Source organism: Mytilus galloprovincialis, chromosome 5 (assembly GCF_965363235.1).
Source record: "Mytilus galloprovincialis chromosome 5, xbMytGall1.hap1.1, whole genome shotgun sequence".
In the NCBI taxonomy this organism is placed as follows: domain Eukaryota; kingdom Metazoa; phylum Mollusca; class Bivalvia; order Mytilida; family Mytilidae; genus Mytilus; species Mytilus galloprovincialis.
The window spans coordinates 84,712,747-84,856,925 of NC_134842.1; the positions used below are offsets into that span (position 1 = coordinate 84,712,747).

General features: G+C 32.6%; 5 protein-coding genes and 2 long non-coding RNA genes across 7 annotated transcripts; 5 read left to right on the forward strand and 2 right to left on the reverse strand.

The window, feature by feature from the left end:
• Positions 1–6,113: 6,113 nt before the first annotated feature.
• On the reverse strand, positions 6,114–24,149 carry LOC143076571 (T-box transcription factor TBX10-like). The gene is made up of 7 exons (XM_076252394.1): positions 23,867–24,149; positions 20,832–21,126; positions 11,704–11,977; positions 8,868–9,020; positions 7,848–7,915; positions 7,111–7,226; positions 6,114–6,531 (listed from the first exon to the last, which is right to left on the reverse strand). The coding sequence occupies exons 1-7, from the start codon at positions 24,027–24,029 to the stop codon at positions 6,266–6,268; spliced, it is 1,335 nt and encodes a 444-aa protein (XP_076108509.1). The 5' UTR covers positions 24,030–24,149; the 3' UTR covers positions 6,114–6,265.
• An 18,731-nt stretch (positions 24,150–42,880) lies between these two features.
• On the forward strand, positions 42,881–44,503 carry LOC143076572 (uncharacterized). Its single transcript, XR_012978701.1, has 3 exons — positions 42,881–43,091; positions 43,276–43,371; positions 44,380–44,503. It is a non-coding gene; the product is annotated as an uncharacterized LOC143076572 (long non-coding RNA).
• Positions 44,504–45,790: 1,287 nt separating this feature from the next.
• Positions 45,791–46,834, forward strand: LOC143076573 (uncharacterized). Its single transcript, XR_012978702.1, has 2 exons — positions 45,791–45,882; positions 46,537–46,834. It is a non-coding gene; the product is annotated as an uncharacterized LOC143076573 (long non-coding RNA).
• Positions 46,835–57,793: 10,959 nt separating this feature from the next.
• LOC143076574 (solute carrier family 22 member 21-like) lies at positions 57,794–66,490 on the forward strand. Its single transcript, XM_076252395.1, has 9 exons — positions 57,794–57,997; positions 58,968–59,270; positions 60,291–60,712; positions 61,397–61,630; positions 62,318–62,449; positions 63,338–63,420; positions 64,021–64,138; positions 65,571–65,643; positions 66,270–66,490. The coding sequence occupies exons 2-9, from the start codon at positions 58,968–58,970 to the stop codon at positions 66,468–66,470; spliced, it is 1,566 nt and encodes a 521-aa protein (XP_076108510.1). The 5' UTR covers positions 57,794–57,997; the 3' UTR covers positions 66,471–66,490.
• A 588-nt stretch (positions 66,491–67,078) lies between these two features.
• Positions 67,079–69,695, reverse strand: LOC143074786 (pantetheinase-like). The gene is made up of 2 exons (XM_076250061.1): positions 69,456–69,695; positions 67,079–68,500 (listed from the first exon to the last, which is right to left on the reverse strand). The coding sequence occupies exons 1-2, from the start codon at positions 69,666–69,668 to the stop codon at positions 67,184–67,186; spliced, it is 1,530 nt and encodes a 509-aa protein (XP_076106176.1). The 5' UTR covers positions 69,669–69,695; the 3' UTR covers positions 67,079–67,183.
• A 1,331-nt stretch (positions 69,696–71,026) lies between these two features.
• Positions 71,027–87,044, forward strand: LOC143076575 (uncharacterized). Its single transcript, XM_076252396.1, has 12 exons — positions 71,027–71,160; positions 72,676–72,810; positions 73,837–73,916; positions 75,421–75,492; positions 76,549–76,702; positions 78,661–78,798; positions 80,523–80,599; positions 81,756–81,830; positions 82,752–82,890; positions 84,043–84,146; positions 85,133–85,256; positions 86,757–87,044. Exons 1-12 carry the CDS (start codon positions 71,124–71,126, stop codon positions 87,014–87,016), a joined length of 1,395 nt encoding a protein of 464 aa, XP_076108511.1. The 5' UTR covers positions 71,027–71,123; the 3' UTR covers positions 87,017–87,044.
• Positions 87,045–95,960: 8,916 nt separating this feature from the next.
• Positions 95,961–107,651, forward strand: LOC143076577 (tripartite motif-containing protein 2-like). Its single transcript, XM_076252397.1, has 2 exons — positions 95,961–96,159; positions 106,325–107,651. The coding sequence occupies exons 1-2, from the start codon at positions 96,137–96,139 to the stop codon at positions 107,499–107,501; spliced, it is 1,200 nt and encodes a 399-aa protein (XP_076108512.1). The 5' UTR covers positions 95,961–96,136; the 3' UTR covers positions 107,502–107,651.
• The last annotated feature ends 36,528 nt before the right edge of the window (positions 107,652–144,179 follow it).

The following is a 144,179-nucleotide window of genomic DNA, read 5'->3' on the forward strand; positions in this document are numbered from 1 at the left end:
CAAATTCATGCATTGAATCTATTATTGCTTCTATATTGTCATGTGTAGCAATGGCAGCCCGTGTTATTTAACTTCTGTGGTGTGTTGCCATATTACGAAAAATAAAAACAAATTCACAAGAAGCGACTGACGATATCGCAACGTTGTGAAGATTTATTTTCAGTTTTGTCTATTTATTTCATGGCACATAATTTGTTTAAATTTACAAGGCATACCAAGATACAGTAACTCCTATTTCCAGGTCCCACCTCAAATGGACTTTTATTTTTTGTTTAATTATTTAGTTTTATTTATAGTTTTATTGAAAATTACTGTAATATAATAGATAAGAAAGGATAAGGGGTATTCATCCATAACACATTATCAGTATATGCACAACAAAACAAACAGAATGCAAAGGAACAGTGCTTTTCAGAGGCGGATTTATGGGGGGAGGGGGCCCGCCCCCCCCCCCCCTTTTTGAGAAAAAAATTGATTGCTTATATAGGGAATCATTGAAGCGTGACTGGAGCGGGCCCCCTCTTAGGTCAGTCAGTGGGCCCCCACTTATGAAAATTTCTGGATCCGCCACTGCTTTTATTGCTGTTCTTCCTCTCTCATATTAACATAGACTCTTAAAACGGAATAATATAATAACTCCTTATTTTCTTATTAAGATGGATTCATTGTTGTTTGATTATAAAGTCCAGTGGCAAACATTTGTGGTTTTCCAGTACTATAATAAATTAATATTAAATACAGGGTTATTTCTGAGTGCATATCTTTTAGAAAATAAATACAAAATAAAAAAACAAACGCACCTGCTCTATCCCAATGAGAACGGCGAAGTGCACTACTTTTCGGACACATTATAACAAAATTACAGAAAAGTCTAAAAAGTTTGACTGACTATATTTACTAAAATCAAACTTTATCCTAGGATCAGGTTTGCAATATTGGTCACCCGGGTTTAGACAAAATGCAATGTTTATAAAAAAAAAGTACGACAAACGCGCGTCTCGTCTACACAAGACTAACTAGTGGCACTCGATTCAAACCAGCAATAAACGCTACTAAAATAACATACGTATTTATAATTTGTCAGAGTATTTGATTAAACAAATTAATTTTTAGTCATACATGCTTTTTATCTTCAATTTCTAAATCCACTTAATGCTCATCTTACTGTTGGATTCGACCCTTAATTTGATGCTACAAGTTAAATTAAAATTATTTTATTAGTATGTTTACGCCGATGTATTTCAAAATACTGTATTTTTTTACAGTAAGTAGCAGCATCGATTGCATATGATTTCTTATATTTTTTCATAAAAGACAAGACGACTTTTTTTTTAGCAAAATCCATAATTTAGTATGCCATATGCATGGATTTTTCAAAATAACAATGCATAAATATTAAAATTCCCTTGTTATTGCATTACAACTTATTATTTTGTTTGTTTCTAAACAATCATGAAATTTTGCCAGTTTGGAAATTAAACAAATATTTCAATTTGAAAGTCGATCTTTTTCTATTTAGAAATAAATATGAAGCAACATGATGGTTACTCCGACATAAGAACTGCCGAAGTTGTAACATGTAATGAATGTATACACATAATATATCAGTTTTCGTACATCAGTTTTTGTATCTTAGATCTTGTAATAGTGCCCTTATGTCGAAAGTATACAATTGCTAAGTAGATTTTCAAGTAATATCAGTTCTTGCTTAAATATTGTACAATGCTTACAGTAAACTTTTCAATTCACTTTTTCTAAGTGCTATACTATATATAAAGTAAGTTTAGCACCAGCTGCTTAGAATGTTTAGTAAACGCATCCTTTACCGTTGATCAAGGTGTTTATGATTTGAAATTGATACGTATAAAATATAAACATTGTTCTTATCACAGAAAACAGATCCCGGAATCGTTACATCTGGATGGGAAAGAAACATTTCTCATTTTAAATCATAGCCATGAGCACATTTTGAAGCGAATTGATTGTTTATATTCCACATCTTCTGTTTACACCTACTGTTAATTTGTTAGAGGAAACGGCAGAATAAACTCATCACGTTCCTTGTTAACTGCCGTAAATGGGTTTTATTTCTGCCGTAAAGCGGTTCGTAGCTCATCATGAAATTAACCCTCGACACCTTCCGTCATTCGTCATTTTTCTTTAAATCCCATCATATTCACCGTTTATATAAATATTTTTGTACTTCAAGACTGGCATGGAATGTGTTTCTTCCTTTTAATTTGCAGAATGGTTGTTTTTGAATGGCGTGTTTCTGATAGATGTCGTCCATATTATAAATACGTCTATGCTTCTGACATCTTGGCGTTGTTATGTTTTAATCAATGGATGTCCGTTTCTATTACGTAAGGTATTTAAAAGCGTCGGGATGTTTACATAATAGTTAACAGACATAAATTATGTTAGAAATCATTTTGTGGGGTTCATTAGTATCTACGTGTCACGTAAGAAGAGTTGAAACATATTGATGCATATATTCATAACTTGTCTCTTCATAGAGTGTGGTCTCCCGTCGATGGCGCCTGGTCGTTTATTTGTCCGTTTGTCATTTGTACTGCAGCACATTCCTATACGGGTGGTAAAAGTCACTAAAACATCAAGCTTTACCTAATAGGCATTATAAAGTGATTCCACACTATAAAATTGAGTTATGAAATGGGGAATGATTTTATTTTGCAATCAAATTCAATTAGGATTTGAGTCAAACGCACCTGCCATGTGCGGGGATCGAAGTTCTCACAACTTTAGTGATAAAGAGACGAATGGAAATAGGGAATTACTTTTGTTGCAAAGAGACAACAACCGACCAAAAAACAGAAATAACATAATCGATTGATTTGGTGTTTAATGTTATATCTAGAAATATTGGCTGTTACGTGATAGCCAATATGTATTGGAGGAGGAATCCAGAGTACCCGGAGACGCCCACCAATCTTTGACATGAAGCAAACTGGCAATCAAATTCAATTAACATTTTAGTCGAACGCAAAAGCCACGTGCGGTGTTCAAAGTTCTCAGTGACACAGTAGGTGAACTATTTAAAATACGGAGGCCCCTAAATATTCAACAATATCATTTACGTCTTAAAATAAAAGGAATTCGAAACCAAACAAATGTAAAAGATGATTACTCCCATGGGTTGCCAATACTTTGATAATGTCATAATAAAAACCCAGGCATAGTGTTTTACTGATATAAAAACATACTGAAATCAAAGAAATAATCTCCCTTGCGCATTGCAGATTCATTGTCAAGGCTTGCGAATGGCTATACTTTTCAGTTATAGCACTTCGTCATCGTTAACAATCCAGTATAGGGTTTCTGAATATGACATGTAGATTCTTGCGAACATTCACCGTGTCCGTCTACAAAGCAATAACTATATTCAATTGACATTGTATGTTAACGCTCTGAACGTGCATTTATTATAATATTTGCCACTGGGCGTCAATACAGACCACCTATTAGTCATTTCAAAATTTATCGTGATGAATAAACGCTGGAATTTCACTGTGCACATAGAATCTTTTTCATAACAGCATGGACAACCGCAATACTTATGTTGGTAATAATACTGAATCATTTACCTTTAACGTCATCGACTATCGATAACAGTGAGTTTACGCTCACTCAGTCTGTCAGAGGCCTTCCAATGGGGATTTTTATAGAATAAAAGTGTTAAGTACGTGCAAGTGAACGAGAAGAAAAAAAGAAAGTGTAAGTATTAAACATTTAAAATAACACACAATGTTCTGTTCTCTGCTAGTTATTCGTAATATTTTATTTACACGTTTAGATCCTTTGGCATCCCCACAGTTTAGATGTCTATAACACATACGATATGACAAGTGGGCGTTACAGACGAACGTTCACCTAATCTGACACAGTCAATTATTAAACTGAGCGCGCCATGAAATGGTCTTGTCCACGTTGTTATGAAAATGATTCTATATTTTTTTAAACATAAAAAACATAACTAGTATTCAAGCTGACTCTATGAATTTTGCAACCGCCGAAGACAACAAAAAGAAGTCCAAAACATCACTGTTGATCAATTTAAACGGATGAAAAAGAGAAAGACAAACACAGACTCATACGTCGACCGATAATGGCAACGGTACGGTAAGAAACAAAACATGTCAAAAAGACAGTCTACAAAACACAACATAGAAAGAAAATGCTGAGCAACATGAAGCCTAATATACACTGGGAGTGAACTTAGTAGAGAGTAGGCATATTCTGCTCCACACGTGGCAACCATCGTGTTTCTCATGTTAGTACGCATTCGAAAATGTAACATAAGATTCATTTCAATCTGTAATCTAACAGTTAACATATACAAGAGTCATTTAAGTTTACAAAAGAGTTTGTCGACTGAAGTGTCCAGCTTACATATCAATGTTAGTAAACAGAAAAACTTAACCATATACAAACGATAACTGATTCCGATAAAACGGGGTTTTAGACTGTTTACGGTAGACCTGTTTTAAAATGTATTCCCAACTTTTCGAGAGAAGAGCGATTTAGAGCTTTATATATAGGAAGACTAATCTTTTTAAGAAACGTGTGCTGACCTTAGATCTATATATTTCATTTTTATTTTGATTGAATTATAACATCTTCTCAATAACCAAAACCAGGAATACGTATAATTACTCAAAAAAGAAATCTATCAGAATACTAGTACTAGGATCAGATTAACTAGTATATGTAGAGAAAATAACTTTTTTTTATTATTCTTATAAGATTATATATAATGCATATAATTAGAATGACGGAGATGTAGTGTATAATTTCGAATACCACTAGAAAACAGTACAAATGAGATTTGTGGTATTTTTGTATTCTTGGGCGAGAGTTTTAAACCGAAAATAGCTTCGACTATCTCTACTAACGTTTTGTAGTGGCGAGCCCATATTTTCTCTCCTTTACAAATTATGCGCCATCTTTTTTTTATTTACAAGTAAGAGGTAGTCGCCATAGCGCATGTTTTTATCAATAGTGTATTTAACTTTTATAACTTATGGTCTCATGATATAGAGAGTTGCTAAACTATAAGTGGTGATGTGCGCTCGTAATCTGGAGCATGTGTTGTTTGGCCTGTTGTTTCGTGTAATTTGTCTTTGTCTGTACGTTTTTCAAAGGAGTATTGTGTAAATTGTTAGTTTGGTCTTTTGTACTGCATGTCTAATATGTTTGGTAGTCCACATATCACCCAAATACTTTTCTTAGTGTTGTCAAATGAGATTATGATATTTTCTTAACAAAAAGATTATTGAGTAGTAAGTACTTTTGTGTTTACATCAATTATCATTGCTATGGTAATTGTTATAAATTAACTGTTCACGAAATACTAAGGATTATCTACCCCGGGTATAGAAGACCTTAGATGTATGTGGCAAAACCTATCGGAAGTGTGTACTCAATTACTCTATAACTTCGTACTTTACTTGACCTTTTTAACTTTTTTTAATCGAGTGCTACTGGTGAGTCTTTTGTAGACGAAACGGGCGTATGGCGTACAAAAATTAAAATCAGTGTATCTATATATATATATATATATATATGAGCACGTGGTATAATTTTTAACCAGGTACCTGTTAATTTGTTGGCTATTAATCGTGTGGTAGCTCGGAGTAATTACGTATTCCTCGTTTTGGTTATTGAGAAGTTGATATAATTCAATCGAAATAAGAATGAAATATACAGATCTATAGGTCAACAGACGTTTCTCTGACCTATATTTTCACCCATTTATTTGTATTGTAGTCCTGTCATGTAATATAGTCATTTTAATGATATAATTAATATTGACATTTAAGCGGAAGGTTTGGCATGCCACAAAACCAGGTTCAACCCACCATTTTTATCTTAAAATGCCCTGTACCAAGTCAGGGAAATGGCCATTGTTATATTATAGTTTGTCTCTGTGGATGTTACATTTTAATGTTGTGTTTCTGTTGTGTCGTAGTTCTCTTATATTTGATGCGTTTCCCTCAGTTTTAGTTTGTAACTCGGATTTGTTTTTTCTCTATCGATTTATGAATTTCGAACAGAATATATACAAATTATGCTTCATTTTTTGACAAATATAATTCAGAAGCATTAACTTTTTTTATTACAAATAAAAACAATTACAAATCAGATTCACACTTTTTACATGCCGCACATCTCCATAAAACATTCATCCGCATGGTCATGGCACCAAATATTTTTGATATTTACACTAACAGAAAATCACAGAGAATCAATAATTGTATCCACAAGAACCGGGCGTTCCTTGATATATTTCCTTCATTGACATCCGAGCATGATGATATGAAGTATAGTCCATGTTCCGGGGATACGGAGAGGGGCGTGTCTTTGCTGCCATCATATATGTGTCATGTGGGTAGGACATATAATTGTACGGATCAGGATAAGTTGTCCGTGTAGGAAGTCGTAATGTCATTGACAGATTTGAATTGTTCATACTGGCTGGTGAAAGCTGTGATTCGTCGGACTCGGATGAAGCTGGAAAATAAATAAATAATATTTAGAGACGAATTTTAGATATTACGGGAAAGTCATTGATCAGGGGTTCAATGGCTTACATGTATTTCTGAGCTACCACCTTCAACTTTAATTTAACTTTTTAGTAAATAGTGACAATTCCGAGTCAAGTAGGTCAGACTGTCTGTTGAACATACACTTTTACAACTTTTAGTATCAGTACATTTGTAGCGTTTAATTCACTTTGAACTGTTTTAATATTTTTTCGCGATCTGTTATGACCTCACTCATTAGCTGTAGTTTCATATACTGGTCCAGTACATTGAAACTTTTAAGTTTACGTTTAAGTGTGGCTATTTTTCAATTCGAATATTACTATGTAGGGGCACGTGTAATCTGTAGCGATTTTTTTAGTACCGACTTATGTGAATCATTTTGATACTTTTGGATTTAGAATGAATGACTTAAGGTATTTCTTGTGTAATATTTTCATCATGTGTGTTTTTGATGATGTTATTAATTTGTCTTCATTGAATGATACTCGTGTGTTTTCTTGCAACTATTCTTTATCACGTAAAATAAAATATACAATCTTCTTACATTTATCACATTGGCGTTTTCTTGATGTTCCATCCGGGTTCTGTGACATACTCGAAGGTCTGTGATGATTCCGAGGTCTTCCGCATGGATTCAGATGTGAAATGACATCTACCATACTACAAAAAAATGACGTGTGTATGTTATTTCATGAAGTTGAAGTTTATAAGATTAAAGAAGAATAAATATAAAATTATCTTTTGCTTGATAATGATTCCGCGATAAGATAAAATTTTCTTCATATTTTGTACTTTTTACATTGTACTTTTTCGCTTAACTTGTCTCAAGTTTGTATCGAGCAATGCGTTCTAATATTTCTCAGTATCTACGCTATATGAACAAGTGTTCCTATTCCGAGTAACGTCTGACACCCGCTTCCTTAAAACAATAATGTGTCATACATTTGGCAAGTCATAACGAGTGCCGGAGACAGTGCGTTGTATTCATCTGATGTTGAGGTGTAACGATTCATTTACTTGGTGCATTGTCTTAATTCATTTAGAATTTACTTATGGGGTATTTCATTGATTCGTTTTCGGTTTACTTGGTGCAGTATATGAATACATTTAGCATGTACTTCCGGTCTTGTATACGTTAACGCAACTACTGCCAAAAGGACTCGCCTTTCAATATTCTTGGATGGTATAGAAATTCGCACATCAACAGTAACTGCTTAGTGTCAATCACAAAATTTACGTCAATGAAACCTTATAAAAATAAAACCAACACACATTCCTTACCATTCATTCGGGTCGACATCCCGGAAGCCCTTTGCAAATGGGTTACTGGCTATCTTGAGCTGGGTGATCTAGAAAAAAGAAATTATATGCTTTTCAAAATACGGGAACTATATTCTCTACAACTTTCAGATAGTTTCTCGAGGCAAAATCAATTAAATATTGCCATAAACTGGTTCCTCTACTAAGACGTGTCTCTGTTAAAGTGCGCATATTATTAGCGGCATACTATACCCATCAATGGGTCTTCTTGGTTGGTTTGACCTTACTTAAAATCCACACAATAAACCTCTTGTTTTTTTTTTCCTTCTAGGTCTAAATCATGACTTTTATATTATTGTTGCTCTCCTTAGTTTCATTGCTGTTCCCACTACAGACAGCAAAGCGAACAACATAACTGTATACCCTGTATGTCAAGGAATTTATTATTGGAACCCATGTTCATTATCTGAAATATAGTTCCTGACTTGACCGGGTTTGGCGAATGAAATGTAGGGTTGACCAAGGTTTCGCTACGCGGAAAACCTCCAAAATCAGAGATATGAGTTACAGTTTCCCATTGGTCAGATTACAATTATTTAAGATAATTTTACAAAGGGAAACAACTCTGAATTACAGTTTTCAAATCCGATGTGACTGTTTATATCTATATATCCACACAACCAAAACGGATGCCGAAATGACAATTATTGTTTTTTTTTCTTCAAAATCAGTGGATATATAGCCATCAACATTAATTTTACCCAAAATAAATGTCTTGCACGACTTTTATTTAAACAAGATAAACTTGAGAATTGAAATGGGGAATATGCCAAAGAGACAACAATCCGACCAAAGAGCAGACAACAACCCAACCAAAGAGCAGACAACAACCCAACCAAAGAGCAGACAACAGCCGAAGGCAAACAATTGGTCTTCAACGTGGCGAGAAATAACAAATCCCATACCCGGAGGTGGTCCTCTGCAACTGGCCCCTAAATAAAATAGTGTACTAGTTCAGTGAAAAGAGTATGTTTTACTCACCCTGTGGTTCTGATAAGCAGTGACTGCAGTGAACTTAGTTTCCTGGAAGGTATACGTCTTAAAACATTCTGTATTCGAACAATCTTCTGATTTTGGATTTACATAAACTACATGAAATCGAGGCTGGTATTTGTGCATCGAATTCAAAATGATCTGCAAAGGGGAAAAAACGTTAAGGTTAAAACATTTCTTACCCATTACAAACTAATTATAATATTATCTTATCTTTATGTGGCACAATTTTTTTCCGAAAACGAAACATTTATGGCATCTCCTGGATTTGTTTGTTTAAAGAAATAAAAAGAGAGAGAAAAAGCAACATCAAGTGTTGTTAATTTAAATCATTTGTTAACATGCAATCTAATTTAAAGGAAATGCACTGAAATTTATGCAATTCTATAGCGCAACTTAACTCCAGCATGTTGCAAATTAAGTGCATTCACCCCGTAAAAAGTATCATAACTTATTTTCTCCGAACACAAAATTTATTTTAACTGCAGCGTACAGATTTAATTATCCATTAACAACTTGTCATTCAGAACAACGTGCACATCATATTCGTCTCGATTTATTTACATCAATTTAATTGGGATCACGTAAAGGGCTTGTTAATGATAATATACACCTCTCACTGTTAAAGGAGGGGGTGTTCTCAAAACATGTTCGAAAGATTTTCTCAAAACATGTTTGAAAGATTGTCTCAAAAATATATGTTTTGTGGGTTGTGTTTTTTGGTTTTTTTTTTTACTTGATTGAATATTGTTTTAGCTTATATTACATTGTAAGTCTCGATTTGAAAACAAGGCATTATTTTGGAGAACTTTTACAATTGTTTATTATTTAAATCGACAATGGGTTGATCAAATTCATATTTTTTTTAATTTAATTAAAAGCTTTTGACATCATACAGTGGTACTTGTGGTCGTGTGTCAACTGTTACCAAACCCCTTAAATTTCAATGTAAGTGGCCAGGGGCGTTTCAAAGCTTTTAAAAGGGGAGCGTATTCCAATTTTATATGCATTTTTTATTTCTTTTTTCTTTATAGCTATTGCTTGCTTGATCATAATCGTATGTTTATATGATAATTTTCAATAAGAAATGAAATTTTGAAATTGAATACTAACTCTCCTGAATCCACCTCCATGAAATCAGGATAGAATTTTTCTTTCCGTTTGTTTTCGTCATGTTGAAACTGCTTTTCGTGTCAAATAAAATATATATGGTAAACGTATTTAAGGGCCTGGGCATGACAAATGTAATGATTTATACAGCAATGCATATAAAAACATGTCAATTAGTAAAATCTACAAGAAACAAAAACAAAGCAAAAAACGCGGTGGTCATGTTTGTTTTTGGTTCTAAGGTCGGGAAGTTATTGTAATTAAAAACTATTGCTGTTGTTGGTTTCACAAATTATTAAAATCTGTCAAGATTTAAAGCACTGACTTGATACTGCAACTCAGTCATATTTAGTAATACACATGCAAGTTAGATGGTTTGTCGATTTTTTTTTTCTTAAATGTTTTTGCTTATTTTAATTCTCTCCAACAAAGACTTATTTTACGCTTAAATTTGAATCAATTTCAATTATTTTCCTTCCCTTATTTCGACGGCTACATCACTGTCAGTCTCTCCCCAAGCCTTGCACGTTTGCTTTATTCGTATTAGGAATATAGGAATTTGGTCTTTTATATTTTTCAAGTAAACTTTTCATTCTGCCATCGGTGTCCAACTGTTTTGATTCAAGTGTCACTAATGAGTCTTTAGTAGAAGAATTAAACGGACGTCTCAAGTACCTAGTTCTAAGCCTAGTAGTGTCTTCCACAAGTGTTAACTTAATATTAAATTTACTAGTAGATCTAAAGTAATAAATAATAAGTCCCCGAATTTTAAAATTAGACGCAAGAGCAAGATATTTATAAAATAGTAAATGACTTTAAAATAAAGATACTTTGTTTATTTGCTGTTTTTCCTCTTTCTCTTACGTGTTATATAACACTTTCCATACCTATGTTGAAATAACACATCATTAACTAGTAAAATTTCAAACACTTGTTGACATTTTCATTCTACAAATATCCTGACAAACATGACAGATGTCTGTAACCTTTCGGAACCTTACGGAACTATAAAATGTAGCATTCCGATTTAAAAATTGACGTCTGCTGTTACAGATGTTTAACTCTATTTAGTTGATTTTATTACGTAATGAGTTGAGAAAAATACAAAGCTGCTTTATTATTGAAAATATTATCAACCAATTTTCTTGTGAATTACCACTTCTATATTATATACAATTACTGTCTTTTGGTGGGGTACGTTGTAAATAACATTATGTGGTTTGATTGACTTTGGAAAATCTGATATTCACTGAGGTCAAAGGCCGAAGTGAATACAAGTTTTTTTCAAAAGTCAACTAAATCAAATATTTACCAAAACAAAAGTCAATAATTGTTATATTTGATATACCGAGATACATAAAGTACCGATGTATGTACATGTATAAGAAATATTATTTACCAAAATCAACTGCATGTGCACCAAACGATTTTAAAATAATTATACATGCACGTAAAAGCACGCGACGTTTTCAGCGGTGAATATCTTCGGGAGGTGATATCACTGATAATTATGCTTATTTTTGTGTACCTAGATTTCCCGAAATTGCCACTTCTATATTATTTATTATTATACCATATTGATAGAGTTTAGGTTTTTTTTATATTCATATGATTTTGTGAATCTATGCCGAATTTATGATACATGCAGCTCAAAAAGTTACTCATTACATATAGTGGGTACTAAAATGGCAAGTCATAAACTTGCTATACTCACGTGGCCATTGTCGTCCAGCAGATTATTTGTTAATTTCAATTTATCAAATGATACAATTTGTTTCATCCATTGAGCTCCTTTGCCGGGCGAGTCAGGATGCACGTGAATTCGGCCGGGCATATTTGGATCAGCTTTTCCCGCCACTACCCAGCTAGAACTGTGAAATGAATATCTGTATCTTTTGTCGTCAACCGGTATGAAGTCCATCATCAGCATATATTCTGCCATAGGGTCCAACCCATATAATCGTACTTGAAATGTGGGAAACATTCGCCTAAAAATAAAATATAAAAAATATAAATTAAATAATTTTTATGTCATAGTTATTTTTTAACTGACAAAAATAAAAAATAAAGAAACCAACAATGCTTATAAAAGACTATAAATAGGAGAGAAGAACGACACCAGTGGCGGATCAAGGATATAGCGTGAAGATGGCGTACAGGACGTTTGATCAATATAAAAATAAATGTTATATGACGTTTTATTAAACTGTAAGCGTAATATTGTCAAAATTTGGTTTTGCCTCACACATGTATACTGTCACTTTTTTATTTATTACGACCGCTTTCAAAAATACTAGATCCGCCACAGACGAACATGGGTAAACAGACGACCGTCATCAATAAACTACAGGACACAACAAAACTTCAATTGGTTATATTCGTCGTTGGATTGTTGTATCATTATCGTATACCCAAAAATATGCATATATTCAAATATATATTGATCAAACTGACAATACAGATAAAGATTTGACAACAAAGGACAAGACAGGTGATACATGTCACCATAGAAACTTAATATAAACTGCGGAATAAACTGTGCATGCAATCATGAATAGGCAGATGCAAACACATGGGATCTTATGGCGGTCGCTTTAATATAAATGCAGTGATGCATTGTATATCTATAAACAATGTCATGACGTTCAATATATCTCCTCCTTAGATCTTACAGACTGACTGGATATTGCTGGTTTAACGTTCATTGACAAGTGTTTCATGAATATTTAGGAAGAGAACATATAACTACTGAAGTCTTGCATACAAGAAAGGTTATTCAGAGCGGGTCGAAAATGCAGGTGAAGGGTGTGGTATTTCAAACGACCCATGTTTTTGGATAGGGAAAATATCATTATAACATCTAAAACACCCAAGGACCAGTTAGAGTGTTTAGCGTCCAAATTTAGGTGATCATATTTCTATTAATCTGTCGACCACTTACATGAGGTTTTATTCATTTTATAATAATTACATTAGATGTATGTTTCATTACAATACGTTAATCTGATTGGCTAACTGCACATCATGTGTTATTCCTTAAGCAGTTGTATCACTCAATAAAACTTCTCATTCATGATGACACGAGGTCCCACAATAAAGTGCACAGGTAAATAAAGTAAAAACTTGATAAAAGGCGTGTTTTCATGATTCTATAGGTAAAAATGTAATTATAAGTATTGAATGCTTTTTTTGTAACTTTATATGGTTGTAAAAGCGTTGACCGTGCGCACATTTTAAGTATGAAGCGCTTCCGCGCTTCATACACAATGTACTTCGGTCAACGCTTTTACACCCCAATAAATTTACAAAAAAGAGTATTCAATTCTTAAATAAAAAGTAGCATAAACATTGGTTGTATATGCAGCATACGTTTTGATATATATGTGCACTTAGTGCTTGATATTGAATTAAAATGAATTGAAAAGATGGCCAATATGTATAATTTGTTCTTCAATTTGGCATTTGTTATAAAGTAGTAGTCAATTCTGCAAAAATCAAATCAAATCAAACATACTTACTAAACTTAACATTTTCATAACATTTGGGAAATACTGCACTGTGATATCTAGTTGCAAGATATTTTATAAATAAATATAAATGTTTGTATAAATAAAGATATGAATATGTAGGGGGTCTAAATACGCACTCAGTGTAACGAAAAAATCAAGCGCTTCTACGAGAAAGCACGATCTCTTTCAAACAAATTAGAATTTTTATCATTTAAAATTTTGTATATCCTTATCAAATGATAACACATTCTGTTACCAGCTCGATGCATATTGAAACCGATATAATAATAGTGAGGCTCAAAACGGGTTCGTTTTTACACCTAGCTTGCAATGCAATCATCTCATCGGTTTTCATTAAATTTGTGGAGTTATTACTCAGTAACAGATTGGATGGATCTTTTTTGTTCCTCATCGGAATTATAACAATTGGCTATGATATTCAAGTTGACAAAATATATAAGTATTTATATAAGATAAATCTGAGAACAGCAATTTGGCAACACAAGTCTATTCTTGCTATAAACAAAAAACGAACATAGTACAAGAAACAATTGTAAATATCAGAATTTATCAAAAAAGCAAGACAATAATGTCAATCGAAGCGGCGTTCTGTCAAACAACTAGTTTAAATCGAATACGAACTGAAAACTTATAAAACTAAAGCCTAGCATAAATATTTTCTTTCTAAAAGATTTGCTAACGTATAACAAATCAGTAATTTCTTCATTCGTACCAAGATGTTACGTTTATTATCAAATATATAATAGATAAAGTTGAAAATAATTAAATAATCACAGCATATACTAAATATGAACAACGGAAGACAGCTATGGCGTTCCATAAACGTTCATTTATAATTTTTTTATTATAATGTATATTTCCCTTCTACTATATATGTAACAAAGCGTTTATACTAACAGGCTTATTTTCAAAAATAAGAATGCACTGAATATTTTGCCATCAGATTATAGTAGATGTTCCGGTGCCACTGATATTATCTTCGTGCGCCTCGTTCGTGAAAAAAACTCCATCTTTGTGGGGTAAGGTTATCTTGCTCAAAGATCGCCATTAATCAGTTGAAACGTCTCCCATAATTAATTATATCAGTTTAATCTTCTAAATAAAACACAACTTTCTCTAAGGATAGATGGTTGAATCTCGTTTGACACGAGACGTTGATATGTCTAAATCTTTCCCCTAATCAAGATTTTCAAATTCTTTAACTCTTACATCCAGCGATTTACCGTATTTTTTGTTTGTTATCATACATGGAACATGGTTTTAAAGTCAATTTGAAATATTACAACTTGGTATTTAAAGTCTAAATTGTATTTTTTATTTTTTCAAGTATCTCATTAATTTTTCACATGCAGTAATTTTCTATATAATTATCTATTTTATTACGTATTTACATTGTTTTACTTCATTTTCAAATACGAATTTGAGAAATTGGTGGTTAAATCGTAATAAACGCAAAATAAAATTTCAAAATAGAATAGAGCCATTTGGTATTCAACCCTTCTTGTCGCCAAACTCGATTTCAGACTATACATATTTTTTTCTATTCAAACAAATAGTTTTATACAATTTTATCTTAAAAGCAAATGAAAATATTGTTAAAATTCTTATGAAGAGACACGCATTAATAAAATCATATTCATTTAAATCTATAAAAGAAATTATCCTAATGAAATAGACGTTAAATATTCTAAAACGTTTTCAAATAATTCCGCACAAATATTAATTTTCTCTACGTTTGCTGTTTCTAACAAGTTTTGAGAGTGATTTGACTTGTCGCAATTTAGAGTAATTTTTTAGAAGGTGATATTCGAAAAAAAATATATAATTCCATACTGATTGTTCAAAAATCTAAACAAATATTAAAGATTTTGTTGATATCCTTTTACAAATATTAATTTTTACTTTATTATGATGCTACTTTCGATCCTTTTTAAACTTTATTTCGGCAAAAAATTAACTAAAAGATATGAAAGACAGAAGAAATATGCTAGACGGAAAAGTTGCATAATAGTTTGATGGAACTACAAAATGTATAGGATACAACATTTAATAAACCAACAAAAATCATAATATGAAGGGGACAATATAGAGATTTTGAAAGACGGATTTCTGCATTAGCGCATATGCTTGTACAAACATTTAAAATTGAGTTAAAACAAATCCTGGGTGGAAATCATGCACCTTTTAAAATTTTCTATGACAAGTTCTTGGAAAGAAAAAATAAATGAAAGGAGAGAAAACATCTGTTTTGTGAAATGACAAATGAAGGATCATTAGGGGTAAAGATGAGAAAGAACAAAAGAAAAACTAAGACATCGTTTCACACGGGTAGATTTCAAGCACAAGTAAAAAATAAAGTAATGCTTATTTTCAAAATGTGCCTTCTGTCCCTGTATAAATTCAAGAATTTATTGAAACGGAAACTAAATTAAGAGATATGATATAAATAAATGAAGAATGTGTTCATGGTACACAGATGCCCCCGCTTATAAATATACCGGGCAAAGATCAGAAACTACATAAGGACATAATTTGATAACGGTGAAAGTGAGCCACCCAAAATCGAACTTGGTCTGTGTTTGTAGGAAAAGAGCATTGTATAAGAGTTTCGTGACATTTGGTTGAGGCAAACTAGTGTGTTATAGTCAGATTGTGGAAATGTCAGAATTAGCATTTTTTTCAAGTTACAAAAGAATATCTCTAGAATTGTGAAAGTAACGCCATCGAAATTCGAACTTGGTCTGTATTTGATAGTAATAAGCATTGTATTATAAGTTTCGTAACATCTGATTGAGGAAAACTGTAAGTTTAGAGACTCACGGTAAATTAATTTTGAGACGTACGGATGGACAAGGGTAAAACTGAATACCCCTTCCGACACAGCGGGGCATAAACAAATGCAGAAAGTATTGAGTTTTAATTAGTAAAAGAATCAGACAATTTATAGGATATTGAAATTGCTCTATTGCAAAAACGAAAAGAAAACGTAGATATGTGAAAATGATTAAACCTCAAAATATTGTTGTTTCGCAAATGGTAAATTGAATAAGATTAGCCAGTTTTTAACATGTATTTTTTTTTCTCTGTGTGCATGATTTTGTATTTGATTGGAGGCTCGGTAAAATATGTTGATGCCGAGATTGCCACTTTAAACACCAGGTATACAATGTACAATAATACACCACTAAATTTTCATCTTTCACCGTCTTCTTGACAGTGGCACTAGCCGATGTATATTTATTACACCGTACCGTAATTTGTTGGTCATAACTTCTGAATTTACTGCAGTTTTGACACTCAATTACTTGGAGGTTATCGCAGCCTCTTGTGACTTTTGACTTCATAAAGCCTCAATTAGTAACAATTAAATTCTCGCGAGAGAAACTGTTTACTTCTGAGACTGAGCAGAAACTGTTATGACAAATGGCAAAGTGGATATCTTGGACGTTACATATACGCCCCCTTTTTTGTTTATATATAAAAAAAAGATGTGGTATGATTGCCAATAAGACAACTCTTCACAAAAGACCAAAAGACAAAATATTTACTTTGTAAAATTTTCTTTGTTTTGTATTGAACATTCGTGTTTTGTTTCTCTTTGTCATAACTTTCCAGATCGCTCAAATAAGGAAAGATTTGTTTATAGTTATTTACTAATAAACTAGGTGCTCCGCAGGGCGCAGCTTTATACGACCCCAGTGGTTGAACCCGTTACCATGAACAGTGGGGGCAAATTTGGTCACAATATTCAATCTTGATACTGTCTTAATTTCTTTGTATGAAAAAATTTCATAAAGATCTATTTACTTAAACTAAAGTTATTATCTGGAAACCAATGTGTCTTCGGACGACGACGACGCAGACGACGACATCATACCATTATACGATCCCAAAATTTTTTTGGGGTCGTATAAAAATTGTCTGTACTAAAGTATATAGGAAACTATATAATTAAATGCGTAGATATTAAACAAAATGTGAATTAATATACTTAATAACAATAATTAGTTTTCAGTTCTGATCATATAAAATGTACATGATTCTCATAAGGTTTATATATAACTTTTTGGACACTTAATATATTTAAATTTAATATATTTTATAAAACCAAAGTTTATTGTTTTAGTCTGTACACGTTTAATTGTAAGGTTCTCAATTCATCTTCTCGTTTGGCTGTAGTACCCTCAATTTATATTTAAATTCTAATATAAGTTCAGCACTTCGAACATTAGAAGCCTTAGAACTTATTACTCATTTCATTATATTATGTATAAAATATGGACTATAATAAAGATGACTAGTGTGAAGCTAGCCGGCGTTAACATTCATGAGATTCACACTAGTATAAAGATGGTATGGTAAAACAAATAAATATAGTTTTATATACCCCCTTTTTTCCATACACCATGTCCTTTATGCTCCCAAACTCTCAACAAAATAAACAAAAACAAAACGAACTTTATTGATGTAGATTCATACAAAAGGAAATTCGTATATTTTCCCTTTTAAGCTCTGACTTTACGTCCAACGTATAAATACAGACTATTTAGATAAGTTTCAAAATTGAATACTCGCCATAGATTCGAATTAAACTTAACGTATTTTCAGAAGTTGTATTTTGACATGATAATATTCCTCCAACGAAGCCGTTTACATCGTGTCTAGGTTTGATGTATGTAAGTACACAGCGGGGAGCTGAGAATTAGAGGTTTTAAATTTGATAAGATAAACCAGTAATTTGTACTATATTGGATTTATAGATCCATCAAAATTGTTTGGGAAACTTATATGACGTGTCAAATCTTGTTAAAGCGTCAACTGTCAGAAACAATTATATAAATTAGATAATGAAGTCAAAAACACAAATCCGACATTTGTCTGTTATATTTGTCTCTGGTACTTGACCACGAGGACTTGCGGGTTTCTGAATATGATATGGGTAGTTACTGTCGGTGATTGACAGTAATTATTTGTTGAAATAGGAAGCAGAATATAAGGGGATTAAAACTATACTAGAAAGAAATACCTGTTAAAAACATAAAACAGTACAATCATTTCCAATAACATTAACGGTATGCTCAGTCGACTTACTGCCCGCGAAATTTAAAAACTCTTTGTTTCAACGCTTGACCAATTGCAAGCGATTTATTGGGCATCTGCTAGCTTACAATAACATAAACGGTACTTATTTACTGCACTAAATGCACATTTCGACAATTAATGTGTCTTCATGCAGTAGTGCCTGATGCCATAATATCTGGAAATCCTAAAAACTTACACAAACATTGAAAGAGGGACGAAAGATACCAAAGGGATAGTTACACTCATAAATCGAAAATAAACTGACAACGCCATGGCTGAAAATGAAAGAAACAAACAGACAAACAATAGTACACATGACACATGAAGAGCTGTTAAAATAAAAAAAAATGTCCGAGCCAAATTTGGACTAGGAATCAGAGTGCACGAGGGAGATATATTGTAATTTCACCACCAATAAATACAGTTCGCCACGAAATAGCCAGAAGGCGCAAGTTCTATACCAGGAAACCCACCTCCCAAAACTTCAATGTAATAGTAATCTCACAGTAGTGCTGTTAGTAGTGTTAAACACTTCACATTCAATTACTTAACCAATATCCGTCCATTTGTCAGGTAATGTATGTTCATATTTATTTTAATATCTGTATATATTGAATGCACATTTGTATACATACACTCAAGAAAAAACCTTTTAGAATAAAATAAAGAAAGTATTTTCCGTGTACTTGCTAGCCGGTCTAGTTTAATTTGCTCGGTAGAATATACACTTACTAAAAAAGGTTAAAAAAACGGATTCCAAGGAAACCTCAAAGCAGAACGTCTCTTATCAAATGGCATATTCAAAAGCTTAAACACATCAACCGAATTGAAATAACTGTCATAACTATTCCTGACTTGGTACAGGCTTTCCCTTGTTAAGAAAATTGTAGAAACTTGTGTTATAGATAACTTAGCCCCTCTGTGCTATTTAGAATGTCAAAAATAAGCTACGATCTTTCAGTTATGAGGGAACGTTTTGTAAGACAAAATATTTGTTTTCTTTTTCTGAAAAGATTAGAACACTGGAAATACAGCGATCACACGACCTCACTACAGGGTTTCTACACCTTTGGTCACTTTCGCTAGCTTAAGGTGTAGTAACTGACCACATGTAATTAAGTTTGCACATGTTATCATGCTTGTGATTGAATAGTTATCTTTCCTTGTCAACACTCGCACGTATCTCGTGGCGAGAGGAAAGGTCAGGCAACGTTTGTTTGATTTTCGACGTCAATCAAAACTGCATCATTTGCTTTCTGAAAGAATATTTCGATAATTACCAGCTCGATGTTGAGTGATGTTAGCTTGATATTTTTCTTTTTTGTTTTTGTTTTGTTTTCTGTTATTTTTCATAAAGATCATCATCAAATTTATGCACAATTTTATTTAGGGGCCTGATAAGGTACACTCCCGGGTGCGGGATTTTCTCGCTGCATTTTAGACCTAATGGTGGCCTTAGGCTAATTTTTGCTCTTTGGTCGGGTTGTTGTCTCTTTAACATATTCCCCGTTCTTTCTCAATTTTATGGTAATGATACAGAAAAAAAACCTGTTTCGTATTTAAAAATACAGGCATCTCATAGAAATTAATATATTTAAACGACGACAAAACCAATACTTAACCAATTTTCCTAGATTTAAACATACTGTAAATTCAGAATTTATTGTGTGCATTCATTATTGCGATTTTTGAAGGCTGAACTATAATGCGAGTTTAAGCATTGCAATTTCAGGTAAAAACTTCATGTATGCGTCCGATATCAGAATGCCAGTTCTTATCATTACTATATTCACCCAGTCGCATTATTCGTATTCATAACACACCTCGCAATAATTTCTGAATTTGCAGTTATTTTAAAATTTCCAAAGTAATTGGTCAATACAAGCTTCATAAAATTGTTAGTTATTTTATGAAAATTTACATTTTCCTCAGTAAAAAAATAGTCCCTTAGTTTTGATTTGTCTACAGATAATTTTGCTCATTTGAATGCAGAGCTGCATGCATATAACATATATCCTCTCCAAATTTGTTGCTGTAAAAAAGAAAGTGAATCTCATCTTCAACAGTTTTCGAAGAAAAATTTGTATATCTTTTAAAGGGAAGGGAAAATCCTTGTTCTTTACAAATTCCATTTGAAAATATGTGTTTTCTGTGCATTTAATTTCTCTTTTGCTCATATAAATAGCATGATTCGTGATTGACAAAATTCTAAGATTTGACTAAATATTACCTTCCTGCTTTGGTGACGATCATCTCCGTGCCGAGTTCATCGAATTCGTCCCACAATGACTTCATTTCAAGTTGAACTTGTACACTTGCTAATTTTAAATGGATTGGTTTCTTTGGCTCTTTCCCATCGTTTTCAATTCCTAAACTTTCATTGTCAGATTTACACGAATTTATACAGTCTGATGGGAGTGTTTTCTCACAATCTGTATCTGGTACCCTTGTACAACTGTCCGTAAACCCTTCGTATCTCAATGGTTCATAAAACGGTCTTCCGGTTCCGGCATGAAGAAGACACGCTGAAATGAAATAAGGTCAATGAAATGAATGTATCGCACGAGTACAATATTTCAACATGTTCAATACTATAGTTAATTTCCAATGAAAAGCATGTTTACTGTTGTAAATGAAATTAAATGAAAATCATTTTTTTTTATCTATAAAGAGACGCAAGAATATTTATTATTGAGCCTGTTGGGGACATGACTTTTTGAAATAAATTTTCAGCAGTAATTTTAACTTGGTGGTGAGGATTACGTTTATTTCACTCAAAATCAAATATTTGAAATTTTGCGTAAATCGAGTAAAGTTTATTTTGACTTTTCATTTCATGAAAACCATTTTATTAAATAAACTTTAGTACCAAAGTATACAAACTTTTGTATTAATGTTTTGCATTCAAATTTTCATGGAGCGCTTTTATCTTTGCGAATTCAATTCATCAATGTGAAAGCACCCGAATTAAAGCAAATTGATGATGGTATACTTAAATACCCTAGATTCAAATCTATTAATGAAATGTAGAGAAAAGAGAAAAAGACATACAGACAAACAATCATACACAAAATACAACTTAGGAAACTCAAGACTGAGTAACACGAACCCCATCAAAAACTGGGCGTAAAGAAATACAGTGTTAAACAAGTTGAAAATAAACAATATATGCATTCTGTATATATATAAATATATATATAATAAATAAACTCTTGTAGAATTTGTTTTTATTACGAGTTGAATCTAATGTAGTTTTCTAAAACAACATGTTTAACCCCGCTGCATTTTTGCGCCTGTCCCAGGTCAGGAGCCTCTGGCCTTTGTTAGTCTTGTATGCTTTTTAATTTTAATTTCTTGTGTATAAATCGGAGTTTAGAATGGCGTCCATTATCACTGAACTAGAATACATATTTGTTTAGGGGCCGGGTGCGGGAGTTTCTCGCTGCATTGAAGACCCATTTGTGGCCTTCGGCTGCTGTCTACTCTATGGTCGGGTTGTTGTCCCCCATTTCCATTCTCAATTTTATTCTGTATACTTTAATATAAAATGTTATTTAATTTCAATGTGTCGTCACGTAACCCATTATGAAATTAAACAATTGGAACAATATCATTTTTGAAATTTAAAATCCTAATAATGAATATCGGCCGTATATATAACTACTTGTAGATACATTTCAATATTTTGCACGAGTTTCTCACAAATGTTTATTAAAAGGACGAGCTCAATTTATTTCACGCATACAATAAAAAAAAAAAGGACAATATTCCACAGGCACTTGTTTCAAAAAAAAAATTTCCTATATACCTTAATGTTAAGGTTAATAGGAAATTTTTTTTTTGAGACAAGTTAAGGTATATAGGAAATTTTTTTTTTGAGACAAGTGCCTGTGCAATATTCCATTTGCATAAAACCCCCGAAGAAGGGTTACAATAACACGTGCCTGGTCTTTCGTTGGTTTTTTTTTACGGACATAGAAATATCGGTTTTAAAGTCAGATGGGTATATCTAACTATAAAAGTTTTACTGTACACTGATGCTTTTACACACTCTTTATTAGACATTTATTTTAAGGTTATGTCAACATATTTACGCTGTTTGTAAACAGTAAAATGTTAACTAAAACATTAAAAATGTACAAATTATAATGTTCAGTAATAGAATCTTCAGAACGCACGTGCAGCCAACACAGATCGCATTATAAAGATCAAAAGAAGTTTGAAAGGTTAATTTTTCCAAAATGTTTTCGCAGTCTCCGAAGGAAAACACTTGTTGCAAAATGAAATCTTTATTTTCAGATAACTCTGTGTGTGCAATAATTTACGTATATATATAATGTTACTTTAATCTGTAATAATTATAAAATAATTTATACTATTAGTTATTAATAGTAGCGAATTCCTCATCCGTTTAGTATGGTTAAGTAATTTGCGTTGAACTAGAAGTTTTAAGCGGTTTTTAACTAGATTAAGTTGTTTGCCACCCGCAAATTATATAATTGATGCAAATATTTAATCCAGAATTCATATACATCTCTCTATTTATTTATGACAAATGCAACGGATTTTTACACACAAAGATACATTTGTAAAATATTGAATTGTTTTAAAAATTGTAAAATATTATGCATAATGTAAAAAAAAAAGTATTGCAATGAAGTATTCATATGTACGGTTTCCGCTCTTTCTGACAGATGAAAAAAAATCATTAAGGACCGACATATATTTTACTGACCTCAACATTGTTTTACTTTCAGGTCAAAAATCATTAAAAGACTAGCAAACTGAATTATGGTTTATCAGAAGGCAGTTAAAAATGATCCGGCAAATAAATAAGTTTTTAAAATTATTTCAGCGTATATTGGAAATAGTTTAATTATTTCTAAATCAAATGTTCTATATTTTTCTGGTATCCAAATTAAAATAATTTAAAACGTTTTGAATTGATTAAGGAATGGAAAAGGTGAATTTTTAATTCTCGTGCACTTATTTCTATTAATTTAGTATGCATTCATAAACTGTTATTGTTTGTTTCTGTTTGTTTTCTTTTCATCATTGAAAGAAATTTACATAAATAAATATTATCGTATGTGGACATCTATTAGATAAAACAAATGTTTAAAAATTCACTCTAGGTCATAGTTAATATGATATTTAAATAGTGAAAATCAATATATGTCCCATTCATAAAATTCATGATTAAATATATTAATTTCGTAGGTATAAATTAAATATAAACAGATATATAAAATAAAATTTGCATACCTTCCATATTTTTCATGCCATATCCAGGATTATTCCAATCAAAGAAATATTCATTTCCATTCTGTAGATTTGAATATCCAAAAGTGTCCGAAAGCTGACCCGACATAAGTGAAGCTATACTGAAGGCGTTTGCTCTGGTCGAAAACGGTACATTTACATCCATAGAGGTTTTCTTGCAATAAAATCAGTTAAAAACAACTTTCTATAGTTTTACGTATTTACTGATAATAAAACTATAAATAATAGATTCTAAATTGACAATTTTTCCATCCTTCTATGAAAAGGGATGGAATCCTGGATTTTGATTGGTTGAAAAGTTTCACTTCTACAACTGCTCTAAATGAATAATTTTAAAGTTTTTCACTCTATATTTTGAGTGCGTTTCTCTGGTAATTCGCAGATGAACAAATGCATCACAAAATTTCTAATTTTTAAAAGTTTTTATCTTGCAACTTTTAATAGCAACTAGTAACGAGAACAGCGTTGGGGAGCAGTGCAATTTCACGTTAATGCATGTTGATAAGTAATTAATCATCTAGAAGTGTCAATTCTGACAGCTTACACTGGCCAACCCCCACAATGAACCCTCCCTGATACACAGAGCAGTCAGTAATAATAAACACTTCCATTTTCTGTGAATTTTCACAAATTTTCACCCCAAGTTCTGATAAGATACCGTTGAAAATTGATGAATTATATTTTTGCATTAATTCAATCATTAAATGTCACCAGCTTTTTAACGATAGAAGTTAGAAAATAAATAATTTGTGGCGAACAAATATTTCTAATAAACCACACTATAATTTTTATGTGAAGACATCTTGAAATTCACAAAAAATGCTGTTTACATTCTTTTTTATTACGTTATTGATATATACTTTTAGATTTTTTTTTTCAATTCTTCCGCGTGAGTTGAACTTATAATTTAAAAACTGAAGTATTACTTGGCTCTACTATTTGCCGCACAACTTTAACCTTAACTTTTATTTTAAAATATTGAAGCGATTTAAATATACAATTGCTTAGTTCTAATATTTGCCGCACGACCTCAAATAATCGGAGCAGCAATACTTATTTAAATTGTAACAAAAAGAAACCCAATTGGAAATAAATAAAGGAAAAACATCTTTGAAGAAAAAAGATGTTTACCTCCGTTAGGCTAAAACAGTTCCATGTTGATATGTTGGACCTTAAGTTTAATTAAGTTTAATACGGAATCTTAATAAGTAAAAGTAATTTCAAAAACTTACACCGGTGTTGGGATATATATGTATAGTACTTTGGGATAAAAGTTTAAACATTTCGTTTGTCCGAATCGCTTCTACCTTCATCAGGAACACTCAAACCTTAGCATTTGAAAGCGAGGGCCCGTATGCATAATGCTACTTATGTTCAGATTTGTTCCGAACGGACATATTTTTCTCCATATCCAACGATAAAGTAGTACTAAGATTGGATTTCTAACTTAAGTAAGTTTTATGCATACGGGACAAGGAATGTATAGATTGGCAGCGTCGTTAGGAGCTGTATATGACCTAAAGAGACCTAAAAATTATAGACAAATATACTCATAATAGATACCAGGGGTGGTGTTCTCGAAAGTATCCTAAGATTCGTCCTAAGTCATAGATAAGACCAATTTTAGGATGGACTTAGGATCGACTTAGGCCACTCTAAAGTTGTGTCTCGAAGCTATCTCAGACACATCTTATGTTAAGACGTCATAAACATATCCTATGTGCGAAATTCTAAATAGTTAAAGTAGTTGTTTGATAAAACATTTATTAAAGACGAAACCATATGATAAAATTGTTTACGAAATTTTTGTAATAACATGTATTTAATTAAATGCATGATTTTAAATGTAATTATAAAATAATATCAAAAAGGATAGTGATTTAAACTGGAAAACAATTTGTTTTGAAATGAGAATATTGAATTCGTAGTGTCATCGTATCGTAAAACACGAAGTTCAAAGTTTAAAATCATGCACAATTTCTGTATACGAGTTAATAACTGATGGTGCGTTTCATTTCATGTTCATCTTCACGTAAAAAATTGAGAAAAAAGCATGCAAAAAGTTAGGATGAAGATATGATGATCTTAAGACACCTAATTAGGTGTCCTAAAGTTGGGACGAAAACTGTGATATATCCTAAGTTAAGAGAGCTTCGAGAACACGACCTAGGACAAAGACTTGTCGTAAGTTGGTCTTAGGACACGTCCTAATCCTAAGATAGCTTCGGGAACACCACCCCAGGATTAAATTTTGTATTTACGCCAGACGCGCGTTTCGTCTACAAAAAACTCATTAGTGACGCTCGAATCCAAAAATTTAAAAATGCCAAATAAAATACGAAGCTGAAGAGCATTGAGGACCAAAATTTCAAAAAGTTATGCAAATTAACTTAAGGTAAAAAATATTGAACCTGAAAAACATATTTGCTTGCATGAAAAATAAATAAAATTTCAAATTTTTCTGATATAAATCAATTAATTTCTTATAAAACTTTCTCCGCTATATTATTAAACAGACTATTTTAAAGTTATTTATTTCAATACATTAATCACATTTTGTTTCTGACCCCTGAAATGATCACCAAGATAGGAAAGAGGCAGTGATCCCAGACTAGAGACTGGTTTCCTGACCCAAGTCATTACAACCTTGGTGGCATCACCGGGAAACAGAAAATATATGGTGGATGTGTCAAGAGTTCACATCAAATCTAAAAGACGCATAAATATTTAGATGTAGTAAGTTTTATCGGTGACAAAATTGTCACGTTTGTAGGCTTTGTTGACCTGATTTTCGAAATGTTGATAGGTTTTAAAAAATGAAATATTTATAATTAAGTTAAGTTTAAATATTTGGGAAAAAAAGATGAATAGTTTTAACCGAATTATATAGTAAAGGCAGATTGAGAAAATATATATATATATAATTATATTTCAATAATGTACATAATTTCCTATAGTTCAATGATTTCATCCTAGCAAAGAGGCACTGTCATTTTTTTTTTTTTTTTTTTTTATATATATCTTTGACGAATGTGACGAATGTTTATCTATGAAACTTTCATTCTTGACAAACCGTTATTTCATATGCATGGCAAAAAGAAACATGGCAATTTAGGTATCATGTTTATCATATATTATAATAAAATAATAAAATAGAAATATTTCAAGGCATTTTTGCAACAAAAATAGACTCTCTCTCTCGACCTGAAATAAACACACAGTTTTATTATTTTGATTAGTTTACAAAGTTAAGTAGTTTTATTTTATTTTATTATGACACAAATAATGTGTACATTAAACTATTCAGTCTGTATGTACAGTTGTGGGATAATTTAAAAGTGGCATTAAACCGTTTACAATTAGGTTGGCAGAAAAAAGGGACACATTGGAAAGATGCTTTGTGTTTCTTTTTACTACTAGCAAGTTACAGATTCGTGTACAGAGTTTTGACAAGAATTCCTTATCGGGCAGATAAATTATTCATCATAGATTTAAACTGTGTACGCCAGAGGAAAGACTCATCTTTCATTGACACTAATATATAAGCAGTTAAAAAAGACCAAATAAGATACGAAGTTTAAGAGCATTGAGGACTCAAAATTTCGAAAGATTTTGTCAAATAGGACTCAGGTATTATATTCCTGGGACCGTGTCATCGAAGCTGTCATAGGACTAGGACGTGTCTTAGGATGGTCTTAGGACACGTCGTAGTCCTACGTCAGGTTATAACAGAGGTGTCCTAAAATAAGATATTTCCTAAATTTGGTCCTAAAGTTAGGATATACAAATAGGTGTCTTAGGATAGTCCTAAAAGTTACGATGTCATAAAACGTAATAAAAACAACAAATATGTCATAAACTCAATAATAGAACAATACTTATACAACTATTATACTGTTATTAGCATTAAACTAATTAAACAAAATATTTTTTTATATTTGTTAAAGATTCAATTATGGTACTTTATAATCAATTTGTAAACAATTTGATGCATAAAATACTTCCTGACATCAACAAAGTGCGTTTATAGACTAAGTATTCAGTTTGATTTTTTTTTATTGATAAGCATATTACAAGAACTTTGTGTGTGTCTTCTAGAAGTTATTTGGTTCACATGTATAAATACATTGAGATGTTGCGGAGTCATTTGGTGAAGTTGCTTTTCTAACAAAAATCACTTGTCTAAGACATATTTGTATTCTCTCCAAAAAGTATATTATACGATATCACGGTTTTACGCTTATCCTAAATAAATTTTGCTGCTCTTTTTGAAGCTTTAAAAAAACTCTCATATATATACAACATTTTTGCACTTGAACATACAATGCAATTATAATTTTAATGTGGAAAATAAGTGACTTCTTTTTTAACTAATCTTAATTCAATACAACAAATCAAATCGAGTGGACCTAATGACAATTTTTAAACAAGTTCGTATACTAAAATTGCAGCACGAATATCGCATTTAACCAAGTTTTGTGTATTTATTTTTATTTTTGACGTAAGAAATTCATTTTTATCTGTTATCATATTTAATAACATAGCTTTTAGTATTACATTAAACGTATATTTTGCGTTTTAAATGGTTTTCCAAATAAGAGTCATACTCCCCCCTTTACGTATATACTGAAATACAATAAAATAAAGGCCATTCACATCTCTACATACTTTTTTCGATTAGATAAATGTGTTAGGATGATCTTAGGACCATCGTAGTTAGGACTGTCCTAAGATAGCGTTGTTTTACATCCTAAGACATGTCTCAGACACGTCCTAAGACCATCCTAAATAATGTCCTAAGACATATCTTAGGACATATCGTAGGATACTTTCATTGACACGGCCCTAGGTATAACATCCTTACCATTCGAAAAATTTGAAGTTTTGTAAACCATATGACCATCAATGATACTTAAAGTCACTACGGCTGACTCAGTGCTGGGCTGCATGATTCTTTGCCTATATACGAGGAAACGGACGTGGCTACGTATTTATACATCCCGAATAACCGATAGGACGTTCACTTTCAGATGGATTCACATTCTCAAGACGGAGAAACTTATAACAATATCTTTATACCATGGTACTCTATGGGCTCACCTTTTAATCTGCAAATAATTTTAGAGAAACCATTGATCGTAAAACAAGTAAACATTCATCATTGAACTATTATATATATTTGTTTATAGGAGTCATCTGAAGGACGCCTATGGGTGCGGGAGTTTCTCGCTGCATTGAAGACCCATTGGTGGTCTTCGGCTGTTGTCTGCTCTATGGTCGGGTTGTTGTGTTTTTGACACATTCCCCGGCTCCATTCTCAATTTTGTTCATCGTGTACTAATTTGAACCTTGTTTTTTTTTTAGTTCTATGTGTTTAAAATTATTATGTAATTATAAGTCAACGCAAACGTCACTGGCAGTTGATAAGCAAATCTCACAAACATAAGCTATTTGTATTTACAATTTGCAAGGAAACTGTGCAATCGGGAATGAGAATAAAAGATGCATTTGAATATTGGAGATGGCTATTTCGGCTCCAGAATCTTATACCGGAGCATACATGATATTTATTTTTGGAATCACAAATAACATTTTTCTGTAAGAATTTTCCATTTTCTCAAATAAACTGGCGGTGACACTGTAAATAAAACCAGTTCTATATACATATAAAAAAGAAGATGTGGTATAATTGCCAATTAGACAACTGTCCACGAGAGACCAAAATGACACATAAATTAACACCTATAGGTCATCGTAGGTAACCTGTACTCTTCATTGATAAGCTCATTAGACCCATGACCAGTAGTATATTGATTGAGTGGTTGATGCTTATAAAAAATCGTTGCGTCTAATATTTCTTGGAATTCGCTTATTGATAGTTGATAAAAACAAACAAAAAACACTAAAAGTTTGATATTATTTGAAGAAATGAATTTCTAAACAGTCATGTTTATTTTTGGAGATCTATTTCTTCACTCTCAACAGTTAAATTTTATTATTTAAAAAGCTCGGCAAGCCTCGCGCTCTGGATATTAAAATTTATTTGTCTCGAGTGGTAAAATATCGGAACACACTTGTTGCAGTGCTAGAATCTATATCTCTATTTTCTGTGACTGCATTTTTACCCTCTCCATGTTCTTTGTGTTGTTATTGTTTTATCTATGATGATGGGTTCAGTGGCGGATCCAGAAATTTTCATAAGTGGGGACCCATTGACTGACCTAAGAGGGGGCCCGCTCCAGTCACGCTTCAGTGATTCCCTATATAAGCAACCAAATTTTTTCCCAAAAAGGGGGGCCCGGGCCTTGCCCCCCCCCCTAAATCCGCCTCTGGGGTTGCTCTGTCATTGATTTATACCTACATCACTGTTGTTCCAAATACCCAATCACTGCCATAAGCGATGAAATCAAAATGTTTGCGCCTCAATTCAATCATCGTATAGGCTAATGTTTAATGGTATAAAGGGGAATAGAGGGAACAAAAACAAACAAGTCGAAGAAAAACTCACTATACATTAACCGCGCGTAACGTCACACAACGTTGCAAGTCCTAAGGGAGCTACCATTTGATTTTTATGGGGGGGGCTAGGATGAAATTTGAAAAAAATGGTCAGGACGACAATTTAGGTAAAAAAAGGTCAGGATATAACTAAAAAAAAAGGCAGGACCGATTAGAGTGAAAAAAAAAGGCAGGACAGAGTTTACAGCTAAAAAAAATGCAGGACAAAATTTTTCATCCTAGCCCCCCCCCCCCCCATAAAAATCAAATGGTAGCTCCCTAACTCCAAAGGGGAATAATATACTCAGAAGGGAATATGAAGTTTTGTTCAACATCACGTGGAATAGTCTCAACCAATCAAAGATTAATTTTGCTTTTGATATTTACATACTGTGGATTAATATTAATAATATGACCAACAAAAGGATTAGGTATAAAGTTACTTCACCTACATGTCCACTAATGACACAAATTGAAATTAGAAATTAATGAAAGCTATTATATCTTTGAAACGCATAAATCATATTCCTTTCCTTCATCCAATAGCCTTAAATAAGATCAAACATAGTATTACGAAAGTGTACATACAATTGGTAAAATGAGACCAAGTAGACCATATTTTACAGTCAATTGTGAAAAAGACCAAAATGTGACAGAACAGACGATAGTGTACAGTCAATTGTGAAATAGTCTAAAATGAGAACAAATAGACGATAGTGTACGATCAATTGTGAAATAGCCTAAAATGAGATCAAACAGACGATAGTGTACGGTGAATTGTGAAAAAGCCTTGAACGAGACTAAACAGACGATAGTGCACAGTCAAATGTGAAATAGTATAAAATGAGAACACATTGACGATAGTGTACAGTCAATTCTAAAATAGCATAAAATGAGACAGACCAGACGATAGTGTACAGTCAATTGTGAAAAAGTCTAAAATGAGACCAAACAGACGATAGTGTATAGTCAACTGTAAAATAGACTAAAATGTGATAAAACAGACGATAGTGTAGAGTCAACTGTGAAATAGTCTAAAGTGAGACCAAACAGACGATAGTGTACAGTCAATTGTAAAATAGACTTAAATGTGACAGAACAGACGATAGTGTACAGTCAATTGTGAAATAGCATAAAATGAGACCAAACAGACGATAGTGTACGGTCAATTGTAAAATAGACTAAAATGAGACCAAACAGACGATAGTTAACAGTCAATTGTAAAATAGACTAAAATGTGACAGAACAGACGATAGTGTACGGTCAACTGTGAAATAACCTAAAATGAGACCAAACAGACGATAACATTGAAAATATATTGGTCGCCTTCAGCTGTTGTCTGCTCTATGGTCGGGTTGTTGTCTCTTTTTCACCATTTCAATTCTCAATTTTTATTTTTATTAACAACAATTCATATCATATCAAGCAGACATTCAGTTGGAAGGCACAGAGTTTGGTATACGACATGTTGTCAGATGTATATATAAAATTGTTATAAAAATGATGTGCACATTGATCAATATAAATGAACGCAAAATATTGATATTTTCTGTTTAGATATTTCTACCTGACTTGTCCAGGGTAAAAATACCTCAGACATTTTGATAATGGTTAGTAAAGAGGTTGATATATAACTTTCGACACAAGTAAGAGTATTATGAAGGATTTATAAACATAATGAACTTCGTACATTTCTTTATCAGATAAGATTAAGCTTTTGAAATTTCCTCATGAAGACAAGGAAGTTCATCTGACGCTTTTCACTTTACATTTAATGTCTTGTTCCAATCATTTGTACGTTTTACATAATTTGGTTCTACAGAACTTGACAGTCCTGTCAACAGTTTAGCAAACAACAGGGAACCAGTCAAGATAATTCTCTTCAGAAGCAGAGCGACACGACGCACAAGATATCGTCCTTCATTAAAATGAAACCCGACTCTGTTTTGTGATTATTGTCTGGTACGAAACATTTGTACTGTTTACTGAGTCAACAATTAAGGTCTCTGATACAAGATTACGATGTTTGTATCTAAATAAATATTCCTGGTTTTGTCAAAAGACATCGTTCGGTTTATGATATCATAATTTAACAACAACTTTTGCTGTGACAGGTTTAATTTTTGGGAAAGGGCAAGAGATTTTCAGACAACGACCGCATGAAGTTCCTTTCATATTTTTTTTATGTCCAGTAACGAAGAAAAAACTCCAATATTGATTCCCACAAAAAAATACATTTTTTCTCAATAGTTATTTTTTCTGTGAAACATCAGTTAAAAAGTTTAAATTTTGAAAAAAATAATAATTACGTTTTAAAGAAATATTATTAAGTAGTTTTGCAATGCTGTTTTTGAAATGAAGTACCGCGGTCATAAATGGTCGACTGCAACAGACATATTTAGCACGTGGAGCGCTGACAGATTCCCGCCGTTTTATACAGTTATCGTTTTACAATATGAGATATTGGGACTTGAAAAAACATTTTACAAGTTAAACATTTCCGCTTCATTTGAAAGAATAATAGTCCATGACATGTTATTGTCGAAGAACCTATGAAATTCAAAACGTAAGAATGTGAAAGATTTGCGTTTGTGTAAATTCAAAAGCCAAGAAATTGGAAAACGGTAATAGAGAAATTTTTACATCTTCAATTTACTTGAAATATTCTTTTGACGAAATATTTGTAATTGTCGAAATAATTAAGTCTTTTTGAGTTTGTGTTTTGTAAGCTTTTATGTGGTAATAATGGGGAAGTAAATGAAACATGTTGGTCAAGGATATTAACACCGTATATTTTTTTTGTAAACAAGGAACGACAATGATACCGGACATAACTCTTTATTTTATTATGTTCAATTTTTACTTTAAAATATATATTGAAATAAAGGACTTTCAACGTTTATTGATCGCAAAATGAAATTCAAACATTAAAATTAATGCATAGAAAATACACATATTGCACCAACATTAATATTTCTTGCTTTTTATTTCTTTTCTTTTCTTAGATTTGTAGAATACAACTAACAAAAATAAAAAAAAAAAAACCCAAACGACAACAATTAAATATTAATTTCAGGTTTCAAACTTTGTAATATACCAACAAAAAATCATATTCCAACAAAGTTACCTTTATATACAATTAAAACTGGGAAGAGAATAATTCTATATATATGATTCTAAGTTTGAAAAAAGTGATAGTCCAGCATCTATTAAGATGCCCACAAAATAAAGTATACCACTATCTTTATACAATAAAATATTTTGTTTACACAAATTTAGTAATGCAACATCCCCAAAAAATACATCCATGATTGATTTTTCTTGTACAATGTAAATGTATAAATCTATGTCAGAGAAACATGACAAATGAAATTGCTGAGAAAATTAGTATAAGATAAATGCTTCTTATATATGAATTAACGCGAGATTATCGTTGTGTTTGTCAACACGTGCCTGATTGTCTGTAGATATTTGGTATTTGCTTCCGTCGCGTAATGTCTTGTAGCATGCGTTTTTGTTCAAAAGTGACGAAAACTGCTTAGGCATGATATACGCACAAATGTTTTGTCTGTTTAAAATATACAAGTAATATTTGTAACAGTTTTTTAAATTTTCACACGTTTGTGTTATTCTTTACAGTTCTGTTATATTATAATGAAGGAGCTTTAGAAGTTTCACTCATAACGAAAAAGTTGTTCAAAAGATGCGAAACATAGTATTTCAAAGAAAATGTGTAAAAAAAATATTATCTATCTATATTTTTTTTATATTACCGCCGTGATTGCAGAATTAGGAAATTATTTCTTATAAAATACGGTATTTTGTCTTGATACACATATGCTGTTATTAGAGACAGATCATTTTAAGTTGCAGTTCTGAATATATTCAAAGTTATTAGAGTATTAGATATTATATAGATATAGGAAGATGTGGTGTGAGTGCCAATGAGACAACACTCCATCCAAATAACAATTATGTCTATTTACATTTTTATTTGCGCTTTGGTCACGTTGTTGTAACAGTATCTTCGACACGTTCCCTGTTTCCATTATTAATTCTATCATAAAAGAGTTGTCTTTAATAGGTATAGGCATCGGTTATTTAAGCTTATACAAAAGTTGCATACATTATGATTGTATGTTACAGTATAGCATTCTGCAAAGTGCTGTTTCTATTTTAGTTATTTATATGTATTAAATATAATTTAGTACATACATGTTTGACCTTTCCTTTGACAACACTTAGTTACCGAGTCTACAAAAAATTATATTGTCAAAGAATTGAAACAATTGAAATTGGATTATTGGGGCCCAATGTCCAAGATGGCAAATCTTGATTCCAACACAGAGGTCGAAATCTCAACAGTGGGGCAAGTATGGACAATACAGTCAAACTTTGAATAATTCTCCGAGTTCTATGGTTGAATAATTGACACATACAATTGAGAATGGAAATGGGGAATATGTCAAATAGACAACAACCCGACAAAAGAGACGACAACAGCCGCAGGCAACCAAAGGGTCTTCAACGCAGCAAGATAATACCGCACCTAGGGTGATCCTCAGCTGAACCATAAATAAAAATGTGTACTAGTTCAGTGAAAATGGACGTCACACTAAATGCCAAAACATATAAATGAACTGAAATAAAAAAAAAAAAAAACCAATACAAGATGAACAAAGCTCAGAGGCTCCTGACTTTGGACAGGCACAAACATACGGCGGGGTTAAACATGTTTTGTTAGATGATCTCAACCCTCCCCTATACCTCAATGCAGAAAAAGAAACACATAGCAATACGCACTGTTAACCTAAGCAAAACGACAATGGTACATAAATTAACAAAGACTACTAGCAGTTACTGACATGCCAGTTCCAGACCTTATTAACGGATTGAAAGATTATGTCTTCATCATATGAATATCAAGTACAATCTCACCAATTAGGGGTTCAGTATCATACTATCATAACGTATATGGGATGAACATATTAACCCGTATCATACCAACAACTGGTTTTAGAATAATAGTGTTTTTTTTCCGAAGCAAAGACCCTATTAGTGAATTAATATTAATACCAAAATATTTAATCCTAAATGACCTGACAACAGTATCGTAACTATATCCTTTCCGAAAAAGTCTGTTTAGAGGTTTGGTTAGCTTTTGGGGTGAATGCTGACATTTTTGTGCTTTTTAAAGAATATTGCCATAACATATTGAATGTGAAATGCCTAAGCGTGCATGATGTCTGCATGGTATGATACAGAACGAATGTGGTCAATGAATTGAAAAAAATAGAAATTGGGCTATTAAGGTCCAATATCCAAAATGTATATACATGGTTGGATTTAGCTAATCTAATTTAATTTATTAATTAACTAATAGACAATATTAGCTCAGGTTTTAAAAATGTTCCATAAAGGAATTAAGTTTAAGCTGTAATTGGTAGGAAACCTTCCATTACCTTAACTTATATGTTTTTGTGGTTGAATATCGCTACATTGTGGGGTTCATATAGATGTAAATTATGATTAAATTTTTATGCCCCACCTACGATAGTAGAGAGGCATTATGTTTTCTGGTCTGTGCCTCCGTCCGTCCGTTCGTCCGTCCGTCTGTGCGTCCGTTCGTCCGCCCGCTTCAGGTAAAAGTTTGGTCAAGGTAGTTTTTGAAGAAGTTGAAGTCCAATCAACTTGAAACTTAGTACACATGTTCCCCATGTTATTATCTTTCTAATTTTACTGCCAAATTATAGTTTTGACCCCAATTTCACGGTCCACTGAACATAGAAAATGATAGTGCGAAGTTCAGGTTAAAGTTTTTGGTCAAGGTAGTTTTTGATGAAGTTAAAGTAACATCAACTTGAAACTTAGTACACATGTTCCCTATGATATGATCTTTCTAATTGTAATTCCAAATTAAAGTTTTTACCCCAATTTCACGGTCCAATGAACATAGAAAATGATAGTGAGAGTGGGGCGTTCGTGTACTATGGACACATTCTTGTTCAAACATATTGTGACTTTCGGTGGTAGGAAAAGGTAGGAAACTCATTTTCTTGACACTGTTCACCTGTTAGCATTAAGGAATCTGGAATGATGATTAATAATTTAGCAATTTTAGAAAAAATGATGTATTGGAAATGAAATGCAGAATAAAATTATATATCTGAATTAAAAAATTGCATATTTATATCATAATGAACTGAAGTTTTGGCAAAATAGGATAATAAAATGGAATGAAGTTGTGGCATGCAATTAAAATTGTGTTTTATGTGTTGTAATTCCAAGTGGTTTGGATGTTATTTCTATTAGGTTTGTGGTTAGAATTATTCTAAAAAGTGACATCAAAAGGTGACATTATTGTTGTGTGTTTTAATACATTCAATTGGGTTTGAGTAAATTCCATTTGAAGAGAAATGTTAATATGGAGAAAATTGTTTTTCAGTTTAAGTGGATAAAGTTTGAAAAATGATTTGAGTGAAGTGATATATTGTAAAGAGAATGCTATTTCTATTTCAGTTACAAATCAAATTTCAACCAGACTTATAATCTAGATTAATAATCACTTATAACAATAACTATACTAGCAAAATTCTTAGTAACATTTTAAAATGAAATGTGAGCAACCAACTGCATATTACTGTAAGATAAGACATAATTAATAAGCTAAAACATTGTAAGCGAGGTAACTCCTAATGTTAAAAAAAAAAAACCATACAACAAGCAACAAATAAAATAACAAAAATACAGAACTCTTAGATAAAATTCAAAACGGAAAGTCCTTGGCAAATGAAAAGCTCTAACACATCTAACCAATGAAAAACAACTGTTATACTCCTGACTTGGTACAACATGCAAACGAAAAGCAACTAATATGTAAATAATTATTTTGAATTCCTCAACATTGACGAAGAAAATTTAGAAAAGAATTATTTGAAATATCTCAATCCAAGTACAGAGAAAGAAGGAAACTGTACCAATCTCATTAAAAAAATCAAGCCGAATTTCACAGAACTCTTGACGATATGTTACTAATTACCAACTAAGGCGAGATGTTACTAATAAACGAAGATGATAATTAACTTTGTTTTGGGTAAAAATAAATAGAAATAAATAAATTCATAATTTGGTGCAATAAGAAGACTTTTCAAAACTTTTAGGAATTTTGGTTCTCAATGCTCTTCAACTTCGTACTTTATTTGGCCTTTTTAACTTTTTTAGACGAAACACGCGTCTGGTGAATATACAAAATTTAGTCCTGGTATCTATGATGAGTTTATTCAATTCGCGCAAATAGCAAAACTTAAATTGCATGAACTTACGAAGATCAAACAGGAAACTGGTTCGGACGTCGCCCAGTATAAAAAGGTCCGAAACAGACGTCACCATGGACACGGTGTCGTCTGATATGGCAGGTGTAACCTCATTACCAGACATGACAAATATCTCAAACATGACTCATTCAGATCATTGTTCTAGTGAAAATAGCAATATTACACATATACAGCCATGTTCAGTTCTCCTTACATACATTTTGGATTTTGATGACTCAGAACAACACATTTCGAAATGTGAGACCAAGGGCTGCAAAACTTGTGAAATTTTAATAACAGATGCTGAATTCACTAGCAATTTGACCAAGAAGTCATATTTTACCAGAAGTTACGATGATCTGAATTGTAAATCGATTAATGTCGTCTACGGATTATTTACGCAACCTTTGCGGATTGGTATACGTCGATGAAACGAAAGGAAGGCTAAACAAACTTATGTGCGGTCATAGATCAGACATTAATTAACCTCAATGCTAACGACATTCTTTACCAGCAATTCAATCAGCCCGATCATTCCATCGTTTCTATGACAGTACGCATTATCGAAAAAATATACCATAGTTCTAACAGTCCTAATCTTGCAATTCCTCTCTGTAGACAAAAAGAGGACTACTGGATTAGAAAATTGGAAACTGCGACACCATATGGTTGCAATGACAAAATTTATGGTGTAGGTATTCTATCTAGTCCTTCGTGTAGCTTGGTGAATGTGATGAATATTTTTAACTCTACTCTTCGACATAGACACAGTCATGGTCATCGTCATTATACATCACCTACTCTGCATGATGTCTCTATTAATGACTTGCTGCCATCTATACACAAGCTGTTAGGTATTCATCACATTCGCACGAAGCTTTATTCATTATCTCTTTCAAAACTTCATTCTCTGTTCAGTTTATGTTTGGAAACCATTGTTACAAACCCTCATTCAAACCAATACAACCTTACAACTATAATTTCGGATATTCCAAGTCACAGAATTTTCAAGCCAGTCCGCATTGGAAAAGATGAAAAAGAGAAAAGATCTTTCCCTAATATTTCCTTTGCCAACAAAGGTTCTCGATGGTGTCAACTTAGGCAAAATCCTTCATTATCAATTAGTTCAATCGAAAATTCCTTCTTATTTCAAAAACCAGTCTGTACCAATCATTTCTTATATCTATACCAAACCTATTGCAACTAAAATTTTCAAATACAAACACGTTTTGCAGAATCTCAGGATGGACTACTTCAAGTCTAAACCTCCTGATTGCACTTGTGCTATTTCCTAATTCACATATAATCCGGCTAGCCACATTTTTACCGGTGACCTCAACATTGTTAATAACACTACCCTACGAATTGTGTTAGCGAAAGGTCCAAATATCGTGAGCCGAAATCCATCAATTGGTAATACAACTTTAAAATTTGATGGATTCAGTCGAGGATTATGCCAGGCAATGGGCTAAGCGTGAGAAGGAAGACGTAGACACTCTTTCTGAATGGATTAAGGCAGTGATGTCGTTGATACAAATAAGAATTAAGAAACTGAATGGGTCTATCAATGCCCATGCTACGTCAATCTTTAAAGACCCTAATGTTGCAAAACACTTATCCTACCTTCATGACAAATATGTTGTTGTCCCCGCAGATAAAGCCACAAACAACATCGTTTTTGTGTGTAAAATTCGTTACATTAACTACTTGATAAACGAATTAGGTTTTGACAATTCACTTGGAAACCCAACATATAACCTCACGACACTTACCAAAGAGGAAATCCTGGATAATCATAGGTCTGTTCTATGTTCCTTTGGAATTTCAACCAAACATGATGAACTGGATCTTCCATCACTGCATTGGATACCCAAACTGCATAAGAGTCCTTACAAACAACGGTTTATTGTCTTCCAAGTGCTCCGCGAACCCTCTTTTTAAATTATTAACATCTATTTTATCAGCAATCAAAGACGGGCTTCAAAGTTATTGTGAAACTGCCTATTCTAGAGGTGGCGTGAATCAGATGTTGATACTTAAAATTCCAAAGATCTTTTAGAGTACAAACAATCTAACTCTCTTTCATCTTGTAATAGTATTAAAACATTTGACTTTTCTACACTTTATACAAGTATTCCAAATTCCAAACTAAAAGACTAATTGAAGGTGTTAGTATTGCTTTGTTTCATAAAAAAGAATGGCCAACGAAGATACAAGTATCTTGTCTTAGGAAGGTATAAATCCTACTTTATAAAGGATCACTCTGATTCAAACAAAAAATTCTCTGAAACTGACATTATCAAGATGCTTGATTTCTTGATTGACAACATTTTTGTTCCGTTCGGAGGACGTGTTTTTCAACAGCCTATCAGCATTCCAATGGGAACGAATTATGCCCTTCTTCTTGCCAACTTGTTTTTATTTATTATTATGAGGCTGACTTCATACAGGAACTTCTTAGGAAGAAAGATAAGAAGTTATCAATATCCTTTAACTCTACTTTCCGCTATAGAGATGATGTTCTTTCACTGAATAATTAAAACCTTGGTGACTATGTCGAACGCATCTATTCCATTGAACTAGAGATAAAGAATACAACAGATACAGTTAAGTCGGCCTCATATCTTGACTTACATCTAGAAATTGACAATGAGGGTCGATTGAAACAAAACTTTACCACAAAAGAGATGATTTCAGCTTTTCAATTGTGAACTTTCCATTTCTAAGTAGCAACATTCCAGCAGCACCTGCATGCGATGTATATATCTCCCAATTGATTCAATATTCCCGTGCTTGCATTTCCTATCATGATTTTTCTTGATAGAGGGTTGTTGCTCACAAGGAAGCTATTAAATCAAAAGTTCCAAATTTTACGGACGCCATCACGAGTTGGTTAACCGTTATGGAATAACCGTTTCACAAATGATATCGGATATGTTCCTTACGTCGTAACTACAACCCCCTTCTCTTTCATAAATGTGACCTTCCGAATTAGACTATTTACCGGATTTGTTATCTCATAAGCAACACGACGGTGCCACATGTGGAGCAGGATCTGCTTACCCTTCTGAGATCATCCCTAGTTTTAGGTGGGGTTCGTGTTGTTTATTCTTAAGTTTTCTATGTTGTGTCATGTGGGACAACATCCCTAATGCGCCTCGAAATGAGGAACTCAAAAGTCACGTGTAAAGAAAAAATCTCTGTGTAGTGATATTGGACATGTTTCTATTTTTAACAAATGACTGAACTTAATTATTTGTGGTGATTAGGAAAGTAGAGGAACATAGAATAAATGTGTAAAAACTATGGAGCTATTGAATGTGTTCAAAGTATTAAATTTTCAAAGAACTTATTGTGTTAAAAAGGGGATATTTGACCACAAGGAGCCGCATCACAAAAGGATGTTCGGGGTTTGCTAATTTACGGAAAAAGCAATCTCACTTCGTACCCCGAAAATTTAACCACATATGTAAAAATGTCACAGCTTCGAAACGAGCTATCATACATATCCAAGTTTGCGATATGGACTGAGCTACAGGAAAAAACGTTACCATTACCGCCTATGTAAAAACAATTAAAGATATTGAGCCATGTGTAATATTTTTTGTCTGTTTGTCCTTTTCATTTTTAGCCATGGCGTTGTCAGTTTATTTTCGATTTATGAGTTTGACTGTCCCTCTGGTATCTTTCGTCCCTCTTTTATACCTATAGATTTTAAAATAAGGTGGCTCAGAAGTGGCATTGGCTAAAATAAGTTGTGGCGCAAATGAGTTCATTTTTTGCACAAAAAGATATCACCCCTTGATACAGGCATTTCACTGTGCAGAAAATTGTAGATTACACCTGATTTTATAGCGAGCTAAACCTACTACTTGTGTGACAGTCGCATTGAATTCCATTATATTGACAACAATGTGTGAGCAATTAAACACTTCTATCATTCAGTTTTTAATTTTATTCAAATCAGAATGATTTTTTTCACCTTTGGACCAGTTTCAAAATAGGCCCAAAATCAAAAATCTAATTTACATTTCAGTATATGGAATCAATATAATTTTAATTTTGCATCTTTCTTCGGACGCACTTTAAAACACGGTCTAAAATCAAAGGTCTAATTACACGGTAGGGTTAAGGTTGCAGTCTGGTAATTGACTGCTCCATAGGCTCACATGCAAAACAGCTCATCTTAGAAAATAAAAAAAATAAAAAATGCCACATAGAAAAAAAAATCATGTTCATATCATGTATATGTACAAATGTGAAATTGGAATTTAATCGAAAAAAAGTGGGTCATGCCACGAAGAATACAACGTTACGTAACCCTGAAGTCAAAACATTTTTTTCTACTTTCTGTATGCTGTTTAAACTAGGCCGCACCACTTTCGGTAAACATGATATCCTTCCATTTTCCTGGATTGATATCCCCAAAAAGATGATTTTTTTAAAATCTATATATATGTTTCAATTCAGCACTAACCTATAATCAAACAGAAATAATTGAGTCCAGTAAAATAAAATCAGAAATAAATGGACTATTCTGTTTCTCTCCATGTTAGCACTGGAAACTGGAGTTGTAATACAAGACTGAAATGAGTATAACACGTTGGTTGGTTTTACCAATTCTAAGCACCTTATTCCTATGTAGATACGTTCATATCCCCTTAATTCGATCAAACTTTCCTTTGGTTAAGCTTGTAGTACAATTTCGTTAAAATCAAATACGTTGTTACATAAACAATCGAATCGAACAAATCGAGATATTATTATATACACCTTCACTATACTTAAGAGTACTGTAGGGTGCAATTATATGCTGACATGAGTATATCTTTGACTGTAAATGTTTTGTTTCTATTATAACTGTACAATATGGATTAAAATTGTTTATTGATAAAGGCCATACGTTCCTATATAATTTGTTTACATCATCCTTCTTTGGTCCTGGAAGGTTTCTTTTTTGCACTAAAAATGTCCTTGAGAAATATTTTGTCTTTTCAGTTAAAAAAAAACAGTGTTGCAAAATATTGAATTTAAGAAAGTATCCTCAATTTTTTAACATGTATAACATTATTTTTTACGTACGAAAATTTATTATAATTTGATAAAAATAAATAACGACATTTTTACAGGATGTATATTAGTAAAGCACGTCCTAAAAGGCTTTGGTTATTGACCTTTTTCCAATGTTACTTTAATGCGTCTTATTTTGTTTGACATGTTTAGAATATAGTTTTTACTAATTTTGTTACTGTTAGCATAAAAAAAAACTATATGAAGTGTTCTTGATGAATGTGGTTTAAAATATTTTGTGCGTATTTCCTGCCTGAATAAGCTTGATAAATAGTCGGTACTTATCGGCTGGAAAGTAAAACACGGTAAAGCACTATTTGGATCAGGCAAGTAACACAAAATATACTTTAAAATATCGAGGTTAAAACTATCGAGATCAAGTTTACACAAACTAAAAAGATGAGTCTGTTTTAATTCAAATACTTTGAACAAACAAAATCGAAGCATTTATTATACTTATAACTTGAATTTTGTGTCTTGAAGTTAGTTGTATATTATTTTGTTTTTCAGTTTTACCGTAGAAAGTTATTCTTCATACTGACTTTAGAATGGAAATTACAATTCTGTTGTTCTGCATTGCTATGGCATTGAACACTGTTTTAGCAGGTAATTATAACCCCTTATCATTTACTTTTTCAATTTAATAAAGTTAACACAATATTTGAAATTTGAATATGATTTTAAACAGATGATACATAATGGGGCAATTGTATGTAAGACTGCTTGTTATAAATTATTCACATGCAGACATGGGTCCAATTACTTTATTGTATTTGTCATTTGTACGATTAAATTAAATTAATGATTACATCATTTCTGAAAGTGTCAAAACTCTAAATAAAATAATGATTACATTGGCATTACTTCAATTGAATATGGCTTTATAAAGAGTTTGCTGTTTTTCTTCTGACCTAATATATATAATAAAATAACGGTTTAATACATGTATAATGGATTATCCTGCAATTAGCCAACTATTGTACAAATAATAGGTTTACAAATAATGTTTTGCTTTATTTGTACTTGTACAGATAAAGTCTCCTGTTACCCAACTTCCACGTTGAGCAAGTGGTAATATAAATATTTCTGTTTCCCAACCAATTCATTTTGGGGTCCTCTTCGCGGTCCGTGTTTCAACTATGTCGGTTTCTCTGAGAAATTAGAGACAATGATTTTGATTTAATAACTAAAGTTTCAAGCGTTGAGAGAAATTTCAGGATAAACACAATATATGTACATTGTCTGAAAATATACGTATATTGTATATTGGAAAGTTTGATGATAATGTGTGTGTGCGTGCTACTCATTTTTAATTACTAGTAGTAGCTAGTGATTACTGATATATATATACAGAGACATATAAAACATTATAGTAAACAACAACAACACAACCAATTTAACCAAATGTTTTCTTTTAGAACATTTTTATGACTTGATATTTATGTTTTAAATTGTATAGGCATACTACAAAAAGCATATGAACCAAACTTACACAAAATAAAAAGAACAAAATAAGATTGTATACATTCCAATAGAACGTTTTCTAAAAGTAAGACGACGAAAATATCTTCTCACCTTTGAATTCATTAAAGTTTTGTTTATTTCTGTTTACAGATAATTGCAAATCACCTTACGTGAGGATAGGAGATGGTTGTTACTTCATCAGTAATGACATGGTGTCTGGGGATGAAGCATTTGTACGTATGAATAACTAACCAACAGATAGGTACTGATGCATCTTCCTTTCATATACACTGACCTTTAAGGTTGAATTCAAACGTAACTTAACAAGCATTGATCGTGGATAAATAAAAGTATATTAATGCGCTGGTCATGTGTAATATTGGTGTCTTAGACTAGTCGGAGATTTTTGTTTGTTTATATGAATCCCATTATATCTAATTGTTTTTTCTTTCAATTATGTGATTTTATGTCCAGGTGGAAATTTTGTGGACGACATGTTGTAAACCATACCTTCAAAATACTATTATATTTAGGCATACGTCAAGAAACGTTATGTGGGGCATTAAGAACCTCAAGGGAGACAATCCAGTGTCAACAGCGACTCCTACAGAATACAGAACAAAAAGCACATTTTTTGATATCTTATATAATCAAACATTAATAAAATCGACCTCTTAGAATAAAATCAACGGTACCAATTTTGTTGCACCAGATGCGCATTTCGACAATACATGTCTCTTCAGTGATGCTCGTAGCCAAAATATTTGAAATCCAAAGCTTACATAAAAGATGAAGAGCTATAATCCAAAAGGTCCAAAAAGTATAGCCAAATTCGTGAAAGGAATCAGAGCTTTGCATGAGGGAGATACATTCCTTAATTTATAATAATATCTAATATTTTGTAACAGCAAATTTTAATAAGTAAACACAAAAAAATCCGTATTTTCATGCCAGTACCGAAGTACTGGCTACTGGGCTGGTGATACCCTCGTAGAAGACGCGTTGTGTAACATTTTTATTGATACAGACAAAGATTTTGGTCATTTTTGTCACACGGTGGCCTTGAGTTGTAAAATTTAACGTCACGTGTTCTCTGGTTTAAAGTTGTATCGCTGATAAAAATAGCACATCTTCTATGAATCATTATAAAGTTGTCCAATCAACATAGTGTTTCTAAATGTGCACCATACCATTTATTTACTAGATTGTTTGTGCATATTTACCATATAGGGTCTACATAACCGTTCTTGGCATCATATGTACCTGTAAACATTTCCCCCTGAAATGGTTTAGTATAGATGAAGAAAAAAAAATATACAAGGCTTACAAATCATAAAGACACTCACTACCAATAAAAATAGGAATAAAGAAGAAAATCCTGCAGACATACAGCACTTGATGAAGTTTACTCTCCCAACTAATATATGGGCATGCCACAAGCGAGGAACCTCGTTTGTTGTTATTTTTATAGCGTCTTTCAATTATTCAGTTGAAAGATTTATAATTTCATATTCAACGATGAAAACAACGCTCACGATTAAAATGATTTATTCTTTTCTAGTTCTATAAATTATGTTAAACTTCAACTTTTTTGCACATTTACCCTTGAGGAAGCCATGATAATGAAAGCGGAACTTACGCAAAAAAAATCAGGTAGGAAAAAATCAGTTACACACATTAAGCATGCAAATATCCAACTAAGGTAAATAAATATAACTATTATAAATAAAGGCAACAGTAGTATTACGATTTTCAAAACTTAATAAATCGATAGAAAAAAACAAATCCGGGTTACAAACCAAAAACGAGGGAAGCGCATCAAATATAAACGATAATTTGAACTTTAGTTTCTATACTTGACTTAATAATTAGATTTGAATTCCGTTATCCAGATCTCTTGAAAATGCCATGTTGTATAAAACATAGAAGGCTGTGTATTCATAAGGCCGGTTCCATAATCGGATTACTGTTTTAGTATTGTCAAATGTGAAATTTGATAGATGGTATTGCAGATAAAAAGAATAGTTGTGTACCTATAATATAAAAAACGAGTTAATGCAGCTACAACTAACACATCTGAAATACAGAATACTAAAAAGCAACAGGAAAAAACACCATATGGTCTAGTTTTATAAAAGAAAAGATAAGAAATACCAATATTCTTTTAGTATACAATGTATGAGTTACATTTGTATCATTATTATGCACTGACGTCTGAAGAACAAACCTCGTGCTTTGACAATTATCTTATCAAATATTGAGATTTGTTCTGTTGGTTTGTGTACTAAATTTGTCAATGTCAAACAGGTCTACACTATTACGTTGGAGGAAGGAATATCAATCGATATATACCCGGTGGTGATTGGAGGTGGATTAAGAATGGACAGATGACAAAAATGACCTACTACGCCTTCGGTGGAGGACAACCCGATGGAACTCTTGCATCGCCTCAAGATTGTATGTTCTTCTATGCTACGGAAAGATATATATTCCATGATGTCTTTTGTGATAATGGAAGTTATCGTGGTGGTTACATTTGTGAAAAATAGAGCTGTTGAAATAACTTTCATGTGATCTTTACAAATAAATCATTTTGTTGATTTGTATTTTATATATTCATGTAGTTTGAATCAACCTCCATGCCCCGGACACATAAACATTACATTATGGTATTTGTAATAGTAAAATACAACTTGTAAATATAGTATAAATGTTTAACTCAAGGCATAACACTATTAATTTGATTATGTGATCCTTGGTAGAATGCTTGTACTTACTTATCACCCGCCCTCCCCTCTTTTGCAATGTAATAATTGGTTTCATAAGGTTGATTGAATACATTTATTGGAATGAGTTTAAATTAATTGGCGGCATGACTCATGGTATAGATACAACACCCTAGCATGCTGTTTTTTTGCTTTTTACAAAACAATTCATAGTCAGATTTTAAGGATTAAGTCAAAATATGCCATGACAGAAATGGGTATTATACCTGCATAAAAGTAAATCAAATGATACGACAATGTTAACTTCATCAGCCCGTAACAGAGAAGTGATCGAATTGATGTTTCTTTACCGTCAAAATTAGCTACGTTATCGACAAACTTAATTGAGTAGTGACCGAACTATTGGTACTTTAACGTTAAAAAGATTGACAATGCTGAAAAACTTTCATGTGTCGATAATCAAGTTTAATACCGATAATATTGAAAATAATTCTAATAATATGAAACAAAATATGTCCATGAACCATTTCGATTGGGCGAACAGTAGTCATTTCTTCAAAGTCAGAACAGAAAAAAAAGATTTATGGAAGGACGTCTTGATAGTATTATTTCCTTTACAATTTTACCCAAAACTAAAAGAAATATATAAAAGAAAAACTGGTATTTGTACTTCTGTTAGAATATGTCTTCGTCCGTTTCACATGCCAAACTTTTTTCTAGCACAGTTTAAACGGGAAAATTTTGTTGAGAATTTTTTTTAATATGACAAAATAACGAGCAAAACTATTTCTTGCAATGGCACACACAGAGAATATTTTTTTTAGTAAAAATTAGTAAAAAAAAAATTCTCCAAAATATACCATGGCCAGGACCTGACAGTTTTTAGCAGTGTACAAATGAAAATCGTCCGGAAAACTGCGCTTGCCGTCATTTTGAGGGATCATGCAACATTTCACCTATTACCCATAAACAACGTAGGTTCTCAATTACTAAAAAAAGTTCTAAAAGATAATTTCAAATCAGATTAAACAAAGTCATATTAACTTCCTTATATCCAGTCGAATTTGTCTATAGGTTACACAAAGCTGGTTCTTAAAACGTTTGTATCAGGGAAAACATTTTCTTTGACTTTTAAAAACATGTAGGGGAAACGGATTTTCTAACCATTCACATATAATATTCCGTATTTCTGATTTTTATGTTCGATAACGTAAATTATACGACTTTTTTTATGACTACGTGAACTTGTGCCATTTATTTTTGCTGGTCTTTAGGAAGACAATTTACAATTGTGCAGTGAACGGAGGCACTTATACATAACCTTATAATTCTGTTTGGAAACAAAAATAAATTCCCAATATATAAATATACATGTATGTATGAAGGAAATTTATTTCAGTTTTTTTTCTGTGACAAAGTACAAGCATGTCGGTATTGCAACAATGTATGATTGACATAATCCCGGGGACATAATAAACAGATAGGTATGAAAAAGAAAAGATATGGGGTATTCTGTATTAGACGAAAGAAAAACTATTACAGTGTTGAATCCCATAAATATTCACAGTGCAAGCAGTATAATATCTACATTGAGCAAATCGATGAGGTCATGTTTATTATAGAAACGATGGAAGCGACCCCGATAAATTCGTTATCATTGTAGTCATGAATATTTATCGCTTATATCATGGAAGTATTATATTTAATACTTCCATGCTTATATTAAATTGATAAAGATTTTATCGAGGTCGCACCAACTGTTTCTACAGCTAAGATCAGTCTATTCGCACGACGAAGCCATTGTTTATGACAGAACACACATTCTAGATTATAGAAGATCAGTCGATTCGCACGACGAAGCCATTGTTTATGACAGAACACACATTCTAGATTATGTATTTTTGTTTCCGTCAGTTCGAATGTATTTGATCATTTCAACTCCTTTGTATTTCATAATATGTGTCATGAACAAAGTCATATGTTCGATTGAATAATGATTTCCTCGTAACAAATGATAGAAATTTCGGAGATCCCGTATTTGATCCTTTACCGTTAAAATGAAAATGCCAATGACAGAGGTTGATAATAAAAAATGTTTTACTGTGTTAAAAAAAACTTCGACTTAAACAATGAAAACTTACACGTTGGACATGAAATATTTTGTCGATGAAGAAAATTAAATTTTGTCACTTCTGAAATAAGTTTGTCGATAACGTAACTTATTCTGACGGTAAAGAAACGCGAATTCGATCACTACTCTGTTACGGGCTGTACATTTCTCGGTTAGTTTATGCCTTATTTACAATTAATCCAATAGAAGAGTACTGTAGTATATTTATGTATAGCTTGCAGTTACTGTGAGTACTCATATATCGATGCTTTGTGTCTAAGTTTGTGTAAGCCATGTGTAATTAATGTGCAAAGTTATATTATGCTGTTACACCATTGTCACAGATTAGGGCAGTGATGAGCGCTCACAAATATTTTTTAGTTTCCGTTACATTCTTTATGTGCGTGGCACTAGTCAGGAGCATGTAATTCATTGGTTGTCGTTGCTCCATGTCTGTAAATTGAAGAGTTTCTCGTTTGAATCATTTCATATTTTCTATGTCGAGGTCTTTTATAGCTGAGTATGAGTATTTTATGATATTTGCAGCTGATGTGTAAAGTTGTTTAATCTTCTGGTGTGATGTTCTTCCACTCTTTAAACATAGGACAGGGATGGACGCCAACTAAAGTGTCGATTTCTGCCCTATTCTTGATTTGTCCTTGGTTCAAGTCTGTCACATTTGTTTTACGTAAATTGAACAATTTCTGGTTTAAATATTTTAACAATTTCCATGTTGGGACTTTCTATAGCTGACAATATGGTTCAGGTTTTTCCAATTGGTGAAGGTCGTTGGTGACACACAACTTCTGCCATTCTTGTCATTAGAACTCTGTTAGATTTCTGTTTCGTTGAAAATCATACAACATCTTTGATTTTTAAGCAAATTTTTAAGATTACTAATAAAAAGAATTATTATGATAGTAAAATATAATAATAATATACGACATACACGACAGATCATGCAGAGAAATGAAACATATGAAACATAATCAATCACTTGTTTCTACGGAATAGTACTTGCGCCGCACATTTTTTTTTATATATGTCTTTCTATGTTTGCGATATAAACACAAACCTTTGCGAAATAATACAAACCTTTGGAAAATATCGCAAACGTTTTCGTTATAACGCAAACATTTGCGATATAACGCAAACGTTAAACGTTTGTTTTATCTTATTTCTTATCTAAGTGTCAAAGAAAGCAGCTGTTATAAGAAGAATGCATTTATCAAAATTTTCCACGCTTTGTAATCTTCTGAAAGAGGGAAACTCAATTAGAACTTGGCAAATATTCATTGACCCCTCACACAAATATATACATGTATATACTACACATTGGCGCAAATGCCGCTAACTTTATTATTGCCACAAATAAAATGTTTAATTTTGGCGCAAATAAATTATTATATTAGCGCAAATGAAATGCCAATTAGTGCAAAAGCAAAGCACCAATACACTTTCCAGCTGAAGGTCGCATACCGTATTCCAATAAAAAATAAAGGCCAATCCGGTAGAAAAACTTTGTCCGTTCCTGCATCTTAATATCACAAATTCCCGATGATTCAACTGGCCATTGCCGAATACTCGCGAATTAAATGGTCCTCACACGACGTTCGTAAAAAGGTCCTTCCTTCCGCCCTCAATCAATAACAAAATACCGCGTACCTTTATGAAAAATCAAACATTCAAACCAAAAATTGTTATGCCAGTAGATTTTATTTGTATTACATAGCATTTCCATGAAAATGTTTGTAACAATGTTATCTTTGTACATTTTTTACATCAACGCCTTGATTGCAGAATTATGAAAATATTTCTTATAAAATTAGCATTTTATTATGGTGCAAAAGGGTAAAATTACAAAAATACTGAACTCTGAGGAAAATTGAAGAAGCAAAGTCCGTAAATTTGTCGCTACCGGAGACAGATCGTAAGTTGCAGTTTTGAAGATAGTTATAAGTATTCAAATGTTAGTTTATTTTAAATGTTATTTGCACTTTGGTAGGGCCTTCGTCACGTTCCCCGTTTCCATTCTGAATTTTATCACAACAGATTTGTCTTATGGGTATAGGCAACTATTATTTACGTTTATACAAAAGTAACGTTTTTTATGAGACAATCTTGAATATATGTATACGATCAGCATGTTTTTTCCAGCTAATATTTAAAGTTTTCATTTGAAACAAAATAAGTGTGGGTTAACGACTTGGTAATTATGAAGTTAGACTATTACGCTCCAGTATCCAACAGTGGCGGATCCAGGAATTTTCATAATTGGGGGTCCACTGACTGCCTAAGAGGGGGCCCGCTCGGTTCACGCTTCATTGATTCCCTATATAAGCAACCAATTTATTTCCCAAAAATGGAGGGCCCGGGCGGCTAGGCCCTCCTAAATCCGCCTCTGTCCAAAATGTAAATACATGGTTATATTCAGATAATCTAACATGGCCAAGTACTCCAATAAATAAAGATAATCATTTTCTAATGGACATTATAAGCTTTATTATGTTTTAAAACGCTTAATACAATGTATAAGGAATTTAATCTAAGATGTAATTGATTGAAAACCTTTCATTGAAATAATTCATATTTGTTGGTGTTTGAATATTGCTACATTGGTGTACAGATGGATTAGTATGGTGATGGGGGTTTATTTGTCATCAAACGTTTAAATTTTAAAACATAATTTGACTTTGGGTCATGCGAAGGAATTCATTTTTCTTGTCATTGTTTATTGGTTAGTATTTAGAAGTGACTATTAATAATTTAGCAATTTTAGGAGAAAATGATGTAGTGGAAATGAAATACAGAATAAATTTATATCTAGAAAGTAAAAACAGGGGTGCCCTGTCAAATGCTGTAGGAATGGTATTCATTATAACAGCAATAATGCAATAAATCAGATTTTTTTTAGATTTAAAAAAAAAAAGAAAGTTAAAACGATTGTGGCTTGAAATTACATGAATTTGCTTATGTGTTTTCTGGGATTGTAATTCTAAGTTGTGTTTGGGTGTTGTTTTTATTAGATTGATGAATGTGTGGTTAGAATTGTTCTAAAAAGGGACATTAATTAGCATATTCACCTGACGATATCGGGATATAGGTTAAGTCGGATCTTAACATGTACATGTGATTTGTTCACAAACCGGTATTGATAAAAATAAACAAACAAATGTCGAAATGTTCAGGACTTAATTAAATCTGTATTTGGGTAAGATGATGCAAGCACACGATTTTATTGCGTCTTACACTTTGAGAAGCAAATAATCTTTAACTACTTTATTAAAATATTGTGTAAAAACGTTAATAATAAGCTATGAAAGTCAAGTGGCTCGAGCATTTTTCTCAGGAATTTTTAAAAAATTTCAAAGAAATATTTTTTACAGTGGATTAGCTTTCACTAGTCTTAACTATCCTATAGATAAACAACTTTTGGTTATATTTATAATTTGGAATCGTCATTAAAGGTGAGGCACGATTGCACAGTTAATTAATTATATCGATGTGCCATTTGTATGCAAGAGTGACATTCCTTTCTATACTGCACTCGTTCTATTTGAGCAGTCAAAATGCGTTGACTGTATATTTCTATGCCATATACGGTCACTGACCTGATATCACTTTTCCTCATGAATATTTAAATAGAAATTGTCCAAATTATATTTAATTATTCATACGACCTCTTCAACCTGTTCTTGTTTCCAATGTAAACAACGATGCGTTTAACGACTCAAACTTGTTTCTTTTGCAATTTTTGGGAAAACATATTTCACTTATTAATATTTTTTTGTTTGCAACCTATAAATCATTATGTTTTATGTTTATTGATGATATTTTAGTCTGCAACGAATTCGTTCATCATTGATTGCGGTAATGATGTACATTTCATCGTGTTTTATATTTCTCCGTCTGTGTGATATAAGGCCTTTTTAAAGGGGGATTTTTCCCAATATTTAAATCAAATAAATAACATTAACACAATAAACAACAATTGAAAATGTTTTTTTTAGATTGCAGTATAAAGACAATAATAGTGCATTGACTTGACATATCAACGATATAAGGATGAGGCTTAGAAACGGGGAAATGCGAGGCTGTGCCGAGCATTTTCCCCGTTTAGGGCCGAATACTCGTTGATATGTCAAGTCAATGCACTATTATTGTCTATGTATTATGTGCCGATTCGAAAAAAAGTTATGCGAGTATTGTCTCTCTTTAACAGGTTTAAATTATTATTTTATAATTAAGTATAGGTTTCTGATATAATTTTGAATAATTACAAAATGTATCAATTCAATATATTTCAGTTTTTGTTATTGGTGTATCAAAAACATTGATGTACAAGTATAATTTTAAAAATTGAAACATTTAAAATGATTACATACCAATATAAAGAACCGTTCATCATTTTTGAAAAAGACTTTAAATGAAAGTCGAATTATTTTTCTCCCCCTCATGATAGATTGATTGGGAAATTAACCAGAGTTTTCTAATATTAATCACAGAGAGGGACTAGCAAGCAATTTTTAATTGTAGCCTATTTAACGTAACAATTTCCCACTATAACGAATGTTACGTTATACAAATATAAGGACTTTGTTAGCTAAATCTATAAATTTTATTAGATATTATGAATTTTTATAACAATAGATTAATATGCTACATTAATGTTGTGTACTTTACAGCGCATTATCATTAAAATGTGGTTTGGGTTATTTCCCCTTGAAGAGAAATGTCAAGATGGGTAAAATTTGTGTTAGTGTATGTGGAAAAAATTTAAATTATTATTGAAGTGAAGTAATATATTGTAAAGAGAATGCTGCTAACAGACCAATAATCACTAAATTTACTATATTAATAGCAAAATTCTTAGTATCATTTAAAAATGAAATGAAATATAAGCAAACAATTGCATATTACCGAAAGGATGACATACTTCATCAGCTAAAACATTGTAAGCGAGGTAAGTAAACACCTAATGTAAAAAAACAACAAAAAACAAACAACAAATAAGATAAAAAGCCTACAAATACTCTAAAGGAAAATAAAACATTGATATCAATTATAACATGGCTAAATCAAAAGCTCAAACACATCTAACGAATGGAAAACAACTGGCATGTTCCTGACTTGGTACAAGCATTTCCATATTTAGAAAATGCTGGATTAAACGGCCTGGCTTTATATTTACCTAATTTATAAAACCTCTCACTTGTGTTAGTCGCATTGAATTCCATCATATTGACAACACTGTTTGAGCAAAATTAACATTGATCAAATATAAACAATCAGCAAATAAAAAAAAAAAAACTTTTACCATTCATTTTTTTTTAATTAGTTGAAATTAAACAAAGTTTGATTTTCGACCCTTCGGACCCTGATGAGACCACTTTTAAAAGAGGCCCAAAATCTAATTTAGACCGCAGTATATTTATTGAAATAAATCTAAGTTTAATGTAGCATCCTACTTTGAACGCACCTGGAAAAAAACAAGGTCATAAATCTAATTACACGGTAAAAATCAGTATATGAAAGAACCTCTATATTTCATGATAATTCAACACCCGATGAAATTTGTCAGAAATAAGTAATTTAAACAAAGTTTAACACATTGGTTGTTTTTCGTAACTTTTTGGGACCTTGTTTCTAAGCGGATACGGTCATAACTCCCAAATTCGATCAAACCTTCATGTTGTGGTATGGAACCCTGTGAAACAATTTCCCAAAGACTAGAATTGAGAATGGAAATAGGGAATAGGTCAAAGAAACAACAACTCGACTAAAAGCAGAAAACACCACAAGGCCACCAATGTGTCTTTAACACAGCGAGAACATATTATACACAGAGGCGAGCTTCAGCTAGCCCCTTAACAAAAAGGTGTACTTGTTCAGTGAAAATGATCGTCAAACTAAACTCCGAAACATCTAAATGAACTTATTATAATAAATTAAAAAAAAAAAAAAAAACAATCAAGATTAACAAAGGGTAGAGGCTCCTGAATTAATCATGCTTTCCTCATATTAACCCTCTCCTATATATACCTCTATTCAATGTAGAATAAACAAAAACCCAGCATCATGCACAGTAATTAAAAACTTTTTAAAGAGTCCGATGTCAGAAGAGGTAACAAAAGACAATAAGCAAAATGACAATGATACATAAATTATCAAAGGTCTACAGACCTCAATTAAACTGATTAAAGACTAGTATGCCTTTATCACATGCGAAGTCGAGCACAATCCCCCCGTTAGAGGTTTAGTATCATACCATCATAAAATATATGAGAAGAACAACTGGTTTATTTTTTATGCAAAGACTGATTGAATCAATATTAAAACCAAAATATGCCATTATGATATTTATTGACCTAACAGCAGTATCGTAATGCCCGCGTCACACTGTCCCGATTTTTATATACGATGGACACCCGAATGCGAAAATTGTAAGTTCGTACGAAGTTGGTCCCGATCTCGTTAAAATACCAAAAAGTGACCGAAGCAAGTTCGATGGATAACGATGTCTATACGATGGTGCCGAAATTATATACGGTAGCAAAAGATGGACATACGAAGGTTAACCGAAGACGGGTATTTAAGCTTCATATCTCAGCCGAAGCCTACACGATGGATCACGAAGGCTACACGATGGATTACGAAGGCTACACGATGGATTACGATGATGGCGCGATGGCCATACGATGTCTAAAAGACGTCGTGTACAGCTTACGATACATTTAAATTATATGCCGAAGGCATCACGCGTTTTAAATTGTTTGATCAATATTGAATATATATTATATTGCACATTTAATTTCTGGTTTAATCATAAGACGGAAGACCGTTGGCTTGAACCAATATGCTTCAAAAAAATTTGGTATATTGTTCCTCCTTGTAATGATCTGACATTTTTACGTTCAAGGCCAAAGGTCAAGGTCATGCAGATGGACTTGTTTTTTCTCCTTTAAATAGCGTAATACACAGGAAATTGGTTGCTTATTTTTTTTACCTGCTGGTTCTAAAGACCATATTAAAGGTATTTCCAGTTACTGAATGTTTTGGTTGATTTCTAAAAAATATTTATGTATCAAATATGCATATTCAATTTACCATTTTCTGCATGTGTCATATACAAATATAGTGTCCATATTTGTCCCCAATATTTTACATAAACTGTAAAATGTGTGCACTAGTCTAAATAATCACCCATAATTATGCCCATGTTTACTGATCTATCTTAAAGGTAAGGTAATGGGTTCGTTGAGACCTTTTATTCAAACAGAGCTCTTTCCAGGAGAATATCATAATAATATAGACAACAGAAGGGTTGTGGGGAAAGCAACAAATGCGGCAAATATGACATATAGAAAACAGAATGGTTATGGAGTAAACATTCGTCTGACAACAACTCAGACGATACGAAGAAAAAGTTTGTTTCCATATATACGTGTACCTGCAGTGTTGGTGTACGAGGCGCGTTTATGATTTTCATTATGTTACTTGAAAAATTGACAAAAAATAATATTTTACTTGTAAAAGTAAATCCTGAGCCTGTAATAGCTGCTCTTCTTGTTCCATTTGAATTAATATAAACAACTCTGTCGCCTTTCTTGTTCTCACAGAATCATATGATATGAGCTCCATATGTTTTGTGAAGGTCTACCTTAACTTTTGTATTAGACTGACCAGTGCATATCGCGCATGGCACTTTAAATGTATTTTAGCGCGAAAATTAACTTACATTTAGCTGGATTTATTGCCGTCGTAGTTCCATCTTGTCGCCTTCGTACTTTTATTCGATGGCAACACGACGGGATTACGAGGTCTTCACGAAGTCGTGTTGCAATCGTAAGACCTTCGGGTAGCTTCGTGATTCATTCGTGTAGACATCGTAATGTCAAAACTGCCCGATGGAAACGATTGAAACACGAATGCAATACGATGTTCAAAGATGCATTCCCGGTGACATTACGATGATGAGGATGGTGATACGAACTCAATACGAACCCTCAACATCGGACGCACCTTCGGGGATTTTTTAACATGTTAAAAAATTTAGAACCCTTCCCGAAGTTGTCCCCGAAGGCTAGAAAAAGTGGCCGATGGTTCGACGATGGTTAAAGATGGCAATACGAATAGCTAGATATGGATACGATCAGTCCCGATTTTGAAAATTTCCATAATCGTGTTGCCATCGGCGTAAAAATCGGGACAGTGTGACGCGGGCATAACTATTGACCGAATATTTCAATCTAGTTTTTCTGTTCATCGAGAATTTATTTCTTACGAAGCGTTCCTTACTCATATTAAAAGAGGATGTAAAATTGAAAAATGCTATAAATAAAGGATTTTAGTGCAACATTTTTCAACAGCGATTTTGCTAAACATTGTCAAACCTTTTTTTCACTATTTTCGCTAAATTTGGATTTTTTGGGGGCGTTTTTTTTTTTTAATTTTGGGGAACAAATATTTCTAATTCTAAAACATTTCTTTTTTAATTTTGCGTCAATCAGATTGCAGATTTTTTGCTGCGTCATAAATAAATGTTTGAATTATAACAGTTTGTTAGTTCTTATCCCGAACATACATGTGCGTGAAATATTTTCCACTGGACTAAAGATAACTTCTATCAATCAATCTTTTGATTATTAAAATATCAGTATTTCTATCTATTTAGTTCACATTATGGCGATACCAAAGATAAAGGGTGTAGTGATAATACATAACGGGTGACAAACATAAATAAAAATAAATATTTATGCAAATTAAAACTAACCATCTCGTGACTTAACTCTCTTGAATGGAACGCTTAACAAATATATTTCATGGAATGCACATTCGTCTAGAGGACCGATAAGAAATATTATTCGTGAAAAGAGCTTTTCATGTGTTATAAATGTACTATACTTTATCACTGTCTGAGACCTAGATCAATGTAAGTACACATCTACCGAATGTATAACTGATATAAATTACAACAAAAACGTGATCAGAAAATGGACATGTAAATAAATGCATGGGACAAATTGCAATAGCTCAATTCTCTTAAAGATAAATGACAATTATTGCAAATGCAAAGCACCAGAATGCAAGTACTTAAAATAAAAAAAATACCGCTAGGACTACAGAAGATATCGGAACGTAAAAACATGAAGATTCATAGAAAAAGAGAAGCTAAAGATACGAAAGGGACATAACAACTATTAAGTCGGAAATAATCTAATAACGTTATGGTAAACGGGAAAAAGACCAACTGACAAACAACAGTACACAAAACAAATATAGAAAACGCAACTAAAACTCCACCAAAAACTAGGTGGAAAAAGGGGGGGCGTGGGGGGATCCAAAGTGATTATTAGAGCTATATTCTCATATTTATCTTAAAATTTCTATGGTGTAGTTTTCTTTTTATCACCCAAATTTATGAAAATTAACGTGATGTACTTAATGAAGAAAATGATCCCTACAATATCTTAAATTTAACTGGTATATCAATAAATATTTAACATATAAGATGAGGTCTAAAATACTTATTCTATAGTCAGTAATGTATTTCCTTGCGTAATGGCAAGTGTCAAATATTTTATGCAACTTGAGGACGAGAACAAATAAATTAGTACTACAAGAAGGACTTTTGTGAAGATATGTCGGGCAGGTCATAACTTAGTTACAGATTAATCAGAGAGTGAGGCACTACACTAGAGATCAGACAAACCGGACAATAGAAAGAAGTAATAGTAATATATGACGAAAACATAAAACTACTAAGCTTTAATTATAAACAAAATGAGAAAGGGATTAATATAAATTTCAATAACTTGTTTCCCAATCCACTATAAAAAAATATGTTTAAATTAAAATGAGAAGAAACAATTCAATCTTTTCAACACAATCATATATTTTAGATGACTTCAGATGTAAATGAATATTTAGAGAATATACTAGATGATGTTGGTGGACTCGGACTTTTTCAATGGATTCTAATCACAATAGTCCTAGGTAGTAAAATATCAGTATCATGGAGTACTTTAATGATGACGTTTGGCGGTGCAGTACCTGACTGGCATTGTTTCTGGACTACAGTAAATGGTACAGAGTACTATACTAACCAGACATTTATGAAGACATGTGAACTATACAATACATCAGAACCTGTAATGTGCCAGTCTCAGATCTATGACCCTGACATGGCTACGGTTGTCAGTGAGGTAAGCTTTCTATATTTACAGGAATAGCAGTTTCCGAATCTAAAGCAGTTTCCAAATTTAATGCATTATGGGTAATATTTCAAAAGCGCACGACAAAATGTTGTGAGTTGTTTAAAATTTGAAAAAAATGGACATTCAACCAAGAACGGAACGGTATTTTTTTATTTTGGTGTACGAACAATAAGATTACCCATAGTCCTTTATATTCTGAAAAGGCGAATTGCTCAATATTTAAGACTACTTAATATTAGCGTAGCTTTTAAACAAGGTTCTTTTCTTATCATTCAGTGGTTGTTTTATTGCAATTTTCAAGTTTTTGTTTTAAAGGAAAATGCCGATAAACCCTCGTTTTGCGAGTTCATTGCTAAATACCGGTTTGTGTGGGGTTCATCATTAATCTAATTTAAATATTGATCTCTGATATACTTCATATGAGATTCATATGTAGTATAACAAAATCAGAGATCAATATTTTAATTAGGTTGGTTCATCGTGACAGTCTTTGGCTTGACGTTTTGTGTTTTGTATAATGTTGCTTGTTTATTGGTCGTTTTTCGGTTTTTCATGTCTTTGACAGTTTGAAATAAGAAGATGTGGTATGCATTATTGCCAATGAGACACCTATCCACCAAGGGTCAAATGAAGTGAGTGTAAGCAGTTGTAGGCAACAACAATAAAATATGACATACATAAAAAAAAACCGACAACCATCTAACTCCAGGCTTCTGACTTGATACAGACCCCTGACGGGGGTCAATTTCGAGCTCCTGATTATCGTTTAAGATTAGAACGTAATACTACATGATATATAATTCTATTATTTTCTGATTGAAAGAGTAAGGATGATTTTTTTTAAAGGCAAGGTAGTAACGTATTTAGTAAAAAGAAGAAAATACCCGAAATTCTATCCTTTTGAAAAATTTTCATCGACTAAATCCCTTAATGTATATAATATGCTTTGATACCAAAATCCACACATGTTTAACTTAATTACTCACATACATTTTATTTATATTACAGTGGGATCTGGTTTGCGAAAAAGACTGGATAGCATCCACAATAACAACTATCCAAATGGGAGGGCTTTTATTCGGTGGATTTGTGTCCGGACAATTAGCAGACGTTCTGGGGAGAAAATTTACGTACTTTGCTGCGCTTTTCATTTTGTTGGTCTTCAATGGAGCTGCAGCATTTTCGACATCATGGGAAATGTTTGCGGTTTTTAGATTTTTCATTGGCATTGGATGTGGGTTTTACTTAACTGTATATTTTACTTTTTTGATTGAATTTACACCTCGGACATACAGATCTATGTTAGTAGCACTTCCGTTTTGGCCAATATTTTGTATTATCTACGCATGTCTGTGCTGGTGGTTACACGAGTGGAAGTATATACAATTAGCTATTGCAGCAACTAATATACCTTTCATTTTAGCAATATTGTAAGTTGGATTTATTTGTAATTTAAATACTTCGATTCACATTTTAAAGCAGATTTTTCTCCAACGATTGTGATTCCATTTCTTTTTATATTTTTGAAACAAAACACGGTTAAAGTATAAGAAACTCTATCTATACCGGTATCCCCATTAAGAGGAATAAAAGACAACGTTTTCTTCCTTTTGTATTTCTCGGATTAAAATTTTGTATACCAGACGCAACTTTTGTCTACAAAACTTTAAGACTCAATAGTGACACTCGAAAAAAAGTTTAAAAGTTCAGATACAATAGGATGTTGGAGAGTATATTTACCATATATTCTTATATCTTTACTTATGTTGTCTTCATCCGTATTGTTATATAGAAATCAATGCCTCTGTCATACAAGTGAGAGATATACATGTAGCTAGCTATTAAACCAAGCGTAATACACCATTTTCTTCATAAAAAAGTGTTTGTACCAAGTCAGGAATATGACAGTTGTTATCTATTCGTTTGATGTGTTTGAGCTTTTGATTTTGCCATTTGATTAGGGACTTTCCGTTTTGAATTTTCCTCAGAGTTAAGTATTGTTTTTACTTTTTATATTCATTCTTTTATTGTATTCTTATATCTACTTTTTATTTGTAAACTGTTCACTGTACGATTCGATATAAGTATATCCTTCCTTTTTTTTATTTCTAAAGTTTTGTTCCAGAGAGTTATAGATGGCTAGTTTCGAACGGAAAAATTGCAAAAGCACACAGTGTCATTGCAAAAATTGCTAAAATTAATGGCAAACCTCCACCAGATTTTAAAACTTTTTATGAAATGGCATCGCAAGTAACGAAGCAGAAATCTACAGAGAAAAGATACACAATTTTAGATGTCATTAAAAATAGACGTTTACTGAGATATAATGTTCTATTATCAGTTGGATGGTAAGTTATATATAATAAATACGTTTACTTTGTCGTCATATTTTTGTACTTTTCAAGCTTTGAATATTTCTTATGTAATGGATTGAAACATATACATTGTATACACCCAAACCAGTGATTTTTAAGTGTTATCTGTAGGTTTTTGTATAGTTTTTGTTAGATATTTGGAATCCCGTGGTTTTATCCATTTAGTGACATTAACAAATTTGCTGTCTAATAACTGAGTCTACTGTTCTTTTCATAATTTTGACACTATAGTTTATACAGCTATCAAAGATCTGCCATCAACATCGATTCTAGAAAAATATCTTAAAACATTAAGATAGCCATGATAAAACCACCGACGGGGTTCCTGACTTGGAATTGACCAATCAACATAAGGCGGGGTAAAACTTTTTTTTGCGATCGTTTCAGGGATTCGGTGTTAGGCATACAACTGGGTTGATATACGTTGAATATAACTGTCTTATTAAAACAAATAAGATCATTGAAGTTAAGTACATGTACTTTTAATTAACTTAGCATTAATTTTCATTTAGTTGGTAATTCTGCAATTGAAAGTACCATTTATAGATAAATGAATATCATTCAAGAATGCTAAATCTCCTTTCAGGAAACTTATTCCGTAATCTGTAGCACATATATTTAAAAGAATCATAATAATGTCATAATTTTTTGTGTCTACAGGTTAAGTTGTGGATATGGATATTATGCTATATCATTTGGAGTCCAACAACTCTCGGGAAATCTCTATGTTAATCTGATTCTCATCAATGCTATGGATATCATAGGAATAGTGGTGTGGTATCTCGCAAACTGGTCAGTTTAGTACATTTGTATTCTTATTAAAGAAAATACGTTAGTCATTAACTGCGCCGCACGTTTTCAGTACGGAAGACACACGTGCTATTTAAACACCGTATGCCTTTTCCGCATCATATACATTCCAGTACGATAGGCATATCCTGAATATTAAAATGTTTTCAATTAAGGAAGGCACCTCCACATCACATGTGCTCAAGAACAGTAGGCACAGTCCATGTTCCTGTACGGTAGGCACAGTTCGGGCACATTTCTCATCGCATGTGCTTTAGTATAATAGGCATATCCAATATCGCATACTCCAATTACGGTAGGCATATCATCTATCATATCATATACTACATCACATGTGTTCCAGAAATGTAGGCACAGTAAACGTCATATGTGTTCAAGAACTATAAGCATATTCCACAGGTGTTCTAGTACGGTAGGTATATTCAGCATCAAATGTGTTCCAGTACGGTTGGCGTTTTCTGCATCAAATGTGTTCATGTACGGTAGACATATTCTGCGTCGCATGTGTTTCAAAACGGAAGGTGTTTTGCGTCAAATTTTTGTTGTATTGGTTCCATCTGTTTCATTGATTCCGGCAGAATCGTCTATATTCGAGGTGATATTTTCAAAAGCGTAATTTCAATTTTTAGCTCACAAAAAATGAAATTACCCACAATCCTATATTAGAATCTGATATAGTGATTAACAGGGCATGTCGACAAATTATGTATGTATATCATAAAACAAAATTCAATCAAGAAAAAAAAAATAGTTCAATATTATCGAAGTCATTAACAGAAAGCAAACCAGACACGTGTGATAGAATTTATTAATGAATGGCGGCAGATTATTTTTTATTTAGTGTTTCAACTTTTATATTATAATTTTCAGCCTTGGTAGGAAGTGGACAACTTTTATGTTATTTCTGATTGGTGGATCTATGGGCATTGTTGTTGGGATAATTCAGTTCATAGGTTAGATTTATAAATATAAGTAGGTTTTACTATTTAAATATACTAGGATAGGATGTTGCCAACAGTATTATGATCTTAAAGTTTTCTTTCTAACATGATTACTTTAAAGCTTGTCAAAATTTAACAGGAACAAATACGAAACGATTGTATTTGCTTTTGTCCCACGCCGCAAATTGGCGGAAGATACGGCATGATTGCCAATGAGACAACTCTCCAAAAGTGACCAAAATGAAACAGAAAATAACAACTTTATGTCATCGTATGTCCTTTAACTATGCACAAGGCCAATAACAGAAATGACAAATAGAAAACAACTCGTACGAGAAAACTAAAGTCCTTAATTATGTTAATCTGGTTTTTGGAAAACTTTCGTGTTTCATCGTCTGAACATATTAGTGATTGCATTCTCACATTTTTCGCGCATTTTTACAAATTTTATTCAATGCCTTATAACCAAATTTGAGAATAGGTGTTGTGGCAAGAACTTTGTCTGTCCGTTAAATATGTAGAATTAACTATCGCTAAATCAAACTGGATTCAACTGTAGATGTGTACATGTAAAACAGGACTCTGTGGTACAATATTTTTGTTTCATTTCAGACCTGTCAGATAAGGACGAGTTGGTAAATGGCTTTGCGTTAGCATCAAAGCTTTGTGTGTCATCAGGATGGTCTGCACTGATGATTTTGACCTCTGAACTATATCCAACTGTAGTAAGGTAAGTTACTGGAATTGTTTAAGTTCATAGAAATCCCTCATTAGAAACATGTTTAACTCTCGGTTTGACCGAGATATAAAAATTGAGTCACTTGGATTTTTTCATTCGTCAACTAAACCCATGAGTACATGACGTATGAGTTGGTTTGTATAAATGTGGGTAGAAATGCCCTTTACCGTCAGGCGTCAAATGGTCATTTTCGGCTACCGTTAGCGTCAAATTGGTTATAATTTTACCGTCATTCGTCAAAATATCTTTATCGTGATTCGTCAGAGGTCTCAAATAATTATCGTTACCGTTATTTTTGGAAAAAAAATAGCGTGATTCGTCAAAATCAGTCAATATTTTTATCGTCTAAAAGAAAGTGTACATTTTATCGTCGTGCATCAAAAATTACCGTAACGGCGTCATTTGGCAAGAATTTTTACCGTTATTCGTCATGAAGGTACCCCCATAAATACGCAGCAACGTCTGTTCGGAATATGAACTCGCCATAGTAAGAAATCCAAACAGGTACATTTAAATCATTTGTCATAAGACTTATGGAGACTACTTCTATATCTATCTAATGATATTTATATAGACAATGACTGCTTAGTGTCTTTAAATATCAGCTGTATTTGTACGAGGCTAGTAAACAAGGTGTATGCGAGCTTTAAATTTACCGAGCTACAACACCTGTTTTGAGCCCAGTACAAATACAGCTGATATTCAAAGACACTAAACAGTTATTGTCTTTATCCTGCAATTAATTCTGTATATTAATTGTGTTTTGAAAGACACAAAAACACATGTTTTGCATTTATTTCCGATTTGAAATCCCTGGAGACCCGTGTAGTATAAATACGATACAGTAATCACAGATTCAGCTGAAGACGGGTTCGCAAACAAAAAGAATCTCGAATGGTCAACAAGAATACATCATAACAACTAACTTCAACAGTAAAACAAATAACAAAGCATTGTCTAATTTGATACAAGAGTGTACGAGTTGTCCTACGCTTCAGACTCGACATTCACTAAACATGCATGCTGAAATTGACATGATCACAATCATACACATACAAGTTTTGAAATTGATAGTTGTCATCGTAGAAAAGACTGCTGTTCGTGTGTGAATGTTATCAGGAAATTGGTGTGATTCTTATTTCTTATTGCTCTAATTAAAAGAACTGTTTGAAAACGAGCAAACGTATAATTAAAAGAAATCCTTAATTCGCAATTAATACATCATTGGAATGCGACTACAATACTTATTATGAGGTCACGCAGGTTCATACAATACTCAGTCCGGTAGTGTGCGGAGCTTTAAAGCGATATCTGTATAGGATACAGATACAGCATAGCGATATCTGTAGGGCTGTATCTGTATAGTAGAACACCAAATTGCAGGATAAATATATGTACATCTGTATGTATGTTATTTTTGCAGAAACATTGGATATGGCATAAACAACGCCGTGGCAAGATTGGGTGCTATGGTGGCACCACAGTTAGTATTTGCGGTATGCTATTTTTTTATTTTTACATTTCGGATTCTGTCGCAGCTTTTAAGAAAAATCAGTCAAAGTTTCGTCCTAAGTCTTTCAAATGTACGTACAGTGAATATAGATATATATATTGGATAACAAACCCAATGAACCGTTTTTTGATGTCAAATAGAAAAATGAAAAAAATAAAAAAAAAGTTAGCATTGGACTATTTTTTCTCGCATTTATGCTTGCGCTCATTTACATAAAACAAGTCCCGTCTGAAAATATATGGGGCTACTATAGATAAAAGGTATACGGTAAAAAAAAATATCATGGTCGGGAATTGAGTAAGAAAAGATTCATTGATGGGATAGACTAATTTATTTCATACAAATAAGGGAGCTTTCATTTTATTTTTAGGGGGGGGGGGCTTGGATGAAAAAGGGAGGACAAGAGTTGTGAGTAAAATAAGGCAGGAAGACAATTTATGTAAAAAAATCAGGAAAAACTAATAAAAAAAGGCCGACAAAATTGAGTGAAAAAAAAAAAACAAAAAAAACAAGGCAGGACAAAATTTTTCATCCTATAGCCCTCCTTTCCCCCAATTGAAAAATCAACTATAACTATAACTCCCTAAATGAATTTATATTGCATTTTAGAGTGAGAAGATTGATGGTCTGTCATATTTATCGTTTGCTGGGATGATGTTTTTGTCCGCCATTTTAGTTGTCACTTTACCGGAAACAAACAAAACTGCATTGCAAGACACAATGGATATTACCATAAGTCAGAAAAAGTCAGATAAACAAAGTATTATGAATCCCGGATACGAAAAAGAGAATTACGGAACAATAGATTAGTATTAAAAACTTGATCATGCGTTTAGTGTTTTTATTTGCTTGTGTTGTTCGTTATACACGAAAAGATAACAAAACAAGAATGTGTCCAAAGTACACTATTGCCCTCCTCGCACTATCATTTTCCATGTTCAATGGACCGTGCAATTGGGTAAAAAATCTTATTTGGCATTAAAATTAGAAAGATTATACCATAGGGAACATGTGTACTAAGTTTCAAGTTGATTGGACTTCAGCTTCATCAAAAACTACCTTGACCAAAAACTTTAACCTGAAGCGGGACGAACGGACAAACGGACGAACGGACGAACGGACGGTACAACGAACGAACAGACAGACGGACGTACAGACCAGAAAACATAATGCCCCTCTACTATCGTAGGTGGGGCATACATATAAATGCATAATTCATCTATTTGAGTGGGAGCTGTTGTGGTGTTTGTATTCTGAATATATTTGAATATATCCAACACCAACTTCCAAGTCCCATTCGGTTAATATGGTAATAAATGAGGAAAGTTTGACATATATTTCAGTCAAGCTTGACAAACTTTACATACTTAACACTAAATACAGACATTTTGTCATGAATGATATTTGAACTGAATGAATATATAGCATGTATACACATTAAATTTAGAAGAACATACTGAAAAACACTTAAAATTATTACACAAGGGTATGAGATGACTCGCAAAGTTCGAATGAACAAAATCCTAATCTCTTGCATAGTCTCGGGATAAAAGAGACACTGAAATTAGAGGTAATCGTAATCCATTAATAACTTCTAATACTTCATCATGAAAATCATATAGAGCACCAGATGCCAAGGTTTTTCTACCGGAATCACTTACAAGAACTTCCGGGAAAACGTATTTCGTTGAAAAGTTACCCATAAGCCTAAACTCCCGGAAGTACAAATTCGATTCTTCCGTTGGTATCCCACAAGTCTGTGGACTACTTCCGGCACATTCTAAAACAACGCACACTTGTAAATACATTCTATGTAGATACGTATGAAGACCATCAAAGGCGCCAAAAGCAACGAGCTTTCCCGATCCTTCCATCATCTGATAGTCAAATTCGCAACACAAACTATTATCACAAACAGTTACAACGTCGCCAGAGTTTTCTAATATTTTCATAGTGTAGGTATCGTTGAATATTTTCCCATGAAAAGTTCCAGATGTTTTTGATGGAGTATCATGCTCATCATTTTCAGAAGATGTCTTTTTAACCGAATCGTGTTTTGAATGTGAGGTTGCGTTTTGTTTACGATTTATCTCTGTTTTCTCTCTGTCATGAACATCTTCTATGTAATTTGAATTCAACTCGGCCACTAGAAGTTTAGGTTGGTAACTTTTATCATTATAAAAAGTTTTGTAACCGTTTGCTGTATAAATGCCTGAACCGTAGATTGAATCTTCCGGAACTTGGAGATTGGCTGCAAGCACATTTATCCCCATTCCCATGGCAAATGCAGAGTGGAACTGTATTGAAGAAAATAAAGGTGGAGTATCAGTCCAAGATGCTGGGTAAACAACATCTGTTATATTGTATTCTTCGATCAAACTGATTGCTGGTGTCTTAAAAATCATATCCAAACTAGTAAAAAGACCGAATCTTCCGAATGGAGTATCGAAATATATGTGTTCCGGTTCTACTGGTGCATCAAACTGATCTTCGTTGTATAAATGCCTTTTATGATATCGGCCTATCAATGTTCCATTGTGGTCAAAAACAACATCTGTGTTGAATTGATAGTGACCATCAGTTGGACAATTGGGATCACTTGATTTACTGCATGTTTGGAAATTTCCCATATTAACAACCATGTAAATGTTATTGGCCTGCGCAATACAACTTAAGTTCCACAAAATGTCACTGTTATTGTTATACTTTTGGGGATTAGTACATGGATTCCACGTGTCTTTTGTAGGGTCGGGGATATATTCGAGATACGGTTCAATTCCTTGCCTTGTAAAGTCATTCCCGTATAGCCCATCATCAGCAAAAACAAGTATTTGAACACCCTGCAACAAACAGATATATGAGTAACTAAATGGTTGCAATAACATTACATTAACAGTACAAGTTTTGCAAAATGGTTACAAAAACATTAACAATACAAGTTTTACAAAATGGTTGCAATAACATAAACAGTACAAGATTTACTACACCAGATGCGCATTTCGACAATCACTGTCTCTTCGTTGATGCGCATGGATAACACATTTAAAATCCAAAACCTTATACAAACTGTGAAGAGCTGATAAACCCTAACCTGGATCAAAAGTATAACCAAATTCACACAAGGAATCATTGGTATATGCTATCAGCGGGGGAAGCAATGTCAGGCAGATCGGGCATTCGTCTCAACTCGGCAGATTCCGTACCCTCATAGAAGGAGAGTAGCGGATTCTACCGAGGATTGCCGAATGGCAGATCGGGCGGTCGTTTCCGGTAGAGCAAAGGAGAAACATTTTCATTGGCGGGGAAGGAAGCATGAGATACATTCTTTTAATAAAAATTAAAAAAAAAAACACAGACAAATTTTGCTCAATCGGTATATGTATATTAAGTAAGCTGTAATTAATCTACTGGTTGATATATGATCTGATGAGTCTCTTGCAAATTAATTACCAGAGCGTGTCAATCACAATACACAATGAATAATGTGGAATGTCATGATCACTATTTTCCCAAAAAGTGTTTGTCGGTAACGTTGCTCTAAGACTTGTAAAAGATACAAACTTGTAATACTTGTAATATAAAGCAACACATAAAATTATTTACCTTCTTCCGGGACAAAACAACGCCTAATATATGTAAGGCAAGAATGTATAAGAACCGGAATAGCCGAAGAATTATGTGACAAAAAGGACATAGAAATAATAGCCTAATCCATCCAAGGTTGACTTTGTTTTTTTGTGTTGAGACTTGAAATTCTTAATAATTCATAAAGTGATAAAATATAAAAGCACCTACTTGATTCTTTGCTTCTGATGCTACATTGTTATAGATATCTATATTTTTCATCATATTATCTAACGCCTTCTGTCTGCTAACACTTGAGTGTGTTCCATTTGGCTGGATAACACGATGTGCGTAGACTCCTGCTCTGTACTGTTTCTGAGTATAAACGACAGAGCATAACATTAAACAATTGAACACAATCATCCAACCGACATAATTAGCCATCGTCAGGGAATATATTCTTTATTTGAATACTCTCTACACATTTATATTATATACATGTGTATATTTATCAAGGTCATTTTCATTTTAGGTATACTTTAATCAGCTAAGGCACACATATATAAATCTGTGTAAATAGTCATACAGTTCATTAACATGAGACCAACAGTTACTGTACAAAAATCACATTAATATAAGCCTAAAATCTATGTACAGTATATATTTCTAAAATGTATAGAGATAGTGGGTCATACCCATTGTAAGCACCTGTCGTCGGTCTATAATTTTCTTAGGGAGCTAACATTTGATGGTGTGTTTTTTTTGGGGGGGGGGGGAAGCTAGGATGACAAATTGTGTCCTGAATTTTAGTCCCTCTCCCCATAAAAATCCAATCGTAGCTCCGTTATAAAAAAATGTCATTTACATTTCTGATGTAGTAGATTATTTTTATATTTTTATATTTTGAAGCCCCATTGATCTATGTTCGATGACGTATGAAAGAGAGACAAAAGCGATAGATACCAAGACGACAATAAAAACTCGTCAGTCGAGAGAAAAGAAATTAACAACACTTTTCAAAGTTTATAAATACTTTCCCGTTCAGATACTGGCATTTCCTAAAAGCATCATTCTTTAATATCAGCTTATTAATATCCAAGCTTCCAAGCTGCTAATATCCAAGCTGCTAATTTCTCGCTACATTGAATACTTCAATAACGAATAGTCTTGTGTTCTTTTTATTGAATCTGATCGACCAACATAAATCATTTTAAACCATTATTAATTTGATTGAAATCTCTGTATTTAAGAGGAAAACAAATATTTAATTTCAGCACCAAAACAGGCTAGAGTGCAAAGGCTGAGATGTCTCTCCTTGTGATTTGATAATACTATAGCTACATTATTTTTGATCATGGTTTAATTTACTAGAGATGTGATATAAACTTATCAAGATCGTTGAAAACAAGAACAAGGTCACACAAACCAAGACATAATACATGCTTATCTTACAAACATTTCATTCACTTAAAGCAATCGACTTACTTCTTGTAGTAAGGCGTAAGCACTTAATTGAATGTAGACAAATGAAACATGGAATTATTTTTACCCAAAACTCCTTTCCTGCCTTTTTTTTTTCAAATTTCATCCTAGCCCCAAAAAGGCCAAATGGTAGCTCCCTTATCCCCTATACTCCTTCCCCATTCATATTGAGACTGAATGTTTTGTTTTTGTTTGTTACCTTTAATGTTCTCTGTTTGGTATATATTCCCTTACATGGCATTAACATTTCTTTGATATCAGATTGTACTGACAATCGTAAGTGCCAATGTTAACTTAGGCATTACATGAATACAATCGAAGGTCATTCTCTATGAAATCTGTATGTAGGTGTATAGGTTCTTCAAGGTCAAGATAACTGTTCTAACACGATAGTAGTTTCAATGCCTTAAAGAAATCATGACACTGATTTATGGACTTACTCTCAGTGTTTGTGGTAAGAACTCATTTACTTCATTATCAACAGTTATAAAAGAAATCAATATATAACAGAATGGAGATGTGGTATGGTGGCCAATGAGAAAACTATCTACCACATATAATTGAGAGTGTAAATGGGGAATATATGTATGTCAAAGAGACAACTCGACCAAACGGCAGATAACAGCCATAGGCCATCAATGGGTCTTGAACACAGTGAGAAAATCCCGCACCGGGAGGTGGTCCTCAGCTGGTCTCTAAATACAAATATGTACTAGTCCAGTGAAAATGGACATCACACTAAACTCCAAAACATATAAATGGACTAAAATTGTATAGTCAGATCGGCATACATAAAAATTTGTAAAGGTTCCGCGGAACCCAGTGTCTTGCCTACTTTTGCTGTCGATCGCAGGCTTAACATTAATGAGGGAAAAAATCAATAAAATGTTTCTCTTAAAACTATCGTTTTATTGTAAGAATCTTCTGTCCAAGTTTGGTAAAAATCCAGGATAGTTTATGAATCTAATAAATGTTTTAAAAACTTTAACTGTATGTATGTTAACTGAAAGAAATACTAAATCCATTTTTTACAGTTACACATGTTTAAAATTTTAACAAAATTTCCTTCTAGGTACTAGCTTTTGATCATAAACAAACTTCTGACAGAGTTTAGTACAGATCCAAAATAGTATAAGAAAGTTATTAAAATTTTAAAACTTTAACCACAGAGTGAATTTGTTGTTTCCTGACAGAAAATCTGAGTCCATTTAATAGTTAAATACGGAAAAAATGCAATTTTATTTTTACATAATTTACTTTTGGATACAATCTTATGATCATAAACAAGCTTCTGTCCAAGTTTAGTAGAAATCAAAGGTAGTTTAAGAAAGTTATTAAAATGTCAAAAACTTTAACCACAGAGTTAATATTTGTGGACGCCGCCAACGATGACACCGCTTTTTCGACTGAAGTCGAAGGCTCGACAAAAATAGTGTCTATCGTCAATGGCATTTACCATAAGTCTAAGAATGGTAGTTTTACCAGTAACAATGACACTGTCACAAGATTGTTTGACTCCAGAAACAGTTTGAATGTGGGGTGATGAGGGGTAAGTAAACATAGGGTCAGTTGCCAGGGACCCTCCTTAAATTATGGAAAAAATTGAAGCATTACTAGAACGGGTCCACTCTTGAACAGTCAACTGGCCTTCCTTATGCAATTTCGGGATCCGCCAAAGGACTCTCCAAAACACACGTGACCGACTAGTGAATATAATACTTATGTTGTTCTGATGTGTTTGACTCCAGAAACAGATTGAATGTGGGGTGATGAGGGGTAAGTAAACATAGGGTCAGTTGCCAGGGACCCTCCTTAAATTATGGAAAAAATTGAAGCATTACTAGAACGGGCCCACTCTTGAACAGTCAACTGGCCTTCCTTATGCAATTTCGGGATCCGCCAAAGGACTCTCCAAAACACACGTGACCGACTAGTGAATATAATACTTATGTTGTTCTGATGTGTTTAGTTTCAGTAATTTATGCTGCCAGTGTATGTGAAGATCACAGCACAAAAGCATGTCAGAGACTAGCTGCCATCAAACCAGACATGTGTCAGGACAACTGTACATCAAGTCTATGTCCCAGAACATGTGGTCGCTGTCGTACGTACAAACTAAATGCATATAGATATAGGAAGATGTGGTATAGGTGCCAATGAGACAACTCTCCATCCAAGTCACAATTTATAAAAGTAAACCATTATATAGGTCAATGTACGGTCTTCAACACGGAGCCTATGCTCACACCGAACAGCAAGGTAATAGGGCTCCAAAAACATTACTAGTGTAAAATCTTTTAAACGGAAAACCAACGGTCGAATCTATATAAACAACGACCAACGAGAATTCGACACACGTATGGACCACATCACCAAACGACAACTACTTGAACATCATATTCCTGACTTAGGACAGGTGGAAACAATTGCAGCGGGATTGACTGTTTAATGATACCAAATCTTCTCCCTTATCTAAAACAATAGTGTAACATCACACCATAGAAAGACACACTATAAAATATCGATTGGAATGGCTTATCTCAATCAAAAACGTAGTAACAAAAATGAACATTTTTGATGAGTTATGTTACTATCAATCTACTTACTCGTGCACAACACTCTCTTATGGGTATTTTGCATGAACTGTTTTTAAGTGAAGTGAGTTTAAAATATTTTTCTTTCCATGAAAATTTCGTCAATGTATTATGGATTTCACGATTTTGTGATTATATTGATGCAAGTATTCCAATTGTGTTTATGGTAGATAAAATACAACAAAAAGCAGACTGTTTTTTTTAAGATTTATATGAAAATGTTAGATAATAGGGTTATTTTAGTGAAATTCTAATAAAATATACAACGGCTTATGTGATGTTTGTTTTTGCAAATACAGCGTAATCTGCTTATTAAAGAGACAACCGACCACTAATTTTATGTCCCATTCAATGCATTTGATATAGATTGAACATGCATTAAAAGACCATGCACCTCCCTTATACGACCACTTTTTTGCTCTAACCTACGTAATCTTTTAAAACAGTTTGTACTGTAATTGTTTGCTTTTTACATGTATGCAAATTTATAATTAGTGTATCAAATTGTTTAGTAGTAGATGTTCTTGTCCTTTCAGCTCTGAAATGTTTCTCGTGTGAAAATGTCGATCATCCATCAGAGTGTAACCAAACAATCCAATGTGGTAGTATGTCTATGGTAAAATATTGAAATTTTAACTTAATGTGGGACATAACACTACAGGGAGATAACTTTGTAAATATCAGCTTATCGTTTTAATTACGTTCTATTGTTTTTAAAAGGTGGTACCAAACACTTTCACTAAGATTAATTTGGCTGGTTTAATTTTCATAAAATTTTGACAAAGTATTTACTTTGATCCTTTAACCAAAATATATAAATTTCAAAAATTTTGAACCAACCATTTTGTCAGAAAATAACACTAGTTATATAGCAGATTGACAAACACCAATTTTGATCATTGAGAAGCTTAACATTCTCTTTACAACACAACGTTATTAAAACGTTTGGCTGATTTTACAGAGTTATGATCTCCCTGTAGTGTTAGGTACCACCTTAAGGAATTATAAATCTCAAAATCAATGTTTGTCAAACTGCTATAATTTATCCGATGAAATCTTTCCAATGAAGTGTGTGATTCAAGTATTTTGAAACTTTCATTTTTTGGTTGAACCAAAGTAAATATGCTGTCCAACTTTAATGAAAATTAAACAAGCCAAATTAATTTTAGTCAAGGTGTTTGGTACCACCTTAACTAATAAAACAGCTTTTCTTCAATGAAACATTAGCTAATGAAGTGTATGTGTGCTGTTGCTGAGATCAGCCACAGCTTATTGTTGAGTTCTTTTTCCACAGTCTTTAATTTTCTATATTGTGTTTTTTCTATTAATGTTTTATCGTTGATTCTTTTTTCTTTCTTAACCATGGTGTTGTCAGTTTATTTTTCTACTTAGGAATGTTAAATAAATGTTCCTCTGGTATCTTGTAAACGTCTCAATTTTATAAAAAATTTGCAGCCGTTTGACTTGTCAGTTATAACTTTCATTATGTACTAAACGTTATTCCAATTTCATATATAGTAGGATAGTGGTTTAAATTTCTTGCCAATACCTTCTAGATTTAAAAAGTAAAATCCCAAAAATACTGAACTTAGAGAAAAATCAATTCGGAAAGTCCATAATCACATGGCAAAATCAAATAATAAAACGCATCAAAAACGAATGGACAAGAACTGTCATATTCCTGACTTGGTACAGGCATTTTCAAATGTAGAAAATGGTGGATTAAACCTTGTTTTATAGCGCTAACCCTCTCACTAAATGACACTTTGATGACAGTCTCATCAAATTCCGTTATATTTACATTGATGCGTTAACTAAACAGACACAATAAATAAAATAGTCAAAATATGGGTACACCAGTCATCATCGTATAACAATTTTAAAAGGAACAATTTCACAAAAACTGACATGAAAAATCCCGAATGACTTACGATGAAACAGTAGTAGTACTTTGCATTGTTTTCTTTTTTCAATTTGACTTCCACACTGTACAAATCTTTTTTTTAAAAATCCCTAAAAAATCTAAAATAATCAACAGCTTGCAAATATTTAACCAAATACAATGTAACTGATTGGTTTGAAAAAAAAAATATTCACAATTCAGTTTTATTTCTTTCCAGGCATGTATCGCAACTCAAACAGTAACACCACAGCTCGAGAAAAAGTACCAATTGAACTGTGTAGATAATACAGCAAGTACATGTTTATATACTCATTTTATTATAGCGATGATAGTACATTACTATATAATGAAGTGTTTTGATGTTGAATGACTTTGATATAGTTGAATACAATTTTCGTTTACTCGGGATGATTTAGAGCTTGACACAACTTTGGTTTTTATTGTAGATATAGTCTAAGACCATTTGTTGGGCTTGACACATTTTATTGCCTGTTGTATATTTTTATAAAACATGTGTTGATCTCGAAATATTTTTTTTTTAATTTGTTGTGGTTAATGTTTGCTGGTTTCTTGCATTCATATTTTATACGCCTGGTACAAATGTGAACAGTATATAACATCTATGAAATTGTCAAGACTCCTTATTTACAGATGTCGTAACGATTTTTTTTTATCAAGACTGTGTCTATAGTACACATACAATGTATGACCCACTAGCAATTGTATTATTTGTCTATGTTCAGAGGACTGTGCAATTTAGACCAAAACTCTATTTGGCAATAAACATAGAAAGATCATATCATGGGGGAACATGTGTACTAAATTTCAAGTTGATTGGACTTCAACGTGATCACTAACATCCTTCACCATAAAACTTTAACATGGACCAGGGCTGTATCATTTCTATGTTCAGTGGACTGTGAAATTGGGGTAAAAACTCTAATTTGGCATTAATTATTAGAAAAATCATATCATAGCGTTTTAGGGAACATGTGTACTATCTTGACGTTGATTGGAGTTGCACTCCATCAAAATCTACATTGACCAAAACCTTTAACCGGACACAGGACAGACGGATGAACGGACAAACAAACGAACATACCGAAAAAAATAATGCCTCAAATTTAAAACTTTAAATAGCATACTATATATCATACCGATGTCAACAGTTGTACATTCTTATATTCTACAAAGAAACTGATCATTTTGTAATCAACAAATTATGATGATGGAAGTTTTATACATGTACGACCTTGACTGGCCATACAGCCCTCGCACGCTCAGTAATAAGTTATTTAATGAATGATATCTAATTTCATTTTGGTCCTTTCTTGTTTTTGCATAGATATGTACAGACCTTTACGGCGTTGTTCCGAACCGTACTGTTCCGAATGTCAGGCGGGAGGTCGATTTGTTTGGAGGTTGCTGTGCGACAGACCTCTGCAACAAGTATGACGAACCTGATAAAATACCGGCGCCTACTGCGCATGCACAACATGGTATGCATCACCTTTTGTTATTAAATTATTTACAGACTGTTTAAAAAGTCGTCGAAAAAGATATAATTTCCAAACTTATAGATCTGTCATTCATGTATACACATCTAGTTTGTAAAGAGGTATCTGATTAGTCAAATGATAAATCTAGAAATATCACAATGTTGTTTTATTCATTTCATCGTTATTATATTAACCGAGACACATGTATATAAAAGAGGGGTGAAAGATACCAGAGGGACATTCAAACTCATAGATGAAAAATAAACTGACAACGTCATGGCTTATAAAGATAAAGACACATGCACAGACAAAAAATATTACACAATACACGACATAGAAAACTACAGCAACACAAACCCTACAAAAAACTGGGGTGAACTCAGGTGCTCCGGAAGAGTAAGCAGATAAAACAATTGATAAATTTAATTTTAATAAAACTGAGTTATCTCTTTGTTTTAATTCGTCAACATGCCATATTATTCGTGAAAGAGGTGGAACACACTATTTTATTGTTTGGAATGAACATTTTATGCTATCGTATTATATTCCACTTGTAAGAATCGCTCGTACATGTAACGACATATTAGATTTTAGCGAAAGAAATATATGTATTACTGAAAAATCATTACACAAGTATTTTTGAAATCACAAACTAGTCAAAACATTTACTAAATTTCATCATCAGTACAAGGACATTGTTCGTAACAATCAACATGCAAACATCTTATACGTTTAGGTATTTCAAATCCAATTTTTTATGCTAATATTCTTTACAAAGCACAAAAATGTTGACATTCACCTCACAATCTGAAGAAACATTTATAAACAGAAGGGATATAGTTCTGGTACTATAGTCGGGTCATTAACGATGGCATATTTTGACTTTTATTTTGATTTACTCTGGGTGCGGGATAAATTCGCTGTATTGAAGACCCATTTGGTTGTGATATTTCCGCTCTGTGGTTAGGTTGTTGTCTCTTTGACATATTCCTAATTTCTATTCCCTTTGGTATGATATTGAACACTCCTTCTTTTAATATGTACAACAATACTACGAATAATCAATTATTTAAGGAACAATGTAATATTTTTTCTGTCTATGAAGAAATAACATAAAAAAAACTTTAAAATAACACGCTACGCGGGTTATTCAGTGTGCATCACATTTTTTATGTTATTTCATATAGACAGACAAAATATTAAGGTAATTTCTTATGATTCAATTCCTAATTCCATTTCAAACCGGAGAAAATCATGAAAAAACGTTGATGACGTCATGGTCACATGACAAAATTATATCTATGAGCTGATAAATAAAACAACGTGAGCCAATCATAAGACGCGTTACATCCACTATTAAATTATTAAATGATGGTCGTAATGGTAACTCCTTCATGACAAATGACGATCAGAAATTCTCATTAAATGAGCTGAACGGTATTTTATTTTGCAAAACGATAAAACAAACGTATCTTGATGACGGTAAAAAATCGATTGATTTTGATTATTCAAATTAAGCTATTTTCAAAAATAAAGATAAAAGACGGACGAAAGATACCAAAGGGACAGTTAAACTCATAAATCTAAAACAAACTGACAACGCCATGGCTAAAAATGAAAAAGACAAACAAACAACAGCACACATGACACAACATACAAAACTAAAGAATAAACAACACGAACTCCACCAAAAAACTAGGGGTGATCTCAGATGCTCCGGAGGGGTAAGCAGATTCTGCTCCAGATGTGACAGATCCTGCTATAACATATGGTAATTTGAGATCATTTACAAATTACCATAAAAGTTCGACCAATTTTCGGTAATCGAAAATAATTATTCAACGCCCGACAGGAGAGAGCATTCTGTAATACAAAGTATATATATTTCAGTTCACACTAACGGTAATATTCATCTCAGCACACATTGTCATGTAATAGACTATTATAATATATTTCAGTTCACACTAACGGTAATATTCATCTCAGCACACATTGTCATGTAATAGACACAGTCGTCTGCCAAAATTTAGCCGAAAACAATGGTTGTCATCTGCCTTGCGTGTCGACATTGTGTCCTACAACCTGTGGAAAGTGTTGTAAGTTATTCTTTAAGCCATGCAAAAACATATTTGATATATAAATTGATATTCTTGACGATATAGTTATTTTATACATTGCATCACGTAATAACAAGTAATCCTCATTAGACTGCTTGCTCTCCTTTGTCTGCTTGGTTCTGACAGCTTGACAACGAGGTTGGAGCAGACTAACGCATGTTGCAAGGGGCCTATTAGTCAAGGTTTATTTTGAGCAGTTCAAATATGTTGTCAACCAGCTAATTAACTAATAATACCACTATCAAGTTCGTTTATTTATACCTACATGTAATCCGAATATGAAAACATTCGGATAGTAATTATGCATTACTAGGAGTCGAATCAATCATACATAAATATTAATTTTATGAATTGGATTACCTCTCATATAGCAGGGTTCTAAGTTCATAATTGATTGAAAATAGGTGCTTATTTTGTTTAATATATTCCGGTTGTGCAAATATTTATATTGAGTATACCAAATATAGTATCATGCCGACACGTCTTCTATTCTCTCTTTTTGTTTTAAATTTTTCGTTATGCTGGCAAATAAAGGTGTTATACCACCATTGATTTTCCCCTATTAGTCTTTGTTAAATTGGCATTTTATAAAAAATAAACTGTGCAGTATTTACCTTTATTTCAACCAAAAAATACTTTGCAGGAATAAAGTTTAATCCTTTCCAGTGCTACAGTGAAAATTTCACACTACATTTCATTGTATGTAAGAAAGTAACCATCACCGGAAGTAAACAACCCAAATTTTACACCATTATTTACTGGTTACCTGCTTTGGTAACTATGTAACGTTGACTTTCCAAAATATTTTATAAGACCATCAAATAAAAAAGGAATGATGCTTTCGGACACTCAACATACATGTGTATGACTCAGAAAAATTTAAGTGCATTGTATTGCAAAGTTAATTTTCTACAACTGTCAAATTCAAGGGAATGTTTTTTAGACCTACTTTCGTATACAACTGGATGTGACGTACCATGATTTAGTGGTATTACACCTAAACAATAGGAAGTTAAACCTCCGGGAAAAATGATATTTTAATGTAGAATATGTTCCTTCCTCCTTTGCAATTCCCTTCTAATGTCTGTATGTCTCAATATATTTGGTCAGTTTTGCTTTTATCAGTTTATAAACGTATATTAAAGGCTTAAACTGTCAAGCATAACGGACGGTGCAGTATTTGTTATTCTTTGCGAAAAATAGAACGACAAATTTAAAGACGTATCGACAGGATGTTATGTTCGGTATACTTCATGAACATATTTACACAACTGGAATATAACAAAATAAGCACACATTTTTCATCAATTATGTACAAAGACCACCAAAATAAAACCAGCCAGTAATAACCTATCAATATAAATAAAAATTAGACGACTTATACATTGTAAATAGACGTATTATATAACACTGTACCATGCAGACACACGAATAACACCTATCTAGATCTGTCAACGAGATAAAAACGAATGGTGCCGGTTATCATGCAGTTTTTACTAAGTAAATTGTAGTTATTTTGAAGACTTAAAAAAGTTTAATAACGTTGTAACCCACTGATGGTTAGTAAAATGGTTAAACGGCAGTAATATTGTAGCAAATACCGATGCAGAGTGGGAATCATTTGAATTTAACTTGGCTTCATTAGAAATTACTGGATGTTTTATATTTACACAGAGTGTAACAAAACACTTTTATTTTCATAGCGCTAACGTGTTATCAATGTTCGGCGATTAATAGCCCAGGAAACTGTTCCAGCAGAGTCCATTGCAATAGTGATGAGGTACAGTAAAATTTGAATAACTGATCGAGATTGTTTGGCATAATTCGAACATACAGTGAATCTTTCTACTGATTTTATCATCATCACAAACACAACATTCTCCTTTTCCCAAAATGAACATTATAATCATCTGCATTGAAGAAATGATTACCGACAATTCATTTATCTGACGAAAAACACCAAACTAAAAATGATTTGTGATAGAAAAAGTTTTGGATTGGTATGACGATAAAACTCGTGTTAAATATTTTTTATACTTCAATACATTATATCCATTTAAGGTGTTTTAAAAGGCCTTTGTTGTCCTTTTGCAGAAGACCCCGAACATTCATATTTCATGTTTGGTTTGCCTAAGCTTTAAATTAGTTTATCATATGCTGCATGTGTGGATAACTATGGAATTCTGAGCGACTGTCATACACGTAAGAGGTTAAGCTTGCTTTACAACCAGGTTTAATCCACAATTTTCAAAGACAATGCTTTTGCTAAGTCAGGAATATGACAGTTGTTTTCAATAAGTTTGATGTATTTCAACTTTATAATTTGACATTTGATAATAAACATTCCTTTTTGAATTTCCTTGGATTTCGGTATTAATGTTATTTTACTTTTATTTGTTGAATATTCAAGTGGTTTTTGTTGTTTTGTATATCTTTGAGTGTTGTGATGCCAATGAGATGTTTTGATGCGTTTCCCTCAGTTTTGGTTTGTTACCCCGATTTTGTTTTTTGTCCATAGATTGACGAGTTTTGAACAGCGGTATACTACTGTTGCCTTTATTGATAATATGAAGCATTGCAGTCTTCCATCATACAATATCTTACTAAGACAAAACGTTAATAATAAACAAAATAATGATGCGAAACATGTTGCGTCCAGTCTAATACTATATTTTTTAGCAATTTAATTCCTTTCAGCTAGGATTTGTTGTTTGGAAGCAAAGTTTTGTTTTACCTGCCTATATAAATGGAGGTTGAAAAATTATCTATATATGGGCACAGCTTTCAGAAATAAATACGACTAGACTGAATAAGTTTTATTTTCTTTGAGCCATATGCACTTGGATTGTTGCAAACCCTGATATTTTATACCGAACCAGTTAAGATTTGAAAAAAAATATCTTATAAATGTTATACTAGTATATTTCATGCTATAGGAAGTGTGCATTGCTGTAGAAACCCATCAATTTGATTTTCACGGAGGATACAAGCTTGGATGTGCACCAAAAGAGGTATTTTAATCAATGTCATTTTAAAAAGGACAACAACAAAATAGCTTATTTTAAAAATGTTTTCCCGGGAGTTTAACTTCCTATTATTGGGTTTACGGAGGTGTGCCAAAAATATGGGTCACAATTTAGCAAGATGTTATATAAAAATGACCTTCCTTGTTCAAGACTTGTTATAACATCCTATAGATATATTTTAATCTATTTTCCTATATTTTCAGGTATCAAACTAGTGTTTTATTTACGATATTATTAGATTTTTAAAGATATATATGATTCTAAATGCTGTTTTACCGGATAAAACATATATCTCCAGAGTTTACGTGAGAGTGTAACACATGCTCCCTTTAAGTTCGTTTGTACCTTTCGTCAAAATAACATATCACTAAAAAAACTGTTCACTTAAGATTAAATTATTTGATATCAAAGACTTCTTAAGTCTATATAATTCTAAGGTAACATTGAAAAGCCCTAAATTAAGACCAGGATTGTTTACCACACAAAATATTGGTAGGTCCTACAGGATCGAAACAAACACACGTATATATGGATAATAAACTGATACATATACTTGATTTAAAATTTCATTGATTCTATGGTTCTATGAATTAATTATTATTTTTTGGGTATAAATTTTTGTGGATTTCGTATGGGTATAGGTTTACAACGAATTTCAATGCTCGACGGAGTTCAAATATTCTAACGGCTTGTATCTGGGACTTTTATACTAACGTTATAATTGTCCCAGCTTGTACATGTATGTAGAAAAATAGGGGCGAAAGATACTAGAAAGACATTCAAATAAGCCAACAGAAAAACCACGAAATCAAATATCCACGAAAATACCATATCTCTTCCACTCCCGAGACATGGTAGAAAAAATGAATCTACAATACTTTAATATATCTTTTTTACGCATTTTAGACATGCAATAACTTACTGACGCGGGGCATAGATGGGATATGTTGTGACACTAACTTTTGCAACGGCAACTATGTACCATCAACAACTGTGGTTCCTTCTACCTCAACTGTATATGTCAATCATCTCGGAATGCCTACAGGTACCATTATTCATTCTTACATTCAATAAACGATTTGCTTAATAAAATTGAAAATTGAAATCGGGAATGTGTCAAAGAGACAACAACCGGACCAAACAGCAAACAAGAGTCGAAAGCCACCTGCGTGTCTTCAACACAGCGAGAAAATCCCACACCCGAAGGCGTTATTCACCTGGCTCTTAAATTAAAATGTGTACTACTTCAGTAATAATGGATGCCATATTAAACAACAAGAAAAATTAAGGTATGACATTTTTTAAAGGTAAAAAACCGCTTAACTTAAGCTTGATAATGTCAAAGTCGCACATTTTGATATTTATTTCTGAAAGGTTTATACGTGTTAAGTCTGATTTACACCTTCATAATTAGTCACATCAATCGTTAAGATGTCATTATTAAATTTGAAATGCTGAAAATAACTTAATATAAAAAATCTATGTAAATATGATGTAAAGCAAACAAACAATGCAACTATAAACATTGAGAGACAAGATATAGCACCCATACCATATTACAAACTTAAAATCTCCATAAATTGAGTGACAAGAATCTATCTATTTTAATAACATGAGCAACACAACGGATGCTACCGGTGGAGCAGCACCTGAAATCACCCCTAGTTTTTGGCGGGGTCGTGTTGTTGTGATGCCCTTATTTGAGACATTTTGTTCACGCATCTGTGTTTAAATAATGGAGTTTTGAGAGGTATCAAATCAGGTTCAATCCACCATTTTCTACATTTGAAAATGCCTGTAACACGTCAGGAATAGGACAGTTTTTGTCCATTCATTTGATGTGTTTTATCGTTTGATTTTGCCGTTTGATAAAGGACTTTACGTTTAGAAATTTCCTGAGAGTTCAGTATTTTTTGTTATATTTTACTTTTCACGGTTTAAGTGGAATAATTGTTATTTGTAGATAATACATCAAATTTAGTACTAGTAGCGGAAATTATATGAAAACGCCCATCTTATTATTTATTTCTATTTTTTTATTGATCTTTTTGGTGTTCAAACTACAATGCATACATACATTTTTACAATAAATAAGTGAATGACATGATATTTATGGCATTGTTATAGTGTTCATATTTTACGAATAAGACAGTAAGTCTTAATTATTTTATATGTGGGATATTTTATGTCTACACAGGTTGTCATCCAGATCTAATAAATGGTTGCCCTGTTGGATTTTCTAGAGAACGAAACAGTTGCTACAGCATTGGCCGAAAATGGAAAACTAGGACAGACGCCAAAGTAAGAATAACAATATACAGGACGTTTAACACTATCTTAATCTGGAAACTAAATACAGTGTTCAACATATCATGTTTGGAAACTTACTGTGGGTTCATTTTTATTTATTGGATACCAATTTTCGTGCATACAGGTGACAAGTTATAAAAATATTCAACGACTTGTACATTTTCTATAGACTTAAGCTTGTATACTGACAGTGGAAACAGCGAAATTTAAATTATCAACGAAAATTTTTCCTCAATCCACGAATATTAGTTCTCACTTAAATGACTGATTTTACAGTACAATTTTGATAATTTTAGTTTATGTATAAACCTTCTGCAAAATATACAATTCCTTGAGTGAAACTATCGGAGCATTCAACCGGACGGACCATGTACCTCGAATACATTATTTCACCCACCGGCAAAGTAAAACAATATACTATAAAGTTTTCGCTCAAAAACTTTATGAAGAAAAAACATGTCCCTTTGAAAAAACAACGGACGGAGGGACGGTGGTAGCAAGAATATGTCCTGCAAAAGCTTCATGCATTTTAATTATTACTCGAAATAGTAACTCCTTATAGGAACTCAGGTAATTCGAAAGGATAATTAAAAAAGGCAGTTTATAGAATCAAAGACGTTGATATATTTTAAAGATTTGGGACTGCAGTATACCTCAAGCAATTTTAGACACATATCTGATATAATTGTGTTATGTATTGCCTTATCAATAGAATTATATATACTGGTAATTCATATCTGGGACACCAACCTATTTCTTTCTAAAGCAAAAATGCACTAAACACCAAATTAATAAAGCAGTGTAAAACACAGATAGATACTTAATCATAAAAACAGATAAAAAACAATGGAAACAGAAAGCAAGAATAAGATGTTATACCGGGGTATTCGCCTCACGTATTTATGTTAATATTGCTAACTTTTATTGACCAAATTGTTGCGCTTCAAAAAAGTTTCTAGAATTATTTTCTTTTGTAGAATGAATGTTTGAGAAATTGCAGCAGACTTGCAATTATAAGCAGCGAAAGGGAAAACGAAGATATTACACATTTTTTACAACGTGTTTCACATCATGCAAATGCTTTCAATGGAGTGAATGAAGGTTGTATTTTCTTATCCCAGGCATAAATGAGAGGGGGAGGACCTTTATTGGGACTCCCGGATCCTGTGTTTATAAACTCGGGATTTCGGGAATGATCCTTTCGGAATCCGGGAATTCATTTTTTTTTTAAATTTCGGGGTGTCGGGATTTAAATTATTTTAAATTCGGGATCATGTTTGTAAGTCCTGAATTTCTTAATTAGGACCCGATCACCTCCCCCTCCTCTAGATTACCTAAGCCAGTATTTGGCACAACTTTTGAAATTTCAGGTCCTCAATGCTTCTTTTGGCTTTCTAACTATTTTGATCTGAGCGTCACTTATGAGACGAAATGCGCGTCTGGCGTATCAAATTAAAATCCTGGTACCTTTAACTATTGTATTATCTGTCCTTAAAATATCTTATATATTTATAAAATGGTATCAAATGCATTTTTCTGAATGAAATATATTGTTTTGCAGAAAAAATCACATCAATTTCACGTGAATTTAAATTCATGTAAATCTCATGTGAAATTTACGTGAATTTCACCTCAAACGAGCTTTTACGTGAAACTCAGTTTATGTGAGTTTCACATGCATTTTATGTGAAACTCGCATGAAAATCACATGAATTTTGTTCACGTGAAATTCACATGAATGTATGAAATAAATTAATTCAAACAACATCTAAATTTTCAAATTTAAGTAAAATCATGATAAATACCAATTATTTTCTATTTAAAATTTCACGTGAAATTCACATATGAAAATTTTCACGTGAACTTCATGTATAAGCTCGTTTGAGGTGAATCTCACGTGAAATTTTTCATGTGAATTTCATGTGAAATTCATGTAAAATTCACGTGAACTGCCTGCGTACTACCTATATTTTTTGTTTTGTTTTCTAATAGAAGGTACAATATATTTGGAAAATAGTTGACCATTTAACCACATTTTTTTGAAGTTTTTTTAGGTTTTGATATGTTCTAAACAGCAACATTATTTGTTTTGTCTCGCATTATTTTATGCAAATACGCTAGATAAGACTACGACGTTGATGTTCATTAATTAATACGACATAATTGATAATAAGGGTTCAAACTCTAAATTTTTCGTTAACCTTTGTCGCCTCAGACAGCAAGTACGTGTATCACGTTTTCTGCATGAAGCTCAATAAATTATGAAAATCGTTCAGAGACACTATATTTTATTTTGATCGCCACAATCTATGCTTTTATTATAACTGGGGGTGGATGGTGGGAGGGCTCAGTGGTGGCATGTTCTAAGTAGTCGAACGACTGTATAATTAGCCTATCAACGAGGTTTTGAGTACTAATCTAGCAAATGACACTTAGATCTGCTTTAACTAGGAGTTTCAGATTTCCGACTTAAGTTCGTAGGGTCCACTTAGCACTCGGGTTTTCGCAATCAATAAAAACTGACCGCCATGAAGTGGAGTTTTACACTTATCAATCAATCAATTAATCATTCAATCGAAGTTTGTTTGTAACTTTTTTCAGATTATCACTATTGGATTGATGCTCATAGAAAGCACGGTGGTAACAGCCCATGGTATTGGCGCAGTATTGGTTCTAGTTTGACCTACTCCCATTGGAGAAACGGATCGCACCATCACCAAAGTCATTATTTGGAACATTGTGCCAGTATAGGTAAAGGGGAATGGAATCATCATTCTTCTCATGGATATTACTGGGATCATCATAGCTGTAATGAAAAATTTGCTGCACTTTGTGAATTTCCCCTAGGGAATGATCCTTAACTTTCCTGTAATAAAGTTTTCAACAGTGTTGCCTTTTTAACATTTTGATTCCAGCGCCACTGACAAAACGCGCTTTTGGCGTAAATATATTTTTTTTATCCTGCTATCTATGAATCTATGCAGAGTTTAATTGTAAGCTTGTTTGTGTTTGAAACGTTCAAGGATATTGATGTCACTATAATGGAATTGAGTACAACTGCCATACTGTGAGAGGTTAAGCTTGTTATAAGACAATGTTTAATCTACAATTTGCTACATAATAAAATGCTTGTGCCAAGTCAGGAATATGAAAAAAGTAAAATAAAAAATAAATTCAAATTACAAGGAAATTTCAAAACGGAAAGCCCCTAGCCAAATGGCAAAATCCAAAAATCAAACACATCAGACAAATCGATAACAACTGCAATATTCCTTACTTGGTACAGGCATTCTTTTCCTTTCGTTTGATGTGTTTGAGCTTATGATTTTGCATTCTGATAAGGGACTTTCTGAGTTTTATTTTCCTCTGAGTTTTTAGTTTTTTTCTGGTTATTAGTTTTTATCATCACATATGCAGCAACTTGTACAGTTGTATAGAAGTTTGGTGATTGTATATAATGTTTTCTTATTTGTATAGGTATCGAAAAGGATCATATTACTTCTAGCTTGTCAGATAATCAAACAAATTGTTTTTCTTTCTAAAATAAAATCAGCTGCATTCTGCGGAAATATTTCTGATATTTACATGTATGCTTTGCATCTTCGTACTCTATTTTGGACTCAAAAATATTTCGATTTTAGCGAATAAAGTGACTCTTTTGTACATCAAACGTGCGTCTGTTGTGCAAAATTTGAATCCAGGTTTCAATGATGCGATTAAAATAATCTCATTTACTTGTAAATGATGTATTAAGATTTTATTTCGTTGAATACATGAAAACAGGACATTCAGTATATCATTTTTTTCTACACATAAAATGTTTAACTCCGAAACAGTGGTTACATCTGGCTACACGTCTTTGTAGAGAAAGGGAAGTATGACCCGAACGATAATTCTGTATGGAGTTTGCTATAATGTTATAAAATTCATGTTATACTTCATTCGTCAAATGGACAGAAACTCTTCATCTTTTTGCATTGATAAATGTTTGTATTTTCAAGATATGAATGAAATAATGAAGCTTGAACTTTAAATTTTCCGTTGGATTTTATACTGTGTCTGAACTTATATCTAGACACCAGGTACGGGAATTTCTCGCTACATTGAAGACCTGTTGGTGACCTTCTGCTGTTGTTTTTTCTATGGTCGGGTTGTTGTCTCTTTGACACATTCCCCATTTCCATTTTCAATTTTATTGAAAAAGATTGAAAACAACATATTTAATAATTTCTTGCGTCCGAAGCGCTTTTCTGGATTTACCTTAATAAGGAACGATCAAAGCCAATATTTGAAATCCGAAGATGTATAAGTACCGAAACTGTATGCCAAAAATGCCTAAAGTAAATAGCCAAATTCATCTAAAGCCAACTTTGCCTGAGGGAGTTGAAACCTTAGTTTCTTAATAATTTATAAATTTATACACGTACAATTTTAGTAAAGTTTGTTAAATCATGTCAGTACCGAAATACTGACTACTGAGCCTATGATACCATCGGGAACTGATAGTCCACCAGCAGAGGTATCGACCCAATGATGTTAAAAATTGAAAGCAACAGACGCTTAACAAGTTCTTGCATCCGAAGCGCTTTTCTTGATTTACCTTCATCAAATTGACTTGATTTATAATGTACGCATCAGACACTGTACACATTGTTGTGTAATAAAATTTATTTGGTTTATTTTCAATCTGCTTTGCAACTCTTATTTACACGTGAAAACGTGGAATATGTTACATACTGAAATACTAGTATTAACGTCTCAGAAGAAAATCCATAAATATAATATTACACGAATAAGTGAGGCCCCTCATGGGGGGGGGGGGTCCTAGTAATCACATAATCACCATTTTTTTGCCAATATAATCACATAATCATTAAATATTTGCTTATCTTTAGTAATCAAATAATCATAAACTAAAAATACAGTCCTAGGTAATCAAATAATCATGAAATATTTGGCTTAATAATCAAATAATCATTAAAAAAACGGCCAAGTAATCACATAATCAAAAACCCCATGAGGGCCCTCATAAGTTTTATACATACCAACTAGATATTAGATTAAAGCTTAATTTCTGAACTGTGCTGCATTACCGTAGTGCTTAAGAGTACTCTCTGATTTTTTGGGACGTTTTTCGTATTTGGCACAGCATTTTGGAATTTTGAAGCCTCAATGCTCTTCAACTTTGTACTTGTTTGGCTTTATAACTATTTTGATCAGAGCGTCACTGATGAGTCATATGTAGACCTTTGGTAACTAATTTCAATCGATCATAAAGTTATAAACGTTTTATGTTTTCATCCTGCTAGAATCCATCTATAATAAATTGTTCTGTATTTCTAAAATAACATTGTTACAGTTTTTAATTTGAATTATTGATTTTTAAAGTTTTATTTGTTATAAAAACAAGTTGATTGAGATTGGACAAGGATAATGATTGCTTAAGCTATCAATCAAAGTAATTAAGTTGGTTTAAAGCTGAAATTAGGGATGTTATCATCTTTAATTCTTTTTATTTCGTATACTAAATACTTTATTATGTGAAACAAATTGACATTGTTAGAATATTTAAACCTATCATATCGATTTTAATGACCTGACACTGTGTTTGATAATGTTATTGAACCAATACGAAGAATATCCGTTAGAATCGTTGGTTTTATATATTTGGACAACATTGTTCTTTGAATAATCATCAACAAGAATCAATTGATGATAAGAATTCCGAGATTTGAAATTCAACCATGTCAGCTCTTTAAATCTATTTGCAGTAAGTGTTAGTATTGGTGCGTTAAGTTTAATCCTGGCAGCTCTTTTCTGCATCTTAACAATTCTTAGAAATCCATCTGCGATACAATTTCCTCATATTTAGCAACAACAATCAAATATGGGCAGAATATATGCATTAGAAAATAATTTTCTAGTTCTAAACTCTAGATATTTCTAAATTTTTGATAACAGTTCAAACTGTGTTTCAACAGATGTTATTGGGTCATCTTGTATTGATATATTAAGTTTCTGTTAGATATCTTTTTTAATTACTTCCAACCAGCATATATAGGTTGTGTTTTTAAAGAAATTATAACCAGTTTGTTGTTTAAACACCATTTATTTATAGTGTCTTCATCATGGTTTAGTTATTTTTTTCTCTCTCTTTCTTATCTATCCCATCGGTATAAAGTGTTGAATCATCAGCATATATGCCAATGACTGAATTTGAGGCCTCTAACGTTATATCATTTATGAATAAAACGAACAGTAGGGGACCGATTTTAGATCCTTGAGGAACCCCATATTTAATTATATCAGAATCTGAAGCTGTATTACTTGAGCACTCATTTTGTGATCTATCTGAAAGATTTGACTTGAACCTTTTCACTGAATGATCTGAGACTCCATTTCCATTTTCATCACGAATGTAACCAACACTGACTATTAACCGGGTTTGTACATTTTTGTATAAACATGAGCAAAACGACGGGTGCCACATGTGGAGCAATTTCTGCTTACCCACCCGGAACACCTGAGATCACCCCAAGCTTTTGGTGGGGTTCGTGTTGCTTTCTATGTTGTGTTTTTTTGTACTATTATTTGTCTATCTTTTAATTTTAAAGCCATAACGTTGTTTATTTATTTGCGATTTATGAGTTTCACTGTCCTTCTGGTATATTTCGTCCATCTTTTAAAGTTGTTTACAAGATATGTATCATAATTCATATTGCTGAAAGTCATGGTAGATGGAATTTCATTTTAAACTTCAGGTTTTCAATATTTGAGTAAAGCCCAAATTTCTTTATGTTGTTTGTTATTCTCTATATTGCCTGCTTGAAATAGCGCTAGCACTGTATAGATTTTTTAAAAATTAATTTCCTACATTTATTGCGCCATTAACGGAAGTCCCTTCTGCGTTGGTATACATTTCTCCTTTTCTGATCCTCTTTTACCTCATCTGTTATTTGGCTTTACAGCATTTGCTTACTCGTCCAGAGCACATAAAATCACCCTCAATATTGGTGGCGTTCATGTTGCTTAGTCTTTTGTTTTGTGTGCTTTGTTTTGTGAACTATTGTTTGTCTGTTTGTATTTTTCTTTTTTTGCCATTGCAATGTCAGATTATTTTCTAATTATGAGTTTCAATATCCGTTTGGTATAACTGCCTCTTTTACTAGGATATTTGAATTAAGAAACTAAATCAAGTAAACTTATTTTTATCTTGCGTCACATAAAAAATACTTTTATTATATTAAAAATACCACTGCATAAAATACGATAGTATATTTCTCCACGCTAAACAATAATAATTCAAAATCATAATGAGAGTTTGAGTTTGAGAGAATGTATGTGTATTTATACTGACGTTTTACACAAGATTCGGTGGTGGAATCTATGATTTTTAGACGATTATCATTATATATTGTACCTTCCGTGTTGACCAACTTTATCTTTTTGAGTTTGCTAGGGTCGTCTTTTTCGAGGTATTACGTTCTTTAAATTATCGAACGCATAAGATTAGAACGCAAAATAGTAAACAATGACAAACAAAGTGGCACCATTGTTTTGTTGCCATACATACGTAGAATGAAAACACCTGGACAATATAATTGCAACGATTATCTACCATCTACCCCTCCCTATTTATTCAATTGTTTTGTTATCATTACTTTTAAGTTTTGATAATTATATAGTTTTACATTATAATTCAGCCTTTGACATTATTTTTCAAATGCTAGAATATGTTCGATAGTCATCGATTTCAAATAGCCATTACTTTGTTTTTCGTCTAGCAGCCCCAAAAAAGTCGGTTAGCCTGGGAAGGCTTAGTAGGGGGTGCTAAAGACTTAAAACAAAAAAGAACATCTGGGGAGTTTCACAAATGGTTCAAAAACAGGAGCAAACACCCAACAAAAAGCAATCTGGAGGTTCACACATAACCTTTGTTTTCATAACACGTAAATACAAATTATCTATTTTGTAATTGCAGCAGGAAAGATCAATATATTTTTGACATTTTAACAATGGTTTTCTTCCACAAAGATGAGTAGCATCTTAGTTTATAGTTATTGTTGCTATGTATTGTATGGAACGTACTTATGTATGCATCAGGTATAATATTGGGAAACCAAAGTATTGTCTTGATTTATTCATTTTGTAAAAAGCTTTTCTCTGTCCGTATCTTATAATTAAACCCAAAGGTAACAGTTATTATTAATTGATTAATTCGTCGTATAGGCTTGATGATGATTAAAGAGTTTTAGATACTATATAGATAGACATTTATTTATGGTTGAAGGCCATATCTTAATGTTTGATTGAAGCTGATTTTTTTCAACGACTCCTACCAAAAACATTCGTTTATTTATACTGTCAAAGAGAGGCGAAAGATACCAAAGGGATATTCAAACTCATAAACCGACAAACTGACAATGTTAATGTGTCACATGTGTCACCTAGTGATTTTGTAAATATTTAGCTTAATTTAAAGTTAAGAATAATTAAGCTAAGTTTGTTGTGGTGACAATAGTCCAAATATGAGAGACAAACACAAACGAAATAAAAACGATTGTTTGAAACAAAGATACGTACTGCATTGATATTTCTTTCTTTTTGTTTTCTGCATAGATGACCTATAGTTGTTAATTTCTGTGTCATTTTGGTCTCTTGTGGAGAGTTTTCTCATTGGCAATCATTTATATATATAGGCACTATACCGAGAAGCGTTTAGTATAGTCATTTTGTTCTATTCAAACGAGCAAATAAAAAGCAAATAATATGTTTAAATCTGCTTTGTTAGTCAAACCAAAGCAGTATTGACAATATAATACTTCCATGGTCAAACGATCAACATTAGAATTGTTGTTTTCAAGAAACTAGCGCAGAATAAGCAAACTGATATGGCTTGATTAAGATTTGACATGGTTCGGTTAAGTGTCTAGAAATTCATCATGGTTTGATCAAGTTTGTCATGGATTAGATCCAAATTAATATAAATGTGTTTGAGTTCAATATATATTGATACTCGATATGAAAAATGTCATGTAATAATCCGATAATAACAAATGATATGAACAATAGTCCTATTTCAGGTCTGAAAAGATTTATAGTAAAAAAATAACAGTTAGTTCTGGCTATATAAAAGGGTTTAAGAATACATTAAGGATGTTTTTTTTTTAAATAATTCATACTGTAAACTGTATGTAGTGTACACAAAACATTCATATCTCTATTTAGTATCCCTTACTAATATTTCTACTTGCCATGGTGAATCCTTTCATATACTTGCTACTTGACTTAATGGAACCAGCCATCTACTAGCCATAATTTTAAAAAGCAGCTACATGTATAAGAAGAGGCAAAAATATCGTCATATAAACATTGCAGTATTATTATACTCCTTCTTATTAGCAATCAATTACATATAGCTATAGATATACTAGAAAGATGTGTTGTGAGTGCCAATGAGACAACTCTCCATCCAAATAACAATCTATAAAAGTAAATTATTATAGGTCAATGTACGGCCTCCAACACAGAGCCTTCGCTCACACCAAACAACAAGCTATAAAGGACACAAAAAATTACTAGTGTAAAACAATTCAAACGGGAAAACCAACGGTCTAATCTATATAAAAAACGAGAAACGAGAAACACATATAAATTACATAAACAAATGACAACTATTGTACAACAGATACCTATTATTACGAGCGAGTGATTCAACTTCTTCGTTACTAGCAGGGTAAATGAACTTGATATATAACTTATATCATAATAAACCTGCCAAATCTTTTTTTCATCTCGTCTCATGTTCGATCCTTTACGTAAATGAGAAGGTGCGTGAAAATTCTTTCTTGAAATAGATAACTGTATTTACCTAAAACCAGTATATATACAACCGATATCCGTTTTATAAACACATAGAATATTTGTTTCAAAGTATTGTGTGCTTTGTTTTATTTTGAATATCAGTAAGAGGTAAATATGTATATTAAGCTTATGTGTATTAATCCTTAAGATATTAAACTCATAAATTTAAGTTCATGATATGATGTCAACTATGACATAAAAGTTCATACATATGATGTTACTACCCGCAAACTGAATCTAACTCTCGTCTGTATTGATTTTTTTTTTTTGCAGCAACATTGATCTCTTGATGTTTTATTCATTTATAATTGTTCTTTCCATGCTTCTGATTTTTTGGTATTGAGCTACTAGAATATATTAAATTGTATACTAATCAAGTCAGTTTCATAAACTGGAAAACATTGACAATGTGGTATCTGTTATATTTTACCTGTTGCTTTCACGATTTAAGCTTTTCTCGTTGTTCAGTTATAACCCTTTCCCCAAAATTTATTTTTTTGATGAATTAATCCATTTCTGTACAAAGGGACTTAATTCATTTTTAATAGATTTTAAAAAGACATTCTTAGTCAGTTAGGTTTCTTTGATATGCTGATTTTAGCAAAGTACTTTGATTTTTGATATTGGACCATAATATGTACAATGTATATGTCCAATTTCATTTTTTCAGTTCTTTGACCACATTTATTATGTTTGTTTTGTGTCACAAACCTATTCTGTATCAAATATTTAGTCACAATCACAATTCAGAGTTAGTTTAAGCTTAAATGTTGTGTCCATACTTGCTCAACTGTTCAAGGTTTACATATGCAGAAAAATCCGGTTTGCGGTCAGTATGACCGCCTCTTGTTTCACCTTATTATAAACGTGGAACAGATATGTGTCAAGATGTGTAAAATATGCATAGTTATTCGTCTTACTCAGTTATTGTGATTCCTCATCATTTAACAATGTGAAAGTGTTTTGTAAACAAAGTTGCATAGTGCCTCAACTAAATTCTGATTGGCTACTCTAAATTAAGGCTCATTTAAGTTTTCAGATACACATATAGGATGCATTTTTATTTCATTAAAGTTTCTTTGACCGTTATGCTATCACTGTCAAAAATCCTTCATAAACTTTGAAGTTTATTCCATTCTACTTTGTCAAGGAAAATGATAAAAGTGACGACATGGTTTCAACCATGAACACGTGTTACATATTTTCACTAATGAGGGTAGTAATGCCCTTTAACGTCAAGCGTCAATCAGTCATTTTCGACTACCGTTAGCGTCAAATTGGTTATAATTTTACCGTCATTCCTCAAAATAGCCTTATCGTGATTCGTCAGAGGTTTCAAAGAATTATCGTTACCGTCATTTTTGAAAAAAAATTTAACGTGATTAGTTAAAATCAGTCGATGTTTTTATCGTTTAAAAGAAAGTGTACATTTTACTGTCATACACCTAAAATTACCGTGAACGTCATTTTGCCAAAAAATTTACCGTTATTCGTCATGAAGGTACCCCCATTATGACCCTCATTATTTGATGTGCTGAAGATAAATTTACGACATAAATGTACCTGCAGAAATGAACTGTTCAGATGCGAAAATATTTTTTACATTAGCATCCTGTGGATGCAATTATTATAAAGTTCTAAAAATATTTAGACGAAGAGTCAACAACAATGTTAATGACTTACCAACATTTTTATAAATTCCACATATTTGTTTAAATTTTTCACATCTGATACGTAACATGCATATTCAGAACAATTGCATAATATAATTAGGGTTTTGAATATTGTCTGCAAATTATTCATAAATCAATTAATTAGCACGGTTACTCATTGATGAGTACCTATTGCATATTATGTATAGATTCCATAATGTTGTGTAGTATATTCTGGCATAAACTAGTTGTATCACAGTTATGACACAGTCGGTGATTTGAGGACGAAGCATATTAGACGTAGGTAGCTATGTAACCCCTCCGTGATGATAATCTATACTGAATCATACATAACGCCTAGTAACGAAACATTCTTTTGAAGTATATATACAACAGTTGTGCTTGTTCTTGCAGTTTAAACATTATAATTTTGTTGTTGCTTAAAAAGCCATGGTTGAGTAAAAAATGACAAACATATTACTTGAATGGTAAGGTCTAAAACTATTTTGCTTTGTGTCAAATGCTTTGGCTTGTTATGAACTTTTGCTACATGCAGCTTTTATGCTTGAAGTTCGAAACTGCGCACTTATTCTTGAAGGTCGGAACTGCTCACTTATTCTTGAAGATCGGAACTGCGCACTTATTCTTGAAGGACGAAACAGCGCACTTATTCTTGAAGATCGGAACTGCGCACTTATTCTTGAAGGTCGGAACTGTGCACTTATTCTTAAAGGTCGGAACTGCGCACTTTTTCTTGAAGATCGTAACTGAGCACCTATTCTTGAAGATCGGAACTGCGGATTCTTGGAGATCGGAACTGCGCACTTATTCTTGAAGATCGGAACTGAGCACTTATTCTTGAGGATCGGTACTGCGCACTTATTCTTGAAGATCGGAACTGCGCACTTATTCTTGAAGATCGGAACTGCGCACTTATTCTTGAAGATCGGAACTGCGCACTTATTCTTGGAGATCGGAACTACGCACTTAAGAAAGGAACCGATAAACAACTCATTTCGTCGATTAGAGTGAACCACATATAATTCAGACGCTGGTGATATTACGCTTAACAAAAATGGTTGGATTTGTTCGCATAGCGGAAACTTAAAAATTGCACTCCAGTGTATTAGAAAGATGACACGATCCGCAAAATATAGATTTTGGAGCATACTATTAAGCTTCCATCAACATTGCTGTGACTTTTAAGCTTGTGTGGATGTTGAATTTGGTTACATTTGCAACAACATATAAAAAAGAAGATGTGGTATGATTGCCAATGAGACAACTATCCACAAAAGACCAAAATGACACAGACATTAACAACTATAGGTCAACGTAATAATCTGCTTTAGGATTTTATTTTTCAAGTCGACTTGATGCTTATTGTGATTGTTCTTTTCCGGAGAGATTTTCCAAGCTTACATAAATATTTTTATATGCAATTTACGATTAAATGTTATACAAAAAAACGTTCCATTCAATAAATTGTACACGGCTATTAAAAAATCATGTTGCCCCCTGCTGATTTTCTGGGTTATTGGATTGCTGTCCCAGTGACGCACAGATGTATATACATGTGTACATATTCTTCATCGTTAATTTACATTTATAGTTATTTTGATAGAAGTTTATGTGGTAACATCAAATAACAAATTGTTAAAAAATGAGATAAAATATGCGAAAATGATTATGTTATCTAACGTCAATTTGAAAGTATTTTAGTTTTGGTTTTCTCAATTCTTTATTCCAATTAACCGGAGATTATAAAATATAAAGTAAAAAAAATCTTCTTCCAATATGAAGATGCATGTATCATGTGTATATAGTTACCATATTTGATTGCTTTGTATTGTTCACAACAATGATTTGTTTACTCATCAGTTTCTCGAGATCAGTTTATCTCATAGCTGTTACTTTCTAGTATGTAAGACATCAACAATTCGAAGGAGGAAGTGATTTATAGTTCTTCATGTTCTAGCTTTGTATTTCTGGCAATGTTTTGACACATTGCGCTGCTAATTAGAGAATGTGTGGGGACGTTTCTTAACTGATCGTGATGTTTATTTTTAAATTAAGATGACATCATAAATAGTATATATTAAGTAAATATACTAATGATACCTTTGATCAGATAGACAATATACTAGTGTATTGGTGAACGGTAAGGGAGCTACCATTTGATTTTTATGGGGGGGCTAGGATGAAAAATTTTGTCCTGCATTTTTTTTTTACTGGAATCTCTGTCCTGCCTTTTTATTTTTTACTCTTTTCGGTCCTGCCTTTATTTTTAATAGTTTATCCTGACTTTTTTTACACAAATTGTCATCCTGCCTTTTTTTTTACCAAGTTGCTCATCCTGCCTTTTTTTTTTACTCAAAACTCCTGTCCTGCCTATTTTTTTCAAATTTCATCCTAGCCCCCCATAAAAATCAAATGGTAGCTCCCTAAAGTTGAATATTTTGATGCAATAATAAGAGGGTACTGTTAACGTTGTAAGTTTGTTTATTTTTTATGTTTATTTCCGACTAACAACATGATATGTTGGTTATTGTCTTGAAAGAAACTATTAACTTGTAATAAAACAACTTAAAACAATTGTCTACAAATGACAAAAAAAGACGGTTATAATAAATAAAAGTCCCCACAGTACTGCACATGCAAATTGTAATTATAATTTTAATACAGATTTATCCATTTAAAGTATCTAGCTTCATTTTTCTTGGATGAACACGAAATTCTTTTGGACCTCCTTTTTCAATCGAGTAATTTTGTAGGTTTATTTTGTGGAAACTGATACATATTGATTGTTTTAAAAAACAATGACAAGTCACACAAAAGCCTTAAAATGGTATTCGTGTCTTTCGCCATCTTGGATTGTGAAAAACAGAGAATATAAGGTCCAGATTTTCAATCAAGTTAGCAAAATTTGATCCTGGAATGCGGTTAAAAATAGTGAATTTGCATTTAAAAGAACAAATTTATAAGCTAAGAACTAATAAATATAAATATTTTTATGAGCGTAAATTATTTTAGCTTGATTTTGAATGGTTCTTAAAATTGGCATTTTAAGGGGAGGTAACTCTGAAATAGTGCATTTTCTGAAGGAATCTACATGGAATTTTGCTATTTTGAATTCTAGCCGGTGATTCTATCTTTTCTTTTGATTTTCTAAAAGCATTTTCAAAAAGCTATCTTCTCGTATTTTACTTTACAATTCTATCATTTAGTTTAGCTTCTAATCACATAATGATGTTTTTTTCCTGTATAATCAATAAAAAATGTGTCATTTTGTCATAACCTGTACATGTAGCTTGAGAAAATACGCGGTGACCTATCATTTTTATTATATTTTTGGACATATATCAATAGATACTATGTTTGGTCAAAGTCGGAACAAATTCTATCATTTTTAGTTTAGACTCCCATAACACCTTAAAAATGGCCAATGTTCGGTTTTATCAGGTTCACAACGCATATAATTTTTATGTGACGGTGCTTACGAGGTCCGTGTAACACTTATCAATTCAAAGTTTTAAAAAGTTTTAAAATTTTAGCTTTTTGGAATTTTGATCAAAGTTTCAAAATATCAAAATTCCAAATTGTGTAAAAATTTTGAAATTTTGAAATTTTAACCAAATAATTAAAATATTAAAATTCTAAATGTCGTTTTTAAATTTGATTGATTAGAAATTAGATCAAACTTTGAAAATACTAAACCTAACGTGCAATTTTTATTATTTCACTTTTTGAAAGTTTGATTTTTTAAATTTTTGATTAAAATATCAAATATAGAAAAGGGGCGAAAAGAGGGGTACTTGTAAACTGCGAAACGAAATAAAAGCGGAACGAAACGAAATGAAGACATACTGGTACTTAAAAGTTAATGTAAAACATAAATCCACAGACAGGCAGTTGTAACAGGTGAAAAATTGGATGACAAAAATAAATATTTCTCAAAAGAAGAGAGTTCATTTTAAACGCACGGCTCTGATACTGACCATTTTACTTGCTGGTTTTCCCAGCACCCATATTTTAGGAGTAACAGTAAAAACTGACCAAATCGCAGTAGGTCAAATAGTATGGTAAGGTTGGGTATATAAAAAAAGAAGATGTATATATATATATATATATATATATATATTAAATGACTGAATAAATAGTCAACGATCAATCTTACAGGGCGATGGATCATGTAATATGATTCTGTACACTACAAAATATAATATATAACAAGTCAAAAAGGGTACAACATCACCATTAAATAACTATAAAATACACAAATATTAGATATTTCGGATAACAGATATCCTTCTTCGGTAATTGCACAATGACAAATGAATCATGTCAATTCAAATTGAGACTCTATCAAAATCTTGATTTATACAATTTAAGCGAACGCTGGAACAACCTTAAAATTTCCAAACACACCGCAAAGACCACAGAAATATGCCAAAAATAAAAATAGTTATTTACGATGTGAAATGGCACAACTCTAGATTTCCAAAGGTTGTGACAGTTTAGATGTTATAACTGTATTGAGGGCAGTCCTCAAACAAAAAAATCAAAAATGTCCTAACCGATCAAGGATGGTATAAATTAGACAACGGTAGGGCAATTACAACAGAAACTAAATATTTAAGCCTCCCAAACGAATATCAGTATAATACTGATTGAAAAAATAAGTATTGTATAATGAGGTAAAATAATTGAACGTGGCAACGTACTTATACATCATCCCGAATCAATGAAAACCTGTAATTTAAACTGTTATTTTAAAAATAATTTCGAACTGTAAAGCCAGTACTAAATCCGGCGTTGTTTGAAACAGGTAGTCACAGGAAAATGAGGGACTCGTTCTATGTTTTTTCATTTATACCCTCTGGGGAGACTGTCCGTAACTTTCTTATCCAAAATCTTTCCCGAGCGACTCTGTCGACCTTCGACCAACCCTCGTTGTGGTCTATGATCGTGATGGTAAGGTTTTTAAGATCAGCTTGTGTGTGTCCAGGTGATCTCAAATGACGACTTACGGGTAGGTCGGGCTTGCAAGTGTAGTCACTTCGATGACCATTCATGCGTTTGTTAAATGGCTGCTCTGTCTCGCCAACATACTGCATGCCACATCGACATTGAAGGAGGTATACAACATTCTGGGTTTTGCAAGTTACATTGCAATATATAGTGTACACAGACCCAGTCGAGTGGCAAGTGAATGTTTGAGTATTCAGTATTTGTTGACAAGTCAGGCAACGTCTGTTACCACATGACTTGCACCATCCTGCAATTGAACAGCTTTTATTTGAGGAGACGTCAGCTCTAACAAATAAGTCTTTCAGACTTGCTGGTCTACGAAAAGCTAAGACAGGAGGATTGGGAAAGATCTTGGATAATTTAGGGTGTTTGGCAATAGTTTGCCAATTGGCACGGATCAAACGTGAAAGGTTATTAAAGGCTGGATTGTATGTAAGAACAAACGGGACTATTTTGCTGCGCCTCTTCCGTTTGTACTGTAAGAGGTCATTGCGGCTGTTATTGTTAGCGCGCGCAAACCCCTTATCTATGTCCAATTTCTTATAACCTCGTTTTGTCAAAAATCCGCGAAGTTCCTGTAACCGTTTCGTGACAGCCTCCTCAGAGGAGCAAATCCGCTTGACTCTGAGAGCTTGACTGTACGGGATACTTTTTGTACAGTGTATATATATATATTCTACTGAACTTTAAGCAATAAAATGGCTCAATACACGTTGTATTATCTCATTTGATTTCAAATTTTTCTGTTATACTTTACGACTTCTTAAGGTGCATCACGTCAGCAGATGAATATATATCATTCCATGTACATTTTGAACGATCGTATTTACCGTTTTAATCAACTATTTTTGTTCTTTATAAATTGTTGGCCTTAAATATTCAGCTTTGAGCGTTCACGAAGAAGGTAGATCGCGAAAAGCGTTTCCGTCGTAAATTTTAACGTTTTGTATTCATTCTTTATCGAATGCATGACGATCATATATTGCCTTGTATCAACGATTTCAGATCTAAGTATTGGTACAGCAGGAATACTGAATTCATGGTGTCGCAATGAACGTTGTGCTTGTCTGGAATGTGGGAGGTTTTTGATATTTTTTAACGCTGAAATTCAGAGTAAGACCAATATTAGTAGCTTGGAGCCAGGATACTGCTATAAGGTATCTACATAAAGTCACCATAGATAGATACTAGAATGTAAAATATGAAGTTGCGCCAGACGCAAGTTTCATCTACAAAATACTTATCCGTGACGCTTGAATCAAATTAAGTTAAAAAGGCCAATAAAATCAAATAAAATTAAAAGGGCCAAATAAAGTCGTTAATATCCAACTAATTGTTCTGGTTTTGTAAACGCTGTATACATCTATATCATAAACGTATAACATAAACATTATTTTCAGCCTTCATATTTATGTAATAGTTGCCGCTGTACATTAATCGCCCATCTATCAATTTGTATGTGTCGTCGTTTGAAAATCATTTTAAAAAGTTTATATCATGCAGTGATAAATAGTTATCTTTTTGGGAATCCGATATATAAATAGAGTCACTAAAGTGACACTTTTTTTTTACTTGGATACTTCCACGAGGGGCTTTAATACAGGTACATAAAAATATTCTGATCTCCAATTTGCTGGAGAAAACAAAATCTGTGCAAGCAGAGGACAAAAAAATATTCTGAATCCAAATTTCCCCCATGACCTATAGTATTCACTTTTGAACCAAATAAATTGATTAATAGCGATGGAAAACTTAATAAATTGTTTGCACTCAGCGCGTTTTTTTTTTCTTCACTTCGACAAAACAACCATATCCCCAATTTTGAAGTTAAATGGTTGTACCCTTAGACAACGTTTGGACAGATGCTTGTACAAAGTATACACATTTACCATAATATATCCATTAGGGGCCCTAAATAAAGGACCAACCACTGTTTTCGAATAGAAAATAAAAGGAAATGGATTTTTTTTGTATGAAGGGATATCATTGTTCCGTATTTGTTACTTGTGCATTTTAAGGGCATATCCATGAACAGTTTATTTCTGACGGTGAGAATTTCTTCCCCGTAAGATCTCACGAAACATGTTTACCCCGCCGCGTTTGTGACACCATAAATTAAGTATTCCTTCCGTATCATTACTTGGAACTGAAATCAATCATAAAAGGCAATATACTATCGTCATGCAATCAATAAAAAACAAAACAAAAATATTAAAGTTGCATGCGACTGTAGCGCTTTTCTGGATCCACCTTCATCAGGAACGTCAAAAAGGCGATAAATACTATTTTGCCTACCGCGAGTTGGTTTCACTGTTACCTCTAAATTTTGCTGTACGAACGTACATGACTTTTAGAGCGCACCTACGCATGTGATATTTCCGCGGGGTTTTGGTGAATGTAAACAGAAAGATACGAGGACCGAGAATACTGAACACAAACAGAGAAAACGTTATTTAAATGGTATCTTTGTGCTTCTGAAGGTTATCGAAATGATAGTTTTAAACATATACTCAAATTTAAATGCGTCGGATATCTTTTTTAAAGATAGTTCTTGTTTTATTATTTTTTTTTTTTTTGTTATCTCAAACGCTTTCTTTCTATCAAATATTTAAATCAATTTATTTGATGCCGGTTTAAATAGGATTTTTTTATAATAGATGCACAACCTTAAAATTTCAGGATGCTGTTATCCCAGGTGCTGTCTAATATTTTTTATAAAAAAAACCGACTTCTTCTTTTAATTGTTTATTTTGTTATAATTACATTAGATGTATGTTTCATTATGGTACTTTATTCTGATTGGCTAACTGCACATCACTAGTTATTCCGTAAGCAATTGCATTGCCCAATAAAACTTTTTATTCATGATAACACGTGGTCCCACAATAAAGTGCACAGGTGAATTAAATAAAACAATAATAAAATTCGTGTTTTCATGATCATTACTAAAAAAATGTAATTATAAGTATTGAATGATTTTTTTGTAACTTCATAGGGTTGTAAAAGCGTTGACCGTGCGCACATTTTTAAAGCGCTTCATACAAAATGTACTTCGGTCAACGCTTTTACACCCCAATGAAGTTACAAGAAGAAGCATTCAATTCTTAGATAAAAAGTGATTTGATATATTTCGAGCTATTTATTCCAAACTAAGAATCAGCGCAGTGTTTACAAAATTGCACATTAGGTTTAGTATTTTAAAAGTTTGATCAAATTTCTAAACTATCAAATTTATAAACGATGTTTATAATTTTAATATTTTAATTATTTGGTTAAAATTTCAAAATTTCCAAACTTTTACACAATTTGGAATTTTGATATTTTGAAACTTTGAAATCAAAATTCCAAAAATCTAAAATTTTAAAACTTTTTAAAACTTTGAACTGATAAGTGTTACACGGACCTTACGAACTTAATTGTTTGGTTTATACAGATTTTCGGTTTATACATGATTCGGTTTAACAGGTTTCACTGTATCTTTAATTTTGATTTCATTGGCTAAAAAGAATATATAGTTTTAACAAAACAATTTCGGTGTCTCCTAAAGGGTGTCTCATCCCTTGACCATGTATGGAGTGTAATTTTGGTAAAACTAGTTTTGTTTACATCAAAAGACAGATGACACATTCCTTGTATGTTGTTTTCGTCCTCAATACCAAATTTGCCGCGGACATTAAGCAAACAACACAATATCAATCAATTCATCAAAGTGTTTAATTTTTTCTGGTACATTTCTGGTAGTTGGTCCTCCCTTGTTGTCACGTGCTTAGTTGGCTTTCATTTTGGCTCTGTGATAGTGTTTTGCTTTGGTTGAAATTGAGTTAAACAATTGAAAGTATCACTACAATGTACTCCCTGTAGCTGTTTGATTAATATTCCCTTTCGATAACTTAAAGGCTAGTATTAAAGCATAAAATGTGTTTCAGTATTAAGCCAAAATTTTAGAAATAAACTTGTTATTTTGCATATTTCCTGTACCACTGATTTAACATAAAATAAGAGAGAAATAAATAAAATAACTTGTCATGGCAATTACGCAAGACAAAACATGCTGAATTGGCCCAATGGCAACAAACAATACAAAAATATTGCAAAAAAGTAAAAACCATAAAGATTATGACGTATGGAAGTACATTTGATTAATATTAGCTATCTTGTATCAAGGATGCCTTAGATTACGCTGTTGGTGTATCTATGTTGTCTTATCTTAAAGTATAACAGACTGCAATATGGTATTCTATACCTAGATTCGTCAATGCATTATTTTACGTCAGGGCATGACAAACACGTTATCTGCCCTTGTTTCCATCTGGAAGTCTAAACGTCTGTTCTGACAGTTATTGTGACTCTTTTCTGCAGACTACAGTGCTATATTTTTTAAAAGACCAAAGATGTTTTGTCCAACCATTGCGGTATAAGTTCTTGATAATACCATGATGTGTACTTTCATTTTTATATGTAAATACAGAAAATTAGTTGTTTTGACATACATGTATCTACATGTATTGAAGACTTATACACAATGACATGCGTTAGTCACGTTAAGACAAAATATTCTTACCAGAAAGCCATAACAGAAACAAGACGGTATTAGTTTACAGATATATTCTGTAAACACAATTATGCTATCATTAATATGTATTCGGAATGCTTCTAATTTCGGAATACTTCTAATTTCAACGAAACGTTTCCTGAGTATTATTTTATATTTTCAAATTTTATGATATCGAAAATGTTGAACTCATTTAGGGGTCAGGCTTATACAAAAATCTTTGTATTTCTTTACATGTATATGACCATACTGACTATATAAATAAGAAAATGTGGTATAGTTGCCAATGAGACAATTCTCCATCCAAGTAATAATGTATAAAAGGTTTAAATTATAGGCCAAAGTACGGTCTTTTACACAGAGTCTTGACTCACTCAGAACAGTAAGCTATATAGGATTCCAAAATGACTAGTGTAAAACTATTTAAACAGGAAAACCAATACATATTTGTTTCTTTCCTTTCTGATAAAAGCATTTCTTCTTATACACAGTTGGATGGCGTAATCACATTCTTTGGCAAACTGTCAAGAACATTCATACATAAGCCAATCTTGTAAGGAAGCGTCATCCTTGACGAGATTGTATATGTATACACACTTACATTGTAAATGAAATAATCAATGGCATCTAAAGATACAGAGATATACATCTTTAACATGATTATCAATGTTTCATTATGTTGAAAGAAGAAAATTATACCCAATCATTCGTTTTTAATTGACACAAGGTTAAAGGACAAATCTATTAAAATTAATATGTACTGTTGCCAAACTAAGCTTACATATTGCTTTTTATTAATTCTGCTTCACATACATGCTTTAACGAAGTAATGACACTTCCATTACTATAAACGCCTTTCTGATACAATGGCTTATCTCCCTTATCCATTTATTTATGCAATTTTGGCAACTCTCTGGACACTATGATAGAAAAATCTGAATATATCAAAACATCCTCTTGAGAAAACCTAGAAATGAGGTATTTGGCCAAGATATGGGTCAGCTTCTTGTAGGGTGTATCATGGCTTGTTATAAAACAGAAAAGTAATTATAGTTACTGTTCTTTTTCAGGTATAAAAGAAGGTTAGAAAGCGAACGTTACCATACGACCTCAATAGATTACAACACTCTGAACATTATGGCGAATACCAGTACGTCATCAGCATCTCCATCATCTACAACAGGCGGAACCGGAAACAAACTAGCGCAAGAAATACAAGATGAATTCCTCGTCTGTAAAATATGTCTGGAGGTGTATAAAAATCCAAAATGTTTGGACTGTCCTCATACATTTTGTGAGGCTTGTATTGATACTCGCGTCATGTCCGAATGTTCGTACAAAAAGTATAGCGATTACAGGGATTTTACCTGCCCACTCTGTAGGAAAAGGACCCAACTACCGCTAGGTGGGGCGAAGAAGCTTCCAGATAATTTCCTTGTTTCCGGTCTTTCAGAAGTGGTTGGACGACAAAAACCTTCCAAATTCCCGTACTGCGATTTTTGCAAACTGGTCAATCAAAAACACAGAGAAGCAACATCCAAATGTTTAGATTGTAATAAATTGTTATGCAAGTCATGCGTAGAATTACACAAGGAGACAAAAGTTACAAAGGGTCATAGCATTTTTGATGTAGAAATTGAAAAAGATATCGTATGCAAAGAGCATTCGGAAGAAGTAGTTCGATTTTATTGTGAGCCATGTGAAACTTGCATTTGCGTTCTTTGCACGTTCAACGAGCACAAAGATCATGAAATAACCCAATTTTCGGAGGCAGTGATTAAATACAAGGAGACGCTTCAGCAGTTGTTAGACAATTGTAAATCAAAGATCAATGGATACGACGTCCAACTTGAAGCATTATCTAAATGTGATACTGTCATAAAAGCAGCCGAACAAAGTATACGTGACTCCGCCATTCAGTTTATCAGCGACATCAGAGCAAAGGAAAAACAACTGATTGATAATCTTCACGAGACTTATGGTAGTGACGTCATGGACTATGTTTCGAAGCGTACTGATATGCAGATGAACATCGATAGTTTAAAAAGTACTTGTAATTTGACCGAACTCGTTTTAAAAGGAAAAGACATAGAACTGCTTTTGTTGAAAAAACAAGTCCAGGAGAAACTCTCTTCTTTATCTGATGTTGAGATAAGGGATCTACCACCCACTGTAAATAAACAAATTGCATTTGTCCCTGGAGTTATGAACTTTGGAGAACTTTGCGAAAGCGACAAACCTATTTGAACCGTGCTATTTTGATATATTTTGATACATTTTCATGCGTTTTGACTTAAAAATACCAAATAACATAGTTTTACATGTTTTTTTATAATGACCCAAACACGAAATTATTCAAACATTTTAAAAAATAAACATTCATGACTTTGTGTTAATCCCGCCAGATAAGTATTGAGGGGGGATAGGAGGGGTCCTGATCCCGAAATCCCGGGTTTAAAAACGCGAAATCCCGAAATCCCGGGCTTAAAAATACGGAATCCCGAGGTCCCGAAATCCAAAAGAAAAAGAATTCCCGGATCCCGAAAGGGTCAATCCCGAAATCCCGAGCTTAAAAACACCCGATCCCGGAGTCCCGATAAAGGTCCTATCCCCCCTCAGTATTGAGCTCTGCATTGAATTACTTTCAATATAAAATTAAAATATCATTTCATATCATTAAATACATCTAATATTCTTAGGCGTAAAATGACAGTGCATAAATGTATTCTTCAAATTGTTTTATCTGAACGTTTTTATTCTACTAAATCTATGAAGATCTCGATAGGGGGTCCTTCAATTCCATATTTTTGGTTTGTTTTTTTTAGCCATTTTGCACTCCTCTTTTACAATTTCTTTTTCATTTTTCATTAATCTTGATGTTTTATGCATTTAGATTCCACAACTGCAACAAGTGTATTACGATATTTCTCCACTCGAGACAGTTAAATTTTATTATTTAAAGCGCGAGGCTTGCCGAGCATTGTTAAATGCTAAATATTTTTTCGTGCACAAACTTTTGCGTATTTATACCTAAAGCAATGATAATAAATAACTATATATATACGTTGAATTACGACTTGCCTTCAAATGTCCCCTAGAACTTAGAATAAGCGCAACATCATGCTTATTATTTTTTTTTCTCTTAATGTATCGTTCGTTCAATTATCCAAAGCCAAAATTGCAATGTTTAACCAGTCTTTTAGAGTACATCTGACAGGATTTTTTTCTGTTGAAAAATAGGACTTGCAACGTTATTCTCGATGAAATAAATATATTCCAGTTGAATTAAAGTTTCAAAAATACAGTACAGCCAATGAATTTTCAATAACTCTTACATTTCATAACTTGAGGCTCTTCCAAATGCCGATGTTGGACCAAGTTCGCCCAAACGTAAGCAGCCATAGGAACTCGTTGAACGTAGTTTGCCGAATGCCGTAGATGGCATTTTAACTGTTTTTGTTTTTGTTTTTTTCTTTTCATATAAAAATTTGTAGATGTGGTGCGATGGCCAATGAGATAACTTTCCACCAAAGTTTAAATGAAGGGGGTGTATAAAGCAATTATTATACGTACGGCATTGAGCAAAACGTATACCGGATAGTCGGCTATGAAAGGCCTCGATATAAAAATGTCTGTGCCTAGCTATATATAGTCAGGAATGTTATCCATTCGTTTGCTGTTTCAGTTTTTGATTTTGCCATTTGATGTGGGACTTTCCGTTTAGAATTGTCATCGAAGTCCCGTATTTTTTTTTTTTTTTTTATATAATTTGATTAGTCCCTGTTCTTTTAAACTATCTTTTGAGATAATAATTACAAAAACAGAAAGCACAGCTTTTGTTTCACATAGATTTTTTCCGTATGTCTATGAAGAACTCTGTCGTGGATATAGTGAGAGGCATCACTTGTAAAAGAGGGACGAAAGATACCAAAGGGACAGTCAAACTCATAAATCTAAAACAAACTGACAACGCCATGGCTAAACATGAAAAAGACAAACAGAAAAACAATAGTACACATGACACAACATAGAAAACTAAAGAATAAACAACACGAACCCCACCAAAAACTAGGGGTGATCTCAGGTGCTCCGGAAGGGTAAGCAGATCCTGCTCCACATGTGGCACCCGTCCTGTTGCTTATGTGATTACAAATCCGGTAAATAGTCTAATTCGGTAGGTCACATTCATGAAAGGGAAGGGGATTGTAGTTACGACGTAAGGAACATATCCGATATCATTTGTGAAACGGTTATTCCACAACGGTCAACCAACTCGTGATGGCGTCCGTAAAATTTACGAAGGGATGATTTCAACTTCACCATTTGGAACTCTTGGTTTAATAGCTTCCTTGTGAGCAGTAACCCTCTATCAAGAAAATCATGATAGGAAATGCAAGCACGGGAATATCGTATCAATTGGGAGATATATACCCCATATGCAGGTGCTGCTGGAATGTTGCTACTTAAAAATGGAAAGTTCACAATTGGAAAGCTGAAATCATCTCTTTTGTCGTGAAGTTTTGTTTTCAACCAACCCTCATTGTCAATTTCTAGATGTAAGTCAAGATATGAAGCCGACTTAACTGTATCTGTAGTATCCTTTATCTCCAATTCGATGGGATAGATGCGTTCCACATAGTCACCAAATTTTGAATTGTTTAGTGAAAGAACGTCATCTATATAGCGGAAAGTAGAGTTAAAGGATATTGCTAACTTCTTATCTTTCTTCCTAAGAAGTTCCTGCATGAAGTCAGCCTCATAATAATAAAGAAACAAGTCGGCAAGTAGAGGGGCACAGTTTGTTCCCATTGGGATGCCGACAGTCTGTTGAAAAACACGTCCTCCGAACGTTACAAATATGTTGTCAATCAAGAAATCAAGCATCTTGATAATATCGGTTTCAGAGAATTTTTTGTTTGAATCAGAGTGATTCTTTACAAAGTATGATTTATCCCTCCCTAAGACAAGATACTTGTATCTACGTTGGCCATTCTTTTTTATGAAGCAAAGTAATACCAACTCTTTCAATTTGTCTTTTAGTTTGGAATGTGGAATACTTGTGTACAGAGTAGAAAAGTCAAATGTTTTAATACTGTTACAAGATGAAAGAGAGTTAGATTGTATGTACTCTAAAAGATCTTTGGAATTTTTATGTACATGTATCCACATCTGATTCACGCCACCTCTAGAATAGGCAGTTTCACAATAACTTTGAAGCCCGTCTTTGATTGCTGATAAAATAGATGTTAATAATTTAGAAATAATTTGTAAAATAGGTAAGACGTCTACTTAAGGTTGCAAACCGTATCAGGTAGTCAAAACGTAAATTTTGTTTTACAGTTTGTTTAAGTAAACTATACATCTGTTGTTTTATTTTGAACCAGTCTATGATGAATAAATGGAGATGTGGTGTTATACGCCCATGATATAGTATCCCAACTTACAAAACTAACCAAACGGTATCAAGGGTACACAATATGTCTTTAACCAACCACGAAACAAAATGTTAACACGTGACACGGACAACAGTTACAACGTATTTGTTTTATAAACTATAACTAATGGTTTACTTTTATAAATTGTTATTTGGATGGAGAGTTGTCTCATTGGCCTTCACACCACATCTTCCTAATATTTATATAAGAAAAATTAATTAAAAAAAAAAAAAAAAAAAAAAAAAAAACACACACACACACACACACACAAGTTTAGAATTTAAATATATGAAAAATCACAATATCGAACTACACTGAAGCCGATTTAATGTCCACTTTTATCAATTATCATTACGAACGAAAAAAAATATTTTTTTTTTGTAATATTGTATACATGGGGTTTCTCATTTAATCTTGTTTTACATATACAATTTTGACGGAGCCTTTTATAGCTTACTAAGAGGTATGGATTTGTTCATTGTTGAAGGCCGTACAGCGACATACAAATGTGTATAAAGTTGCTAACATCTACGTCATTTTGTCTCGGGTGGATAGTTGTACTTATTGACAATTAAACAGCATGTACTTGATATATACTAGTATGAAATAATACTACATGTACTAGTATAACATAATACTTCATTGCATGTTGGTATATACAGTCTGTTTATTTTGGTCGCCACTTTTAATTCCTTCATTCACGCTTTAGAATCACAAAACCGAACCATTGTTTCATATTTTTCACTCGGAGGCCTTTTATTGCCGACTTTACGGTTTGGGTTTTTCTCTTTGTTGAAGGCTGTACGGATGTCTACATGTACAGTGATTTACAATACAACCACCTGATTTGAATTTTGGTGGCTAGTTATCACATTGACGATCATACCACATCTCCTTATTTCTATATAAACAGCTATTTCTTTAATTCGAGAAACAAATAATACAATTACCCGATTATTACAAATTAGCAAAACAGCTACTGATGCCAATAGAACAAACAGAAATATTGATGAAAGTCAAAAAGAAATTGAAATGCTAGATAAATTTAATGGGAAATGTTTCCAATTGAAAACTAATTGAAGCATGATTTTCAATTCGCTTAATAATCCTCAGTTTACTTAATTGACAACTAAATATATATATATACGAAATCACTAGGTAAATAATGTGAAACTTTAAAATGATATACAACCAACAATGATTGTACAGAAATTTTACATACAAAACTATCCACGAAAGTGACAAATAGAATTACATCCATGTTTTATAAAAGAAAATAAGAGCCTGTAACAGCAAAAAAATATATAACTCACCCAGTATTTGTTTTTGGGAAAGCAATATACAATTTGAAAGGCCAATCTATTTATTTAGATCAATTGTTCGTTTTGCACCATACACATTTCAAATTAATGAACTTTTCGAAGAAACAAAATCCTCAAAAATCTGGAACACTTAACTTGAAGATGAGGTATCATGTAATAAAAAGAAGACATACAAACATGTTTAACCCCGCCGCATTTTTGCGCCTGTCCCAAGTCAGGAGCCTCTGGCCTTTGTTGTCTTGTATTATTTTAATTTTAGTTTCTTGTGTACAATTTGGAAATTAGTATGGCGTTCATTATCACTGGACTAGTATATATTTGTTTAGGGGCCAGCTGAAGGACGCCTCCGGGTGCGGGAATTTCTCGCTACATTGAAGACCTGTTGGTGACACTCTGCTGTTGTTTTTTATTTGGTCGGGTTGTTGTCTCTTTGACACATTCCCCATTTCCATTCTCAATTTTATACAATATCGAAATTAAAATAAAATTAAATCTACAATGTATCATCTTTGTTAATTGAGTTGTTGAAAAGCTGAAAATCAGCTGTGATTATCTTTATTTCTTTTTAACTGTTATTCTTAAATCATAAATGTAAAGGGATACATAAAATTAGTAGAGGATTCATAATAGCATAATAACAATTCGCCGTTTCAGAATCTAATGCATCCTGGGTAATATTTTCAAAAGTGTACACCACAACGTCCTGATTGGTTAAAAATGTCATAAACAATGGAAATTTAACCAATGACGTGGCGTTATTTTCATTTTGGGGTACGAACAATGAAATTACCCATGATTCTTTAGATTCTGAAACGGCTAATTGACATAAAACAGATTTAAAATCTTACTGGACCAGTTTAATCCTTTTTTTGGTTGAACAAAAATAGTTGTTAGCGGTTCGTAACGTGCTAACGGTATCTTTTCACTTTGCGCATTTTATTTCATGAGTGTAATCATAAAAGTGGACCTTAATTAATTGTTTTTTCCTGGTAACTGATGCCGCTAGTCGAGTAAGATCTGCTTCTCTTTCGGTAGATCTGAAATTACCCTAAAGTGTTTAAGGGTCGTGTTAATTTTTTCATGTAGAGTTAAGTGATCTTTAATTTGTCTTTTTATAGTTTAATGTTATTTTGCCGTATGGTGTTATCAGTATCACTCCGTCCGACTCATGAGTTTTATACATAAAATAAGAAGATGTGGTATGATTCCCAAAGAGACAACTCGCCACAAGAGACCAATTGATAATGATATTAACAACCATAGGTTACTGTACGGTCTTCAACAATGAACAAAGCCAATACCTAAAAGTCAGTTATAAAAGGTTCCGAAATGGCAAATGCAAACAAAATTAAAACGAGAAAACTTACAACATAATGTATGTACAAAGTTACAAAGTTACGAGAAAAAAAATAATGTACCCCAGCAACAAACGACAATGAATTACAGGCTCCTGATTTGGGACAGGCACATACTTTATGTGGCGGAGTTACACTCATTTGAAGGCACCTAACCTCCTCTAACGTGTGAAAGTGAAAACTTTTAACAAAAACATAGAGTGAACGTGGAAGGGTACTTATACATCCCTGAAACAAAAAGACGTTAATTACAGATCTGAGAGAACTAGCAATTACTGACAGCTATTTCAAATGTCCTATTCGACCTCTTTTTTTAACACACGTGTTAAGTACTAATAAAATAACGGAAATCAATTGAGAGGTCCATGTAAATGAGGCAGCATCCTAATGGAAAAACACAGGACATTTGAATAAACAAAAGAAGATGAGGTTTGATTGCCAATGTGACAACTTAAAAGCGTCGAAAAACAAAACAAATTTCTCGCTCGGACCTAAAAAAAAACAATACCCTCCTGACGAAAACATATTTTCCTCGGAATCAGATAAGTCGGTAATACGTAAATGGTCAATTGCAACCGGATGCACCAAGATATATGTGTATCTTGTGAAAATGGTCATAATATTTTATTAAAATTAAAATGGTTAGCAACTGTGTTTCTAATATTTGTTTGAAGTTTTCTATGTTTTAATGGTACCTTTCAATTCATGCATAAGATTTAATGAGTCAAACAAAATACAAAATTATAAATGTTCTAGTAGTCTTTGGTTCACAGTTCATAAGTTGCACTCTTTTTGACTTTGAAATTAAACCGAGAGAGAGAGAGGTTACATTTATTGCTTAATTTATTCACCACTTAGCTGTTTTACACATCGTTGAGTAAACCAGAATGTTCGTTTAAGACAGACAGTTTTTTTCTTCCAATGTGTGCTTCCGACTTGCCAACACATTAACAATTAATAAGCCTTTAATTTATATTAAAATGTCTATTAGGCGCGGCGAACCAAGATACAAATGGGAATGAAAACTGAAACAGTTCTACTTTGTTCCTGACAATCCTTAGTCAATGTTACATGTATCTGTCAGAGCCAAACAGATAAAGGAAAGGGAACCAATCTACCGTATTTGTATTCAAAGGGATTTCTATAATGAATGTTTAAAGTTAAACAATATATTGCCATGTTCTGGTTAAAAGTGAATGTCATGGTTGTGAGCCTGAAGGATTTTTTACATATATCATATAACTATCTGCAGTGTCTTGTAATAACTATGAAACAATCTCCGGCGCAGAGATCACATATCCGTTCCGTTCAATACTTTGTAACACTACAGTCAATATGACCTCTGCCATATCTTTTTTTTGCATATTAAGTGCAGTATTGCGGAGCATGTATGGAACGAATATGAACTCTGCGCCGGAGATTGATATTATACATTTTAAAAAAATATTGTCGTATAATAGACAAATTTCAATGCATGCATGTACTAAGATAATATAAACTTTAAAACAAGTACATGGGACACATTTTTCATCTAAATTATGGTTTCTGAGTAATAAAGAACTGCACGCATTCTTCAGTTTGATAGAAAACTTTTCTTAAAATTAGGAACCAAAATGCGTTTTTGACATTTTTTGTAAGGAATATATTTCATGTTTAGAATTTTTTGCCTCTGACGAAAAACTGTTAACCTCTAATCTCATTCCCAGTTTTATTATTTAGATTGTGTCTTTAGACCCGACCATTCACCTTTGTAAAGGTGAGCATGTGCAAGTGCCAAATTGTTAACGAGAGGTAGAAATTTAGATAATTATTATACTTTTTTATAGATATTGTTTCTGTGAGGAAATGAGAAACTAATTCAATTTAAAAATGTTTATCCGAGATAAGACCCGTCTGTGCCCCTAAAAATTAAGAATTGTTAAGTCTTGAACTTAATTGTGCTTTTATGATAACCTGTGTTAATATATTCTTTTCATGTATTAGTTGCACTCAAGTCTTTGTACATTTTCATTGTTAAAACAATCTTGTATAGGTAAAATGAATGTATGGTTTTCAATGTTTTTATTTTCTTTTGTAAGTAAAATACTTGTATAATAATTTCAACAGACGTTTTTCTTTCGTTCGTTCATTGTCTTAGTAACATTATAAGATTTTGAAAAGGCACTAAGTGTCAAATGTAATAAGGTACTTGTTTTCACCATCCCTTCTATAAACATATATAGATTAATACATACATGAATATTCAAACTAATCGATTTCCTATAGCGTAGGACTTACTGTTTAAATTTTCAATATCGTCATCTCGACTGAACTATTTCTGGGTAATGGATTTCTTTGAAGTACGTAACAGTCCTTGGTTAAACCAGGTTATCGGAATTTATTGACACGTTACAGATTTGTTGTTTATAAGTTGCAGAGACCTTGTAAATTATTAGTTAAATGTAAAGATCTTGGTTATAAACAGACATACGTGGATGTAAAACAAATTTTTAAGGAGACATGTCAGAAGAGGTCCAAATAAACGTTGGAGGGACTCTGTTTATAACAAAATGGTCAACATTACACAAACATCGAAACACGTTATTAGGTTCACTCTCAAATACATCAGAATTCTACAGCAAGAAGAAACAGTATTTCTACTTCGATAGGAACCCAGATTATTTCAACATCATTTTAGATTTTTACAGAAATGGACATATTCATTTTCCAACTCATGTTTGTGGATGGATCTGGAAACAGGAACTACAATTTTGGAGAATTCCGGAAACAGAAATATCCGAATGTTGTTATCCGACTTACGTCAAATATGACAAAAATAGAGCTGTTACTGAGTATATCAAAAATGCTTTTATTGTCTACACTGCCGAGTACCAGACTAAAGCAGTGTCCTGTTTAACAGGAATCACACAAAGAATATGGCTTTTTCTGGAGGAACCAACATCGTCACTAGCAGCTCGGGTATGTATTATTAAGTGACGTATTATTTATATCATGACTTGTTCAAAATTTTAGTAATTATAATAATCAAAACTAGCTGATAGCATTAAGGTTATATTTTTTTCTAAATTTGCTTTTAAGTTTTATAGAGTTTCAACGTTAATGAAAAAAGTTTGAAAGACATTTAAACATAAATATCTACGAAAGCATCAAGCTAATTAAAATATTGATCTCTGATTACGTTATACTACATGTCAAAATCAGAAAGGGCTTAAAAATGATTTTTGTGTCAGAAAATTATCTGAAAGTTAGTATAAAATTAGATGTAATATGAGCGATTGTCATGGAAAGAACACGCTCAGATTGATGCAGTTGCATATGTGCTCAAAAACAAATTTGATACAATGGTGAAACGCTCAAGTCAAATAGACAAAAAATGTTTTTCGGCTTTAAAACGTATGATTTATAACGAAACATTTTGTATTTTAATGCAATAAAGAGTTTGTTGAAATACCCGAATTACATAACAAAACTTCTTTGGTAAAAAATGAGGATTCGGAAAACTTAGAAGAAATAATGCTGAATCATTTAGAAACATAGAATTACAATACCATGAAGTACTGGTGACATACGGCTGAAAGTTTTCGAGATCTACTTCACACAAATTTAGCTACGAGAAAGAAGCGGGGGAAAGATAAACAAAATGAATAAAATAATAATAATAATAATAATAATAATAATAATAATAATAATAATAATAATAATAATAAAAGAATATACACATCACAGAAATGAACGTCCAGCGTCAGATATTTCTTGACTATTTAAGACGAGTTATACCAAAGAGATCAAATCTAGTTTAAATTAAATTATTTATGATTTCATTTTTTTTTATAGATCATTTTAAACAATAACTTTTTTTTTATCAAAACTATATAAAAAAAATACCGTACAATTTAGCTTCGTTATTTTCGTAAAGAAAAGTATATATTCAAGGGCTTTAATTTATTTTCATGTTCAAAAAGCGTCAGCCGTACATACATTTTACAATAAAGTTAAAACTTTACTTTTTTTGATGTTTTATTAAAGTTTTATGTCCCATTTTACGAACGGGAAAAAAAAAAACAAAACAAATTGAACTGTCACAGCAATACTTTCAAAATAAAAGCAAAGTCAAATAATCACGAAATTCAGGATTTCAATAAGCAATCATATTGAAAGATTACGATATAGATGCATACACACTTTCAAGGATGTTTGTAAAAAAACAGACAAATAGTATCTGATCTTTTAATATCATTTCAACTATATCATTAATAAGCGATAACCAATTTCCAATATACTAGTACATATATCACAGATGATGGCTGCTTAACGTCCAGCGACAGAGCCTGTAATTCAGTGGTTGTCGTTTGTTTATGTGTTACATATATTTGTTTTTCGTTCATTTTTTTTTATACATTTAAGGCCGTTAGTTTTCTCGTTTGAATTGTTTTACATTGTCTTATCGGGGCCTTTTGTAGCTGACTATGCGATATGGGCTTAGCTCATTGTTGAAGGCCGTACGGTGACCTATAGTTGTTAATGAATGTCTGTGTCATTGTGGTCTCTTGTGGACAGTTGTCTCATTGGCAGTCATACCACATCTTCTTTTTTATATATAATATGCACATTCAGGACGAAAACGTGTTAATTTTATATGAATTTTAACTCTGCTTTGAACTTTTAACGTGTTCACAAAGTAACAGTCCGCAGGAAGACAGGTTACCTTACCCGGCCACAATACTCCGAGCCGACCAGTCTTCTGTCTTACTCAATAAATCCGACTGTAGTGGAGAAGCAGCAAAGTACAAAATTTAAAGCCTTTGGTTTGACCGCGGTTATAACAAACAACCTCTCGCACGTGATGAAAACACGGCTACCACGAGGCTTTTTTTTTTGTAGAAACGGTTATGTCAAATTTTTTATTTCTCTCTGATACTGATCATAATATTTTGGCATACTAGTACTTAAAAAAAATCGTCAATATTTGTTCTGACAATTCATCAAATTGAATTGAAGGCTGACATTGCATGAGTCTTCCAAATGAATTGAATTTACGATCCGTAACCATATCTTTCATGATCAAATCGGAATAGTTGACCGTCGTTACTTATCTATCTCAAATATAAACTGTTTTTATATGAACCGAAAATCAAATATTCATATAAAACGCTATGGCATTATACAACGTTTGTTTATAAACACTGAAGTTTTATCGTTATATTTAGATAATATCTGCTATAATTACATTTTTCTCTTTGTTCATACAGAATATAAATGAAATATAAATCGTATAAAAGCATTCGTTTTTGTTTATCGAAAACTATTTTATCTGATCGATACATTAAAATAAAATGTTCAAAACATAAACTTGGCCTATACAGTATAGATCATATCTCCCTTTTGTAAACTCTGGGATATAAAGAACTCACTGAATTGGACAATTTAAATTCTAACGATTTTTTGTAATTTTAATATAAAACAAGAATACCATAATTAGTCGATCATTTATAGAACAATAACACCAATTGAAGTGACAATGTGGAATTTAGTGTCCTACCCCAGGGGACTCCATAAAATCCTGTTCTCTTCTGCGGTTTATCGTGCTACTGTTTGTTCTATACTTAAAAGCACTGTGAAGGGGTGATATTACAAATCATGAGGGACTTTTTCTATATAAAGTATACTTGTAAAAAACTATCAAATTGCGTTCACATCAAGCCGATTAAAACAAATATAGTTCACCGTACACAGCCTTCAACAACGATCAAAATTCGCTAATAAAACGGATATTTGTTTTTTTGGGTGAGAACCGGGAGGACTTTGAAAATAAATCGCCTTGTCTGGTAAGAACTAAAAATCAATGTTCTTTAATAGTTATCCCATGAGGACGCGGTGTTTCAGTGTAAGATCACCCTGATGTCCGGAGGCCCAGAGGGTGATCTAACATTGACACACCAAGTCCGAATGGGATAAATATTTTACATCCCAGCTGTTACAGTTTTAGATAAGACGAAAAACTTTACAATTCATAGAATCTAGTTTAGAACGACACACAACTTAATTAAATACTCTTTATGACCCAGAACAAGATGTTTTAATATGAAACCATGTCAACTTGCCCCCACTGGCCAATCGGCCCACATTTAATTGCCACTTTCTAAAAAAATATCCACTCTTGTTTACCAACTCGAACCACTTACGAAAAAGGGTGATACCCTATTGAACAATCAGTCTGACAACTCGCCTTACTTATGAAAAGGGTTATAACCCACTATAATAAATGCTTGCCAACTTATGAAAATATCTTGCTTCCTTTAAATATGTTACATTACTGACAGTTGGTATCCAGTCGTCCTGGTGTAGGGGTATGTGTTATGGTTTGATATGCTAATGGTCTTTGAGTTCGAATCCCAACATGGACAATGGATTTTTTCTATATAAATTTTGAAAGAGTGTCCTTTTTCAATAAATATTTCTAAGTTTTATGTGGATTAGGCATTCCCGTCAAAATATTTCAAAACAAAAGAAAGAATGAAAAACAAAGAAACTCAAGCTGGGCTGATCTGGTAGGGATGATTAGCCTCAGATCACCCCTGGTAGAACAAAGGAGCTGGGATGTTATGCACGAGACAGAATGGAAAAAATATACCCATCAACACTAAATGCAGGAAACAAATGTGAATGAAAAGTGAAAATAGATTTTCGCGCGGCAATAAAATAACATGCGAATCAGTGCATACATAGAAAATTCAATCCGCCAAACAATCACATCGACGCAACATGAATATAAAGGGATGACATATATTGCATATTATGAACAAATAATTAAACGACTTGATAAAAACCGGTAAATGATTCTGTATGGCCGTTATAAATCAGAATGACTTTTAACAACACATGTGGTAGTATTTAATTTGCTTTATATTTAGATTCAATGAAAACATTCTTCAGCATGTTTAGTAAAATATTCCATTAAGCTTATTCTATTTAAATCTTTTAGTTAGCGTTTCCTAAATCTCAAAGTAAACTTTGAACATTGATTTCAGAAAATTGGTGAAATACATGATCAATTCGTTTGTAATTCTTTATGTTGTATTTATACTCATACATCGATTTGTTTTCAAAACAATTGGTTGAGAAAGTTTGGCATGTGCGGATGTTTTTTTCTTCTATTGTTAAATCTTTATATGATTAATTATGGAAAATCTAAAACAAGGCAACAACAAATTGGTGTAGACAAAATCGCTCGGTATCTATCGTTTCCAAAATCGGAAAGCAAATTATAGATTGCATTCTAAATACTTCTAAATAAACACCGTGTTAATATTCACCTCTGATCATCATGGTTACTTCTCGACGTAACACGCGCGAAAAATACAGCGCATTCAAAGCATCAAAACATAGTCAATGACATATGTTTGAAGTTTATTCCAGACATTAAATTAAAATTTTAAAAAAGGCAATATTTAATATTTTATAAATGTAATGTAGTTCTTTATAAAAAATATTTTAAATGTATTATTTTTTCCAGATATTTGGTGTCATCTACATTTTGGTAGTAGTCCTGTCAGCAATAACTCCGATGTTAGTTACTTATCCTGACATCAGAGAACAAATTGTAGACATCGATGTATTGGTGTATGTGATGACCATGAAAGGCTTAAATTTATGGATAAACACCGAAAATCCGAAGGAAGTAATGTTCGTTACAACAAAAATGCCTGACTGGCTTCAAAATTTGGATCTTTTCATAATGATCTTCTTTTCCTTTGAACAGCTTTTAAGATTTATAAGTTGTCCAAGAAAGTTACATTTTTTCAAAGACTGGTTAAATGTTTTAGATATTTTATTGTTTATCGCCATGTGGGTACGTTATGGAATATCACATCACCGGGAAAAGATACTCGAAAGTCTAGATCTGTTAATCATATATGCAGTCTGCTATAGCGTCGTTGTTTTTCGTCTGCTAAGATTCTTCCGAATCACTAGACAGTACAGTGCCCTTCGGATACTATTGATGTCTGTTCGGGTCAGTCTGAAGGAACTTAGTCTGCTCATTATAACCGTTATGGTATTTATACTGCTATTTTCCAATCTCATATATTTTGCTGAGCTACGCGAGCCATCGACATTTCCAAATATGCTGACCGGTCTTTGGTGGTCTGTTGTTACTATGACAACCGTCGGATATGGTGACGTGGTACCACATTCTGTTCTTGGGTGTTTGGTTGGATCCTTCTGCGCAATGTCCGGTTTACTGATACTTGCCATGCCAATTGCTGTGATAGCTGGGAAATTTAATGACCTATATGAGAAAAATGCTGAAAGGGAGGATTTTATCAAACTACATCAGCAGAATGAAATAGCTGAAAACCAAATTCAACCTTGGGAGAAGATTAAATCAATGAAAAAAGACGGGATCAGCAACGAGGACGGTTTGAGAATCGTAGATTTATCAATGGGGCAAGAATAATGACGCACGAGTTCGAACGCTTTACTAAGAACTTACTAACACTTCAGGGAGATAACTTTATTGAAATAGTCTGAACGTTTTCATCATCGCCCTACTGTTGAGGATCTAGTAAGCTTCTCAATGATCAAAATTAGTTTTTGTCAAACTACTCTATTCAATGAAATTTTCCAGATAAAGTGTGTGGCCCAAGTTTAAAAAAAAAAAATGTTTTTGACAAATTGTTAAAGAAAATGTTTTGACAAAATTTTATAAATATTAAACAAGCTCAATTAGTTTTAGTCAGACGAGGTGTTTGGTACCACCTTAAAAGCAAATAAAAAAGTTGATTACATTTACGTCGTTCGGTCAGTGGTAGATATTTGTTAGTACCATAGTTTCTATATTTTTTTATATTTATATACTTTCAATTATGCTTTTTGTGTATGAACTTAAATGAGTGTCAGAATTTAGATTTAAAATGATAAACTTAATGCTTGTAAGTCCGAGACTGGCGAGTTTACACGACTTGCTGTCAAAAGTTTGTTTTCTATAGGATGACATAGAGTACTTGTCTGTAGAACTTAATATTTTTAATTTGTATTTGCTATGCTATTGTCATGCTGAATATAATAGATATTAATTCGTTACAGTGGTAAAGTCACTTTACCATGTATTTGTTTTATTCGTATCTCTTAGTCATTTGCGGAAATATTTTATTATTGTGGCTTAATGAATCAAGAATCTTTACATAGAACAATAGATTAGGCCATATGTTATGCTAAATATCTATAAAACCGCTATCACATGTAGCCTTACATGTATACATATGGTAATAAGACTATTTTTATAACAAACAAAAAAAAGAAGTTGCATGCAATTATGTGAAGGATGTACTTAGTTGAAAATAAAAACATTTAGAATTAAAAATTGCTGCTATGATTCAGAAAATATAGATATTTAATTCCCCAAAATGGCGGGGAAAGCTGACTCGGACTTTAATCTTATATATTTTGTATTTGTATTAGTTTTATTTGGGTCCATAACCGAAAGAAAAGAAATCTAGAATCTGCTTTCATTTTGGTACATGTACTTTTTATGAGCTTTTAAAGTGTTATAAGAAAACAAACTTAAATAGGTATCATGGGGTAAAATATGTAACCCTGTATCATACGGAAAAAAATCAAAGGGTCCGAACATCTGTCAAAAAAATTTAAACCTGACCAAAGTACGCCCTTAAATTGAATAACAAATATGATACTAAAAGACACTTGTTTAAATTGAATTTGAATTTTATTTTTGCTGTTCATGATATTCAGTCTTTATAAATATAATCTGATTCATATCTGGCAAAATCTATAAACTTACATCATAAATGGATATACAAGTATATATGAATTTGATTATATGTCATTTTTTGTATTACATTATGACACCAGAATCTAAAATTCCCACTTGAAGCTGAGATACTGGAAGTTTTCAATTAGTAAAAATTCAATTGAAATGAATGGATATAATAAAATTTATTTAATATTTAATACATTTTGTACAATTATGTATATTCATTGTTCATACTATCATCTAAATTAAATCTATTTGCATTTTATTTTATTGTTGTCTAGGAACGAAAGGATAGCATGTGTCAATTCATGACACAAAATCACTAAACGTATATAAAAAAAGCGAAAAAAAAATCCCCAGAAATTGCGTATATGTTAATTACAATTTATCCTCTCAAAGACACATAGAGGGCTGAAATATGGAAGCCCAACTTATGACTGGTAGAACACGTGCTTATATCAACAAAATTTGATTATGAATTTGACAAAGATCTGTGCAGGATATTTTCGTTTTTTGATAGGAAATGTGCGCTTTTTACAATGTTTCATAGCGTTGGAACTTAGATGACCCTTCGCTTTTATAAAATTGAATTTTATTTGAGTTTTTTATAAGACATTTTGCCTTTTTATAATGTGTCATTGTGTTTCAACTTAGACAACTGTTTGTGTTTTATAAAATGGAACTTTTTTATTTAAAAAAAAAGATATCGTTTTTTATAAACGAAGTTAGCGCTTTTCGTATTGGAAATTTTCGTGGATTTTTTGTATATATGACGTTACAAAATGTACAACATTTAAACGAAAGAACAAGAAACTGTAATTTAGACAAAGTTTTGACCAAATGAAAAAAGTTTGTACATTTATTTAGTATTTATATTGTAAAGGGAATAAACAAACAACAATTAAAAAATATATATATGTTAAAATGAAAAGAGATTAATCAATCTTTTAATATTGTTGTAACATGTCAATTTAAAGTAAACGGAACTTTTAAACAGTAAGCATTGTTAACGTTCATTTGTTATTTATTAAGTCATACAAATTTACAATTCAACAAAATCTAATCGCTGATTTTTTTTTAATCAGTTATATATTTCATACTTGTATTGTTTCAAATTAAATTCAAATAAAATTGTGAAGAGCTCTTCTTTCATCTCGTTTTTGCAGGATAATTATCTCATCAAACAATCTTGTATTTCATAATTAGTCTGCGGCCACAGAACGATATGTACTCTAAAAAATAAGCGGAAGGTACCAAAGGAATAGTTAAAAGTTTGAATTTCCGGCCACAATTTACAAGATCTTGGCTAGGTTCACACTGCCGATCAGATCAACTCGATGATCCCGATTGTCCAAATTTCCAGGACCAAGCGTGACCAAATTCTTGATCGGGCCTGTTAACGACTTCTAACCGACTTGTATCCGACTATACACGACATTAACCCGACCATTTACGTTTCCTTAACGACTCCATCACGACTCACACCCGACCACTAATAGAATACATATTCGATCATTCCGACTAATTCACGATCTCTATATCACGATCTTTACTCGACTACTTAGACCAACTCAACTATACTCGATCTCAGCCTGATCTTGGCCTGACCAGATCGACTTGATCGTATAGGGGTCGTAGGGATAGTCGGGCATTGGTCGGGTATGTACAATTTCAGTTTAAAACATCTGTATTCTTTTATATATATCTCACCCGCTGCAGGAGGAGGTATTGAGTGTTAGTACGTATAGTTTCCGTTCTCTAATTTTATTTTGCCTCAATCAAATTTTATGAAACGCAATACCATAAAACACAGATCAAGTGCGAATTTGGGTGGTGTCACCTTTACCGTTCTTGAGTATTGACTCTTTATAACATTATATGTAGTGGCTGACAAGGCGACCACTGTGTGGGCAGTATAAATAGTAATCACAAAAATACTGAACTCCGAGGAAAATGGAAAGTCCCTAATCAAATGGCACAATCAAAAGTATGATCGAGAGACTTGCAGGAGCTGAACAATGAGGACCCCAATGGTCAATGAAAGAAAAATGAAATCTTTTTTGTATAAGGCTGAGAAACTGGAGAAGAGCGAGGTTCTACCGAGCCCTTCCCCAGTTTTGCGCCGAGTACAAAAAAAGTTTATATTTTTATGACATTGACCTAATATTGTGTTTAAACTGCAACTTAAACTAAAACATTGATAGCTTTTTAAATAGTTACACAAATGTCAAACTTATTTTCACCCCTTAAAGAACCTAGTATGAATGTGGAGAAAGTGTTCCATGATGAAATAGACAATTTAGGAAGTAAAGACAACGAGTTGCAGTATAAAGCAATATACATAAATATTTCTATCCCCTTTTCCTTGCTTACTTACAAATTAAGCCTACTGTTTGTGTCATATATGTGTATACATGTATGTATGTAATCAGTATTTTCCATAGATCTGATACCCAGTAGTTGAATTGTTCAAGATATTTCTTTTTGGTGTATCCATGGCAACAACCGGCGTTTTTTTACTAATAAATTGCAAAGCGGGAGTAAAAATGTCACATATTTTCCTAAAATTTGTCAAAAAATAAAATGTCAATACCCTTGAGGATACCTTTTCTGAAACTGTTTACAGATATCTATCACGAATTCAAATAAAAATAATTTGTCTTTCGTCTCATTGTTTTTTTGATAAAATTGTATCAAAAAGCGTATGAAAACAGTGTTTGTAAACATTCGATCGTAGGGTGACATATAGTTGTTTATTTCTGTGTCATTTGGTGGCATATGGAGTTTTCTCATTGGCAATTATACTATAACTTCTTATTTATATACTACAAAAAATTATGGACAAACAGAAAATATGGACATTCAAACAAAAATAGCCTATTAAACAGCTAAAATATAATATTGATGCTCCTAAAAATTAACTTTGAAGGCTAAATTAGTCATCAGCTGTCTAATAATGAATGTTAATGCACAATTACTTTCATATTGGACAAATCCTCTGGGGCCAAAATGAAGAATCTACTTCCTTTCCGAAACATTTGAGATCATCGCAGGTTTTATTGGGTTTTTAGTTTTTAATTTGTGGTTTTAGTTTTTAATTTGTGTTATGTAGACTTCTGTTTGTCTTCTCGTCGGCTTTTGTTTTTCTCTATGGCTGTGTCGGTTTGACCTTTACGTTTGATTGTTCTCTCTATTAAAATTGTACATCTCCTTGCAAAAATACAGACGCGTACTATACATGGTACAGTGGAGATCACTTTTAACCTCTCATTAAATCTGTCAGAATCTGTCAGGAGAACTGTTCTAGGACAGTACGTAGAACTGTCAGCCTGACACCTTTTAGTCAGTTCTAGCTAGAACAGTTCTAACCTAGAACTGATTTGGTCAGTTCTACCTACAGTGGAGATCACTTCTAACCTCTCATTAGAACTTTCAGAATATCTGTCATAGAACTGTTCTAACCTGTCCTAGAACAGTTCTACCTAGAACAGTTCTACCCTAGAACTGTTCTAAGTAGAACTGTCAGAATCAGTTCTAGGTAGAACTGACTAAATCAGTTCTAGGTAGAACTGTCAGGATCAGTTCTAGGGTAGAACTGTCTAAATCAGTTCTAGGTAGAACTGTCCAAATCAGTTCTAACCGTAGAACTGTCAGCAGAACTGACTAAATCAGTCAGGACTGTAGAACAGTTCTAAATGACGTCACTGCAGTAAGGGCACTTTAGAATTTAGAAGAAATAAATCACTTCCAATTACTTTGCTATTAAATAATAGCAGATTTTCTATATTTTTTACTGATCAAACGTTACATGTACAAATATCGAAGTGAATAGAAGGTTATCCAACTCATCGGAGAAATATTTTTATAAGATTGCATAGGAAACATCATTGTTTACGTTTCTTCGTTCCCCGTTTTTAACAGTCTCTTCATAAATATAACTCTGCATTTAATTCATGGAATTTTAATCGTAATTTAGTATACCTTGTTTGCCTTGGATTTACATTCATTTAAGATTTTGTTTTGACAAATGTTCAAACGAAAATTGTACAGTGGATGAATTATGGGATATTAATGAAAAAGTGTTGTATTATAACGTAAAAAAAATATATACATTTGCACCATCTCGTCAATTTCGCCAGACTTATCCAGTTATCCATAACGATTATAAATGATATCTGGAAGTTTGGAACTCAGAAAAATATACTCATCTGAACATGAATGAAACATTTGCCCCTGGACGTTCGGCTACAAACCAAATCATGCATTTTTCTTTGCCTTCTTCAAATTATATTAACAGTATACTTTTCCAAGAAGAGAACTTCCCATACATGTACTTTTTATTTTAAAATAAAGTAACTATATGAATCAGTCATGTGAGTGTTGGATGATGCTGTAAAATAGTTTTGTTTAAAAAAAAACCATTACAAACCTGAGACTACTATATAGTAGTCTCAGCAAAAACCAACAGACTTAAAAAGTCACTTTAGTGACGGTTCATTATTATGGATACAGGGAGGAAATCAAGGCTCGCTAAATTTTTAGATATAATGGTATAAATACACCTTATCGCTATTTGTCTGCCATTTCTGGATATCACACAGGTTCCCGTAAAAATTTGACGTCATAAAACAAAATATCTGACGCCACAATGGAAAAGTGATTGTTGTATGCTTCAAAAGTTCAAGAGGCCGGGTCGGCCAGGATTAGCAATAAGGTGTATTGTGTTCAAAAGTTGGTGTCATTTTTATCATACGATCCGTCCTGACAGAAATATTATTGGTTTACAATGACTGAGGCCATATATATTTACATGATAAGTGTAAATAAGTTCAGTTTTGGTTGATGTGGTCAAATAATTTTGTTAAAACGACTCAGTCTGATACATGTAAATCGAAACTACTGAAATTTGTTTACAATTCAATATTTTGAATAAAAAGAGGACTTGCAGAAAATTGCTGGTACTCTAAATTGATGTGGAAATTTTTTTGTAGTCAATGTGTTACAATATTGCTGACATTTGAATTATACAATCGTGAAATGTAACTATAAGTGATTTACTATGCGGCTATATATATATATATTAAGATTTACATTATAAAGTGTAAATATGGTCAGTTTTGGTTGAAGCTGTCACATATCATGCATATGGTCAGCTTTGGTTGATGCGGACAAACAATTTTGTTATATACACGAGTCAGTCTGAGATATCAAAACTACTGAAATTAGCTTACGATTCAAAATTTTGTTTAAAAAGTGGACATGCTGGCACTATAAACTGACGCGAGCATAATTTTGTTTTCCAATATTGCTTTCATTTATATTAAACAATCCATCCTGCTATAAAAATATAAGCTCGTGCAATATAAAATTCTACTCGGAACAATATTCCCCAATATTCATGCAATAACCCTATAATATAGATCATTTGTATTATCATGATTATACACTCCATCCTTACATAAAAATATTACAGATTTACTATGCGACTATAAGAGTTACATAAAAAAGAGCAAATATGGTCAGTTTTGGTTGATGTGGTCAAATATGGTCAGTTTTGGTTGATGCTGTCAAATATGGTCAGTTTTGATTGATGCAGACAAATAATTTTGTTACATGAGTCAGTCTTAGGTATGAAAACTACTGATATTTGTTTCTGATGCGATATTTTGAATAAAAATAGGAAATGCTGGCACCCTCAATTGATGCGAAGACAAATTTGTGGTCATTGATTTCCAATATTGCAGTTATCTATATACTACAGACCCTCTCGACCTAAAATTATAACTGAATTCTGTGCATCTATATAGATTTACATAATAAAAAGCAAATATGGTAAGTTTTGGTTGGTGCAGTCAAAAGATTTTATTACACGACTCCGTCTGAATTATACAAAGTACTGATATTTGTTTATGATTCAATATTTTGAATAAAACGAGGACATGCTCATTGGAGGATCAAGGGAAGGGGGTCCAGGGGTTGGAACCCCACTTTTTTTAACATCAATGCATTTGAATGGGAGCATATTGTTGGACCCCCTCCCCACAGCCTTTAAAAAATGGCTGAATCTGCCCCTGCATGCTGGCACTATAAATTGATGCAAACAATTTTTTTTTTCCAAAATTGCTGTAACTTGTATATTACAGTCCCTCTAGACCTAAAATTAAAACTGAAGTACTGTGCAGCTATATAGATTTGCAGAAAGAATAAGCAAATAATGGCAGTTTAGATTGATGCGGTCAAAAGATTTTTGTTAAACAGGTCGTCCGAGGTATGAAAACTACTCGTAAACTGATATTATATTGGTTAATGAGGTCCGATAATTTTGTTATGTGATAACGAGCCATCCTGACTCCCGGAATAAAAAATGTAAAACAATTCAAACAAGAAGTAATTGTAACAGGATGTTGTTACGAAGTCTCCCAAACAAAGCTCCCATAACTCGCCATTTATATGGTCCCATGTTCATTTGATTTGATTTTTTGTCCAATACAAGAATATATATGGCTTACGGGTGGGGATCTCCACCATTTACAAGTATTCAAACAGGAGGGGGTGGTGGTAACCCCCAGAGACTTTACCTACATTTCATTTGATTTGTTTTATTGTCCCATACAAGAATATATGTGGTTTAGGGGTGGGGATGTTGACCGTTTACAAGTTTTCAAACAAGAGGGGGTGGGGTGACCCCCTCGGGACTTCCCTTTTATTTCATTTCATTTGTTTTATTGTCCCCTACAAGAATAAATATGGTTTAGGGGTGGGGATCTGGACCATTTACAAGATAATAGCACATTCTCAAATTGAACGGGGGGAGGGGGGCAACCCCCAGGAACTTCCCTTTAATATCATTTGATTAGCTTTATTGTCCCATACAAGTATATATATGGTTTAGGGGTGGGGATGTTGACCGTTTACAAGTTTTCAAACAAGAGGGGGTGGGGTGACTCCCTCGGTACTTCCCTTTTATTTCATTTCATTTGTTTTATGGTCCCCTACAAGAATATATATGGTTTAGGGGTGGGGATCTGGACCGTTTACAAGATAATAGTACATTCTCAAATTGAACGGGGTGGGGGTGACCCCCAGGAACTTCCATTTAATTTCATTTGATTAGTTTTATTGTCCCATACATGAATAGATATGGTTTAGGGGTGGGGATGTTGACCGTTTACAAGTTTTCAAACAAGAGGGGGTGGAGTGAGCCCCTAGGGACATCACTTTTATTTCATTTCATTTGTTTTATTGTCCCCTACAAGAATATATATGGTTTAGGGGTGGGGATCTGGACTGTTTACAAGATAATAGCACATTCTCAAATTGAACGGGGTGGGGATGACCCCCGGGGACTTCCCTTTAATTTCATTTGATTTGTTTTATCGTCCCATTCAAGAATATATATGGTTTAGGGGTGGGGATCTGGACCGTTTACAAAATAAAAGAATATTCTCAAATTGAAGGGGGTGGGGATAACCCCCCAGGGACTCCCCCTATATTTCATGTTTTTTGTTTGATTCTCCTATAATCATTTCTGAAGACTGCATGTATCTATCACTTACAGTTTTTAAGTTATATTCATTTGAAAATTTTAGAAAATAAAATCCCATAGGGTTCTATAGTAAACCCCTCCCTCCTTTCTACCCCCAAAATACCCCTTAATAGACCGCAATGCACAAACGAAACATTGATGGCTCACCTAGACATGTTAGTCTAACATATTGTAAAATCCTAAGTAAATCTGACAAGCCGTTTAGGAGAACCGCTGCGGACAAGTTCATTTTCAAAGTGGCGGAAGAAGAAGAGGAAGAAGAGGAAGAATAATAAAAATAATAAGAACTGACCAAAAACAATAAGTCTCCAAACTTTGTTTGGGAGACTTAATAATAATGACCCCCCCCCCCCCCGCTAATACTAACGGACTAATTTATGTACAAAAAATGAAAGAAAAACAAATAATTTATGTAACACATCAACAAAAGAAAATCACTGAATTACATGCTCCTGACTTCGAACAGGCACATCATGACATGCAGAACATAGACGGATCCAGGATCAAAATAGTGAATCGTATAAAAATGTGATATTTGTTTACAAGTAGTTTTCATACCTCGAACGGACCTGTTTACATGGTTTAATGAAAATCTTTTGACCGCATCAATATAAACTGACATTATTTGCTCTTTCTTTCTGCAAATCTATACAGCTGCACAGTAATTTAGTTATAATTTTAGGTCAAGAGGGACTGCGGTATGGGCTTTGCTCAGTGTTGAAGGCCGTACGGTGACCTATAGTTGTTAATGTCTGTGTCATTTTGGTCTCTTGTTGACAGTTGTCTCATTGGCAATCATACCACATCTTCTTTTTTAAAGTTACAGCAATATTGGAAAACAATGACCACAAAACTTTGTTCGCATCAATTTATAGTGCCAGAATGTACTCTTTTTATTCAAAATATTGAATCGTAAACAAATATTAGTAGTTTTCATACTTCAGACTGAGTCGCGTAATAAAATCTTTTGACCGCATCAACCAAAACTGACCAAATTTGCTTTTTTTATGTAAACCTATATAGCTGTACAGTAATTCAGTTATAATGTTAGGTCAAGAGGGACTGTAGTAAATAGATAGCTGCAATATTGGAAATCAATGACTCATATGATAAAATTATTTGTTTGCATCAATCAAAACTGATCATATTTGACAGCATGAACCAAAACTGACCATGTTTGACCGCATCAACCAAAACTGACCATATTTACTCTTTTTTTTATGTAACTCTTATAGTCGCATAGTAAATCTGTAATATTTTTATGTAAGGATGGATTGTATAATACATGTAATACAAATGCTACCTGATTTCGTTTGCATCAATTTAGAGTGCCAGCATGTCCTCTTTTTATTCAAAATATTGCATCATAAAAAAATATCAGTAGTTTTCATACTTCAGACTGACTGGTACAACAAAGTCATTTGTCCGTATCAACAAGAACTGACCATATTTGCACTTTATTTACATGATGTAAATCTCAATAGCCGCAAAGTAAATCACTTATGTTTTTATATCAGGATGGATTGTTTAATATAAATTAAAGCAATATTGGAAAACAATGACTACGAAATAAAACTCGCATCAGTTTATAGTGCCAGCATGTCCTCTTTTTATTCAAAATTTTGAGTCGTGAACTAATTTCAGTCGTTTTGATATCTCAGACTGACTCATATAACAAACTTGTTTGTCTGCATCAACCAAAACTGACCATATTTGACAGCATCAACCAAAACTGAACATATTTACACTTTTATTATCTTGTAAATATATATGGCTTCATTGTAAACTAATAATATTTCTATGTCAGGATGGATCGTATGATAAAGATGACACCTGAACTTTGGAACACAATGTATACCACATCAATTTAGCGCACCATTATTTCCTCTCTGTATCCATAATAATGAACCGTCACTAAAGTGACTTTTTAAGTCAGTAGTTAGTGATGGTTTGGTTTTTTAAACAAAACTATTTAACGGCATCATCCAACACTCACATGACTGATTCTTATACTTTATTTTAAAATGAAAAGTACATGTATGAGAAGTTCTCTTTTTGGAATAGTATACTGTTTATCGTGTAAATATAATTTGAAGAAGGCAAAGAAAAATGATTGATTTTGTTTCTAGCCTTAAGTCCAGGAGCAAATTTGTCATCCATGTTCAGATCGAGTATATTTTTCTGACGTTCCAGACTCACAGATATCATTTATAGTCGTTATGGATACTAACTTAAGTCTGGCTTAATTGACGAGATGGTGCAAATGTAGTATAAATAGTTTTTCACGCTATACAAAACTTTTTTCATTAATATCCCATAATTCATCCACTGTACAATTTTCGTTTGAACATTTGTCAAAACAGAATCTTAAATCATGAATGTAAATCCAAGGCAAAGAATGTAAATTACGATTAAAATTCCATGAATTAATGCAGAGTTATATTTAGGAAGAGACTGTTAAAAACGAGGAACGAAGAAACGTAAACAATGATGTTTCATTTGCAATCTTATAAAAATATTTCTCCGATGAGTTGGATAACCTTCTATCCACTTCGATATTTGTACATGTATATAAACGTTTGATCAGTAAACAATATAGAAAATCTGTTATTATATAGTAAAGTAAGTGGAACTGATTTTTTTTTTCTAAATTCTAAAGTGCCCTTACTGCAGTGAATTCATTTAGAACTGTTCTACGGTCCTGGCTGATTTAGTCAGTTCTGTTGACAGTTCTACGGTTAGAACTGATTTGGACAGTTTTACCTAGAACAGGTTTAGACAGTTCTACCCTAGAACTGATTTAGTCAGTTCTACCTAGAACTGATCCTGACAGTTCTACCTAGAACTGATTCTGACAGTTCTACTTAGAACAGTTCTAGGGTAGAACTGTTCTAGGTAGAACTGTTCTAGGACAGGTTAGAACAGTTCTATGACAGATTATTCTGACAGTTCTAATGAGAGATTAGAAGTGATCTCCACTGTACATGGAGGAATTTGTGTACAGTAAAAATAAATAGTGACAATATATTTTTGCAGAAACAAAGTTATGATAGTTAATCAGAGCCGCACACATTTTTAAAGAATCGTGTAGCAGTCATGACTACTCGTGTATGGCCGAGTAGAGATCGAAATGTGGTCGCGGAGAGATCGGGTATTGGTCGAGTTGGTCTGGGATGAAAAAAATATAGAAGTCGCAGTGATCATGATTCGATCGGGTATTGGTCAAGTTAATCTTGACCCCATATCGTACAGGTTGTCGTTGATTGGTAAATGATCTGATATAAGTCGCACAAAGACCGTAATGATCGAGAACTGATCGGTAAACTATTTGTATTTCGACCAAACTCGATCTCTACACGATCCTTTCCCGATCAATTTGACCGCTACTCGACGAATTCTCGATCTCTTTTCGAGTGACTGGCTTCTTGATCCTTACTCAATTTTTTTGACATGTCAAAAACTCTCGGGTAGAAAGCCAGATCAATGACGACCAAGGTAGACCACCCCGAACATTCTTTTCGATTAAGAGAGACCATTCTCCCGATCGCTTAATTTGTCTTGATCGAGATTGATCGAGTTGATCTTATCGGCAGTGTGAACCTAGCTTTAAGGTAAAATGAACCTAAAATCAGATATGCGTTTGTTTTATACTGAACAATTTAAGCATTCGTGTGAAACAGAATGCACGTATTATGCTGTGTTACTTTGAAGCTTAAAATAAATGTTTAAATAGCTTTCGAAATGTACAAGGTATCTTAAGTGTTCTGTCATTAAAGCAGGTCCAAAGACTTCATCTTTTGTATATTTGTAAACTAGGACAGGAACATTATATTGAAACGACTCATGTTAATCTATAATCAAAATAATGACATCCTGTTTACACGGATGAACAACGAGCTAATGACTGGCGCATAAATTAAAACACGTTCTATCTCAATGTAGACTACTGTAAAATACTTTTTTCAAATCAAGTATATAAAATTTCAGTCACACTTGACTATAATCTATATAATTAACAAGAAACGTCAAACACTTATCAACCACATCAACAAACGACAACCACCGAGCAACCATGTTTAAAATTCAATTCAAATCTTTATTGCCATAAAACTACATATTTATAGTATGTGACAGAACATAACAAAATGAAAATAAAATATAACAACAAGATCATTAATATACAGTAGCAATCGTTTGTTGATAAAGTAATAGTTTAAGTAGTAGTGGAACAAGGAACTATTAACAAAAAAAGAATTGTTAAGTTTTAAAATAAAGAAAGGAGACAAACCTTCTATCTTACTAACTAATATCTAAGATATATAAGGAGATACTTTATTTAGATAAGAAAGTAAAATCACAAAAATACGGAATTTCGAGGGAATATCAACACGCAAAGCCCCTAATCAAATGGCAAAATCAAATGATAAAACACATCAAACGAATGGACAACAACTGTCATATACTGACTTGGTACAGGCATTTTGAAATGTAGAAAATGGTGAATTATACCTAGTTTTATAGTGCTAAACCTCTCATTTGTACGACTGTCCCATCAAGTTCCATTATATTGACAATGCTGCGCGAACAAACGTCAGTTGGTCAGCAACCTAACATACAATAATAACATTCAAAGACATCTATTGAACATTTGTGGTATTTAAATTCAAGTCTGTTAGAAATCTTGCTGGGTTTATCTTAATTCAGAACTTGGAACTAACTATCTTCTAAACTACAAGGGCATTGAAGCATGGGGCAACACTGGCTAACTTCTGGACTCTAGGACTACATGTATATTGTAATTTGCTTTACTTTTTTAATAGAATCAATTCCCCTCCCTGAACACAAGCACGTGTTCAGTCCTATCCATATAATGAAGCAGAAAGAGTTACATGTTTAAGCGACCCTTATCAAATTTTATATAGAACACCCACTTCCCTAGAGTGTAGACCTAGCATGTTATGCGTCGAAAACTAAGACTGGTTTTTGGTGTTAAAAATGGGCTTTCTTCTGACAGAACATAAAAGAAACATAACTGAAGGTTAGCAACTGAAAGCATTAGGAATGCATCTTGTTTGACCATCCAAATGCATCGTTGTCATCTTTAAAGTGTCTGCAAGATATTAACCATTTCTGACGGAGAGCGTTTAAATAGATCATGTTCCTAAAATCAACTTGACGGGTTTTACATGTAACTATATGACTTTATGGATTATCACTGATGTACGCGTACTATATGTTCAAACTTATGTCTTGATATAATAGTTAATACAATTTGGGCATCATCATAAAGCAATACGACCAGAATAGAGACCCTGCTTGGTCTTATCTTGATTCTTAACACCATTTTTCACAAAGAAATAGTCCACAGGGTGACATGTGGGCTGCCGCAGATACATTATTCTGATTCCGAGTCGACAAGTGTGTGCTCTTTCTCTTACATACCGCGTGTTTATTGTAGAGAGAAAAAAACGTATTGCCTAGTCTTTGATTTAACCCTAAAAGTGATCGAAAAAACTACTTCCCGCAAAATTAACACGAGGCTGTAAAAGCATACAAAAAGATAAGCAACAAGTTTGTAAACCACGTGTTACCTATTCCCTTTAATGACCTTAATATTAACAAAATAGATAAAATATTTTGAAAAATTCATCCCGTGCAAAATCCTGTTGATCTTCACAATCATTTAACTGTTCAACAAAAATAAAAAAAGGAAAGGGATGATACTTTAATTCTGTTTTTTTCAACGTTTACCTGAAATTATGTTATTGATGCCATGAAACATTCAAAAATAATAGTATAAGTAACTGTGTATTGTGTATATCAAGTACTAATAAATGAATATCAATTGTATACAATCATGAGATGAGATCTAGAGTACATAATTATTGTCTTCCTGGCGATATGTTGATTATCTAAGAGTAATCTCGGTGATGAATTACTATCCTTAAAACGCTCTTTTATACACATAAACTCTTTGCTTGTTCACTATGTTTATTTTACTCGAACAAGTTTTAATAAAGTTCTTTTGTTTTGAAGTAAATGACACCACATTTCCGTATAACTTACTCTTGATAATATGTTATGTATAATTCAGAACAACAGTCACCAATCATACATACAGTTTTACTTTTTCTGTTTACAAGAAAAATAAAACCAAGAAAAGTCTGATAAAACGAAACTGTTTAATGGTGATATTAAATTCCCATCAACATTCATTTGATATTTATTTAGTCATATACATGTACATTGACAAATCAGCAAATTTTAACCTTTGAATTTATTTATCTTTTGATCAGTTATTTCATGCTTGTATTCTATCAATTAAGATTAATAAAAAAAAAACGTTAAAATAATTTCTACCATCCTGTTTTACAATGTAATTAAACTATAAACATATTTTCAATTGAATATGAATCTCTAGGTGATATGATATGATATAAATTATCCAGGCCAATGACTTTGTCCTGGAAACCAAATATCAACAAAAATATGATAAAAAATATGATACACTTGCATTCTATTAACATCTATTATTATGATGCAATATTATATAGATGGTAGGTAAAGGGTTGGGGGGGGGGGGGGGTCAACTCGAAGAAAAACATAACACAATAACCATTAAAAAAAACACCAAGTAACACCATAAACAATTACAAAAGAAAACAGACGAAATGATAAACACTCCCGTCCTACATTGTCGACTAGCTTGCTGTTTGTATTTTTTCTGAGCTGCTTATTCAATAAATAAACACAAACATATAACATCAATACACACCATAAACTGTGTCTTTATGTCAAAGCCAGGAGAAACTCAATTGTCGGGCCTCACTAGGTATCAGAACGTCAAAAACATTAAAGAAAATATTTCAATGTAAAACGTCTACCATCAATCAAATGACAGCAGCTATATGAAATTAAATTAATTATTTAACCTCGGTTAAGTCAGGTACAATCATATTGGAATTCAGAAACACAACAAAACAAACTCAACCATGTCAGCATATCAAAGACGTTAATTAATTTCACGATAGCGGCGATAAACCATGTTGTTGAGTTTGGCTGCAGACAAATTTCTTAATAGATCACCATATGACTTGAAATAAAACACTTATTGTATAGCTACATGTATATAATGCTTTTATATTCGCTTTCACCTATTTTGAATACAAGCATAGATACATATAATTTGGACTTTTTTGGAACACACACTACGGTTTTATAACAACTTAAACCCATTATCGAATTACACACTTAACAGATTTTCCCTCTAATTACTAAATTAATCTTCTTTTGAACGAATAAGAGTTACACACATAAGAGTTTGCATTATTTACTTGTACAAATAGAGTTTCATGTTATACCGCTTCTATATTGAGTAAAAGTTAATGTGAATATTTTGTTTAATGTGACATGTTCACTAGTCACTTAATCACTACGGAAACTAACAAATATTTAACAAAGAAGCACAAAAGAGCATATAGACAAAAAATATTAGCAAAGACAAGATTGCAAAAAATATCCATAGCACAATAACACAACGACGGGATGTGTAAGTACACAGACACGTCATGTAACAAAGAAACACAAAAGGCATATAGAAAAACTATATTACCAAAAATAAAAGACACGAATAAAGGATATTGATCTTAAAATAAAAAATCCCGATTTACAACAAAATATCCTTTGTGCATTTGTTAACTATGACAAGAAAAAAATTCAACCGACTCCTGTGAATCCTAAAACTGTATGAACATGTAATTATCAATTAAACTTTCAAATGATGTACCAGGTAATTTAGCACCATATATTTATAAACTACAAAACTGCAATTGATAATGTAAATGTCATCACTTTGTTACGTAATAGAAAACAAATGAACACTTAAGCAATCGTTTCGTTTGTTTGGATAACAGTGGTATTCCAATGCTAATTTTAGCATGACTACCCGAAGAATTTTCAGTAAAGTTTTATTGTTTAAATAAATGGCATCACACTTCCGTATGACTTTACTGACTGTTTTGCTGAGTGTGAATTCGCATAACTATAAGACGTGTTACGGTACTTATCTATCCCAAATTCATGTCGTCAGTTTGATGTTATATTTGTAATTCTCGTCGGATTTTGTCAAATTGGTTGACGTCTTTTCTATTCAGACGGAAACCCGGTTGAAATAGAACAAAAGAATCGAAGCTCTTTGTTAGAGAAGGCGATAAATGTGTACTGTATTGTTTACTATAGTGACAAATATTTTAAAGGTTAATAGAAACAAACAAAATTACAATTTTCTTTGAGGTGTTTTATTTTAAAAACACCATTTGCATAAGTTTTCAATTTATCTAGTACATAGTTAAGCAGAACAATTAGATTTCAAGTCGACAACATGGGTATCTTGTAAGTTGGATGAAGAAAATGCATAACCTCCGATTTTTTTGAAAAAATTACCACGGACAGAAAACATATCAATCTATTAGTTCAAAAATTTTCGTGTCTGCCCTTCCATTATGTGACTCAAGAAAAAATTCCAAAAAATGGGTAACAATTGTATCGAAAAGAGAAAATCGAGTGCACCTTTTTATGTTAGGGAGTGTTTGAGTTGAATATTTTGTCTTGATATCGTACAAAGTAAGATTATTTCATATACATCGTCTCGCTTCAGATTCTATTATTTTTATATATCAAAGCTACAGATTGACTTTAAAACACAAAAAAATAACAGCACTAAAAGATGAAATATATGGGTCAAGTGAAATACCTATCTAATGAGTCACAAAAGCAGAGAAGGTGTGTTCGAATAGCTATTTTTTTACTGAAAGTACTTGACGACAGTCTTTCAAGTTGGATGATGAAAATGCATATCTTTGAAAAAATATATTTTTTTGTGTGTGAAAACTAGGGTTTATAGTCTTTATACACTAAAAAAATCTAGTCTGCCCTTCCACGAAATTTTTAATTAGAATTTTTTTAAATGTTTATGAATTTTCGAAAATTCCACCTGACAACCGATCAGACAACAGTTTTAAGTTGAATCAATGCAGACAAGATCATTAACTGATACTCATTAGCTAGTTGATACATTTGTCTTTTAAAATACAACTGACATATAAGGATCGTAATGGTGCAATGTGCATAAATTTATCGGTTTCCATGAGCAAAATTGGTAGCGCGTCATCCCTACAATGGCTTCCATTTCTACGATTGTGAAAATGAACTGGCGTAATGGGGAGATAATTCTGACGAAGTAGAATCCTGACTGTATTATATTCATGTGTTATGGTAAAGAAAATTAATCACCGCCTTTATTTATTAGATTTGATTTTGTTCAACGTAATCTGTACGATATTTTACGTTTGAAGATAGATTCAAAACAAACCGGACATATATATAATATAGTTAATTGCTATTAATTAGTATTGCAATGTGCATTGTGTTTAAATGTAATATCAGTATTAAGTTCTATTATAATCTTAAAGTCATAAGAAACCTCAAATCTAAAAAAATAATGCATATGTTTTTTTATAACTCAATGGATAGTTTTCATTATAAAACTTATGTACATATACTTTTTTCTGAAGAAAATTCTTTAATTTATTCATATTTAGAAGAAGTTTACTTTATTTTAATTGCTTCCTTCAAGGAAGCAATTCCCCCGACATATTTTCCGTATGCAAAGTGACCTCAGTTTGACCCATCTCGTAAAAATCCGGTGATCGCAATACGCATGGATGTCCTTAAAATAAAATATTATCCGAATTTACATGTTAAACACGTGCTCAATTTCCATGCTTTTTTGTTGATTTTTGTCGATTGTTGACAAACAGGTGACAATCGTTAAACTTCGGCTTCAAAACACGAACTTTAATTACCTGCCATATTTTCACAATAAGGGAGCTACCATTTGATTTTTATGGGGGGGGGGCTAGGATGAAATTTGAAAAAAATAGGCAGGACAGGAGTTTTGAGTAAAAAAAAAAGGCAGGATGACACAATTGCCAAAAAAAAAAGTCAGGACGACAATTTAGGTAATTAAAAGTCAGGATAAACTAAAAAAAAAAAAAAAAGCAGGACCAAACAGAGTGAAAAATAAAAAGGCAGGACAGAGATTACAGCTAAAAAAAAAATACAGGACAAAATTTTTCATCCTAGCCCCCCCATAAAAATCAAATGGTAGCTCCCTAACACTGACCGATTGAAAAAAAAATTGACGATTATACGAAATTTACTCGAAAAAAATGATAAATTCGTGCACAGAAGATTAAGTTTATGATGTTTGTATGCATTGGTTCAATTATTGGAAGATCATTATTTTTCACCGGTCACTCGTTTCTTATGACTTTAAATCAATCCTATTTCTATCTTATTTTTGAGATATAGTTTTTCAAATGTGACGTCATTTTTGTGCTGTTTCAGAAATTCAAATGTGACGTAATTTTTGTGCCTTTTCACCACTTCGTATGTGACGTCATTTTTATGAGTTTTTGCGTTGAGGCCTGGACTAAGTCGGGTGTGCCTAATTTTCTGTGTAGGTCTTCAATGTATTATGTATTCGGGTTTTGTTTTCTGTAATTAGTTAAGTTGTCAGTTTTATCATGTATATCTTTTATATCTATGTCATAAATTTACTGTTTGCAATAGCATAAATTGTTCTAAATAATAAGGATGTTCTTATCACAAGCAGAAAACCCTAGCCGTATTTGGCACAACCTTTTTCAACTTTTGATCCTCATTGCTGTACAACTTTGTACCTTTTTTTGACTTTCGAACTTTTATATCTGGGCGTCACTGGTAAGTCTTGTGTGGACGAGGCGCGTTTTAGACGTATTGAATTTTAAACCTGTTGCCTATTGTTATCTATTATTCATGTGTTTCTTTACCTAATACGTTCTCCTATTTATTTGTATTGTAGTCCTGTAATATTATGTTGTCATTTTAATGTTATATTTAACATTGCCATTAAAGTGCGAGGTTTGGCATGCCACAAAACCAGGTTCAACCCACCATTTTTTTCTTTAAAAATGTCTTGTACCAAGTCAGGAAAATGGCCATTGTTATATCATAGTTCGTTTCTGTGTGTGTAACATTTTAACGTTGTGTTTCCGTTGTGTCGTTTGTTTTCTCCTATATTTGAGTGTGAATTCACATTACTATAAGACGTGTCACGGTACTTTTCTATCCCAAATTCATGTTTTTGGTTTTGATGTTATATTTGTTATTCTCATCGGATTTTGTCTAATGCTTAGTCCGTTGATGTGTGTGTTACATTTTAATGTTGTGTCGTTGTTCTCCTCTTATATTTTATGCGTTTCCCTCAGTTTTAATTTGTTACCCCGATTTTGTTTTTTGCCCCATAGATTTACGAGTTTTGAACAGCGGTATACTACTGTTGCCTTTATTTACTCTAGATAATGTGTTGTGAATGAATCAGAACGATCCATCAAATATAATCTGAGCAAGAAGGTTAAATCAAATGAAAAATAAAAAGGAAAATGGTTTTCTAATCGTTTCTGATATCGTTTACTTGTTACGCAGCAAGAATTTTATATATGAATATCTCAGCAATTGAAAAGAATTTATATAGTTGATTAAATGTAAATCGTTTTCATACGATAATAAACTGCTAATTAAACCGAGAATTTCTTGTTGCATTACTTTACAAGTGAAATTAAAAAAAATCATATTCAATTGTATTTTGATATTACTGTAGGATATATCCAATAAGTTATATCAAACATTACAGTGGTGGTGTTCTCGAAAGTATCCTAAGATTCGTACTAAGTCATAGATAAGACCAATTTTAAGATGAACGTATGATCATTTTGTGACTCTCATAAAAGAGGGACGAAAGATACCAAAGGGACAGTCAAACTCATAAATCTAAAACAAACTGACAACGCCATGGCTAAAAATGAAAAAGACAAACAAACAACAGCACACATGACACAACATAGAAAACTAAAGAATAAACAACACGAACCCCACCAAAAACTAGGGCTGATCTCAGGTGCTCCGGATGGGTAAGCAGATCCTGCTTCACATGTGGCACCGTCGTGTTGCTTATGTGATAACAAATCAGGTAAATAGTCTAATTCGGTAGGTCACATTCATGAAAGGGAAGGGGATTGTAGTCACGACGAAAGGAACATATCCGATATCATTTGTGAAACGGTTATTCCATAACGGTCAATTAACTCGTGGTGGCGTCCGTAAAACTTACGAAGGGATGATTTAAACTTCGCCATTTGGAACTTTTGGTTTAATAGCTTCCTTGTGAGCAGCAACTCTCTATCAGGAAAATCATGATATGAAATGCAAGCACGGGAATATCGTATCAATTGGGAGATATATACCCCGTAAGCAGGTGCTGCTGGAATGTTGCTACTTAGAAACGGAAAGTTCACAATTGGAAAGCTGAAATCATCTCTTTTGTCGTAAAGTTTTGTTTTCAACCGACCCTATGTTGTGTTTCGAAGCTATCAAAGACGCATCTTATGTAAGGACGTCATAAACATATCCTATGTGCAACAGATTTAAAGTTAAAGTAAATATTTGATGTAGACGAAAACAATAAATAAAATTGTTTACGAAATTTCATAATTACGTGTATCTAATTAAATGCATGATTGCAAGTGTAATTATAAAATAATATCAAAAAGGATTGTGATCTAAACCGGAAAACAATATGTTTTGAAATGAGAATATTAAATTCGTAGTGTCATCATATTGTCAAACTCGAAGTTTAAAATCATGCACAATTTCTTTATTCGAGTTAAGGATGAATATATGATGATCTTAAGACACCTAATTGAAAAATGTGATATATCCTAAGTGAAGAGAACTTCGAGAACACGACTTGTAAGATGGTCTTAGGACACGTCCTAATCCTAAGGTAGCATCGAGAACACCATCCCAGATTTTGATCAGTTTTTAAAAAGAAGAGAATCCTTAAACATTGATAGGCAGTTGTAATGATATAGTAACCCAACATTTTTATAAAGTAAGAGTCAAACCGAAATTCACAACTTTTGAGTAATTTTTGCAATTTAAATCAAGATTGCAAATAACCTCAGCATATTACTTGAGCACTAAACAGAGTGTTATTACGCATACTGACAGAGTAATGTTCTTTTGTCATGCATGCACCCTCCGTCATGTCAATTCAATGTCAAAAAAATAAAAGGACCACATCGTCAATTTCCAGGCCACACTACACCTCTGATATCTTTCGGAATTTTGTTTCCTCAATAATTTTTATTTTATTTTAACTTTTTTAATTTTCATTCAAGCATCACAGAAAAATCCTCTGTAGGGGAAACGCTCGTCTTGTGTACAGTCTTGATATCTATGATGAGTTTATCTAAGATAGAAAACATGTCACTTTTCAATTGAGGAACTGACACATCATAGACTGTTCCATAATAGCAGGTTGATAACGTCAGTTATCCACTCGATATAATTGCCTTTTGTTAATGGTGTGTTGACATTTAGATATCGTATTTGC

What these genes read in the sequence shown, in the direction of transcription:
- LOC143076574 (XM_076252395.1), top strand. Translation starts at nt 58,968, where the DNA reads ATGACTTCAGATGTAAATGAATATTTAGAGAATATACTAGATGATGTT. An exon ending in GTTCTATTATCAGTTGGATG is followed by an intron (nt 61,631 to 62,317) that starts GTAAGTTATATA and finishes TTGTGTCTACAG; the next exon opens with GTTAAGTTGTGGATATGGAT. An exon ending in CTATATCCAACTGTAGTAAG is followed by an intron (nt 64,139 to 65,570) that starts GTAAGTTACTGG and finishes TTATTTTTGCAG; the next exon opens with AAACATTGGATATGGCATAA.
- LOC143076577 (XM_076252397.1), top strand. Translation starts at nt 96,137, where the DNA reads ATGACAAACATATTACTTGAATG. An exon ending in ACAAACATATTACTTGAATG is followed by an intron (nt 96,160 to 106,324) that starts GTAAGGTCTAAA and finishes GTTCTTTTTCAG; the next exon opens with GTATAAAAGAAGGTTAGAAA.
- LOC143074786 (XM_076250061.1), bottom strand. Translation starts at nt 69,668, where the DNA reads ATGGCTAATTATGTCGGTTGGATGATTGTGTTCAATTGTTTAATGTTA. An exon ending in CATCAGAAGCAAAGAATCAA is followed by an intron (nt 68,501 to 69,455) that starts GTAGGTGCTTTT and finishes TGTTTGTTGCAG; the next exon opens with GGTGTTCAAATACTTGTTTT.
- LOC143076571 (XM_076252394.1), bottom strand. Translation starts at nt 24,029, where the DNA reads ATGGATGTAAATGTACCGTTTTCGACCAGAGCAAACGCCTTCAGTATA. An exon ending in ATCGTCACCAAAGCAGGAAG is followed by an intron (nt 11,978 to 20,831) that starts GTAATATTTAGT and finishes TTTTATTTTTAG; the next exon opens with GCGAATGTTTCCCACATTTC. An exon ending in AAAACGCCAATGTGATAAAT is followed by an intron (nt 6,532 to 7,110) that starts GTAAGAAGATTG and finishes TTTATTTTCCAG; the next exon opens with CTTCATCCGAGTCCGACGAA.
- LOC143076575 (XM_076252396.1), top strand. Translation starts at nt 71,124, where the DNA reads ATGACACTGATTTATGGACTTACTCTCAGTGTTTGTG. An exon ending in ACTTACTCTCAGTGTTTGTG is followed by an intron (nt 71,161 to 72,675) that starts GTAAGAACTCAT and finishes TGATGTGTTTAG; the next exon opens with TTTCAGTAATTTATGCTGCC. An exon ending in TACAACCTGTGGAAAGTGTT is followed by an intron (nt 78,799 to 80,522) that starts GTAAGTTATTCT and finishes TTATTTTCATAG; the next exon opens with CGCTAACGTGTTATCAATGT.